Genomic DNA, 121896 nt, shown 5'->3' on the forward strand with positions numbered 1-121896 from the left:
TTTTGTCTAGATTTATATGGGGATTTTTTCTTAGAACTCTTGCTGTGGTTTTTGCTTTGTTTGGGGTTTTTGCTTTGATGTGTTGTTTTCTGGAGGTTTTGGTTTGGTGGGGATTTTTTTTTGTCCCCTCTCCAAAAAGGCTGTTATGGGAGGGTTTATTTAAAACTGAGCAGCGGGTGTGGAGTTGTCCCTGTCGGGGAAGCATGGACAAAGAAATAATACACACAGCACTAGTGGGAAATAATTAAAAGTTTCTCATTTGGCTGTTGGGCTGAGAGCTTGAGAAATACCCTTCTAAAAGTTTCTCTTTTCTTGGTCTTATCCATACCATTAGATACTAAAATGCTCTAGTTACTTCTTATTTCATGTTTTGAATAAAAAGCAGCAGATAACTTTGAGAACAGCTCTGAAATGTCACTTGTAGCCAAGTTCATTCTGATTCAAAGGCCAGATGAGCGTATGTGAGGAGCAGTCAGCGAGCAGTGAATGTGAGCAGAGCTGTGTGTGTTATCTCAGAGGCTGGAGGAGGCAGGAGCCGGCTGCCTAACCCCTCAGTGCTGCCTGCATTTCATCAGCTCCCACTTGCTTGGGCAGCTGGCACCAGTGGGTTTTCCTGTGGGGCTTTGGAAGTGGCTCTGGAGTCAGCCCTGATGGGGTTTGTGTTTGAGAGCCCAGGACATCCTCAGGGCTGTTCTTCGGCTGCTCCTGTTCCTGTGCAGGGATGGGAACTTCACAGGCAGGAGCCCTCAAAGCTGAGCTTTTACAGGGAAAAGCACTTCAGTGCATCACGCCCCTAATAAATCATGTGATTTGTTTTGCTGGCTTTGGCTGCTGAGGGATCACAGGTTTTCATTTGGAAGAGCGAGGAGCTAGGGTAACCCCAGTTTGTTATTGTGGGAATGAAGAAGGTTTTGAAAGGGTTTCCTTGGTCAGAGATGGATCAAACACTGCTCTGCGCAGTTCATGGTGCTCTGCTCCACTGCAGGCTGCAGGTTGCTTTATTAAACAATTAATGTTGTTCAGAGCTGTTAGTGGTGTCTAACCTTAAAGCTTCACCTTGAAAACAGAGTCAGGAGTTTCATATTGCTTCATTTCAGGACAATAGCCTCTGTTTGGATGGTGTTTTCAGTAAGAGACGTGGCTTGTGTGATCTTCATTTGTGTGTCATGGAGTATTAGTGTGTCATCATGAGAGCTGGGAAGGTTTTCCTTTTTTTTCCAATTTTATTTATATTTATTTATATTTATATTTATTTATATTTTTTATTTTTATTTATATTTATTTATATTTTATATGTGTGCAAGACCTGTGCCACGTCCCAGTTTTGCTGGTGGCAAGTGCTGGGGTGTGCTGGTACCACAGCAAGAGCAAGGCCACCCATTTCATGCGTAGCTTAGTGGTTATTTGCATTGGTTATTCTGTGCTTAATGGCTTAAGGTCTTACTCTGCAGCCTTGTTCTCTCAGCAGCTTACAAGATGAGCCCAAATGCAGGATCCAGCTCGTGCTGCCCCACAGCTCCTGCCTGAGCACCCTGCAGTTCAGAGCCCTGCCAGCAGCAATGACATTAATGTCTGAAGCGTGACCACAGCCAGCAGTTATTTCATGCAGTGTTAAAGTATTTCCTCTTGCTGTAGATTAGAAGCAGATTAATCACTCGGAGCATTTCTTAATATTTTTTTTTCCTCTTCTCATGGAAGATGGGGCCAGTGGTGAAGCCCCTTGCAGTGGGTGGCTGGGCACTGATGGGGGGGGGTGTCACTGCTGTAGCACAGGTGTTGCTGTTTGAACATAATTTTATAGAGTTGAAACACCCAATGTGTGAGAGCTGACGGCTGGTCCTTTTAAAAAAAATACTCTTAATATTAAAAATAGTGCTTAAAATGCGCTCAGGAACTCGGTTGTAGCCCAGGAGCAGTGATGTGGCTGCACAGAAGGTGAATTTTCAGTTGTCTTTGAAACCGTGTTCTCTTTTTTTAGAAGGAACCTTTCTGACTTGCAGACAAGCAAACCAGACTAGAGGGAAAAGGCTGTGAAAGTCAGTGCAGAGAGAAGCCATTGGAGGCTTTGGGGCACTGGAAATTGGGGTTTTTGTGGGGTTGGGCAGCGTGGGGCTCCTTTGGGAAGCTCACCTCGGGCAGAGGGATGTGTGAGAGGCTTTGGGGCACTGGAAATTGGGGTTTTTGTGCCTTGGGGCACTGGAAATTGGGGTTTTTGTGGGGTTGGGCAGCGTGGGGCTCCTTTGGGAAGCTCACCTCGGGCAGAGGGATGTGTGAGAGACTCTGAGATGCAGTTCTGGGGTGAAAATATGTTGGAAGTCAAAGGCTGACATTGACAGCTTTGGTTTCTCTCACTTAAGGTCATGCAGGAGCTCATATGATCCCTGGAAACACAGAGCCCCTTTGCAAATACCTTTAACACGTGTTTGGAGCCCTGCAGCAGCAGCCCAGGGGGATGAGGAGCTCTCTGCTGCTGCCCAGCTGCTTTTGCAGCAGTGCACCTCTGTCTGACAAGTTTGTGCTTACTCTTCTTGCCCAGGACAGTGTCTGTTTGCTTTCCAAATCATTTTCCTGCTGCCTCGTGGCACAAGCAGCTCGTGCAGCAGAGATTACAGATCAGAGGTCAGCCTTGCCCAGCCAGGCTTTACTGCTTTAAATGCTGGATATTTCTGTGTTTGGGGTTTTAGCGCTTTAAATTCTGGGTGTTTCTGTGTGTGAGGATTTACTGCTCTAAATACTGGATATTTGTGTTTTCTGTGCGTGCAGGAAAGGAAGGCAGGTGTAATTGAATCCATGTCAGTTGTTAAGGCTCTGAGCTGATGAGGAACAGGCTCTAATGTGAGACGGGGCTCAGGCCTGCATTTCACACGTGAATAAGCACACTTAATCTCCTGATTAGAGCAGCCAGGCTGTGCCCTGGGCTGGGCAGCAGCTCTGACGTCTGCTCTGTCATTAACCAAAATAAGCTGCTCCTCGGAGAAATGAGACCGATGCTGAAATTAAAGGCAGCTTCTCCAGACAGAAATATCATCTGTCCTCATGCTTATGCATCAGGTGGTTTAAAACAGCGGGCAAGAAAAACTGTCCTCCTAATATCTCCCGCTCATCCTGATAACCTTGTGCCACCCTCTGCCCTTTGGCTGGGAGCAGGATTGCTTTGTTTCCTCTGCTGGGGAATTTTATGGGGCACGGCTTTGGTTAGTGTTTCAGATAGCCTCTAGATCTCAGGATGCTGCTTTCTTTAGAGAGAAGCTGCTTTAATTACAGGCACGTTTCCCTGGGAGTGTCTGGCCAGGCAGCTCGTGGCGGAGCCCACCCTGCAGTTACTCTTCCCTTTAGAGAAGCTCAGATGCACAAGTGTGTCTGCAGTTAAATAAAACACTCATGTGGCTGAGGAGCAGAGGTTTTGCCTTGCCTGCTCAAAGGGGTTTTCCAAAAATAACCTGATCTAGTTCTCTTTGGGGTGATTTAAATAACTATGGTTTGGAGCTTTCTGGAGGATGAAAGGATTGCAGGGGGACAGCTGAGTGTTCAGCCATTTAAAAATGAAACATCCAAATGAGAAAAGCTCAGCTAAAAACATGCAGGGAGGGACAGTTTGGTAGATATTTGTAGACATGTTCCAGAGATGGAGGCACCAAAATAAAATTTAGAATGGAAACAGGAATTAGTTGGGAGCTGGAGATGAGTTGCACTTGCAGAGCAGCAATGGGCTGGTTCTACAAACACCCACAAGTGAATGTGGTCAGTGTCGTGCAGAATTCATTTTTGTCTTAAAATAAGTGACCTGCAGGCAGCAAAGGGTGATGCCCTGGTGGCCTCAGTAATCAGACATGCCATAAAACCAGGCTGTTCTAGGAGGGACACGTGGTTCTGTTCCATGGAAGGATTCCTTCCTGTTACCATTGGCTTGGCTGTTACTGTGTGCCAGGGATTTCTCTTTATGCTTTGATTTCTGTGTTGGTATTTCCCAGAGCTGAATTTACAGCACTTTGGAATGTTTTTATTTCACCTATTATAGTAACAATACTGCAGACTTCTCTTTTTTTGCCACAGACTTGCCTGTCAGGAAATCCATCTGCATGCTTTTTCAGGGTTTACCCTTGTTGCTTCTCAAAGTCTGCCTATCTGTTCAAAATAATTTGCTCTAGAACAACAAGGTTTTGTTCAACTTTTTTTTTTTTTTTTTTCTTGTTTTAAGTGTTGTTAAGCAGCCTCATAATGCAGATGTTTTCATGGCTCCAAATGACTTCAGGTTCCCCAGATAATTGTTTTTGTTTTAACAGCAGCTTCTGCAGGTCCTGTGGGCCTGTTCTCCCCTAACAGGGGAGTTATCCTGCAGTATAGCAGGGAGTTATCCCACATTATAGGGTCATTTTTTAAAGTTCTGGTTTTTAATGGTGTGATGGGATGGCTGCTCCACATTACTCAGCCCTGTGTTGTGGTAATCACTTCCATTAAGGCTGAATGGCTGCAGAGCAGGGTAAATACCCTGCTCGTATTTATTGTCTGCTGTGAGTACAGAGGCCATTAAAGCAGATCTGAGATGACAGGAGGGGCTCAGAGCAGCCACTTCAGGGCTTGGATCAGCGCTGTGGGCTGGGAGTGAGGGCTGTGCTGCCCTCCTGGCCCTGCAGCTGGGCTCTCCCTGCGTCTGGGTCACCCCAAACCCCTTGGGAAGGGTTTGGGGAGCCTGCCCACAGTGCTCTGAGTGTGTGTGTGTCACAGCTGGGTTTGGGGAGCCTGCCCACAGTGCTCTGAGTGTGTGTGTGTCACAGCTGGGTTTGGGGAGGCTGCCCACAGTGCTCTGAGTGTGTCACAGCTGGGTTTGGGGAGGCTGCCCACAGTGCTGTGAGTGTGTGTGTGTCACAGCTGGGTTTGGGGAGCCTGCCCACAGTGCTGTGAGTGTGTGTGTGTCACAGCTGGGTTTGGGGAGCCTGCCCACAGTGCTGTGAGTGTGTGTGTGTCACAGCTGGGTTTGGGGAGGCTGCCCACAGTGCTGTGAGTGTGTGTCACAGCTGGGTTTGGGGAGCCTGCCCACAGTGCTCTGAGTGTGTGTCACAGCTGGGTTTGGGGAGCCTGCCCACAGTGCTGTGAGTGTGTGTGTGTCACAGCTGGGTTTGGGGAGCCTGCCCACAGTGCTCTGAGTGTGTCACAGCTGGGTTTGGGGAGCCTGCCCACAGTGCTCTGAGTGTGTCACAGCTGGGTTTGGGGAGGCTGCCCACAGTGCTCTGAGTGTGTGTCACAGCTGGGTTTGGGGAGGCTGCCCACAGTGCTCTGAGTGTGTGTCACAGCTGGGTTTGGGGAGGCTGCCCACAGTGCTGTGAGTGTGTGTCACAGCTGGGTTTGGGGAGGCTGCCCACAGTGCTGTGAGTGTGTGTGTGTCACAGCTGGGTTTGGGGAGCCTGCCCACAGTGCTGTGAGTGTGTGTGTGTCACAGCTGGGTTTGGGGAGCCTGCCCACAGTGCTGTGAGTGTGTGTGTGTCACAGCTGGGTTTGGGGAGCCTGCCCACAGTGCTGTGAGTGTGTGTGTGTCACAGCTGGGTTTGGGGAGGCTGCCCACAGTGCTGTGAGTGTGTGTCACAGCTGGGTTTGGGGAGCCTGCCCACAGTGCTGAGTGTGTGTCACAGCTGGGTTTGGGGAGCCTGCCCACAGTGCTGAGTGTGTGTCACAGCTGGGTTTGGGGAGCCTGCCCACAGTGCTGTGAGTGTGTGTGTGTGTCACAGCTGGGTTTGGGGAGCCTGCCCACAGTGCTCTGAGTGTGTGTGTGTGTCACAGCTGGGTTTGGGGAGGCTGCCCACAGTGCTGAGTGTGTGTCACAGCTGGGTTTGGGGAGCCTGCCCACAGTGCTCTGAGTGTGTCACAGCTGGGTTTGGGGAGCCTGCCCACAGTGCTGTGAGTGTGTGTGTCACAGCTGGGTTTGGGGAGGCTGCCCACAGTGCTGAGTGTGTGTCACAGCTGGGTTTGGGGAGCCTGCCCACAGTGCTCTGAGTGTGTCACAGCTGGGTTTGGGGAGCCTGCCCACAGTGCTGTGAGTGTGTGTGTGTCACAGCTGGGTTTGGGGAGCCTGCCCACAGTGCTCTGAGTGTGAGTGTGTCACAGCTGGGTTTGGGGAGGCTGCCCACAGTGCTCTGAGTGTGTCACAGCTGGGTTTGGGGAGCCTGCCCACAGTGCTGTGAGTGTGTGTGTGTGTCACAGCTGGGTTTGGGGAGGCTGCCCACAGTGCTGTGAGTGTGTGTGTGTCACAGCTGGGTTTGGGGAGGCTGCCCACAGTGCTCTGAGTGTGTCACAGCTGGGTTTGGGGAGCCTGCCCACAGTGCTGTGAGTGTGTGTGTGTGTCACAGCTGGGTTTGGGGAGGCTGCCCACAGTGCTGTGAGTGTGTGTGTGTCACAGCTGGGTTTGGGGAGCCTGCCCACAGTGCTCTGAGTGTGAGTGTGTCACAGCTGGGTTTGGGGAGGCTGCCCACAGTGCTGTGAGTGTGTGTCACAGCTGGGTTTGGGGAGGCTGCCCACAGTGCTGTGAGTGTGTGTGTGTGTCACAGCTGGGTTTGGGGAGCCTGCCCACAGTGCTCTGAGTGTGTCACAGCCAGGTGACACCTGAGCAGCAGCCCTGTCCCTGTGTGTGTGCAGCAGCCCTGCTGTTCTGCCTCCTCACCAGGCACTAATGGCACAGAAGGCCTGCCTAATTGATCTGCTAATTCTGGCAGTGCAGAGTCTTTCTAAGGCTGCATTGATTTTATGTTGTTGCTCTGGAGCCAGTGTGGAGAGAGGATGTGGCTTATTTGGGGTGACATTCCTTTCATGGCAGCCTGTGTGTAAAACTGTCCAAAGGCAGGTGGTGGCACTTCAGTGTTGTGGATGTGGTGCAGAAATTGCCCATCCATTTCTGGGGGAGCTAGGAGCTGAAATGTTCACTCCAAGCCTCACCCCAGCCCTTCAGTCTGCCCTGTGCTCAAAGCTGACTCCTGTAGAATTTCACTGCCAGTCCTCACTGAATTCCTGACCTCTCACAAATAGAAAGTTGTTCTGCTTGTCCTGCCTGTGCCCACGAGAATAACACAAAGGGAAACGTTGCTTTGCTGTCTTGGCTCCTTAAAAATCCTCAGGATTGCCTGGGCTTCCCTGGCAGTTCCCTCTTCCTTGAGAGGGTGACTGCAGACACAGTGACAGCAATAACCTGGCGCTGTTCTCCATTAAGTGCAGGGATGTTTGTGCTGGGGGAAATCTTGCTTTGCCTGTTCCTTTGAGTTGTGTAGCATCTTCTCTCATTCCTGAGAGCTGTGTAGCATCAGGGTTGTGTTGAAGGAAGTGCCTTAGGATCCTATCTGAGGTGTCATCCTGCCTGTCTGGAATGTTCCCCTGGCCCTGGGTGATGCCACCGTGCCTGGAATGTGCAGGGCAGCTGAGCCCTGGCTCAGAAACGTGAGATCTCGTGTTTGCTGTGCTCAGGTCAGGTTGGGTAAACAGCAGAGGGGCAGCAGAGGTCACAGCCTGCCATGGGAAACACCTGGAGCTGTGTCCTGCAGTGGCACTGAGCTCCCCGGGGCTGCCCCTGCCCTGGGATGGTGGGCACAGAGCACAGAGGGAGCAAACAGCCTTTGATTCACGTGCTGACACGGCTCTCAGGGGCTGGGGATGTAAAATGTACCCACAGTGACCAGGGCTGGCTTTGTGCTGTACACTCCAAACAGGAGATAAGGGAGACACCTGACAAGGGGCACATCAATCACTGGAGAGACTCCGAAGGGCTTTTTAAGACTTTAAGCAAATCTTTTTTCCCAGGAGTGTCCCAGACTTGTCCCCTGAGCATTCCAGTATAGGCAGTGGGACCTCCTGCACCGGCAGGATTGGCACAGAGGAAAATGAACATTTTTACTGACTTGGGCATTAGTGTTATGGGGAAAATGCTTTGTGTGTGTCTGTGTACTGCTGGCAGGGAGAGATCTGCATTTTGGCTCTGTGTGTGTTGATTGGTTGGAAAATTCTATAGATAAACCCAGCAGGATCTGGAATTTCAAAGTTGGGTGAGTGTCTTTAGTAACACCTCACCCCAACAGTGAAAAACTGTCCAAGAATAGTGGGGTAAAAGCCTTGCTGAACTCACTTTTCCTTTTTTCTTACTTTTCCCCCTTTTCCCTGCCCTCCTCTGCTGTGTGTGGGTTTGCCCTGCTGGGTGTGTTGCTGGCAGTGGAGGTGATGGATGGACCCTGGAGTGGGAATATTCTGAGGGATGTCCCCATGACACTTCATGCACTTGTCCCTCAATATCTGCAGCTCCTGTTTGCCCTGGCAGGCAGAGATAGGGGAGGAATGTGGGAGCAAGTTGATAACAGATGTTCCAGTGTCCCCTGAGAGCTGGAGGTTAAAGGTGTGTGCCTGCCCTGCAGCTGATGGGCTTCAGCAGGGTGGGCTGGGTGGAAATTCCCAAATTCCCCTGCTCTGAGCTCCTGGATTCCTGCAGTTCAGCTCTGCTTCCGTTCTAATTTGTGTCATTTCTCACAAATGACCTCAGGGCTTTTCTTAAAGCAGTTTTTAAAACCCTATAAACATATGGGGAAACCTTTATGGGCTGTTTTCTCTCTCTTTTTCTTTTTTTTTTTTTTTTTTTTTTTTTGGGATTTTAATCCCTTGCACTTAACCTGAGTTAAAATTCTCCCTTGACATCAAAATTAGAAAAGCTTTGTGGCAGGAACTCTAGCAGTGGCAGCACATAGTTCCTTTAATCTGGCATTTGCTGCAAACAGTGCCTTTTTATCTGGCAATATGAGACTAAAGGCTTACAGAAGAATGGTCCTGTTGTGTTTATTAAGACTGGTAACACATGACCAAACAAATCCTGTTAAAAGATTTATCTGTCTAGCTTAAATGAGAAAAAGGAGCTCTTCTCCGTATTTTTAGTTGCCCTGCATTCTCAGATGCCTTCCTGTTGTTACAGTCTCGTAGCATTTCTGGTGGAGTTGCCTTCACATTGTCTGTAAAACCTGACTCTTTAATTCTGGCTAAGAGGTTTAAGTGCTTACCGTGCAGAGTGGTGCTATGTGTGCCTTTTGCTCTGGCAGGGCTTTCCAGGTGTCCAGACAGAACAACTGTGAGCAGGTCACTTGTGGAGCAGCAAAGTCCTCCTCTCCAGGCTGGGACTGCAGTGTGAGAAGGGTTTTGTGGCTGTAAAAAAGGCTGAAACTTTAATTTGAGCTAGATTGAAAATGCTGGGGGTGGGTGGGGAGATGAACCAGGTGAATATGGGGTAATGATCAGTTGAAAATAATGATTATGAACTTGTGCACTTGAGATTATTAGATGAAGTTAAAGGTTAAATTGTGCCTGCTGGATTTCTCCAAAGTCCTGGTGGGGAATTCTTGCTTCCTCATCACTGGAAACCTGAGCATTTTAACATAGACAAAAGTAGTCAGTGCTTCATGGTGATGTTATTTAATCCTGCCAAATCTTTTGAAGTTGAGTATTTGGAGTGAAATCGACTTGGAAATGTGAGATATTTATGTAGGAAAGCAATGGCTGTGAAAATTATTTTTTATGGGATCCCTGAAATGGGAGCTGGGAGGAAATGGCCATTGGAGTGGAAATTTCACAGCTGAGCAGGCTGAGCAAAGTGTGGCACACACTGCCTCTTGCACAGCCCTCCAGTAAATGAAATAATCTGAACGTGGTGTTTGTTTATTCAGCGTTACTCCTCTGTGCAGAACTGTGTTGTGCAAAGACAACAAACCCAGGAAAAAGATCCCCACAGTAATTGTAATAAAAGCACCGCAGGATTTGTGTGGAGTGTTTCACCAGCAGGCTGACAGGGTTTGCTGTGCTCCAGCCTCAGGACGGGCTCTACTGCTGCAAACTGCTGCGCTTGACATTTACTCAAAAATGAAAGTTTGGCAAGGAGCAGCCTGCACTGGAATTGTGGCTTTCTCAGAGTTGTTTGCACAGCTCTGGCTCCTTGAGACGTACACAATGTGAGGTGGAGCTCAGAGTGTTTCAGATGCAGCGAAAATAAACATGGATGCATTATCTGTCAGTTACTGATCAACTTTAGTATTTGTCCTTAAGACAGGAACTTTAAAATCATTTTGCATTCAAGTTTAGAGGTGTGGGGTGGTTGGCACCTTCTTAGCTCCTCATCCTGAGGCTTCAAGGAGAAGCCCTGGAGCTGGCCAGGTTTCAAACCTGCTCCTTCTGTCATTTACTACATCCTCAATAATGAAATGGTGACTGATGGGGATTTTTTAAATTAGAAATTATTTAAAGGAAAAAAATGGACATTTTGCACTTGCCAGTCCAAGGAAGGTGCTTGTGCTGCAGCTGTGCCACAAGAGGGGTGTGATCCTTTCTCTGAGGTGATTTTTGTATGAGCAGCAATAGGAATACCCCAAGCTCTGCTGCTGGGGAATTCCCTCCCTCTGGAAGGGTAGGAGGTTTGTCCTGGATCCCTGCAGGCTCTCGGCGTCCCTGGCAGGTGTTTTCTCACTGGGGTGTTTTCCTCTGCCATCAGTTCCATCTCATGCCCTGGGAGCTGTCAGAGCTGCTGGGGGCAGAGCAAACAGCATCATTTCCTACCTGCCTTCATTTCCTTCCTGAGCCCAGGCACAGCCTCACTGCAGCAGCAGCAGCAATTTGTCCTTTCTGTTTGTCTGTCTCTCCTGTTTGTCTCTCCTGTTTGTCCCCTGTGCTGCTCCCTCTGCTCCAGGAGCAGCAGGGACAGGAACATTGAGGGCTGAGACCTGTGTAGGACTGAAGGAATTTCCCGTGCACGCGATCAGGGACTCCTCAGCTGACTTCTCAAAAATCAAACCAGCCTTTTTCCCTCTCTGATGTGGTTTCAAAAGCCTAATGCATGAGCAATCAATGTTCTCAGGTCCCTGCCTTTCAGACATCCTACACTGTGGGCTAATTCTGAGTTGCACCACGTAGTAGCTTCCTGGAAACTGAGGAACTGGATGTGGGCAGATTCAGCATTATTGGTGAATTAGGGAAAAAGAAAAGATAATTTACCTTTGTGAGTTGAATGCCTCCTTTTTGAAATATCCTCCTTTCATGACAGGTCCTGTTTTTATATATGGAAAAGCAGATTTCATTAGTGCTGTTGTAACTACTGTGGTTTGGTTTGGTTTCAATTAATTAATTCCTGTAATCTGTGGATTACAGGTTAGCTCTATTTTTGGCAAAGCAGGGTAGGGGCAGGACTTGCTAACAGATTGCCCTGGAAGTGGCAGATGGCATCCCTTACCCTGTACCAGCTTTGTAGGGCATGGCTTGTGAGTGGTGCTGAGATGTGAAACAGCACTGCCATTTGCTGAACTCCCTCATTTGCTTCCAGAGGAGAGCTGGAGACTCTTCCTCTTTGCACTTCTCCTCTCTTAAATGTTTTATGGGGTTTGTTTTTGGCACTGGCACGCTCCCTGTTAGCTCCAGCTGTGAAGTGGTGCCTGTTGTCAGTGGGCACTGCCCATCACAGAAGTTACTACGTGTCTGCAGTGAGCTAAAGAATTTTTTTAAGGAATTGAGGGATCTTTTTTGAGGGGTCTTTTTTGAGGATGGAGGTAGCTTCAAACATTTCACAGAAATGGTAACTTCGGTGTCTGGAAGTCTTCAAAAGGCTTTGTATTGTACTGTTTGTGCTTTCTACCCCGAATTGCTTTAAGATGTGGGGTTTTGTTCGGTGTTAATTTTTATCTTAAGGAATTGAAAGAATTTGGAATACTAACATGGGCTTTTCCCCTCTTTGTCTCCCCTCGCCTCCTGAAGCTCCTTTTTGAAACGCCGGGGTTGCTGGAGTGGTTGAATTTTTCCTGGCTTTGCGTGAGAAATTCAGAAGACTGAAGCCCAGGCTCACTGTCTACCTTTCACGGAGGCCCAGCCGTGAGAGGACAGAAGAAGGCACGTGGCGAATCATGACGGCGGACAAGGAGAAGGACAAAGAGAAGGAGAAGGACAGGGACAGGGACCGGGAGCGGGACAAGGAGCGCGACAAGCGGGACAAGGCGCGCGAGAGCGAGAGCTCGCGGCCCCGGCGCAGCTGCACCCTCGAGGGCGGCGCCAAGAACTACGCCGAGAGCGAGCACAGCGAGGACGAGGACAACGACAACAACAGTGCCACCACCGAGGAGTCGGCCAAGAAGAGCAAGAAGAAACCGCCCAAGAAGAAGTCGCGCTACGAGAGAACCGACAACGGCGAGATCACGTCCTTCATCACCGAGGATGACGTGGTCTACAGGCCTGGAGGTAAGGGGCAGCCTAAAGTTATATCGTGGTGAAGTTACATCATCCTAAAGTTATATCATTGTAAAGTTACATCATCCTAAAATTGCATCATCCTAAAGTTATATCATTGTAGAATTACGTCATCCTAAAGTTACATCATCCTAAAGTTACATCAGTCTCTTTTGGTGCTGGCTCTGGTGGCCCAGGGATGCTCAGTGTGCTCCTGGGAGCTGGAATTACCCCTGTCCTGGGGGCTGCTCCTGGGAGCTGGAATTACCCCATCCTGGGGGCTCAGTGTGCTCCTGGGAGCTGGAATTACCCCATCCTAAGGGCTCAATGTGCTGCTGTGAGCTGGAATTACCCGTCCTAAGGGCTCAGTGTGCTCCTGGGAGCTGGAATTACCCCATCCTGGGGGCTGCTCCTGGGAGCTGGAATTACCCCGTCCTGGGGGCTCAATGTGCTGCTGTGAGCTGGAATTACCCCGTCCTGGGGGCTCAATGTGCTCCTGGGAGCTGGAATTACCCCTGTCCTGGGGGCTCAATGTGCTCCTGGGAGCTGGAATTACCCCATCCTGGGGGCTCAATGTGCTCCTGGGAGCTGGAATTACCCCTGTCCTGGGGAGGCTGCAGCCTTGCCCTTGCAGACACATGTGGGTGTGCATGAAAAGCTCCTGGCTGTATCAGCACGTGCTGAGCTCCATCCTCCTCCTCCCACAGGAGCCCTGAGCGCTCTGGTTTGCTCTCAGCTGGACCAGTGTGAGTCAGAACAGCCTCAGCTTCAGTTCAGCTCATTTCATCCATCACTGCAAAGGAGCTGCCTTTGCCATGGTGTCAGGAATATTTGTTTTCCAGCAGGGGCAGCTGGGAGCCTGCGGAAGCGTCAGCTTTGGTGGCAATCTTATTTTCAGTATCAGAGGATGAAAAATAATTCAGAATCTGTTGAGAACAGCTGTTGTGTGGGCCCAGGAGTACAATGTGATACACTGGCTTTATTGCAAAAAGGGTTTGCTTAAAATGAAGATGGGAAATCAGTTTGTGGTGTCAGTTTTATTCTGTAGGAGGATGGAGCAGCGGCTGTGGCTGATCTGGAGGAGGTTGTCCAAGGAAAGAGCAAGGAAAGCCATTCTGCTGGTGATAATGGGGATATTTTGTAGCAGTTCTGTAACTTACACCCCTGCATATGAAATTTTACATTTTGTTAATAGTAATCAGCATAAGAGATGTACCCTGGCATTGAAACTTTTCTGTTGTGTTGGCTCTTTGTGCTGTTGGAAAACTCAACTTGAAAACTGCTGAGAGTGAAGAGAACAAACATGAGCTCAGCCCAGGAGGGACCTGAGCATGGCTGGGACCTGAACTGAATATTCCCATTTTAAATTAGATTTTAAAGGGAATTTCTTGTCAGGAGTGAGATCTTGACTCCACATCCCTGTGCTGGAGGTTTTCTAAACCAATGTGAGCTTCCATTGCAGAAGGAGCTCTTCCAGCTCCTTCCATACAGGGAGATGTAGTTGTGGTTAAGGGTGAAAATTACAGAAATTTTAAGAGAGATTAGAGAGTTTAAATTAATGAGACACAGCAAGGATTACAGAGATGAAAATTAAAGGTGTGTGCAGAAGGGATAGCCATCTTCAGCTTACATCTTCTGGCCTTTAAGGAGGGGAAATCCTTTCCAATAATTTGATTCTTTCTCTTAAGTGCTCTCATCTGACATGGATGAAAGTTCAAGGTCTGCATTTCTTGGTTAAAATCTCATTCTGTGTTTACCCCATTGCTGTAGAGTACTTAATCCAGCACTTAATTCTGCTTTTTTCCCTGTGCTGAGCTCAGCAGCTGTATTGGAGTAATAGCAAATAAACTGTGAATAAACAGATAATCAAGATCATTGAGTTTTTTTCAAGGGAAAGGTTTCACTGTATTGTTACCATGTAAATACTGCTCTTATTAATTTGCATAGATATAATGAATGCTGCACAGCTTTAAATAATGTATTAAAAAGAATTGAGTAGGGCTTAGACAACACTGTGCAATTAATCTTCTCTACTTTGCTGGAAATCACACAGGCCTGGCCTAAAAGCTTGTTGGCCCAGTTCCCCATCTGTCCTCTCAGTCTCCACACCCTCCCTCCCATTTCCTTCCAAATCTGCTCTCTGGGGTTTTCCTCCTTCTTTCCCTTGCAGTTCTCACCTTGCTGTTGTCACACTGCCTGTTGGAGTAGCATTAATTTCTGTTGCACAAATTCAAATTTGCTTTAGGCTGCCTTAGCCCAGGGAGATGCCAATGAAAGAGAGTTGTGTTAAAGCAGAGTTATTTTTTTTCTCCTCTTGGATTTCAGTTAGATCATTTAATGCTGATTTTCCTTCCATTTCCCATGCAGACTGATCCCTTCCATGTCCCTGGCTTCTGCCAAAATCCACTCAGGAAGGGCTGGGATTGAATTGAAGCCACAGGATCAGTGCTGAGGACGTTGTGGTGCTGTGGTGGCACCTGGAGTGCTGGGTTAAATCTGGTTGGGAGCCTGGCAGAGCAGGTGACTGTCACCTGCACTGGGGACAGCACTGCTTGCTCTGCCTACGTAGAGCCATTTAAAGGGATCTGCAGGAATTAAAGGGATTTGTGGGGCTCTGTTCCTGCGGTGACATCAGTGGCTGCACAAACAGCCCTTCAGCAGGGGCTGAGGCAGGGGAAATGCTGGAATGCCTGCAGGAGCCAGGCAGGGGAGGGCAGCTGCTCATCAGTGTCACAAAAGTCTGATTTTCCTCCTCTGGACACGTCTGTGCCCGGGGCTGTGCTCTGTGTCTGACCAGCAAGGGGAAGGGAGGGGTCACTAGCAGGGAAATGGGAAATGCTGTCATTTATTCTCCTTGAGGATAGGCAAATAAAGCCCATCCCCGTGTTGGTGAGGTGTGTCACACTTTAGGGGAGCTAAGGAGCCACTTTGGTGTTTGTGGTGGGCTTGGGAGCAGCAGTTTTCTCTCTGAGCTCTCCTGGTGTGCTTGAGGCTGTTCAGAATAAATCAGTGATGTCCTGCAGTCCTGTGGTGCAGTTTTGGTGCTGTTTGTCCCTCTGTCCCCCACACTGGCATGAAGAGCTTTGGGACAGGTGGGATTTCCCAAGGGGATTTGTGGGACATCACTGAGGGCAAGTCTGGCACCTCCAGCAAAGTTTTCCTGTGGCCCTAAAAGGGCAGGAAAAGCCTGTTAGGGGTGGCACGCGTGCAGCAAAGCTTATCTGTGCTAGAGGAGGAGTTTCAGACTAACTGGTTATTTAATGAATTTCTTTTATCAGCCTGGATTCTTGTTCCCACCCCTCCTCCCTTTTCATGTGTTTAATTGAAAAAACAACTCCAAGGCAGGAGGAGCCCTGGCAGGAGGTGAGGGCTGAGCAGCCACAGGGTCTTTGCTGGCAGTGGGGCATTTCTGGGGCACAGCTTGGTGTGAAAAGGTGTTTATTTGTACAGATCTGGTCATGAAGCATGTGTGGGTGCACCTTGCAAGGAGAGCTGTGCAGTGTTGTGGACATGCTTGAAAAGTGCAGGAAAATAATTGCTGTGGGAAATGATGTAGCTGGGGGCCTGAGCTGCAGAACAGTTGCTTTCATGAAATTGGGAACTGCAGAGTACAATTAGCTGTCATTAATTTTGTTGAATAGAAATATGTTCCATTTATTGTACAATCAGGAGCCAGGCTTGAATGAGTTTAAATAGATGAAATCTAAATTATACTGACAGTCCATTAAACAGCAGCAAAACCCCTTAAAGAAAATGGATTCACTATGATACCGGTTTATAATAAAATCATTTGCCAAATAAGAGCTATAGTCCAGGCACTGGGAATACTCCTGTGAGCTTCAAATGAACACAGTAAATTGGTTGAGCCATTTATTGCAGAGAGGGCTCCAGCTCCTGTTCCCTGACAAGGAGCCAGCAGTGCTGCCTGAAATCTGCTCAGCAGGAAGAGCCACTGAAGGATCAGCCTGGCAAATGGTGTGTTGTGAGCCTCGTGGGGAGGAGAGGCTTGCACAGCCCCTGCCTGTGAGTGAGGATAAATATCTCCTGCCTGTGAGTGGGGATGAACAGCCCCTACCTGTGAGTGGGGATGAACAGCCCCTACCTGTGAGTGGGGATAAACAGCCCCTACCTGTGAGTGGGGATGCACAGCCCCTACCTGTGAGTGGGGATGAACAGCTCCTGCCTGTGAGTGGGGATAAACAGCCCCTACCTGTGAGTGGGGATGCACAGCCCCTGCCTGTGAGTGGGGATAAACAGCCCCTACCTGTGAGTGGGGATGCACAGCCCCTACCTGTGAGTGGGGATGCACAGCCCCTACCTGTGAGTGGGGATGCACAGCCCCTGCCTGTGAGTGGGGATGCACAGCCCCTACCTGTGAGTGGGGATGCACAGCCCCTGCCTGTGAGTGGGGATAAACAGCCCCTACCTGTGAGTGGGGATGAACAGCTCCTGCCTGTGAGTGGGGATGAACAGCTCCTGCCTGTGAGTGGGGATGCACAGCTCCTGCCTGTGAGTGGGGATGAACAGCTCCTGCCTGTGAGTGGGGATAAATATCTCCTACCTGTGAGTGGGGATGCTGCTGGAGCCCCAGCATGGATTTGGCATTGCCACCCCCTTGGCTGCCTTGGGGGTTTGTCTCTGAGCCCCTTCCCATGCATTGCTGTGCTGCAGGTTTGGCACTGAGCACTTCCCATGCATTGCTGTGCTGCAGGTTTGGCACTGAGCACTTCCCATGCATTGCTGTGCTGCAGGTTTGGCACTGAGCACTTCCCATGCATTGCTGTGCTGCAGGTTTGGCACTGAGCCCCTTCCCATGCATTGCTGTGCTGCAGGTTTGGCACTGAGCACTTCCCATGCATTGCTGTGCTGCAGGTTTGGCACTGAGCACTTCCCATGCATTGCTGCTGCTGCTGCAGGTTTGTCTCAGTGCTGACCTTTGTGTGCAAGGCTTTGGCACTTCTCCTGAGCCTGGGGTGCAGGCAAGTTCACATTTCAGCCTTTAAACTCACTGAGTGCTGTAAATGTTGATTCTGATCCTTTGGGAGGTACCTCTTGCTCATTAGTGATCTGTGGCTGCTGGCACCCTGCTCCTGATCACATTTAACTGTTCTGGGGATGCTGACATTAACCCTATTCACATTTAACTGTTCTGGGGGTGCTGACATTAACCCTATTCACATTTAACTGTTCTGGGGGTGCTGACATTAACCCTATTCACATTTAACTGTTCTGGGGGTGCTGACATTAACCCTATTCACATTTAACTGTTCTGGGGGTGCTGGCATTAACCCTATTCACATTTAACTGTTCTGGGGGTGTTGGTATTTAACCCTATTCACATTCAACTGTTCTGGGGGTACTGAGGGGGGCTGATATTAACCCTATTCACATTCAACTGTTCTGGGGGTGCTGAGGGTGCTGGTATTTAACCCTAATCACATTTAACTGTTCTGGGGGTGCTCAGGGGTGCTGACATTTAACCTGGAGCACCTGGGAGGGTCCTGGCCTCCCACTGGCTCTGGCTCAGAGCAGTTTCTGCAGGAGGGGCCAGGTCAGGGACTGGCACAAGGCTCTGGGACCACTGAGCCTTTTCATTTCAGGCACCAGGATGAGGAATGTAAATACTCCTTAATTCAGGAGTGTAAACATCATTCAACTGCTGCTTCCACAGCTTGAGTTCAGGGTTTGTACATGTCTGTACACACGTGCAGAGTGACCTGTGGCTGGTGAGGCTGATGGGGAGGGATTGTGGATAATTCCTTGACAAAGGCTTTCCAGGAATATCCTCCCTGTGGAAGTGTGTGCTGTGCACAGAGCCCGTGGCTTTGTTCCTTGGATGATGGAAGTGTTGACTCATTAGGTGAAACATGAAAGGATTTAATTGTGAGGATGGTTGCTACAAAACCTGCAGCGTTTAGGCTGCTAAAGGTTCAGAAAATGGAGCTGGTTGGGGTGATTTCCAAGAGAATTTTTACATCCATGCATTGAAGCTCTAATTTAAAAGCAGCTTTTAGTGTGGGAATATGAATGTAACCCTTCAGAAGTAGGGCACATCTGGTGAGGATCACAAGCCCAAAGGCAGAATGATTCTGTGCCCTGTGTCAGGGAGATGCTGCAGCTCCAGTGGGACGTTTGACACGAGATAGGGCAGTGAGCAATGCACTCCTGGCTCAGGCTGGCAGGGACTGCAGGGGCTCTGCAGGGCACTCAGCATTTCCTCACTCTGTTCTGCAAAGCTCATGGAAAACCCTTTTGTTTTTATTTTTATTCTTGTTAATTTCCTTTCAGAGCATTTGCTGTTTTGTCATTGCTAAACTCAGTGACTGAACACATCAGATGTTGAACTTGTCTGAGTTTTGGGTGGCTGTTGTGAGTGCCTCTGTAAACATTCTCCTTTTCTTGAGGGGCATCTTCTGAGTTCCTGCCATCCCCAGCATTGTTGTGCACCTGGATAAACTTGTTTTTCTTATCTGCCTGGCCCCTGGTGCTTTGGAGCCCTGTAACTGGATGTCATCATTGTTTTGGGCTTGGCAGGCAGCCAGCAGAGCCTCCCTCGGTGCAGCCCAGAGTGAGATTTTATCCACAGGAGATGCCACAGCCCCTCGCCGTGTGCCAGCGTCTCACGGGCTGCTGGCTGTGCCTGCTGCCTGATGGAACCCTGGGAAACGAGCCTTGCACAGCCCGCATAGCAAAAATAAAATCAAGATCTTGCGAGTTGTGGTGCTGCGTGTGTGGAACCTCACTCACTGCTGGAGGAGCAGGGTGTGCATGGATGGCCCAGCTGGTCCTGAGCAGGGACTGCAGCCTTGGCCAAGTGCACTGGGAATGCCAGGAAATGTGGGATAAAGCTGGGATAACCAGGGATGCGGGGATGCTGGGATGTGCTGGAATTGCTGGATTAATTCCTGATAACCAGGAAATCTGGGATAACCAGGGCTGTGAGGATGCTGGGATGTGCTGGAATTGCTGGATTAATTCCTGATAACCAGGGCTGCAGGAATGCTGGGATGTGCTGGAATTGCTGGATTAATTCCTGATAACCAGGAAATCTGGGATAACCAGGGCTGCAGGAATGCTGGGATGTGCTGGAATTGCTGGATTAATTCCTGATAACCAGGAAATCTGGGATAACCAGGGCTGCAGGAATGCTGGGATGTGCTGGAATTGTGCAGCAATTCCTGATAACCAGGGCTGCAGGAATGCTGGGATGTGCTGGAATTGCTGGATTAATTCCTGATAACCAGGAAATCTGGGATAACCAGGGCTGTGGGGATGCTGGGATGTGCTGGAATTGCTGGAGCTCCCAAATGAGCTGGATTTGAAATGTGCCTTATAAAACTCAGAGGTTTTGGAGGTTTTCTGTAGAAACCCAGAAAAGCCCATGGAAAATCCCTGCCAGGACAGCGGTGTTTGTTGTCCCTGCTGTGTTTGGAGCAGCAGCTCCTTATCTGTGTGTCACAGGGGTCGCCAGGACGTTCCCTTCGATGTTTGCTTGGCTTTGGGGTTGGCATCTCTCTGTTTAGCAAGCTGTGTGCGAGCTTGCTGAGCTCCAAGGTCAGGATCATTAATCAGGCACTTCTCTCCCATCCGTGCTGTGTTTTCATTCCGAGGGCACTGCTTTTGTTGTAGTTATTGCCAAGACTGTTTTGAGCACAACAGACCTTATGTTAGAGCAGCCTTGGAGAGCGCGGTTGTCAAAAGCAAACAGAAATAATTACTGTGTTTCTGTCTTGTCAAATGCAATTCGAGAAAGCGCAGGCCTTCCCTGAGGTAAATCTAATTTAAGTTTGCTGTGTTTCATCTGTGATTGGTTGCCTTGGTTTTCTTCGCAATTAGAAGAGAAAATATGTTGTTGCTCGGTTCTTAATGGCGAGCTGACCACGAAAAATCTGATTACTTTCCTCTCTTGTCTTGGTCTGGTTCACAGGCTGTGACCTGGTCATTGTTATTAACTCAATCCAGAGTGGTCTTTAAATTCCTTTTTGTTTTCCTAGCAAAATGTCTATTCAAATCAAAGTTAATTTTGATGCAGTTAATTCCCTTATTTATCATCATAAATAGTTCCTATTTTTAGATCACACTCAGCATAAATTACACAATATGCAAATGCAATGGTGGTTCTTTCAGAGTTTAAGCTGTATTTGAATTTATCCTGTTGTTATGCTGTTTCTTGGAGGCACAGAAGTTAATGCCCATTATTGTAAAATCTTGTGTTTTCAAAGATTGCGTTTATATTGAAAGCCGCCGGCCGAACACGCCCTATTTCATCTGCAGCATTCAAGACTTCAAACTGGTAAGGAACATTTTCAGCTCTCCTCCTTTCCCCTGCCCCAGGCTCCAGGGTGGGGATATTCCTTAGCCTGGATCCCTTCCTGCAGCTCTGAGTGAGGCTTTACCCTCTGAACCCAGAGCTGGTTTTTGTTAAACCCCAGCTCTGTCTTTGGGGCAGCCCCAGCAGCTCGGGCTGAGATCCCTGGCGTGTTCAGCTGAACACAAACCTGAGCTTTGAGTTGTGTTGTGGGCAAGTTGGGGCTCAGGAAGGGCAGTTTGGCTGTGCCTTGTCCAGCACAGCTCTGGGGTGAGGCAGAGCCCTGGCAGCCTGTGCATCTCTGCTGCCCGTGGGCAGGGGGACGCCCACCAGGGTGGCCAGTTCAGTGGGGAGAAACAGAAAATAACACGGAAGGACTGTTAGCACTTCATTCCCTAGCAGTGAGCGTCAGGGAGCTGAGCAGGAACTCATCAGAGCAGGGTTTGCCCCTTTCTGTGACTGCAGCCCTGGAGGTCCAGCCTGTCCCCCGTCCCCCTCCCAGAGGTGCCCAAATCTCCTGCTCACAGCCAGGGCACAGGCTTGGCACCTGGCACAGTTCTGTGGGCAGGAGATTTGGACACCTCTGGGAGTTTGTTTCTGCTGCTCCTCATTGCTGTATTGAGTCCTGAGCAGATAATAAACTCTCCTTATCAATGTATTGTCCACAGCCATAGATCACCCAGGCTGCTGCTATCAGAATAAACCTTCCTTCATTCCTTCCAGGCTTTTCCAGTTATTCTGTGAGAATTTGGGGTGTTCCTCAGTGCTGCTGTCCTGCCGGTGCTTGGCACCCGTGGGTTTGTTCCCTCTTTGCTCCCCCTGTTTTTGGGGAGTCCCTGGGTTTGCAGAGCCCTGGGCCCTTTGGGTCTGCCCGGTTCCAGTGCTGTGGGTGCTGCTGAGCTGCAGGAATTGCTCAGGAGGTGAACAAAAGCTGCAGCCTCTGGGGCTGGGCCACTCATTCCAGCTCAGGGAATTGCAGCTTTAGTACCTTTGGGTGGTTTGGAAGTGGTTTCTCTTCACTCTTGTTTTCAGCACACAAAGGACTTGGCACCAGGGCTGCTGGCAACTGTGCATAATTTTTGACATGGAAACAGTGTTTCTGTTCTATGTTTACTTTTGCCTGCTCAGAGTTCTCGAATTTCTCTGTTAATTTAATTTTTCTCACTGACATAGGCATACAAGGAACTTGTATAAATAACAAAACCAAAACCCTCTTGATGCTGATTATACCAGCAAAACGAAATCCCCAGTGTGTGTGTGGCTGCTGATTTTCCTGTTGGGGAGAGGGAGGATGAGCAGTGGAAAGGACACTTGATTTCTCTTCTGGTGTGAGATACCAACAGCAAAACAGCCTTGTTTTGCCTTCAGCTAAATATGTCAAGTGAAGCAGGAAAGTTAAAGTCAACAGCTTTGAAATGTCGCCCACTAATTAAATACATTATGTGTTGGTTGTCACAAAATAAAAGTTTCTGGCTGAGTGTGTGAGCCTTACCTTATGCTTCCCCTGTGCTAGGTGCAGTGTGAGGACAGGAATTATGGGGGTGTTTTACTGATAAAACAGGAACATAAAGTTACATTTAATAAAATGAGGGGGAGTTACAGATGACCCAGTGAAAATCAGGATGTCCTTGCTGCACCAGGATCGCTGTGGTGGTTCAGGTTTTGTTTGGAATTTTGCAGAACTTTGTGGAGTTCTCTGGGAATCCTCTGGTTTATTTCTGCCCTCCAGCACTGAAATGTGTGAGTGTTGGCTGGTACTAGTGCAGTTTCCTTTTCCTGTCCTCACAGAAGGATGGGGTGGCAGGGCAGGTGAGGAGGTATCATATCCATAAATGCTTTTCTTTGTTGGCTTCACTTCACCAGTGGGAATTATCGAGCTTAAAACATTTTAAGAGTGAAATTGCTGTTGTCTCTCTGAAGAGTATGTGATAGTTGTCTGGATTTTTAAAAAAAGGCAGTGGATGATTTTTTTTCTCTGCTGATTGGGTTATTCTGTGCTGTCTGTGTCCCAGAACATTTTATTAATCTCTTTTTGGTGCTAGTTCATTTTCTTTGGATTAATGCTATCCTCTTTCAGGATTCAAGACCAGATTATTCTTGAGGACTCTGATTAGGAGCAAGCTGTGGTGAGGCAGGATTCAATCTGAGTTTGGTCTATTGCCTTACATGTTTTTATTGGTTATCAGCTCCCCTTCATTGCTGGTATTCAATATTTGCTCTCCCTCCTCTCGGGGCAGCTGAGCCAGTGCTTGGGTTCAAATGGTCCCCTGGAAATCTGGATTATGCAAGGTCAAGATTGGCTTTAAAGCAACTTTCCTACCTTGTTTTTCCCTTGGGGAGCACTTCTTTCCCAGTTTAAGCCTGTCCTATCCAGCTTACAGTGTCAGTTACTTTAAAAATATTGTTTTTAAAAAAGGGAAACAGCAAAATGTAATTGGGAAGGTGGAGAAGGCCTGTGAAGGGGCAGAGAAATGTGACTTTATACTTTGCTGGCATTGCCTGCTGAGCAGCTTTAAGGAGGAAAATGTTGTTTTGAGGATGGTGAGAGTGGGATCCTTAGCTTGGGATTCAGGCTTTGCTTGCTCTGGGTGTTTTTGTTCCAGAACAATCTTACAGCTTGGGCTTTAAATTACACAAGCAAATCAATAAAATGGAACAGTAAATGCTCTGCTGCATTAAAAAAACATAAGTTTCTCTGATTATTTTTTCCTGTGGAAAACGTTCAGGTTGTTTACATCAGGAATTGTCTCCTGGATGTCAATCTGCTCGTTTCCCTTCACTCTGCAGCAGCACCAGTGCATTTTGAACAGTGCAGTTGTTCCCACAGCAGCCTGCTGCTGTCAGAAATGCCCATTTCCTATTCATCAGCAGCTTAGGGAAGCATGCTTTCCTTCATTCTCATTTGGCACGAGTCAAACACGTTAAAAACCCACAGGCTTGACAAAGTGTTCCTTAAATGCTCTGTGGGGCTGCAGATGCCTGCTCAGAGCCCAGGCAGCAGAGCGGGGCTGGCACCAGAGTGGCACCTGGAATTCCTGGGGGAAATGGCCAAGGGTCTGCTCTGCCAGCCCTGTGTGCCCTTCACACCCCGCACCTTCTGCTGCTTCCTTCCACCCCAAAAGGAAACAAGTCCTCCTGTCCAAAATTCTCTTTCAGTTGGACAGTGCTGTGTGTTGAGAGTGGAAATTCTCACTGAATTTCCTTTCAGATCAGGCCATTTGAAAAAACAGATTTGTATTTTCTTCAGGCTGAGGGTATGGCTTCAGAGCTAAAGGGTTTTTTTTAATCAAATAGTAGTATTTAATATGTTTCTTTTGTAGTTTACAATGATTGTAATACAAAGAATTATAAACAGTGAAATTTCCTTTTATCTCTTTGTTTGTGGTTAGCAAGTCCTAAAATTCTGTCCATTCTCTTTATCTTAATTAAAATGTTGATTGTGATTACTTCTGGCTGATGAAAACACACAATTAAAACTCGGCTGAGTGACTGGTGTGAGAAAATCCAATAAATGTGCAGAAATCCAGTTCCTGTGTGCACCCAGTTGGTTAAGGGACACTTTATAACCCCACACCCCAGATACAGAAATTAAACCTGATTGAGGGAGCATGCTGTGATGGGGAATCCAGCAGGAATATCCCAGTGAATCCGTCAGGATCTCAGCAAAGCTCTGTGTGCACAGGGGAAGGGTCCCCAGCTCTCCTGTCCCTGTGAAGCTGCCTCAGAGTGGTTGTGAGCAGTAAAACCCTGCAGTGTTGCTTACAGCATTGTTTTATCCCAATCAAAGTGTCTTCCTCACCTGAATAGCCAGCTGTTGGCTTTAAATATATGATGCAACAGCAGTAATTACATTTCAGATATGAATGTATTAATTATGTAGTGCCTGTAAACCCATGCGGATCCAGCTTTGATTAAGGCTCAATTTAAATATCAAAAGTAGTGCAGAGCCATGTCTGTGGGAAAAAAAAAAAAAAAAAAGGGCTTTATCTGCTGCAGAGATCAGAGTGGGAGAAGTTCACTGAATTTTGGTGTTTGGGAGAGGGGCAGGAGCACAAGGTGGGATTGCCTGGGAGCTGAGCTGGGCCAGGGAGGCTCTGCTGGTTTGGGAATGGTCCTGGAGCTCAGGTGAGTTCTGTGCTGGTTTGGGAATGTTCTGGAACAGCTCAGGTGAGCTCTGTGCTGGTTTGGGAATGGTCCTGGAGCAGCTAGGTGAGCTCTGTGCTGGTTTGGGAATGTTCTGGAACAGCTCAGGTGAGCTCTGTGCTGGTTTGGGAGTGGTCCTGGAACAGCTCAGGTGGCTCTGCTGGTTTGGGAATGGTCCTGGAGCAGCTCAGGTGAGCTCTGTGCTGGTTTGGGAATGTTCTGGAACAGCTCAGGTGAGCTCTGCTGGTTTGGGAATGTTCTGGAACAGCTCAGGTGAGCTCTGCTGGTTTGGGAATGTTCTGGAACAGCTCAGGTGAGCTCTGTGCTGGTTTGGGAATGGTCCTGGAGCAGCTCAGGTGAGCTCTGTGCTGGTTTGGGAATGGTCCTGGAGCAGCTCAGGTGAGCTCTGCTGGTTTGGGAATGTTCTGGAACAGCTCAGGTGAGCTCTGTGCTGGTTTGGGAATGGTCCTGGAGCAGCTCAGGTGAGCTCTGCTGGTTTGGGAATGGTCCTGGAGCAGCTCAGGTGAGCTCTGGTGGGTGTGCTGCTTTGGGAATGGTTTGGGAATGGTCCCGGGTGAGCTCAGGTGAGCTCTGCTGGTTTGGGTGAGCTCAGGTGAGCTCAGGTGGCTCTGCTGGTTTGGGAAGGACCCTGCAGCAGCTCAGGTGAGCTCTGGTGGGTGTGCTGCTTTGGGAATGGTTTGGGAATGGTCGTGGGTGAGCTCAGGTGAGCTCTGATGGTTTGGGTGAGCTCAGGTGGCTCTGCTGGTTTGGGAATGGTTTGGGAATGGTCCTGGAGCAGCTCAGGTGAGCTCTGATGGTTTGGGTGAGCTCAGGTGGCTCTGCTACTTTGGGAATGGTTTGGGAATGGTCCCGGGTGAGCTCAGGTGAGCTCTGATGGTTTGGGTGAGCTCAGGTGGCCCTGCTGGCAGCAGCAGCCCCCGCTCAGCCAGGAGAGGAAGGGGACACAGGCACAGCAGCCCTGGCACTCTCAGCCAAGCAGCTGGTGTGCATTTCCCTGGCACAGCAGGTGCAGGTGAAGGCAGAGGAGGAGCAGGAAGCAGCAGAGGCACGGGGTGAGTGAGTGAGCAGTGCCAGAGCAGAGGCAGCTGCTGCAGGCTCTGTGGGAGCTGAGAGCAGCTCATTGCTGCAATTACACTCATTTATTTCTGCATTCCTCCAAACGCAGCAGAGCTGCAGACCTGCCCTCCCATCCTGCCGTTCAGACCTTTCCTGGTGCGAGTTTCCAGCTTGGATAAATGAGCCCAAATTGCCTTTTTAAGGTTTTCCTGTGTTCCACAGGGACCCAGAACACCACCAGCAGATGGATTTCAGCAGCCTGTTTGTGCTTTCTGCATCCTGCCTTAATTTGATGTCACATTTAAAATGCTAATGGCCACACTCTGAATGGGAGCATCGGAGGGAAACTTTACACCGGGAAAACGCTGAATTTGCCACACAAAAGGAAACGTTATTAATTGTGCTGCAGTTGCCCTTTGTGCCTGTGTGTTTACTTGATTGAAGCATCTTGACTGTGGAGCTTTCTCCTTGAAGCCTGATTTGAATGGAGTGTACAGCTGGATTGCCCCAGGGCCTTGTAACAATTTATAGTCTGCATGGAAAGGCAGAAGTGCATAAAAAGACAGTTGTGAAATGCTGCTAGTGCCCTGTAATAGAAAATCTGGCTGTGATGACCTTGGCTGCCTGGGCCCCTGGGACCGCTTTGCTCCCATCCCAAGGATTAGAAAATGGAAAGGATTGCACCTCACCTGGAATAAAGGAGGGGGAAAATCACAAGAAATTTGGTTTTTCCAAATTATATAGTTCATGCTTCCTCCCCTTTGCATTCCTCCTGCATATGGCCTTGCATTTTAGCAAACATGTTAAATTTACATCTGTTATTCTCTGCACTGTTACAGGAGCTGGGGTTTTTGCCTGCAAATATCTGGGTGAGGTTTCTGTAGCCACAAGCATTTATGTATTTAAAAGCCTCATTTTGTTTGCAGATGAATTGATGTTCTGTTCCTGAACTGCAGCTGAATTAATTTGTGGCAAATTTTTCCTGGCCAGTTCCGAGGCAGCGTGACCTTTCCTTTTTGGTGTGGAAAAAATGCTGATTAATACAGATTTTTTTTTTTTCCCCCTGCTTCTCCACATCCATCGCTATTTCTAAGGCCAAAAAAAGGCAAAAAAAGATTTTCTGCTTCCTCCAGATCACTGCTAAACCTTTCCAAGGCGAGGTTGGACTGAGCTTGGAGCAGCTCACAGTGATGTGAAGGGCCAGAGCAGCCTTGCTGATGGGAGCCAGACAAATGAGGCCTTTGAAGGGACACTGAATTATTTAAAACCAAAAATTTAGCCTGCAAATGAGATCGGCTTTTATGTGTAACGTGCGGCAGATGGAGGTGCTGCAGTGGGGCAGCGTGGGGTGGGAGTGAGGGGGGCAACGTGGGTGCAGACAGGGATGGAGGTGACACTTGGGGATTGCAGGGCTGCTCAGTGATTAAATCCTCTGATGCTGTCACTGAGCCGTGAGGCTGCAGATAACATCCTCTGCCTGTGCTGGAAACAAGAATCAATACAAACTCCTTGACAGGGGCTAAATTATTAAATAGAGCCTTCCTTACAATGTTTCATTATCTGGGATTTACCTCAGCTGGTGATTTGTCAGCAGCACAGGGAGATTTGCTGGGTGTTTTGTATTAAAATCATTCCAGATGCATATGAATCCATTTTGATAATTCCCCTCCTTTTTACAATGCTTCTCTGTGTATTTTTTTTTTTTTTTGGTCGCTATTACCCAGATGCCACTTTGAATTCTCACACAGATCCTAAGCTGTGCTGCATAGTGAGGTTTGGGCTTGTCACATCTGTGTAAAAATAAATCCTTTTTGTGTGGCAGGCTGTTGTCTAAGTGCTGCTTTCAGCTGTTAAATTAGCAGGGGATTTGCAGTGTCTCTCAGGTGAGCCTCAGAGCTGAGGCACGGGGCTGCTCTGTGGATTTATGGGCGCTGGGGTTTCACTGGACTCGGCTGAAATATGGAGCAACATCCTTTTATTCTGTTGTACATCTTGGGAAGGAAGCAGGAGCAGGATCATCCATTCTAAGCTGCTAACCCAGCAGATTTTGGTGCTCAGGGCTGTGTGGAGATGCTGTGTTCAGACCTGGCTCAGATGTGTCATTTCATCAGTGCCATTATTTTGTCAATTAACCAATATTTAACATTTCTGTGGGATTTTGGGGTTGTTTTTCTGGTAGCCTTGGCAGGGTAATGCACCAGTGCAAGTGAATGAATTCCTCCAGAGCTGCAGAGTTATGTCACAATTCCACCATGGTCCTTTGCTCGTGTTTGGGGGTGTAAAGCAGATGGCAGCATTGTTCACAGGGAGGATTAACAGCTGGAAGTTAAGGCTATATGTGTGTTTTTGAGGGCTCAAATCCAGCTCTGCCTCCATTCCTTCCATATGGCCTGGATCTCTGCAATCCAACCCTTACAATTTAGGGACTACATAAAAAAAACCCCAAACAAATATACAAAACACCAAAACAAACAAAAACCCCCACAGAATAATCCACAGGGGGTTGTTTTGATTTCTTTTTTTCCTTTTTAATGTGATTGCCCTGTTAGTTTTTGCCCCAGTTGGCATCCAGCAGTTGGAATTCTCATGGCTGGCTTGTTGGCACAGGAGCAGTGGAGGATTATTCCCCCAGGAAAGGTTCCTGGGCTGTTTCCCTGGGCTGATATTTGTAATTTCAGTAAGCCTTTTGTCATGGCATCATGTCTTCAGCACCTTTAGCTTTCTATTTTACCTCTCTCCTGCCTTGTTTCCTCCCCCTTACCCAAGGTAAACCTGTTTCCTACACCTGTGCTGAGATAATTGAGTGCTAAATAAATCATTGTGTGCCAGCTGGAAAATACCCAGAAAAAAAATGTTATCTCTGGCTTTTAGGGGGAAAAAAAAGTATCAAATTGTACATTAGCTGGGTTTTATGTAGCAAGAGAAAATGGAGTTAGGATAAATGTAGCCATGTCCTCTGGTGTTGAATAGTGAGAGCATCTGTCATGTTTAATAATGCTTCTGACCTTTAGGATTATTGAAGTCGAAATTTCCTCTCTGGTCATTTGGGGCTCCTTGAGCACTGTCAGATTTCTTGTGGCTCTGCTCAGCCTCCAAAGGCACGTTGTTGTGCTTGCTGAGCTGCTGAGGGTAATTCATTACGGGAATTTGTTTTCCTGCTTTCCGAAGGGTTTCCTTGAGGGATGTGAAATGTCACTGGGTTCCAGAGGGGGTCCCAGCCCCAGGGATGTGCTGGGATGGCTCTGTGGGGCGGGGGTGATGCTGCTATTGCATTGTTATTGTTAAAGGCACAGCCCGAGAGGGACAGAGGAGCACGGAGGGGAAAGGTGTGGATGCTCTCTGAGCACCTGCTCTGTGCCTGCGGGGCAGGAAAGGCACAATCTCCCTTTTTTGGGTACCTGAGGGGCAGGAAAGGTAAAATCTCCCTCTTTTGAGTACCTGCTCTGTGCCTGAGGGGCAGGAAAGGCAGAATCTCCTTTTTGGAGTACCTGAGTGGCAGGAAAGGTAAAATCTCCCTTTTTTGAGTACCTGCTCTGTGCCTGAGGGGCAGGAAAGGTAAAATCTCCCTCTTTTGAGTACCTGTTCTGTGCCTGAGGGGCAGGAAAGATAAATCTCCCTCTTTTGAGTACCTGCTCTGTGCCTGAGGGGCAGGAAAGGTAAAATCTCCCTCTTTTGAGTACCTGTTCTGTGCCTGAGGGGCAGGAAAGATAAATCTCCCTCTTTTGAGTACCTGCTCTGTGCCTGAGGGGCAGGAAAGGCAGAATCTCCTTTTTGGAGTACCTGAGTGGCAGGAAAGGTAAAATCTCCCTTTTTTGAGTACCTGCTCTGTGCCTGAGGGGCAGGAAAGGCAGAATCTCCCTTTTTTGGGTACCTGAGTGGCAGGAAAGGTAAAATCTCCCTTTTTTGAGTACCTGCTCTGTGCCTGAGGGGCAGGAAAGGCAGAATCTCCCTTTTTGGGTACCTGTTCTGTGCCTGAGTGGCAGGAAAAGCAAAATCTCCCTTTTTTGAGTATCTGAGTGGCAGGAAATGCAGAATCTCCCTTTTTTGAGTATCTGAGTGGCAGGAAAAGCAGAATCTCCCTTTTTTTGGGTACGTGAGTGGCAGGAAAGGTACAATCTCCCTTTTACTCAGCAGGGACTGATGGAGCCACTTAGGGAAACCCTTCAGTCAGCTCCACCTTGTGCCTGGCAGAGCTTCAGAGCCTCTCAGGCCGGGTTTGTCCCCTGGTGTCACCTCTGGGGACGGGTCCCTGCCTGGCACTCGCAGCCAGGGCTGTGATGGATCTGCATCTTTGACGCTGCAATCACTGAACACCAATCCATGGAGAATTTGGACTTGTAGTTTTGATTAAAGTGATTGATTTTTAAAGCAGCCTCAGTTCGTTTTGGGCCATTAGAGGGTATTTGAAAGGAAAATAACTCTTTAATTAAATTAGTAGTGTGTAAGCATCCTGCTCTGCTTTCTAAGCAGAACTTCTGGGGGTTTTTAAATCATATTCCCTTCAGTTGGTTGTTGGCACATTTTAAGGTTAAAAGCGATGCAAAATTATTAAGACCAAGAAACCTGTGCTGAGCAACTCTTAAACTTCAAATGAAGTTTTTCCTTTGGGAAAACACCCAGGTTGTGTTGTTGTGTAAAGCAATTCTTGTCCACCCACCTGGATGTGATATTAATATACCCCCACGGAAGGAATGCTGTGTAAACAGCAAAGTGCTTCCCTTTTATTTGTAAAACATCCTTTTCAGACTACAAACACGTCTAAAAGGTTCAGTTTATGGGGAGAATCACATAAGTAAGATAAAAGAATGTGTATGTTTCAGTGCTGTGCAATAGAAAGAGATAATTTATGCTCTGTATCTGCGATTAGTGACCCGAGGCTGTTGAACTTCCTCTTTATGGATTGGGAAAATGCTGTGACAGTTTTCAAGGGAATTGCTCTCTTTGAGTTTAAAGAGATGAAAATGGCTCTGCTAACAAGGACCAGCTTCAGCGGGTGCTTTCATATTCCTCGTGTTTAAAAAAAAAAAAAAGGGAGGCAAGAAAAGCAAAGGCAATTGGGTGCTTTGATATGTGTGACCCCAGAGGCTGCAGCAGCAGCAGCAGGGCTGCAGGAGCTGTGCTGGGGAGATTTGTGCAGTGCCTGTGGCTGAGAGGATGGAAAGGGTGTTTTCAGGAGGGGAGATGCCATTTGGTGCCAGTTTTCCTGTTCTGGGGGGTTCTGGTGCTTCCCATGTTGATATTGCCAAACCCAGGAATTGCCTCTGCCTGTGCTGGGCTCTTGATCCAGGGTGCTGAGCACCAGCCTGGGCTGGGATTTAGGGCTGCCCTCCCTCAGCTGGGGCAAATTTGGGAGGAAATTCCTGAAAAGTGCCCCCTGATTTCAGGTGGGGCTCTGCTGCACCCTCAGAACACGAACTCTGGGAGGTTTGAGCTGCTTTGGGCCTTTCAGCTGCAAAATTCCATTAACTGTGGTGAAATATCACCCTTAGTCTCTGATCTGGAGGTGATTAAAGCAAGGGGCTGTTTGTTACCAAAGACTGGGCCAGGAAAACAAACAGCTGGGAGCACATCTGGAGCAGGGCTGCGATTGCAGCAGGCGCAGTAAATATTGAAATTGGAGCCGATGCTGCCTCCCATTGCAGATGGATTTCTCCTGTGCTCCTTGGGAAGCACTTGTGGGACGAGTGCTGCAGTTTGCACCAGTTCAAGTGCTGGGAAATGCCTTTGGATTTGTCAGTGCTGCTGGTGCCAGTGCATGAATATTTCATTGCACTCTTCCAAGGAACTGAGCACTCAGGGAGCTCTGGGGCTTTTGGGGGCAGGTTCCCAGGGAGATGGCACAGCCAGAGCTGCAGACAGGTGGAATGTGGGCTTCAGTATTGATCCAAGGGCTTCTCCCCCTAACCTGTGTGTCACAGAGAGGCAGAGCTCCTCATTGGATTGCACAATGTCCAGCACTCCCATTTCCCCAAAGACAGGCCGTTTGCAGAACCAAGTTCATGCAAGTGTTAAAGCCTTTCTGAGAAGATTCTGTTCGGTGAAAGGAAGCTGATGTAAATCATGAGCTCTCTAAACCATCAAACCATGTTTTTTACAAATTCTCCGAATGACTTCTGGTCATTTTTCTGCTTTGGAAGGTTCCCTGCCAGTTTGTGCATTTCTGGTAGCTCAGAGAATCCTCCTGTTTGCAGTGGGTCTGGACAGAACTGGCTGTGCTGGTTGCCTTGGGGTGAATCCTTGCGCCCAGGCCAGGGGAGAGGCATCAGCCCTCATCATCATCATCCTCATCCTCAGGAGGCTTCTGGAGCCAGAGCCTTTGGGCTGGCACTGCTGGGTTCCATCCAGTGCCTGCAGTAATAGAGGAAATTAATTTGAGTTCTGCACGAGGGCTGAGTGCTTTGTGCTGCTTGGGCTCTGAGCTTCCTGCTGCTGGACCTGGCAGTGAATTAACACCTTGACTTCTTTAATACAAGTTATTAGTGGCTTCATTTGTTGGAGTTGTAATGCTGTGCTGATTATATGGCCCAAGACAAACGATTAACTTTGGAATTGTGCATTAGCTTGGCTGGCTGCGTTCGCTGCAGTTCAGAGCAGAGTGCACATGGTGGCCATGGGATGTGCTAGAGGTTTAAAAACCACATTTCTTTATTTCAGAACTGCTTTTCTTGTGCACCATCCCAGTTGTCTGTATGTTCACACTTCCAGCACCCAATAAAAGTTGATTTTTTTCATTGTAAAAAATGAAAAAAATCTCTCTCCCATCTTTTCCTTTGAGATTTTTTTCCCTTCCAGCAGGTAAATGCATCCTGTTTGTTCTCAGTGTAGTTATGTCTGATTTTAGTGTTTTCAATATCTGGCTATTTCCAGATGAATGGAGAGCACCTTTGCAATCTTTCTGTTCAGATTAGATTGCAGCCTGTGGAGCTGCTTTGGGGTGTTTGTTTAGTCCTGATTTACATACAAACACAAAGAAAAACTCTAAAGGTGGTGTTGCTAATTCAGCTATTGACACCACTTTGTTTCCTCCCAGGAGCAGCGTTTGCTTTTGTGGTGGAGCAGCCCAGTCTCACTCTGGCTGCTCAGTGCATTTTCTTTCCTTTTCTTTCTGTAATTCCCAGCCCCAGCCTGTTGGCAAAGTGCTTGAATTTTTCCCGTTACAAATCCCCTGCCCACGAGGTGATATTTCAGCAGGCAGTGACTGTTCAAACTCGGGGCTGGGTTTGCAGAGCAAACTCCTGCTTGTTTTATCCTCCAGCTCTTGGTGTGTCTTTGTTCAAAGGTAAACCCCTCGGTGAGATGGTAAAGAAAATGTGGCCTCTTGATATTTAAAAGGTGAGAAATCTATTTAAACTGTGGATGATGGCTTTGAATAGCCCCACTGCTGAGTGTTGCTTGTTTTAATAGAAGTGATAAATACTGTGGCTGGTGCTGCTCTGCAATTAGATCTGAGCTATGTGCTATAAATGACATTTAATAGCAAATGTCAGGCGGGGCCCGAGTGGTATCTTCATTTCAGCGGTGCACTTCTTTGGCACAACGCTAAGAAAACCTTAATGGAATTTAATTACCAGAGCATCCATTCAGTGCTCGGTGAATGCATTTGTGATCCCATTAGGTGCTGCTGAGCTGAGCAGGGGATGCTCAGGGGGTCCCTGGCACTTCTGGGCCAGCAGCTCCCCCAAATCTGCTCCTGGGAAAGGCAAAATCTGAAGATCTGTGACCAGAGTGGGGCAGGGAGCAGGGGCAGGGATGCTGTGGCCAGAACCAGAGCTGATTTCTCTCTCAGGGGTGTTAATTACAGCCCGTTAATGACTCTGGGGTGTTGGTGCAGTTACAGCAGAGCTGTGGCACCTCCAGGCCTCACCTGGATTTGTGGGTTTACGTGAAATGCGCGTTGGTGAGTTTGCCGTAAATGGGATTTACAGCCAGCTGGGTGCAGGTGGTACCCGCGGATGGAGGGGCAGCGGCTCTGGGGGCTGGCAGCGCCTTCACTGCACAATCACCTGCAGCTCCACTGAACGTGCAGGTCTGGGGGGAAACAAACCCAGCAAACCTGGATGGGAGAAAGGAAACGGAGCAGAGAGACCACAAAGGGATTAAATGAGGCAGTAAGCAATGACCCATAACCTTCATGGAACATCTTATCATAGTTTTATTTTAAGCCAGTCAGTTTTTAAGCATAACTGCTTTTTTTTTAACAAGATGAGATTATCTTGTGTCGTTTAGGATCACAGTGAAATTTTAAGGGTATTTTGTACACGAGTGTGTTTCACTTAAATGGGAGCAGGTGACTTGCTGTTCTCAGCACAGTGAGCAGCTTTGTTTTGGTAAAGCTGGAGAGCTGATGGGATAAACAGTGGAGTTTATTTTAAATACAGACATCTCTCAGTCATCAGCTGAAATGAATCATGTTCTTTGTCTCCTGTGAAACCCTGGATGAGGCTGTGCTCAAGGTGAGACGTGAGAGTGACACTAAATAAAATAAAGGGCTGACACTTGTTCCACTTCAGTCAGCTTTGTAAAACCTGCTGGGTTTGCTGAAATTCCTTAGGGCTGCAGTGTGCTTGGAGCACAGGGAGCTCCAGTGCTGGCTCCTGGTGGGGTGGATCCCACTGCCGGATCCACCAGGCTCAGCTTTGTGCCTTTTATTGCATTTCTTGTCAGGTGGATCCCACTCCTGGGTTCACCAGAATCAGTTTGGTGCCTTTTATTGCATTTCCTGGAGGGGTGGGTCTCAGGATCTCCCTGCTGGGTTCCCCAGGCTCAGTTTGGTGCCTTTTATTGCATTTGCTGATGGGTCTGTCCTGCTGCAGAGGTGCCACGGTTCTCGTGTCCCAGTAAACATGCCGTGCTCTCACGGCTGTGCTGGAGCTCTGAGCTGTTCTGAGCTGTGCTCTCTGTGCTGTGCTGGAGCTCAGGGCTGTTCTGAGCTGTGCTCTCTGTGCTGTGCTCTCAGAGCTGTTCTGAGCTGTGTTTTTCAGCAAGTCTGGCAGCTCCAGTGCCAAACTCCCACGCTGGGAGACAGCAGATGGCATCTCGTGGGCACTGACTGCAGGGAGGGCGGGCACCAGTGCTCTGCAGAGCTCCAGCCCTGGGGACTGGGGCTGCTCAGGGGCACCAACAGCCCTGAGGTGATGTGACCTGCTGGAGCAGGGGCTTTGGGCAGCTTTCGAAGGTGTGCACAGGCTGCTGGTTGATACTGGGGTGGCTCAGTAGGCTCAGGGGTGTTCTGGGGCTCTGGTGCCTCCCCCGTCTCCTGTGAGGAGCACAAGTGAGCTGTGTGTGATGTGTGCAGCCAGTGCTGCTTCGCGTTCTGTAAATACAGAACAAACACTTGTGAGCAGTGTCCCTGAGTGTGCCTGGGCCAGCTGGGTCCCTGCAGCTGTGCAGAGCTCTGAGAGCCTGGAGAGAGAGCCTGCAATTCAGGGCAAGGTGAGTGTGAGCAGTGTTTTACACCTCGGTGTGAGGAATTCAGGGCAAGGTGAGTGTGAGCAGTGTTTTACACCTCAGTGTGAGGAATTCAGGGCAAGGTGAGTGTGAGCAGTGTTTTACACCTCAGAGCTCCTCCTATACCAGGCTGAATCCGTTCCCAGCATGCTGAGGTGACTCAGTGAATGCCAAAAGGAGTTTTGTTTGTGAATAAAAAGAACACGTGAAAATTTCTTGCTGTAATCAGTCAGCAGAAGTCAGTTGTGAAAAAAGCCCATATTGTTTTGTCAATAAATGACACTGTGCCCTGCACAGATCACAGGAACGGGCCCTCACCCTGCACACAGCAATATTTGCTCCCCCAGCAGCTCATTCTCAGCTCAGCTCACACTCAGTGCATCCTCTGATCCATCACCACAGCTTTCCCAGGGCTGCTCATTTCCTGCTCCATCAGTGCCCTCCATCAGCCCAATCACACCAACCACAGCCTGTGTGCCCAGAGCGGCCACCCAGGCTTGTTTCCATCAGGAAACCCCTGCAGATGGAGCATTAGACAGCAGCAGCAGGTTTGGGCTCTGCCTTGGCTCAGGGTGAGGGCACAGCCCTGCCTGGGCAGGGGCACGGAGGGTTAATGTGCTGTGCCCACATCACTGCTTTTATTTCACATTTGTGTTTCTTGCTGAACACTGACAATGCTGCTCTGTTTGCAGGGAGTAATTATGTGTTGCTATGCAGGCATCTGAATTAAATAATCAAGCTGCAAAAATAACATTCATTTGTAGTAATAACCTCTGCATTTCCAGGCTGGGTTTGCTTGGCTTACAAACAGCTGATCGGTTTTCTTAATTAATTAGCAAACAGCCTACAAAAAGATACCCTGAGAACGTTGGATTCCACGTGCTGCTGTGGAGAGGGAAGGGAAATAATCCTTGCTGTGTCTCCTTAGCTCCTGATTTCCAGATAGGTTCATTGTGCCCCCTCTGTGGGGAAAAAACCCCAAACCAGTGAATTTGAGTGGTCTTTATTGTTCCTTTTCTCTCTTTGACTATTAGTAAATGTCAGAATGGAGCGAGAGTGAGGAGGAGTGGTGTTTCATGTGGCAAACAGGTTGGGAATGGAGATGTTGTGTTCCTTGTCCTGTTTGTGTCCCTGGCATTGCTGTTGGTCTGTGCCCATCTGCCATGCCCAGCCCTTGGCACGCTGTTCCCAGAGCTGGCTGGGGCTGAGCCTGGCCCTGAACAGGGCAGGGTGTGATGGTTCCCCTGGCGAGCTGCAGGACATCTGTGCTGATGCTCACTGGGCTCTCACCGCTCTGGAGCCTCTGCAGGAGCTGTTCTGAAACTCTGCCTCCCCAGGGAAAACAGGCACCTTGGAACTGCCACCAATGCTGTGAAATCAGGACATCCCTGCTTTCTACAGACAATTTGCAGCATTATTTTTCCCCCTTCAAGGCAGAGGCTCATTTTAAATAGAAGTTGACCAGATGCTTGTGAACTGAGATGCTTTAATCCATTTACAGATCCCATCTAATTCTTGTTCAATGTCCAAAACTGATTCATGCTGTTTAAAAGGAACAAAACCCAAAATGTCAGCGAGAATAAAACCCCCAAATGAGCACTTTGTGAGCGCTGCAGCAAAAGACAATATTTTCATTAAAGGGGAGAATGTGGTTTTGCAGCACAGGGAATCATTCTGAGCTGACACAATGACACTTGAAATTTAAAGCTCTTGCCATGGCTGCACTTTCTGCAAGCCTGGCTTTGGCATGTGACTGTCTGCAGCTTTTCACATGTAAAGGTGTAAAAAAGGAAAAAAAAAAGTCACACTTTTAGGAGGGAGGGGACACTTCCTTTATGTGCACATGGTTTGGAAATACAGAGTCTGCCACAGGAGTGGGTGCCTTGACACCTCTGAGTGCAGCCTGCTTTGTAAATGACATGAGCATTTAGGAAGTTGGCTGGCAAAATAGCATGTCTAGGAATCTCTGTGCTGTGAGGGATGGAAATGTGAAAAGGGAGACTCTGACAGACATTTTGTGTTTTTAGCAAGATTGAAGCTTCAGGTTAAACCCCACAAAGTGCTCTGTGCTGGAGAGTGGGCACAGAAGAGGGGTTGTCATGGTGCAGCTGTTAAATGAATTGGACCAAAATGACCAAAATGGTATTTAGGAAGGAGATCAGCTCATCTTCCCCCCAAAGAACACCCAGAGAATTTGCAGAGGGATGCTGGGTTGATGTTTCCCATCATTGCTGTGAGCTCACCAAGAGAATTTATGAACTCCTAGTGAGAGGGTAACAGATTATTTACTCGGACTTTTTAGTCTCCAGAATTCAGAGAGACTGCCCATAAAAGCTGTGGTGCACAGAGCATTATTCCAGCAGAACAGCTGAGCCTGCAGCCCCAATTCCTGAGCAGCAGGCAGCAGAAATCAGAGCCTCTCACTCACCGTCCCTTTGATGTTTTCCCTGTTGGCTCTGATTGCAGCTGTGGTGTTTGAAAGGCTCCAGCCCAGGATGCTTGGAGGGTTTGGGATGTGCAGGTGGCTCAGCCTGGGATGCTCAGAGGGTTTGGGATGTGCAGGTGGCTCAGCCCAGGGATGCTCAGAGGGTTTGGGATGTGCAGGTGGCTCAGCCTGGGATGCTCAGAGGGTTTGGGATGTGCAGGTGGCTCAGCCCAGGGATGCTCAGAGGGTTTGGGATGTGCAGGTGGCTCAGCCCGGGATGCTCAGAGGGGATGGGGATGGTGGCTCAGTCTGGGATGCCTAGAGCAGTTTGGGAATGGGGAAGTGACTCAGCCTGGGGATGCTCGGAGGCTCTGGGGATGGGGATGTGGAGGTGGCTGAGCTGGGGATGCTCAGAGGCTTTGGAGATGGGGATGGTGGAGGTGGCTTGGTTCAGGGATGCTCAGAGGCTTTTGGGGATGCTCAGAAGCTTTGGGGATGGTGGAGATGGGTCAGCCTGGGATGCTCAGAGCAGTTTGAGGATGTGGAGGTGGCTCAGCCCAGGGATGCTCAGAGGCTCTGGGGATGGGGATGTAGAGGTGGCTGAGCTGGGGATGCTCAGAGGCTTTGGGGTGTGGAGGTGGCTCAGCCCAGGGATGCTCAGAGGCTCTGGGGATGGGGATGTAGAGGTGGCTGAGCTGGGGATGCTCAGAGGCTCTGGGGTGTGGAGGTGGCTCAGCCCAGGGATGCTCAGAGACTCTGGGGATGGGGATGTGGAGGTGGCTTGCTCCCAGCTTTCCTGGCACAATGCTGCCACTGGCAGTGGTGTGCCGGTACTACACAGCTCTGCTCAGGAAATGCCTTTCCCGGGAAGGTCTGCCTGTTGTTTATTCAGCAGGAAAGCTCTGACACCAGGCTGCTGCTGCTGCAGGGAGCCAGCAGACCCTGCCCGCAGCCCAGGGACCTGCAGGGCAGCCCCGAGTGGGTTTAGGAGCTCGGGAGCAGTCTCAGACTGCCCTAGGGGATTGCAGCCCAGAGGAAAACAAGGCTGCACTTGCCTCATGCCACAGGAATGTTCCCTTCCCTTCAGGCCTTTGTTGTTCTCTGTTTTGGAGCAGCGGGGAGAATTGCAGACCAGGGGTTTGGAGATGAACTGAGCAGAGTCTGTAGTGACTCCATCTAAAAGGTTTTTTTAAGTGGTGTTTATGCTTCAGTTTCCTTCTAAGAAGGAACAAATTGGTGGCTGGAGCCTCAGTGAAAAAAGAGCATTTGGGGAAGACAGTTTTGTGTAAATTTTGCTGTGAGGTTGATGAGCAGTCAGAGCCTGTAATTATTGTGATTGAAGTGCAGTATCCTATTCTTTTGTGTAATAAAGAACATCTATGATTATGTCTGGATCCATCTGTCCTTGGGGGAAAAAAATCTATTATCTCTTGGTTCCCACTGCTCAGAATGGTTGCACTGAATGCTGTTGCTGTGGGTATTCTTTTCTGCATGTTTGGCCATAAATACTTCTTATTTGTGGAAATCAGCAGCCTGCACGAGGCCAAAAATTGCAATCCTTTCCTGATCCCTGCCTCTTTCCCTGGGTTAATTAACATGAGTGAGTAGATTGGGGTTTGCTGGTCAGATGCAAAGACACAACTGATGCAGGGGGGTCTCCCTGCCTTTGTCTGGGCTGGAAATCAATCAGGCTGGAGAAATTCCTCCCTCTGGGTCTGACCTGGGGGTTTCCAGTGAGGGCTGGGGGCTGATTTCCTGTCAGTAACACCCCAGGGTTGTTTTCCAGAGCAAGAGGGACCATCTGCTGATGAACGTCAAGTGGTACTACCGCCAGTCCGAGGTGCCCGACTCGGTGTACCAGCACCTGGTGCAGGACAGGCACAACGAGAACGGTGAGTGGGGACAGCCTGCCCTGATCCTGGCTTTAACAGGGGCAGCCTGGCCTGATCCTGGCTTTAACAGAGCCAGCCTGCCCTGATCCTGGCTTTAACAGAGCCAGCGTGCCCCAGTCCAGGGTGCCCGACTCGGTGTACCAGCACCTGGTGCAGGACAGGCACAACGAGAACGGTGAGTGGGGACAGCCTGGCATGATCCTGGCTTTAACAGGGGCAGCCTGGCATGATCCTGGCTTTAACAGAGCCAGCCTGCCCTGCCCTGGCCCAGTCCCAGTTTAACAGAACACTTCTGCACAGGGATGTGGAACCAGGACATGGTGCTCTCTACCTGCCTGGTGTCACTGCTGTGTGTCCTGCTCCTGTAATCAGGACAATTCCAGGTGTGCTGGAAGTGTTTGGCTGCACTATTAATAATAATTAATAACAACAGCAACAACGTTAATAATAGCATGACAAAATGATTATCATTATGATGATGATTATTACTATTACCTCCTTGAAGGAGGATAGAAAAGCAAAATCACCCTGGATCCTTGGTAGACCTCAGGACACTGTGCTGATAATGAACTGAACACCAAATCATCTGCAGAAATTGGGGATCTCCTCTGGTTTGTGGTTCTGCCATGAACAGTGCCATGAGAGCTGAGTCTCTCCCAGTCGTGCTCCCTTGCAGTGAATATTCACTGTGATTAATATTGCAGTGAGGGATGCAACTGAAGCACTTGGAGCTGAGTTTCCCCTTTTCTCTTTGCAAAAACAAGTGTGATCTTGGCTTTCACAGGAGCAGAAGGAACTTTAGTACATATCCCAGTGTCATTTATCTCCTGCCTCCAGGGAAGACATAACATTTGCTTCTGTTCTTACCAGGAAATTTCCTTGAGGCAACTGTTAAAAATTCTGAAGATACTCCAAGGTGAACCGTGCTGATAAAAGTTGGTGATTGAAATGTGGAATGCAGCAACTTTCTGGTGCCTGACAGAACAAAGTTGAGCACACGCTCCCCTTACAAAGGACATTCTGTGTGTGCTTTTAGCAAGAGCTCCACAAATCTAACATTTCTGCTACTAATTTATTTGAAGCTTCTAACAATGAGATTACAGGCACAGTGTCAAAAAGGATTTTTGATAGCATGGCTGCTTTTATTGCAGTCTCCCGTGTGTGGAGAAGTATTTTTGTGTCTTCCTCAAAGGTATTAGAAAGAAGTAATGGAAAAAGTTGTCTTCCAGTTCCTTTGTTAGCACTCAGAATTTTCTGTGTTTGAACATGAATGTCAATATTTACCTCAAAGCCAGAGCTCTATGTCAGGATTTTGTTGCAGATTTGACATTAAATATGCACAGGAGCCCATACCTTATCCTGGAAACCAAACAGATCCATTTCCTTGGTTCCTCCCACCCGGGAGTGATGCTCCCAGTGGTCAGGAGGAGTCCCAGTGCCCTTGGAAGGCTTTTCCCTTCAGAACTCCTGGGAGAATTGATGGATGAGAATAGAAGTGATGTTCTTGCGCATTAATTCCCACAGCCCACCCGAGCAGAGTCTGCCCCCTCACAGTGCACCCGAGGAGCCCCTGGGGCCGTGCCCTGGTGGCCCAGCTGTGTGTCAGGGCTGTGCTGCTGTTTGTCTCTGCAGACTCGGGACGGGAGCTGGTGATCACCGACCCCGTGATCAAGAACCGCGAGCTCTTCATCTCCGACTACGTGGACACGTACCACGCTGCTGCCCTCAGGTGGGGACACCTGGGGACGGGCTGGGGACACCTGGGGCTGGGGACACCTGGGGACGGGCTGGGAACAGCCTGAGGATGGGCTGGGGCTGGGAGGACAGCCTGGGAATGGGCTGGGGTCATCCTGGGGACATCCTGGGGCTGGGGACACCTGGGGCTGGGGACACCTGGGGACAGTCTGGGGTCATCCTGGGGTCATCCTGGGGCTGGGGACACCTGGGGATGGGCTGGGGACAGTCTGGGGTCATCCTGGGGCTGGGCTGGGGACACCTGGGGGTGGGGACACCTGGGGTCATCCTGGGGTCATCCTGGGGCTGGGGACACCGGGGGATGGGCTGGGGACGGGTTGGGGCTGAGGACAGCCTTGGGGACACCTGGGGGTGGGCTGGGGTCAGCCTGGGGCTGGGACAGAGGTTCCTGAGGCCCTGTGGGGACAGCCAGGGGGGACAGAGGTTCCTGGGGTCACTGCCCCCCCAGCTCAGCTGTGCCCTCTCCCTGCAGTGCTGTGTTCTGTGCCCTGGTGCCGCAGGGAGCTGCAGCCCTGCAGGTTCCTCTCTGTGCCAGGCAGTCAGTCAGGAGCTGTTTGCCCTCCCTGCCAGCCCAGGGCATGCAGCACTGCCCTTCCCTAGAGCCTGCTGGCACGGGCCCCTCTCTGCTGAGCTGCACGAAAGGCTTGCTGTGGTGCTGTCCCTGTCACAGCCAGCCCAGGCTGACGGGATCCCAGCTGTGTGCCCTCACTGTGCCCTGCTGCCCTGGCACCCTCCAGGCTCTGGAGCTGCCCAGGCTGAGGGGACACCCTCACTGGAGCTGCTCCCAGAGCCCAGAGCCAGGCGTTATTTGTCAGCTGATTTTCAGCGTGCCAAACATGCATGGATATTGTCAAGATGCAAATTGAATAATCTCCCTGATAATGGTGCTCAGATGGTGTTTCACCACAGCCATCTGGAGACATATTTTTGTTCAGAGTCACTTTGCTGAAGCCACTTACTTCAAGACAAACTGGCTTCTGTTCTGGTGGGGGAAAGCCTTTGATTTACATATTAAACCTTCCTTATGAACTCAGAGCATTGCAGGGTGTGCTGGGAGCCTCTGCTGAGTCCCAGTATCACACCAGGAGCCGGGCTGCAAATCTGGAAATCAAGCACACAAACCCAGCTCTGTGGCTGCAGATTCCCTGGGGCTGCTCTGACTCCCCTGCCACATCCCCTCAGTGCTTTTTCCCTTTAAAGAAAAGATAGGAACGGAAAGATAAAAATGGAATTTCCGTGTGTGCCAAACAAAGTTGGGCAATAACCTGTGAGGGCAGAGGATGAGCAGAAGGATAATTGCACATGGTGTTCCTGCAGAGAACATGGGGGAGGCACAGTGTGTCGTGATGCATGAAAGGTTAACGTGAGATTCTAATTTATTATAATGCCAGATTATCTCTCTGCCCTCTGCAAACAAATGGACACACAGTGGATTGATGACAAACTGGGGAGTAAAAACCAGTGATTGTAACCAGCAATATTCTGCTCTAACCAATAGGAAAATTCAACTAGAGGGTAGTTGTAGATCTCTGTGGAAGTGTGTAATAAACATGATGTGCTTTTTACCTCTGGTGAATGCAGAACTCCTGGTCTGGAGTGCTGGGAGCAGGAGGTGCTGCTGCCATCCACAGAGACAATGCAGCTTAGCTGCAAAGTGCTTATTAGCTGCCAGGTCAATTACTGAAAGGAAGCCAAACCTCTTGCCCCAGAATACTTCTAAAATGTGAAATATCAAAAGGAACCCCCCTGCTCATTTTCTGTCTCTCTAAGTGGCTAAACTTGGGAAGCAGTGCCAGCCTGCAGGGAGGAAATGAGTGTGAGAGCAAGGCGGGCACTCAGGGTGTGTGGGGCCTCCCAGACCTTGCATTGGGGAATTTTGGAGGCTGTGACTGTGACTGTAGCAGCTTTGCACATTGGAGACCGTCAGCATTGCATCCAAGCTATTGTTGGTGGGGCTGGTGGTGTTTGGGCTCTGCTGGCTGGAGGAGAATCAATGAGAGTTTGCAGAGCAGCATCTGAGCCACCGTGACTGCACCTCCCTCCCTTTGCTCCGTGGGGAGAGCCCACACTTCTGTTAAAGGATTTCTGTATTTATGGTGTTTTGGACATTTATGGGAGCAGGGATGCCTGTGGCTTCTCCCCAGATTGCACTTCATTAAAGTAGCTGTTACTCAAGCTGGAATTCTAATGCCATTTTCTCCTTTTTCTTCCTTGCAGAGGGAAGTGCAACATCTCCCATTTCTCTGACATATTTGCTGCTAGAGAGTTCAAGGCACGAGTGGATTCATTTTTCTACATCCTGGGCTACAATCCAGAGACAAGGTAAGTGAAAATGGCTTTTAAACTCCACTTCACACTGACCTGAGCTGGTGTTCACTCAGAGGTTGGGCTCGATGATCCTGGAGGTCTTTTCCAACCTTAATTCTATGAAAATCACTCAGGGGAAGAAAGGTTCAAACCCAGCTGGCAGGAGGCTGGGCTGCAAGGGATGCAAGGGACAAGCTGCAGATTTCTGGCTGTGTGTTTTATACAGGAGAAAAATAAGAGCAGAAAATAAAACTGTGCAGTGAGTCCTGATATCCAGGTGCACCTCTGGGTAAATAATGTGCTGCTTCTTGGAAATATGGAAGTTTTGTAAAACTTGCAAACTTCAGCAGGAATTCTTGGCTGTCTTGTTGGCTGAATGTGCACCCTTGAAAATACCTCTAAAAGTCGTTTGCATATTCTAGTCAGCAAAGTTGAAATTTAGACACTTCTAGGAAATCAAATGGAAAGTTTTTAAGTGTGGAAATTCCTGCTTTCATGTGTAAATGACTGTCCAGGGTCCCTATCAGGAATTTCTGGTTTATGCCTCGATGGCTAGAACAGAGAGAGGCACAGAAAGGATTTTTTGGGTCAGTTCATACCTGAGGAAGGTGTGTCCATGCTCTGGTTTGTTCAGCCAGCCTGGGCAGCTCTGGGGGAAAGCTCAGTCCAGGCTGTGGCTTGGTTATTTTCTGCATTTATGGGATTCTCTAGCACAGAAAATGCCCCACAGGTGCCAGCCTTGAGGAGTTTGCTGTTCAGGGGGTATTTCCATGAGTGAGAGATGAAGAATTTGGCTCAGGTCTGTGCCCACTGAGGGGAATTGTTCTTTGAACACAATCAGCTGTGCTCCTTGATTTCCAGAGATATCCTGGAGAGAAGTCTCATTTGAACTGGGGTTAGATAAGCATGTAAATAATAAATATTTCAATTGTTGTGTGGTGGATTTACCGTTCCTAAAGCAGATCTGGATCTTTGTGCTCCAGGGCATTGCCAGCCACTGAGTGCCTGCAGTTAGGAGGAGCTCCCTGAGTGGTGTTTATTATGGAATTGCCTCTCAATGAGGCTCCCTTGCCTCACTCTGAGGTGTCCTAGGCTGTCTGGGTGGGCTGGGCTGCCGAAACTCCCTCCCTCAGGCATTTCCCTGTCTCTGGGAATTCATGGTGCTGAGCCCTGGGGATATCCCAAATTCAAACGCCTAAAATGCTTCTGGAACATCACTGGTGTCTTCTTCTGAGTGGTCCTCGAGGCAAGGCTTGGGGAGCTTTGCATTGGTGAGGTTTTCATGGATGAAATTTTTATGGATGAGGTTTTCCTGGATGAGGTTTTAATTGATAAGGTTTTCCAGGTGAGGTTTTCATTGGTGGGATTTTCCTGGTGAGGATTTTGTGGTGCCCCTCTCTATGTTCAGCGCCCTCCCTGACCCCTGTGCTTGTCCCTGTGTTTCAGTTTGGGGTTGCGGTGTTGGTGTTGGTGCCTAAGGGATGATTTCTCTGTGAAATGGCATTTTTGGTGGTGTCTGTGTGGTTTTAAACCCATTTTCTGGGTAGAGGAGCTGTTAGTTCTTCCAGCTCTCAGAGGATGACTGAGCCTGAAAGGATCAATGAAAGGACAGAGCAGAGCACTTAGTGATCAGCTAATTACTCCAATTAGCCAGCTCTGCAAGGTCGCTTTTTCTTCATTTGGTTGCAGCCAGGTTTCTTTTTTTTGAGCTGTGTTTTGGTGCTCGTGGCTGGCTGCGAGTTTCTGCTGCTGCATTTCCTCTGCTGTGGGAAGTGAAAGTGTTTGGGTACATTTCATTGCAGGCTATGGGGGTTTGTCGGTTCCATCTTCCCTTGATCTGAAAGTGTTTGGGTACATTTCATTGCAGGCTATGGGGGTTTGTCAGTTCCATCTTCCCTTGATCTGAAAGTGTTTGGGTACATTTCATTGCAGGCTGTTGGGGTTTGTCAGTTCCATCTTCCCTTGATCTGAAAGTGTTTGGGTACATTTCATTGCAGGCTATGGGGGTTTGTCGGTTCCATCTTCCCTTGATCTGAAAGTGTTTGGGTACATTTCATTGCAGGCTATGGGGGTTTGTCAGTTCCATCTTCCCTTGATCTGAAAGTGTTTGGGTACATTTCATTGCAGGCTATGGGGGTTTGTCAGTTCCATCTTCCCTTGGTCTGAGAGTGTTTGGGTACATTTCATTGCAGGCTATGGGGGTTTGTCGGTTCCATCTTCCCTTGGTCTGAGAATGTTTTGGGTACATTTCATTGCAGGCTGTTGGGGTTTGTCAGTCCCATCTTCCCCTTGATCTGAAAGTGTTTTGGGTACATTTCAGGGCAGGCTATGGGGGTTTGTCGGTTCCATCTTCCCCTTGCTCTGCTTTCCTATGGAGGTGTTTTGGTTCCATGGAGGGTGAGAGGCACCCCTGGTTGTGTGAAATTGTTGTAATAAAGGCTCTGAAGGCTGCAGTGAGCCTGCTGGGGCAATGTGGGGTGGGACCCCAACAATTCCAAACTGGGCACTGTGTGTGCAAGGGGATTTCTGCCTTGGGCATTCTGGCCTCGCCATGGGATGCTCAGAAACTTCTGCTGCACTCTCAGATGCAGCTCAGCATGTTTGGGGTCTATTTTAGTGTGTTTATGTTTGCAAAGAAGCTATTTTTGTGCGTTTGTATTTGCAAAATAAGTTGAAAAAACCCCAGAGTGCAGAAACATCCCCAGCACTGGGGAGGATGTGTAGGATGAGACTCTTTTGTTCTTGGAGGACTCAGAGCTCCAGGAAAGGTTGTTTTGTCCTTTCCGTGCTGTTTGAAACTTGTGATACACAAGGAAATTGTGTATCCACCCCTGCTACAATGAACATTCCTCACCGGATTGTTACAAGAAAATGAAGGATTTTTCTGGAGCCTGATCTGTTTTGCTTACTCTGTATTTCAAAATACAATATTTGGGGAACTTTTTATCCTTCTTTGGCCTCATGGTAGGTGGAGGCATCTCGGAAACTGGAGAACAGAGGCATGTGTCCCAATTAAAACTGTGTGTGCTGGAGGGGACATTGCCTTCGTGTAAATGGGTACCTAAGAGCATGTTTGGAATCACCCAATAAATAGAAGGGTTAGAGATGCAGCTGGTGCAGGAAGTTCAGGCAGGGAGAATCAAGCCTGGCTCCTCGGGTGCCAAAGAATAATAGCCCTTAAATGGGAAAAGAATATTCCTTAAATGGGAGAAGAATATTCTTTAAATGGGAGAATACTATGTGCCTCGCAGATCCTGGCTGAATTTATCAGCGGATCCCTGGCTCTATTCCCGGATCCCCTCTGCATTTATTGGCAGATCCCCACTGTATTTATTTACGGATCCCCGCTGTATTTATCAGAGGATCTCCAGCTGTACCAGGGGATCCCGGGCTGTATTTATTTACAGATCCCCACTGTATTTATTTACAGATCCCTGCTGTATTTATTTATGGATCCCTGGCTGTATTTATCAGCAGATCCCTGGCTGTATTTATCAGCGGATCCCCGCTGTATTTATTCACGGATCCCCAGCTGTTTTTTACGGATCCCCGCTGTATTTATTTACGGATCTCCACTGTATTTATTCGCGGATCCGCGGCTGTATTTATTCACGTATCCCCGGCTGTATTTATCAGTAGATCCCTGACTGTTTTTACGGATCCTGATTGTGTTTATCAGCAGATCCCCGGCTGTTTTTGCGGATCCCCTGCTGTATTTCCAGATCCCCTCTCTATTTATCAGCGGATCCCGGCTGTAATTCCAGATTCCCTCTGTATTTATTCACGGATTCCCGGCTGTATTTACAGATCCCCGCTGTATTTGTCAGCAGATCCCCCCTGTATTTATTCACGTATCCCTGGCTGTTTTTGCGGATCCCCTCTGTATTTATTCACGGATCCCCGGCTGTTTTTGCGGATCCCCATGGTATTTATTCACGTATCCCCGGCTGTATTTGCGGATCCCCTCGGTATTTATTCAGGTATCCCCGGCTGTTTTTGCGGATCCCCGCTGTATTTACCCGCGGATCCCCGGCTGTTTTTGCGGATCCCCCCGGTATTTATTCACGGATCCCCGGCTGTTTTTGCGGATCCCCGCTGTATTTATTCACGGATCCCCGCTGTATTTACCCGCGGATCCCCGCTGTATTTACCCGCGGATCCCCGGCTGTTTTTGCGGATCCCCCCTGTATTTATTCACGTATCCCCGGCTGTTTTTGCGGATCCCCCCTGTATTTATTCACGGATCCCCGACTGTTTTTGCGGATCCCCGGCTGTATTTACCCGCGGATCCCCGCTGTATTTATTCACGGATCCCCGCTGTATTTACCCGCGGATCCCCGCTGTATTTACCCGCGGATCCCCGCTGTATTTACCCGCGGATCCCCGCTGTATTTACCCGCGGATCCCCGCTGTATTTACGGCCCCGCCGTATTCGCGGCCGGAGCAGCGGCGGCGTGCGGAGCCGTTCCGGAGGGAGGAGGAGGAGGAGGAAGGAGGGAGGGTCACAGCACATGCTCAGTGCCGCCGGTCCGAGGGCGAAGTTTGTGCGTTCTGCGTGCGGGCTTAGGTCACAGCACAAGCTCAGTGCAGGCTCGGCGGCTCGGGCAGCCCGCATGTGCCTCCATTTTGAGCTGCGAGAGGGCAAAAGGCGCAGCTCGGGCCCGGAGCGGCGGCCTCGGCGATCGTGCCCGGCCCCGGGCGCCTGGCACAGCCATGGACGATCCCCTCGGGCCCTGCAGGTAGGCGGCGGCAGCCCGGGCATCGCCCGGGGCTCCTGACAGCGCTGCCAGCACGGCAGCGGGCACCGGGGGGCTGGGGGCTGCAGGGCGCCCGTGGGCATGCGGCCGTGGGCATGCGGCGCCCTGCAGCTCAGGGATGCTGTGACAGCGTGGGGCTCCTGGATGGGTGGTACCTGCTGATGGCGGGCACCGAGCCTGGCACTGAGCAGGTGAGAGACAGGAGCAGGAGCTGCTGTGGCTGTGCTGGCCTGTCCTGCCCGTGCAGGTGGCACTGGTGCAGCTGAACGGCAGCAGCTGTGCAGAGCAGCTGTGCAGGAGGGCAGCACTGCCCCTGTGCAGGACAGCAGCTGTGCAGGGCAGCAGCTCAGGACAGCTGTGCAGGACAGCAGCTGTGCAGGACAGCATCACTGCTCTGTGCAGGGACAGCTGTGCAGGGCAGCTGTGCTGGGGCAGCATCACTGCCCTGGGCAGGACAGCAGCTGTGCAGGGCAGCAGCTCAGGACAGCTGTGCAGGACAGCAGCTGTGCAGGACAGCATCACTGCTCTGTGCAGGGACAGCTGTGCAGGGCAGCATCGCTGCCCTGGGCAGGACAGCAGCTGTGCAGGGCAGCTGTGCAGCATCACAAGGCTCAGCAGGCACAGGGTCAGGCTGATGGGGTGAAGGGCAGGCTCTGGTCCCTGTGGGACAGCCAGCGGTGTCACTGATGGATGGAAATGGGGGTGAGGGGACCTGGGGCTGTGCCTGGGTCACACCTGTGTGTGTGCTCTCATTGCCGGGAGCTGTCCCTGTGCCTGTCCTGCCCTGTCCTGCAGAGCTGGCCTCACTCACTTGTTCTGCAGCCGGGCAGCTTTGGGTGGGGAGGGGACAGGACTGTGAGTGCTGCTCACAGTGACCCCTGGAGCAGGGGCTGGCCCTTAGTGACAAAGCACACATTGTCACTCACGTGGCAGGGCTGGGGCTGGCAGGGGCTGCTCACCTGGGCACACACAAGGGGAGCAGCTTCAGACTAACAGAGCAGAGACTGGGATGAGAAGAGAAGGAGAAATTCTCCCCTGGCAGGGTGGGCAGGCCTGGCACTGGTGCCCAGAGCAGCTGTGGATCCCTGGCAGTGCCCAAGGCCAGCCTGGGACAGTGGGAGGTGTCCCTGCCATGGCAGGGGTGGCACTGGGTGGGCTTTGAGGTCCCTTCCAATCCAACCCAGTCTGTGATTCTTGTCAGAAGCTGAGGAATGAGTGATGGATAAACCTGCAGAATCCTGCCCATGTCAGTGCCACGTCCACATCTGTGTCCTGCCCCAAGTGTCATTCCTGTAACCATCTCCTTTCATACCTGCAGAGCATAAAAAAAAAACAAGAACACCTATTTCATGTGGATCACTTTGACCATTGGCTGAGCAAAGTTCTGCTAATGGTGACAGAGCTCAGCCTGGCAGCATCTCCTCGTGGGTTGGGGTTAGGATCTCCTCGTGGGTTAGGGTTAGGATCTCCTCGTGGGTTAGGATCTCCTCGTGGGTTAGGGTTAGGATCTCCTCATGGGTTAGGGTTAGGATCTCCTCGTGGGTTAGGATCTCCTCGTGGGTTAGGGTTAGGATCTCCTCATGGGTTAGGGTTAGGATCTCCTCGTGGGTTAGGATCTCCTCGTGGGTTAGGGTTAGGATCTCCTCGTGGGTTAGGATCTCCTCGTGGGTTAGGGTTAGGATCTCCTCATGGGTTAGGGTTAGGATCTCCTCGTGGGTTAGGATCTCCTCGTGGGTTAGGGTTAGGATCTCCTCATGGGTTAGGGTTAGGATCTCCTCGTGGGTTAGGATCTCCTCGTGGGTTAGGGTTAGGATCTCCTCATGGTTCAGAGAGGAGTCTCCACGGGCCTGAGCTTTGGACACATTCTTATTCCTAATAAAGGAGCTCCCTGAGTGTGTGCAGGCGTCCAGCAGTGCTCTGCAGGAATACAGGGAGGTGGCAGCTTGTGTCCTTAGCGCTGGTTTTAATTGTTCCCTTCTGGACAGAAGAGAAGGGCTTGGGCAGCCAGGTCATCAGCAAGCAGCTGCTCAGGTTTGTGTGAGTTGGGTTTAAAAATAAAACCAAACACCAAAACCCAACAGGAACCCGGTGTCCTGCTCCCCCAGGCAGGGACACCCCCAGAGCCGCAGCCCTGGGTGGCAGGGGGCCAGGCTGGGGGTGCAGGATCTGCAGAGGGTCTGAGCTGCCCCGGGCACAGCTCTGCCCTGCCTGCAGGCCCAGCAGGTGCTCCCAGCTCAGGCACTGCTGCTGGGTGGTCTGGTGAGTTAGTGCCACTCCAAACAGCTGTTAGAAATTGCTGGTATATCATGGCAAGTGCTTCAGTATTGTCCTTTGGATGAAGAGTAGTCTCTTCCCTTTGTTCTGCCTTCATTTCAGCTTTTTTTCCAGGCATAAATCAGCAAGATTACCTCTTTCCCCTTCCTTCCAATTCTTTAGGATGTAATTTGTTTTAATTAGAGCTTGTTTCCAGGTGCATGGTGGAGCTAGGGATACCTCCCAGCTCCTCTCATGCCTCCCATTCGTCATGCTTATCACCTGTGACACCTGGGAGCTCTGCCTGTGCCTGTGTGCTGCCCAGGGAGCTGCAGGTCTGTGTTCTCAGGCAGGTTCAGAGCCCTTCAGCACTGCCCTGGTCTGATGGAGCTTCATGGGAAAGGTCCCAGTGGCCTTTGGCACAGGAGCTGGGCTGTGCTGCTGCTGGGGAGCTCAGGCTGCTTCAGCAGTGAATATTCGGCAATGTGGGGAGCGCAAAGGCACTGCCTGGCCATTTCAGGAACTGTACAGGACAAACTTCAGCAGCACCAGTCCATGCTGAGCTCATTTACACATCACTCCCCAGTGCTGCTGCTAAACAACACTCTGGTTCTGTTAAATCAATGTGAGCAGATACAAACCTTTGCATTGTGCAGTGGCTCCCAGTAATTCATTTATTTCGCCTTGTGATCAGAATGCAAAAAGGTGTTTGCCTTATCTGGGGGTGAGCAGGAGTCAGAGGTGCCCATGGCACCTGCCAGGCAAACATCCCCCTCCAGGTAATTCCTGTGTGAGGAGAACATTTCCTTCCTTGGGCTGAATTTCTGTCACCTTCATCCAGCTCTGGGTAGGGGACGGCGCTGAGGGCTCCCTGTGGGCTTTGTTTTCCTTCCTCCTCCTCTATAAACATGGGGAAAGAACAAGTTGCTGTTGAAAAAGCCTTTGCTGTGTGTCTGTCTGAGCAGTGCTTCCTGCTGCAGGCAGCCCAGGGTGCAGGGCAGCCTCAGTCCCTGCTGCAGGCTGGGGCTGCTCTGCAGGGACGCATTCCTGCTCTGGGGCAGCAGAGCAGGCACCCACAACTGCCCTTGGAAGCTCACTGCTCAAATGCAGCTTGGGTTTTTCACCCAGAACACAAAACTGCTTCTTCTTCTTTTTTTTTTTTTTTTTTTTTTCTTTTTTTAAATTATTGCAACACGCGGTTACAACAGGTTTGAAATGAAGTTTAAGCATAAAGGGCGAGGATATTTTCTGAGCATTAGGATACTGTTTCTGTAAAAAGAAATTTAAAATCTTGCTTTAAAGATGAAGGTTTAGGACACAGGTGAATTCAGGGACTTGTTTCTCTTGTTTCTCTTATTTACCTCAGGTTTGAGGCAGTTGTGGGGGTTTTTGGTTAAAGGTTGAGCAGCCTGAACGTGTTTGTCCCTGTTGCATTTTGGAGTGTGCAGTGTTTGAACATGACATAAGATAATTTTGGGTTAAAATTCCAGATCCCCTTGGCTCAGTTTCCTGCCTCCCAACAGTGACCATAAACAGATGCTCTTGGCTGCAGTGCCAGTCCCTCTCAGCCCTGATAAACTGGTTTTTAATCTGCTGAACTTGGAGTGGAGTCATTTTGTTCTCCCCTGTTTTGTCCCTCTAAGATCCTTGCCAGATGTTTTTAGAGCTGCCTCTGAAGAGCCAGGGTCTTTCATCCTGGGTATTGGACTATTTGAATTAAAGGATTGTTTTTAAAAAAGCCTTTTCTTGGGAGTTTCTATTAATTTTGCAGAAATCACAAGTATTTAGGAGTTGCTTTGCTGTGTCCCACTGTCAGTGGATGTAACTGATGTCTGGCCATTAACAATGGCTGGTTAGCCAGTGCCCAGTGTGGGACTGCAGTTTATAATTATTTATAACACGTGGATCTGACATGGGCCCGCTTTATTCAGTGCAGTGTTGGTGTTGGTACCAGGCCTCATACAGAGCCCCAAATCTCAGTGGTGCAGTTTGTTATTGCCTAATAAAAACAAAAATACAGCCCAAATCCCTCGCTATCCTGGCCTTAGGATGTGCCTTTCCTCTTTTAATTTTGCCTGTATAGAAATAATGACCTTTTCCAGCTGCTTTGGGCACCTCCTCAGTGTTTGAGAGGAGGTTTGTGGTTGGTTTAAAAGCCTTCTTCTGTTGGAGCATCCCTGTAATTTAATTTGGGATCAGCTCGGTGTGCAGAGCCAGGGAGGGATGCCCGGGGTGGTTCTGTGGGTGGCACAGAATGCTGTCCTGTGTGTGATGTGGGGTTCTGGTTTGGCTTTGGGCTTTGGTTGGCTTGTTTTTAACTGAATGGCAGCACTCAGATATCTCTGGGGCTGGGGCTGTTCCTGGATGCTTGCAGAGGATGGCAGAGAGCCCAGGGCAGGGTGGCCACAGCAGCACAGATAAACCCAGGCAGCTGCACAGGGGGAAAATGTGCATTTCCTGCAGGCAGCTCTGCTGCTGAGCCCTGGCAGGGGAAAGGGAAGGGTGAAAGCAGCAGCACTGCTGAGATCCCACCTTGGAGGTGATCCTGGCACTGCAGGGCAGTGCCCACAGCCCCAGGCCCTTTGCCACGGCCCCAGCCTGGGGAGAGCCCTGCTGAGAGCTGCCAGCCCTGCCTCCTGCCCGGCTCTGGGCCCTCTGGAGCAGAGTCCTGAGCTCAGCTGCTCCCCAGAGCTGTCCTGCTGTGCTTGGGGCACCCGTGGTGGCCTTGTCCCTGTCCTTGGTGGCACTGTGTCCATGGACGGGGCTGCCAGCTGTGCCAGCCTTGGGGAGCTGCTCAGTGGTGGGGACAAGGCAGGTGACAGAGAATGAAGCTGGTTTGTGTGTTGGGAATTGTGCAGAACTGCTGTGCCAGCCTTGGTGTAACTGCTCAGTGGTGGGGACAAGGCAGTGACAAATGGAGGGTGAAGCTGGGTTGTGTATTGAAATTGTGCAGGCTCTGCTGTGCCAGCCTTGGGTGACTGGTGAGTGGTGGGGACAGGAGGGCAGGTGACAAACAGAGAATGAAGCTAGCTCATTTCTGTGCTGGGAATTGTGCAGAACTGCTGTGCCAGCCTTGGGTGAGTGGTGAGAGATGGAGACACCAGGCAGGTGGCAAACTGAGGGTGAAGCTCGTTTCTGTGCTGGGAATTGTGCAGAACTGCTGTGCCAGCTTCCTCCCTCTCTTTTTCCCAGGGTGGGAGAGCAGAGCTGTGCCCACCCTGACCTGCCCTCAGTGCCCTCCAGGCTGCCCTGGTGCTTCAGGAGGGCAGGACAATGGGACAAGGGGCTCCCTGCCCTGCTGGGCTCTGGGCCCTGCCCTGCTGGGCTCTGGGCCCTGCCCTGCTGGGCTCTGGGCACTGCCCTGGGCACCAGCCTCGCTGCCTGCCCTGCTCCCCTCCTCCTCTGTGATATTCCAGCTCTGGCTCCCGGCTCCTTTCTGACCAGCCCCTGTTTACTTTGCAGAACACAACGTTGCCATGGCAACAGGTTACTTTTCAAAGGGAACATCTTGTCATTATATTTAATCCACTGCAGCTGAGGAGGACTGAAATATTAAGTTGTTGTTGCTATGGATACTGCTTTGTTACAGCAGTTTCTTTTGTGTCACATTTCATATCCAGCGTTGGCTCCTTTTTTCCCTTTCCCACGGAATAAACAAGGGTGCCGTTCCATTCTCATTGTAATTGCCCTCACCAATATGATGTAGCTCCAAATCTGCGCTGCATTTTAGTTTCCATAGCAAGAATTTCCCTCTCCGTTTGAAAGCCATGGCTGGGGCTGCGGGGGCAGCAGGAAGCACAGAGCAGCTGCCGTGTCCCTGGGCAGCCTGGGGCTCTGTGCCCTGCTGAAATCCAGGGGGAATGGGGCAGCTGAGCCCAGCCCTCACCTCCTGGGCAGGGGGGGAGCCCCTCGAGCTGGGGACGCTCCCTGGAAATGGGATTGGTGGTGGAAGGACACGCAGAAATATTTCTGTGCTTCATGAGGGGTGGCTGGAGAGCCCCACCGGGTCCCACAGAGGGAGCTGGGGGCACAAGTCCCATCCCAAACTTGAACTTTGCAGTTACAGGATGGCCCAGCCTCGGTTCTTAAAGGTCTGTTTGTCATATTGAGTGTGGTGCAGCTGAAGAAATTGGGATCTGGGGGATGTTTGGTTCCTCCTGACTGAGCTGAAACCAGCCCAGGGCTCAGGGTGGGCACAAACCCTGCCCAGGAACACCGAGAGCAGGGATGAGCATGGCCCCAAAATGAATTCTGGGAGGGAACCAAGAGCATCAGCATTTTCTGTTGTCAGCTTCCCCTTCTGACACCTTGTAGTAACCTGGTATTTAATGTATGACTTTGTAAATAGAAAATTGATTTCCTACTTCAGTCATTTCCTTGCATAGCCTGAAAACAAGAAAACAGTGTCAGGTTGTCTTGCAGAAATCTGCATTGGGGGAAGACATGTTGACATGTTCTGGTGGTTTTCTGGGGGCTTTTGGCTCATTTTTGGGGTGGGCTTGTTTCCTGGAAGGTGGCACTGTCCCTCAGGTGGAAGGGTAACCTGGCCAGGTTGCTCAGCACACCTGAGCACATCCCCTCCTGTTCTCTCAATGGTGTTTAATTTCTGCTCCTGCTCTGTTTGCATCAGAAATGCAGTGACAAAAGAGAGCATCACCCTGAATTTCATTGATTGCAATTCTTTCTCATTGCTGTTTTTCCTTTGCACCTTAGGAGGCTGAACAGTACCCAAGGTGAAATCAGAGTGGGACCCAGCCACCAGGTAAGGGCTTGGTTTGTGTTCAACACCCAGGGATGCTCTGGCCTCTGGCTGTGTGCAGTTGTTTGAAATTGCTGTGCTCAGACATGGGAGGGATTTTAGATCATCTTTAGGTGACTCACTTCAGTTCTCCAGCCCTCCTCAGCTCAGTGACTGAGATTTTTCTGTGTCAGATGTTGATATGTTCATGGTTTTCTGTAGCAGAAAAACAGATTTCCAGTGCTGTTGGGTTAATTCCTGAGTAGGATTGCGGGTATGTGAGTAACTGCTGGAAGTTAAAGAAGTGCTTTAAGTCATTGGGATTGTTAGAACAGAAATTGAGGGAGCTGCTGAGTGAGTTCACACTCTGGGAAGCAGAATAAGGTTAAGACTCTGGATGTTCCTGGTATGTTAATTCTAATTTGAGAGAAATCCTTCATGAGCATTGGAAATAATCTGTTCTTAAAGAGTATTAACACCCAGCTTGCTCTGTTCATAGGGCCAGCTCTGTCCCTGGCAGCTGGGGCCTCTCCTTTTCCTGAGAATTGACTTTGCAGTGTCCAAGTGCTGGAGTTTTGCATCCAAGTGATGAATATTCATTCAGACCCTCTTAAAAATCCTGTTTAATAACTAGTGAAAGTAAATATTTATGGAACCTGATGTCACATTCTTGAGGATGTTTTGCCTTCAGAGGAAAAAAGTCCTTGGCAATTAAACCTGTAGTGTTCTTTTCAGTAGTCATAACAAGAGCACTGTAAATGATACCTTCAAAACAACTTTCATCTCAAATTGTCATCCCATATTTTGGCAGGCATTAGTCACCCTGCTCTGGGGTGTAATTACCACGTGCATTTGTGGATGGGGAGGAAAAAGCAGGAAGAAGGTCCATGGATTTAGAATCCTGTTCATTCTTGCTTGAGACTTCCATTGTCCCTCCCTCACCCTTGGTTCTGACAAATCATCACTGACACCCCTCAGAGCAGCAGAATGCAGAGCCTGAGCTCCAGCAGGCTCTGGAGCTCCCACGGTGCCCCAGCCGTGCCCAGGACAGGGTCAGAGGTGGGGCATCCTCAGTGCTCTGATCCCCACAGCACTGTGCCCACAGCAGAGGAGACTGATGGTCTGTGGGATTGCAGGGCTCTGAGAACTCACCTGCTTGCTCTGGGTGTGCTCCTGGGGCACCCAGGGAGCTTTGGGGTGTCCCTAGGACAGCCAGGGAGCTTTGGGGTGTCCCTAGGACAGCCAGGGAGCTTTGGGGTGTCCCTAGGACAGCCAGGGAGGTTTGGAGTGTCCCTAGGACAGCCAGGGAGCTTTGGGGTGCTCCTGGGACAATTTCTGTCTCCAGATGACAGCAAAGGAGCTTTGGGGTGTCCCTAGGACAGCCAGGGAGCTTTGGGGTGCTCCTGGGACAATTTCCGGCTCCAGATGACAGCAAGGGAGGTTTGGGGTGCCCAGGGGACAGCCAGGGAGGTTTGGGGTGCCCAGCCCTGGGGGTGGCACTCGGTGCTCTGGGCTGGGGACAGGGTGGCTGCAGGTGACAGCTTGGTTATCTTGGGGATCTCCTGCAGCCTCGGTGGGGCTGTGAGGAGGAGGAGGCTGCTCTGGGGGATAACTGAGCACATTCCAGGGCACAGGAGGCTGAGCCTGGGCTGGGGCAGCCCCTGCCTGCTGCAGAGCCTCTGACAGAAACCCCAGGGCTGCCTCAGCCCCAGCCAGGAGAGAACTTCAATGACATCCCCATTTTCCCAGGCAAGAAGTAAAATAAAGTACAGATTAAAGAGCAGAACATGAAAGACATGTGAACCTGTGACTTGTAATTACTGGTTATGTATAAATGTTGCCTCTCAAATACGTTTAGCGTTGTGAGCACAGGAGGTAATTATAGGGCTTAAAAGCTGTTTCTGAAGAGGCTCTCAGCTATCTCATCTCGGAGCAGGAGATGACTAAAGATGCTAATTGGGTCTCTGGATAGAGTGTAATACTTATTTAGAGGCAGTGTTCGTTTTGCTGAGCTATCTCCCTTTCAGGAAATGTCTTTGTTTCCCTTCAGAGTCCCAGTGATTTACTGAGCATTTCATTTTGAACTCGGTGTCAGATCTGTGGGGTTTCTTGCCGGTGTAAAATGGGACCCATCTGGTGGCTGCCTCCCTCCATGTGTGTTCTGGAGGGTTTGAGGCAGGCAGGAGCAGCTGGATCAGCATCCCTGTGACAGTGCAGCTGCTGCGGCTGAGGGGAGTTGTCCAGCAGCTCTGCAGCTCCAAAGCAGGGGCCGTGCGGTGCAGAGCGCTTCCCTTCCATCTCTGCTGCTGCTGTGCACAGAAGGGCTCCCCTGGCAGGGGGCTGACGTGGGGTTGGCCCAAATTGCCATCAGGAAAGCCACTGCCCCTGGGAGGCAGGAGTGCTGGCTGGAGGGGATGGCGTGGGCTCGATGCCTCAGCATCCTCCGAGTTCTGAAACGTGGAACAAATCCTTCAGCAGCTGCTTCCCCTGCCAGCTGCCACCAGGGCAGAGAATTCCAGGGGCTGAGACTGGGAGTGCTCCTGAGCCAGGAGCAGCTGCCGTGTGTGTGTGTGTGTGTGTGTGCCCTCTGTGTGTGTGTGTGTGTGTGTGTGTGTGTGTGTGTGTGTGTGTGCCCTCTGTGTGTGTGTGTGTGTGCCCTCTGTGTGTGTGTGTGTGTGTGCCCTCTGTGTGTGTGTGTGTGTGTGCCCTCTGTGTGTGTGTGTGTGTGTGTGTGTGTGTGTGTGTGTGTGTGCCCTCTGTGTGTGTGTGTGTGTGCCCTCTGTGTGTGTGTGTGTGTGTGCCCTCTGTGTGTGTGTGTGTGCCCTCTGTGTGTGTGTGTGTGTGTGCCCTCTGTGTGTGTGTGTGTGTGTGTGTGTGTGTGCCCTGTGTGTGTGTGTGTGTGTGTGTGTGCCCTCTGTGTGTGTGTGTGTGTGCCCTCTGTGTGTGTGTGTGTGCCCTCTGTGTGTGTGTGTGTGTGTGTGTGTGTGTGTGTGCCCTCTGTGTGTGTGTGTGTGTGTGTGCCCCGTTTGCAGCCCAGTGCCATGTGTGTGCCATGTGTGTGCCATGCGTGTGCCATGTGTGTGCCATGTGTGTGCCATGCGTGTGCCATGCGTGTGCCATGCGTGTGCCATGCGTGTGCCATGCGTGTGCCATGCGTGTGCCATGCGTGTGCCCCGTTTGCAGGCCAAGCTCCCCGAGCTGCAGCCGTTCCCATCCCCGGACGGGGACACGGTGACCCAGCACGAGGAGCTGGTGTGGATGCCCGGAGTCAACGACTGCGACCTGCTGATGTACCTCAGGGCAGCCAGGTGAGTCCTGCACCTCCCTGCTGTGCTCTGGGCCTGCCTGCAGCCCCTCCTTCCCTCGGGGATGTTTGTGGGTGCCAGGGGCGTCGGCTGGGACCTTGCGTTGGGCTGAGAAATCTCAGCTTTGGGCCAGCACAGCACCCCCTGTGACAGTGTCCACGGGGTTCTTGGATCGGAGAGGAGACGAGGATCTGACTCCGTGTTTCAGAAGGCTGATTTATTATTTTATGATATATATTACATTAAAACTATACTAAAAGAATAGAAGAAAAGGTTTCATCAGAAGGCTAGCTAAGAATAGAATAGGAAAGAACGATAACAAAAGCTTCTGTCTCAGACAGAGAGTCCAAGCCAGCTCTGCTGTGATTGGCCATTAATTAGAAACAACCACGTGAGACCAATCCCAGATGCACCTGCTGCATCCCACAGCAGCAGATAACCATTGTTCACATTTTGTTCCTGAGGCCTCCCAGCTTCTCAGGAGGAAAAATCCTAAGGAAAGGGTTTTCCATAAAAGATGTCTGTGGCACCCCCATGCTCTGTGGCTCTGGGGATGCAGTGCAAGGGCAGCAGGGTGGGCTGGGATGGGTACAAGGAGGAGCTGCTCTTCCCTGGTGGGCCCAGCAAAGCCCTGGTGGGCTTCACAGAAATTCAGAGTCTCTGGAAATTACTTGTAGCTTGCAGGGATTCAGAGGCTGGGGAATGTGCAGTTTCAGTCAGTTTTCTGACATTAAAACCAAGATGACAGCACAAAGTTTGCTGTCTGCTGAGACTGTTCTGGCTGCAGGTTTCAGCTTCTGTAATCCTGCTCAGGCTCTGCTGCTTTGGCAGTGCAGACTTGTGGCTGATGAAAGCAAATGAGATTGGATTGTAATGCTGGATTTGCTCTGTGTGCTGGGGTGACTCAGCTTTGCAGCTCTGTGATGCCTAATTTGATGCACAGTGTGGCAAGGCCCTGAAATCCAGGATTTGGGGTGTGAGCCCAGTGTGTGTGTGGGGCACTGCGCACCTCACAATCCAACATTAAAGGTGTGAGCCCAGTGTGTGTGCACCCCAAAATGCAGGATTTGGGGTGTGAGCCCGGTGTGTGTGTGGGGCACTGCGCACCTCACAATCCACAATTAAAGGTGTGAGCTCAGTGTGTGTGCACCCCAAAATGCAGGATTTGGGGTGTGAGCCCGGTGTGTGTGTGGGGCACTGCGCACCTCACAATCCAGGGTTTGGGATGTGAACCCCCTGTGTGTGTGGGGCCCTGTGGTGCCCCAGCCCAGCTGAGCAGTGTCCCCTGTCCCTGGCTTTGCAGGAGCATGGCAGCCTTTGCAGGGATGTGTGACGGGGGCTCCACAGAGGACGGATGCGTGGCTGCCTCGCGGGACGACACCACCCTGAACGCCCTGAACACGGTGAGTGACCTGGGGACACAGCCCTCTGCCCCTCCTGGGACAGCATCCAGCTTTTGGGGTCACATTTCTTGGTGGGACGCCACCCTGAACACGGTGAGTGACCTGGGGACACAGCCCTCTGCTCCTCCTGGGACAGCATCCAGCTTTTGGGGTCCCATTTCTTGGTGGGAACCTCTCTCAAACACCAGGTGGTTCTCAGAGCTCTGAGCTGCAGGATTTCGGTGATGAGCTCATGGCTGGTGCCTCGAGGGTGACCCCAGGGAGTGTTTTTGGGAGGCTGCTCAGCTCAGGGCACCAGCTGGGACTGGGACTGGCCCAGCTGCCCCTGAGCTGGCTCTTGGGTCTGGTCTGGGTTTAGCTGCAGTTGAAATTCCTGCATTCTGCTCCTGAGTTCCTTTCCCTGAGTGCCTCAGCCCTCTGCTCTGGGCTGAGCTCTTCCCTGACTTCCTTCTCAGAGACTCAAACTTCTGTTAAGGTCAATAATCATTAAGGAGCTTTTGCAATTGGAATTTCTTTGCCCTTATCTATAATAATAGCCTAATGCAGAAAATTCATTTAACTTCACTGCTTCTCTATCTACTTTAATTACTCCCTTTAATGGCTTGGCAGCCCCAGGATCTGCAGTTGCACTTGTGGAGTTCTTGCTTCTGAAATTAGATTAGTCCCAAAATATTTTGGTTTTGTTCTTCTGGTTCTTTTCTCTTTGTGCTTCTAGTGCATGTCTATTTTAGGAAATGCTTTCCTTGTCCACTGTGGGTTTTTCTAGAAAAGAGTTTCCTTATAAATAATAGTTCTGTTAGGGATATTTTAAGAAACTTTGACTTATTTCTGAGACCCTGTTTTTTTGGCTTTAAACAGTTTAGATAGCTCACCTGTTGTCCTGACAAAATGGTGCCTCTTTTGTCTCTCAGTTCAGCACCAATTTAAAAGAGATCAGATTTATCCGATAAATGATTTGTGAGCCTCTTAACCTGCACTAAGTTGTGTCTTTGTTTAGAAATTACCATATGCAACCCAGAAGATGAATGTAAAAGAAAATGGTGTACTATGATTTCTTATTATGGAAATCCAATAAACTTCAGGGCAGCACTTCACATAAATCAGTCTTGACAAGCTCCTTTGCTGCTGTTTTATTTATGTAATAACAGGTGCTGTGAGCCCCCAGAATGATTTATTGTTAATTGTGCCAGATAGAAATGGAGATCATGGAAGGCACAATGCAACACAGACATCACACACATGTATTTATGTCTCAGCTCCCTGCAAGGGTTGTTCATCAGCATTCCAGGTGAACTCCAGCTCCTGTCCTGTGTTTGTTGCTGCCACGTTTGTCTCTGTAACCCTTAGGAGGGAATTGAGTTTTCATTTGGGGTTTGCTGCCCTCCTGATGGTGCCCCTGTGGGACTGGGAGGGCTGAGGAGCACACAGCAGCTCCTGCAAGCCTTTCCCATAACGGTGGTGAGGAAATGATCCCAGAAGCTCCTCCTGCCCTGGGGGAGCGGTGCCAGTGTGGGAATGCAGAGGGAACAAGGTGAATATTGAGCACAGACCTGGCAGTGCTGGGCAGGGAGAGCTGGGGAGGTTCGGGAGTGGTTCCTTCCCTCCTGTTTGCCTCCAGACTCTGATTTAGCAGCAGATGTGGTTTCAGATCCTTTCTGTGTGCGCAGCAGTGCAAAGGCAGGCGCTCATGAGCTCTCTGATCCTTCTGACCTGTGCCTGCTGCTCGGGGGCTCTGCAGGGCTGCTCCCAGGCCAGGCAGGGATTCGTTCCCTGCCTTGTGCTGGGGTTTGGCAGGGCTGCAGAGGAACAGTCCATTCCCAGAGGTCAGCCTTGCCTGGGCTCTGTGGAACAGCAAAGCTGGGGCAGGCAGGCTGCAGACTCACCGTGGCACCCACAGTCTCTGGGGTCTGCTTCGTGTTTCTGCTGGGGAAATCTCAGCCAGCCACTCCTGTTTGTCCCCAGCAGATGAGAAAATAGCACCATTAAGCTCATGTAGTGCCACATGGAGGAGAGCCCAAACAATGATATGCTAATATTGTGTAAATCTCTCTTTACTAATAGTGTTGTTGTGCCTTCTCATGGCTCTGCTGCATGGGAACGTGTCATTATGAGTGACAAACATGACAGGCTAATCTCACTGCAAGGAAATTCACTCCTAACTAAGATGTCACCCAGACAAATTACTCCCTGTTTTAACTTGCCCTTAGACCAGATTTTCTTGTTCATTAACTACAGACAAGGTTGAAAGCATAAAAAAAAATTATTTAAATACATGTTAGCATTTCTGCTTGTGACTGGTTTTGCTGGTGGGTGATGTTAATGAGCAGCTGCTCTCCTGGTTCACACAGGCAGGGCCAGGCTCCCTGCCCAGGCCTGTCCCAGTGCAGGAGACACTTCTGCCTCTGGAGCTTCCATTCCTCCTCATCCTCACTCTTACAGGCAGGTCAGAAAGGGCCAAGCCCCACTGCTGTCATTGCTGATAACGTTCTGGGGGAATATGCAAAATCCTGCTGGTTTTGGAAGGTGTTTTAAAGTGCCGTGCTGAGTTTTGCAGGTGGTTGGCATTTCTTGCCCTGGCTGTGTGAGTTTTGCAGGTCACTGGCATTTCTTGCCCATGCTCTGTGTGAGTTTTGCAGGTAATGGGCATTTCTTGCCCTGGCCCTGCCCCACAGCTGTTCTGCAGCTGCATTTGGGCTGTCTGGCACGACAAAGTGGCTGCATCACAAACATCAGGATTTTAATCTTCAGCAGCAGCTCTTTAGGTGCCTGAAATTGATTAGAGCTGGGGGAAAGATATGGAAGTTGGATTTTTTGGTTTGATTTTGTCTGACACCCAAATTATACCCTAAAGGGCACTTGGGGCTCCTGTCTTGCTGGGCTTTAGAAATGGTAACAGTTAAAAGGAGCATATTCTGTTTTCACTCTAGGGCAAGATGTCCATAGCTGTACAGAACATCCACAGCTCACTATTTGTCAGCTCTGCTACTGAAAGAAGGGGCCTGAATTGCATTTTGTGTTAAATCAGGTGTTGGGTTGGAGTTTTCACACCCAAAGATGGAGCTGCTCGTGGCACCGATCCCCATCCTGCTCCTCATTTTCCTTTTTTCCTTCTCCCATGGGAGAGGCAGTGTGGAGCTGGGAGCTCTGGGATTCAGGGCTGGATGTGCTGCAGCCCCATCGGGGTGGGCTTGGCTGAACAATCCCCTCTGCTCCGAGGCCCAGCCCAGCCCAGGCTGGGCTCTGGTTCTGGAGCAGCTCAGGAGCACTCCCATGAGATTGCAGCAATTCTTCCTTGGAGAAGGAGGCTCTGGGATCTCAGTGCTCCTAAAGGAGTGCAGTTATTTAATGCTGAGCCCTGCCTGCAGCCTGCCCGAGCTGGGCTCTCCAAGGCACAGCAGAATGGCTGTAATTGCCAGAGGAAGCCTTGCTGGAGCAGGAGCTGCCACATGCAATGGCACTCTGCTCTAAAAAGGTCACGGGAAAGGGACATTTAAATTAAGTTATAAATTACAATTGAAGAACAATATTTTGATGAGCAAGCCCAGAGATGTCAGAGCTGCAAGATGTAATTCATGGGTTCATTACAGACTGGAGGTGCCTCACAGCTGAGCCATGCCAAAGGAGAATTTATTTGCAGCATCACCCAGACAGCAATGGCAGCTCTGCTCAGAGCTGCAGTGGGAGCTGGAACCTTGTGGGATTGTGCAGCCTTGATGTGAAATCCCTTCCCTGGGCCCTGGCTGTCTGTAAAGCAGTGTAAAGGAGCCTTTTGGGCACGTGCACATCCAGAATTGTGCTTTAATCCTGCCCTGTGGTGCAGAATTTGCTGTATTTTCTGTTTCAAGGTACATTTGTGGTGGCTCCCTTTGTTGCAGTTGTTCACAGATCAAATCTCACTGTGGTGCCAAATCTGGATGCAGAGTTAATGCTGAAAATGGAGATTCTCTGGCTGGCTGGACAGTGATGCAGTGTTTATAGAAACACCTGGAGAAGTTCAAGCAGGAGTTAATGAAACCAGAGGCAGTCATCATTAGCTGTTATTTATCCTCTGGATCTTGCCAATAAAGTGCTCAGCAGTGGCTGAAAGTAGAAAGCAGAGAAGGAGCCAGACTGGAACATGTAAATTTAACTCCAGCACTTTGAGAAAATATTTTTCCTTTCTGCTGCATTATTCTACTCCTGGCATTTATAAAACATTTTTTTCCACTCCCACCTGCTAAAATTAACATTTTTCAGGAGCCCCTAAGCTTGTATCATGTTTTCACAGGGGTCTCCTGTGCCCCATGGCTCCTCTGTCAGGTCTGTGCTGGTGGGGTTTGGGGTTGTTATTAATGAATTACTTGCTCAGAAGTTCACCCCATATAATCTGTGGCTGGCCTGTAAACTCCTCTTTTTCTGGAGCAGCTGCCTGTGAGCCCAGGCTGTTCTTTCTGGGCCCGTCTGGTTTGTTTTCCTTGCAGACTGAGCTGCTTGGGCACTGGGCTGCCAGGGAGAAGCACGTGCTGTCCTTGAGGCAGAGCAGAGATGCCCTCCGAGTCACAGAGAGCTCTGGCATTGCTGCTGCCTGGGAGGGAGCAGGGAGGGGAGGGAAACAGAGCCCCATTCTCCTCAGCCCCGTCACATCTCCCGAGTGAAAAATCCTCTGGGCAGTGGCATGCACAGAAAAGAGGCGTTTGCAAGGTGAGCTGGCAAAACAAACAGAGCTTTTTTCTTTGAGATGGATTGGTTCCCAGTGCTGGAGTGCAAACAGGGAGGAAAATTAATGTGTACCCAGCAGAAAAGGCAACATCTTATTTTCATGCCCGTAAGTAGGCATTGCATACCATGGGAGCCTTAGAACTATTTTCTTTTCAGTTGGTTTTTTAATTTTTTTTTATTTTTTTCTCCTGCTGACCACAGGAGATGGAGCCAAGTTGTGTCAAGCGAAGAACAATAAAGTGGAGAACATAACCCGTTTTGTATTAATTTGTATTTTGTCATGGCTGACATCACACTGAGCCCTGTGACGGGGAGGGAGCAGTGAGGCTTTGGTTGAACATTACCTGGGGCAGGTGTAGGAGGGAGGGGATCCCTGCTTGGGTTGGTGCTGCTGCTTCCCCTCTGAAGCCTCAGTTTCCCCTCAGGTTGTTTACACTCACCTCATACATCAACAGGAACAATAATTAGGCACAGAACGTCTCTTGTGGCTCCCTGTAGTGGTTTTCCCCCTCCAATATCAGATCACTGCTAATTCCTTTGGGTGATCTATTTGTCTTCTTTCTTTCAGCTCCATGAGAGCAACTACGATGCTGGGAAAGCCCTGCAGCGCCTGGTGAAGAAACCTGTGCCAAAGCTGATTGAGAAGTGTTGGACTGAGGATGAAGTGGTAGGAAATGATTTATCTCCTCCAGCCTTGATGCTTCACCTTGCTGCTCCTGCTTTTTTATGTTGGTTTTTGGTTTTTTTCCTAAAGAGGTTTTCTTTATAGGAAGGAAGAGGGTGGGTGTGTAAATAAAAATACACATGCATGGTATAAATGAAAAAACCTGATGCAGTGCATGACAGAATTAATTAGTCATGGAAAAGCGGCAGCAGAAAAGTTTGGTTGGTGTTTTTTTGGGGTTTTTTGGGGTTTTTTTTGGTTTGTTTTTTTTTTTTCTTGAGTGGGTTGATTTTTAAGTTGGTTAATTGGTGAAGTGTTTAAAGGAGTAAACAAAAATAAAAACATGATCTTGTTAAGCTACTAATAAAGCTGGCATTGGTGTTAGGAGATAGAACTGGTCAATGGAGGAAACTCTCATGTTCTCTTGGTGGCTTCAATTATTCAGGCAGTGGTTTGAGAGGGGTTTTGAGCTGTAGGTTCTGTGCAAGGCTTTCAGGGAGTTCTGGCCGTGCATGACGTGTGCTCTGCTCTCTGCTCACTCAAACCTTCCTGGAGCCCCTTTTGGGGCTGGTTCCACCCAACAGAGACCCTGTGTGCTGCCTGAGGATGGAGGGAGGATGGCAGGGAGCTGAGAGTGCTGGAGCTGCTGCACTCAGGGCTCTGGCTGATCCACCCACGTTAAGTGAGAGAGAATTGAGCCTCACCAATGGAAAAAAACAAAGTTTATTGAAAAGTAAAGCATTGCTCTGTGAGCACAGAGTAATGATCACTGACTCCATAAATCATTGTCAGCCCCAGCTCATTTTATCATATTTGTTCTTGTTCTGCTCCATCCAAGTTTCCAGCAACATTTGGCAGCCCTCCAGGCTGGGCAGAGCCAAAGATCAAACTGTGCTCTTATTTATAGACAGCAGAGCTCCACCTGCACAGCCTCAGAGCCTCCTGCTCCCTGCAGCTCCAGCCCCAAGCAGCTCTGCTGCATTTGGGAGCATTCTGGAGCATTTTGGGAGCATTTTGGAGCATTTTGGAGCCTTGCAGGGGAGGTTTCCTTATTGCAGCCCTGGGAAACTGAGAGCTCTGACCCACAGGGTGCTGAACTGCAGAGGAATTCTGCAGTGAAATGTTGCTCAGAAAATACTGAGGTGTCAAAGCCACATCTGGCCCAAACAGTGAAACTGTGGTGGCAGCATTAACTCTGTGTGTGCCTTCATCTCAGGGCCAGGGATGTGCTGGGATAATCCTGGAGAGTTCTGGGGGAAATGGAAGCCCAGGTCCAACCCCTGTCCTTATTTGGGCTGGACTTGTAATAAATCTCTCCTGGCAGCCCAGCAAATGTGGTTTATTTTAATTTAACTACTGAGATTTAAGTTTGCACTTGGATGAATAAGCAGATCCCACAGCTGATACAGAGCTTTGGTCAGTTAACCTGAACAATAATAATAATGATAATAATAATGATAATAATACCAGCACATTTAGAACTTTTTTGTGGGCTCCCAGCTGCCCAAAGCCAAAGCCTTTGTTTTCCATGAGAGCAGCTCCAAACTGGGAGGTGGGAGCTGCTTGGCAGTGTCAGACCTAACTGGAACAAAGGATGGGAGTTGTGGTATTTTTCCTGCTGCTGATGTGGTTGCAGATGTTTAGATGGAATTAAACAGAGGATAAAATTTGCCTCTGATTGAGTTACATGGGGGCTGTGTAAAGATGAGGGCTGGGCTTTGTTGTTTCCCTCGTGCTCTGAACCTGGGGCTGTTTTTGAAGGGTTTTTAGTCCCAGTGTGTGAATGCAGAGGCCCAGGGTGAGAGCCAGCCCTGCCCACAGCCTGAGAGTGGCCAGGGCACCTCCTGCTCTGCTCTGCTCTGCAGGGCAGCTCCAGCAGCTGGTTCCTGTTCCCAGGGCTCCTTCCCCAGCTGACAGCATCCATTTCCAGCAGAGCTGTGATGGGCTCCGTGTCCCTGGCAGTGCTCAAGAATTCCCTCCTGTGGGCAGGGTGCAGCAATTGCCACATTCAGTGCCTGGCTGGGGTGTTCTGAGCACACAGAGCCCCAGCAGCAGCTCCTGCAGTGCTGCAGTGCTGCAGGCTGCAGGAGGGGAGCAGAGCTGTCCTGGTTGGTGCCTCCTGCAGGTGTGAATCTCCTCTCGGAGCACTGAGCTCTGCCCTGCTCCTCGTGCTCTCCTCTGGAAATGCCCTTGTCAGTGTTTGCCAGGTGTGTGTGGGGTTGGGGAGCAGGCAGCCAGAATCCCCCCGGGATGGAGTGGGGATGGGAAGGGGCTGCTCTGCTCTGCCATCCTTTGTGCCTGCTGTGCGAGGGGGTTTGCAGCCTGGGGTGGCTCTGGCTGTGCCTCTGCTGCTGCCCTGATGGTGGAGCTGAGGTCCCAAACCTGGGCCATGATCAGGTTAAATGAACATCCCCATTCCATCCCCTGCTCTGGTTCCACTGGGAACTGTCCTTAAAAAATTACCGTGAACAATCCTGGGAGAAAATCCTCTCTGCAGAATGGCTTTTGTACCTCAGTGGTGTCAGTGCAGCTCTGGGCCTGCTCCAGTGCAAGAATGAGCTCCCATGTGGGATCAATAACCTATCAAAGGGTGTGTGGGATCAATAACCTGTCAAAGAGTGTGATTTATTCAGGGTACACTGAGCATCTCTGGTTTGGGGAACCTGATGGGAACCTAATTTTCTGTTCTGGAGTGCTTCATGTGCTGGGGGAAGGACACCCCGCAGCCCCAGTTCCAAATCACACTTCTGTCTCTTCATTCACAATGTGCTTTTTTCTCTCTTTATCAGAAGTTCTGATGAAATCAATAGGGCTTTCAGGAGAGAGAAATCCGAATGAGAAGTGCAGGAACCTGCAGTTTATTAGGTTTTTAATTAAACATGATGAACACATTTTAAATACCACAAAGGCCTGGGGCTGAGCTGCATCTAATGGAAACAGATTAAGTCACCCGTCCACACTTGGGTAGTTATTAATTCTGTTTATTTATGCATGCTTGCTGCAGGCAGGGCTTGCTGCTGCTCTGCTGCAGGTTATTGCACAGGGATGCTGTCCTGCATGGAGCTGTGCTCCTCATTAGCATTATGAGGACCTGGTGGGGTTTAATTGCAGCACCTTTGGGACTCGGGGCTGTGTCTTCCCGAGCTGGAGGAGACCTGGGTGAAGCAGAGCTTGAACTTTCTTTGCTGGGCAGTCCCTTCTGCTCTACACTTTGCTCCATCCACGTTAAGTTCTCTGGAGGAAGCTGCCAGGTGTTCCTTAGGAAGGTTCTGTCACCATGAGCACCCCTGTGCAGAGCTGGCAGTGCCACCCCTGACATCCCTGATTCCTCCCTTTTATCCTGGAATATTCTGCCTTTAAATGTTTTACATGGCTCTTGGTGTCGAGTGGTTGAGGTAAACAGCCTCCATTCAAACAAACTCCTCCGTTTATGTGCAGGGCTGGTTAATCCTGGCTGCTGCTAAATCCTAATTGGCCATGTACGTCCATTTACAAGTTCATAAATTTCCAAATATCCACACCTGGCTTCAGCTTAAACTCGTTTATCAGAAAGCACAAGTGGAGATGCCTCTGCCAGAAAGGACAAGAGACAGCAAACTCCTTCCCTAATGTGTTTGCAAGTGTTTGTAATTCAGTGTGGCAGGTCAAGGAATCACTTATGCAAAACCCACAGCCTTATTTGCTTGGCTTCTCTGCCTGGAATCATCCTCAAAGGTCTCATCCACCCTTTTTGGAGTGTGTGCTGGTGAAAACACTGTTCTCATGTTCTCCTTTGAAAGCAGAGCTGCTTACTGGGGCAAAAACACCATGGATTTTATTTACTGTTCATGTGGCAGCTACAGAAATTCAGAGCCAGATTGAAACAGGGCCTCTGGAATGGAGGAGTGGAAGGAAATCACAAAAGGGTATTGGAAAAGCTGAGCTGACTCCTGGGCTGGGCTTGAAAGGTGAAGACACCAGTGACTGCTCAGGGTCCTTGTTCTAGGCACAGAAAATACACAGTGCAATCCCACTAAATGAACATTTGCTGGGATTTAGTGATGCAGCCGCGTCTGCAAGTGTGATAATCAGGAACAACCGAAACTTAGCTGAGCACTGAGATAACAAACCACCAGACCCAGATTGCTGTGGCCTTGTAGGAGCTGTGTTTTAAGAATAAATCAGATTTTAGTTTAAGAATAAATCAGATTTTAGTTTAGGTCTGGTCTGTGTCCCATTCTAAGAACTCAGAGTGGAAAAGAACCATCAGCCCTCGCAGTCAAAAGTGACCAGTGAAGGATGAAATTATTCTGCTTGGGGGGAAAAGCTGTTATTTAAAGGTTGCATAAAATTATAGTTACTGAGTAGCTGGCAGGTGTACAAAATGCTGAGGTGCAGTACAGCTGGGAAATACAAGGTGTAGTACAGCCCAGAAAGGGGAATTTGGTTTAAACACAGGTTCCTAGATGAAAGATAACAATCTTTTGTTTGTGATTAACTTGCATCAGTCTTTGATCCAAGCCCTTGTTGAGAGGGATCAATACTGCACATACAGCACCGAGTTTATTGTCGAGTCCTTTTGGAAATAAGGCAGTGAATTAAAAATCAATTATACGTGCAGAAAAGTTTGTGTAGGGCAATCAATTCTGTCCTTTTAGTTTGCCAAAAGATTCCATTGTTTAACCAGCTGTGAAAAGGAATGAATTTTAAAGGCCTCCAGCAAATGAGGGAGCCCAAAGGGGCGGGGGGAGAGATTAAAAAAAAAAATTATTTCAGCATTTCATGTTCAGCAAAGGCTCTTGAGGGATAAATCCATAAATCCTGTCAGTGACCTTGGCTGCGGAGTGGGTGATTTCAGTGCTTTCCCTGATGTTGATCTTTGCCCAGCTGCCAGAGGAGCTGCTGTTTCCTCACCAATATCATTTTGGGGTTTGCTGAGCTGTGTGTGCTCCTTGATCTGCCATCTCTCTGCCCTCATGTGGAATATTTTTATCTGTTGAGCATTTACCCTGCTGCTGATCCCAAAATCACCAGCCCGGCCCCTTGGCCTGGCCAGGAGCTGTTTTGGGGTGGGATGGGAGAGAAACTCCAAATTCCAGCTCCAGCATAGCCCAAACCATCCTGGTGTGTTCCAGAGCAGGGTTTGCACTCAGGGTTTGCACTCAGGAGTTTCTGGTGTGTTCCAGAGCAGGGTTTGCACTCAGGAGCTCCTGGTGTATTTCCAGAGCAGGGTTTGCTCTCAGGAGTTCCTGGTGTATTTCCAGAGCAGGGTTTGCACTCAGAGTTTGCTCTCAGGAGCTCCTGGTGTATTTTCCAGAGCAGGGTTTGCACTCAGGGTTTGCACTCAGGAGTTCCTGGTGTATTTCCAGAGCAGGGTTTGCACTCAGAGTTTGCACTCAGGAGCTCCTGGTGTGTTCCAGAGCAGGATTTGCACTCAGGAGCTCCTGGTGTGTTCCAGAGCAGGCTTTGCACTCAGGGTTTGCACTCAGGAGTTTCTGGTGTATTTCCAGAGCAGGGTTTGCACTCAGGAGTTTCTCGTGTATTTTCCAGAGCAGGGTTTGCGCTCAGGAGCTCCTGGTGTATTTTCCAGAGCAGGGTTTGCACTCAGGGTTTGCACTCAGGAGTTTCTGGTGTATTTTCCAGAGCAGGGTTTGCACTCAGGAGCTCCTGGTGTGTTCCAGAGCAGGGTTTGCTCTCAGGAGCTCCTGGTGTGTTCCAGAGCAGGGTTTGCACTCAGAGTTTGCACTCAGGAGTTTCTGGTGTATTTCCAGAGCAGGGTTTGCACTCAGGAGTTTCTGGTGTATTTTCCAGAGCAGGGTTTGCGCTCAGGAGTTTCTGGTGTATTTTCCAGAGCAGGGTTTGCGCTCAGGAGCTCCTGGTGTATTTTCCAGAGCAGGGTTTGCACTCAGGGTTTGCACTCAGGAGTTTCTGGTGTATTTTCCAGAGCAGGGTTTGCGCTCAGGAGTTTCTGGTGTATTTTCCAGAGCAGGGTTTGCACTCAGGGTTTGCACTCAGGAGCTCCTGGTGTGTTCCAGAGCAGGGTTTGCACTCAGGAGCTCCTGGTGTATTTTCCAGAGCAGGGTTTGCACTCCCAGCCCCTGAGCTCCCCGTTGCCAAGGGGAGGGATGTGCTGCCTGCAGGATTAACAAACACCACAGAGCTTGCTTGTCAGAATTTTCCAGCTCGTTTTCAAGGGCATCTCTAAAACGGAGCTCCCTGGCTCTCGCCATCATCCCTGGGTGTGCATTTCCAGGTGGGAGCCGCTGCTGGGGGATGTGGGGGCTGCCTTTGTCCTCCCTCGGGGCACAGGGGTGCTTTGGTAGACAGAGAGGGCTCAGGAGCTGTGGCTGCTCAGCAGCAGGGGCAGTTTGGTGTCCGTGATGGGCTCAGAGCCCTGTCCCGGGCACAGAACAGCCCCAGCTCCTGCCTGGGCCCACCCCAGCCTGCAGCCCCCTGACCTTTTATCCAGATCTGATGTGCTCGGGGCCAGATCCGCAGTCGGGGTTGTATTTACCCTCCGGCTCTGTCCTGTGCTGCTCCAGAGGGAAACTGAGTCATGGCATGCTGAGGAGCAGCCGGGGAGTGCAGGGATCATCTCGGGGGGGATATATCAGCCTGGACTCCTTTTCAACTGCTTATGTTGGAATTACACTTTATTAAACTGACAGAGCCCAGGAATGGATTAGTTGACGTGGCAAATGTCTGTTTTATTTTGGAGGAGTTGTTTGCTGTCTGCATGGCAGTTTGCTGTTCCTAACAAGATTGCTTTACAAACACGGGAGGAACCCCAACCCCTAAAACAAAGCGAGTGCAGACAGATGACAGCGTTGTCTGCAACCTGACAAGATGATATTTGATTTTTGAATTTTTTCCCTGCTAGTTTGGGTCTCTGTCTGAGTCTTGGCTTTGATTCTTGGTTTGAACACAGAGGCTGACAGCCCCAAACCCCCAGAATTCCTGAATGTCACTGCATCCTCTGTGTTCTGCCCACCAGCTTAGCTGGGAATTATTTAGTCTGGCCCAGTGGCCATTGCAGCAGCAAATGACAAAATGCTCTTCAAATGGGTGTAGTGACATAATTCCTATTGAAGAAATGTTGATTACTGTCACAATGTGGATGTTCTGTGTGCTTTAGTGCTCAGGGCTTATCTTTCTTGCACAACATAAGCAGTATGAATGCCAAAATACGCCTCATTTGCAAGTGCTGTTTGCATGATAAATTTTATTTTTCTAATCTCCCCTATCAACAGAACCAATTTTTTTTTAATCTTTCCGATGACATAAAAATGCATTTTAATGAAGCAAATTACCAAGCTTTGTCTCCTCGGTGCACGAGCGGGGCGGCCACGTTCAATTAGGCTGAGAAATGATCATTTGTTCATTGCAGGCTGTAGCAGAGCCCCTGCTCAGCCACATCCATCACCAGTTGCTCAGCTCGTGTTCCTTAAATCACTTGCCATCCTGTCGGGGCTGGGAATCCTCCACGGGAGCCATTATTTAATTGGAGTTTGTAAAGGTGTCACTTGTTTGATAATAGGCTGCTTCTGTAGTGGATGAATGGGGACTAAATATTCATCATTTGGTGCATCCATCCCAGATCCCTAATGAGTTACAGGGGTGGCAGTGCCAGCAGAGCTGGTGGTGCCATGGAAGGGGTTTGGGAGCAGTGAGGATGCTGATGGTGCCATGGGATGGATGGGCAGCACTGAGGATGCTGATGGTGCCATGGGATGGATGGGCAGCACTGAGGATGCTGATGGTGTCATGGAAGGGACTGGGCAGCACTGAGGATGCTGATGGTGCCATGGAAGGGATTTGGGAGCAGTGAGGATGCTGATGGTGCCACGGAATGGATGGGCAGTAGTGAGGATGCTGATGGTGCCATGGAAGGGGTTGGGCAGCACTGAGGATGCTGATGGTGCCATGGAAGGGGTTTGAGAGCAGTGAGGATGCTGATGGTGCCACGGAATGGATGGGCAGCACTGAGGATGCTGATGGTGCCACGGAATGGATGGGCAGCAGTGAGGATGCTGATGGTGCCATGGAAGGGATTTGGGAGCAGTGAGGATGCTGATGGTGCCATGGAATGGATGGGCAGCAGTGAGGATGCTGATGGTGCCATGGAAGGGATTTGGGAGCAGTGAGGATGCTGATGGTGCCATGGAATGGATGGGCAGCAGTGAGGATGCTGATGGTGCCATGGAATGGATGGGCAGCAGTGAGGATGCTGATGGTGCCATGGAATGGATGGGCAGCACTGAGGATGCAGGGGAAGCCTCTCACCCTGCAGTGGGAAAGGCAGAGGGAGGTGGGCACTGGGGGGCTCCCGGGGAATGGCACTGCCCGAGGCTCAGGGAGGGATTGTGGGGTGTCCTGGGCAGGGATCAGAGTGGGATCAGTGCTGCTGTGGGATTCCAGCTCGGGGTGTCCCAGGAGCCTGTGAGTTCTGCTGGGGCTGCAGAGCCTTCCTTTGTGAGCCCAGCGAGAGGGGTTCCCTGTGGGCTGCAAGGAAACGCAGATTTGGGGTGCAAATGCCCCTGGGAGGAGTTTGGGGTCCATTCCTGGCCATGGAGGAGCCTCACCCTGAGCTGTGGCTGGCCCAGAGCAGCTCCTGGAGCACCAGCTCCTGTCTGCTCGTGGGGAGCTGCCCTGTGCTGTCCCTGTACCCTGTGCTGTCCCCGTGCTGTCCCTGTACCCTGTGCTGTCCCTGTACCCTGTGCTGTCCCCGTACCCTGTGCTGTCCCTGTGCTGTCCCTGTACCCTGTGCTGTCCCCGTGCTGTCCTTGTACCCTGTGCTGTCCCTGTACCCTGTGCTGTCCCCGTACCCTGTGCTGTCCCTGTGCTGTCCCTGTGCTGTCCCCCTGTGCTGTCCCTGTGCTGTCCCTGTGCTGTCCCTGTGCTGTCCCTGTGCCCTGTGCTGTCCCTGTGCTGTCCCCATGCCCTGTGCTGTCCCCCTGTGCTGTCCCCATGCCCTGTGCTGTCCCTGTGCTGTCCCTGTGCTGTCCCTGTGCTGTCCCTGTGCCCTGTGCTGTCCCTGTGCTGTCCCCATGCCCTGTGCTGTCCCCATGCCCTGTGCTGTCCCCGTGCCCTGTGCTGTCCCTGTGCTGTCCCTGTGCTGTCCCTGTGCCCTGTGCTGTCCCTGTGCTGTCCCTGTGCTGTCCCCATGCCCTGTGCTGTCCCTGTGCTGTCCCTGTGCTGTCCCTGTGCTGTCCCCATGCCCTGTGCTGTCCCTGTGCTGTCCCCATGCCCTGTGCTGTCCCTGTGCTGTCCCCATGCTGTCCCACAGGTGTTTTCTGTGCCCAGGAGGCTGCAGTTCAAATCTGCTGCTCTGCCCAGCGTTGTTTCTGCACTTTGTGCCTCGTGGCTGTGCCTGTTTTGTGGTGAGGGTTTGTGGTTGTGTTTCAGCTCTCACAGCACCTCCCCTGCTCCCCCCAGCCTGTTCCACCCTGGCTTTGCCCAGCCTTTTGTTGCTGTGTCCCCGCTGTCCCTCTGGCTGCATCCCTCAGATTTATTTGGCTTTTAGGCCGTGGGCAGATTGATCAGCCAGGCCTTATGCATTTAGAGGAGCTGATAAATGGCCCAGCAGCACATTCCCCTCCACTGCTCTGGAATAACTTCAGCCCTCAAATCAAACATCCCATTTGCCACAAATTGGGGAAGGCAGAGAGGGCACCTCTGCTTTATTAGGGTGCATATTTCATTTATCTCTTATGGGAGGTACTGTCCAGTTCTACGTGTCTGGGGAGGCAATTGCACAGCCTCAGTACCCTCCCCCTGCCCCTCACAACATCCTCCTTCAAGGTTTCCTTTGCAGCCTTCACCTTTGTTACAGCTGCGTTTCTGTCCTTCATTTTCAATTCTTTAATCATTTCCTCTCTTGTTTGTGGTCCCTTTTTCCCTGCTGGCCCCATTCTCCCCCTCACTGAGGATGTGTCCCTCAGCTGGAATTTGACTTTGCCATCCCCAGTGTTTCTTTCATGGAGCTTTGCACGCTCAGGTGTCTCTGCACTGCACTGCAGCCAGGCTTGCTCTGAGAGGAATTTAGGGAGTTTCCAGTGTGCGGAAACCTGGTGTCATTTTGGCAAGGGTCAAACCCTGGAATTTGTATCCGAGTGCCTGAATTCCACCCTGGGCATGGCTGCAGTCTCAGCTCCTCTGTTAATGATTTACCTGGGAAGGCACTTCAGAAATACCCCTGCCTCTGAGAGGGACAATCCCATTTTCTCTCATTATTCTTGGATTTGTTTGTTGCTCCAAAGTCTGGGGGCTCTTGAAGTGCTTTTATTTGTTTCCTTCTGCCATTTGCATAAAAATCCCTGTTTGACTGCAGAAACTGTCTCCAGAATAATTGACAATAATGGTTGGAGTCCCAAGGGAAGAACATTTCTGTAGTAGGGAACTTCACTGGAAATGCTGTGTGAGCCTCGAAGGATGACACAGGATATTTCAGGTAGTCCTTGAAAGGGAACATGTCCAGCTCTTTCTGTTCACTTGCTCTTTGGTTTTGAGGTACAAGAAGGCTTTTTGTATACCAGCATTTTAACAGCAGCTTAAAATAACAGCCAGAAATGAATCTCATTGTTGAAAAGGCAATCTGGAGTATAATCAAAAGCTTTCTGTTGTCTCTTTCAGCAGCACATTGTTTTGCTTTTCTGGGTCACAAATGTGCCAGACCTTTGTCCTGTTTAACTCTTAAAAGGCACCTTTAAAGAATGATTTATGTAAAAAACACACTCAAATCACTTCAGCTCTGTTAGCAGCACTGAGCTGTTGATTGCAGGAGACAGAGGATGTTGCATAAACTAAAAGCTCTTTTTGGGCAGGCCCAGGACTTGTTGCTGCCTTTGGAGGGTCCTCCTGCCCTCACCTCTCTGTGCCTTGGTTTGGGAAGGGGCAGAGAAGAGGAAACTGCAAACTGAGCAGCCTTAAACGAGAGGGGCTTCATCTCTGCCTCCTCTTCATCCCCGCTGAAGTGTGGGACCATTAGTGAGCTCAGCAGGGCTGGAATGCCTGCAGTAATGCAGGAGCTGTTCTGCCACAGTGGAGGCTGTTTAACAACAGCCCTTCCAGGGCTGCAGGAAAGCAAAGTCAGGTTTCATTTCTCCTGCTGCAGCTGCTGCTGCTTTAATGCCCAGGGCAGGGTTTGGTCCCAGCATCAGCTGCTGCTGCAGCTCTGCCTGGGCTGGGCTGGGCTCAGGTTTCGATTTTATCTCCTGTAGGGGATCACATGGCTGCTGCCATGCTGTGGGATCGCTGTGGGATCTGTCTGGGTGCTCTGAGGGATCTCTGTGGGATCTCTGCCTCCCACAGCCCACAGCAGTCAGCAATGGAGCAGGGGCAGGTGTTCCTCACAGGAGCCTTTGGAGCTGGGTTTTACAGCCGTGCCTGAGCAGGGCTGGGGAGCCACAGGGACAGTCTGCTGGTGCAGCCCCTTGGCTGTTTGTTGGCAGCTCCCGTCCATGTGTCTGTCTGTGCATCCATCCATCCATCCATCCGTCCATCCGTCCATCCCTCCCTGTGTCCATCCCTCCCTGCATCCATCCCTGTGTCCTTCCATCCATCCATGGATCGATCCCTGCATCCATCCATCCATCCATCCATCCATGGATCCATCCATCCCTGCATCCCTCCCTGTGTCCATCCATCCCTGCATCCATCCCTGCATCCCTCCTGCTCAGGTTGCCTGGCAACCTGGCCTGGTGCCTCCCAGCACCAGGGATGATTTATTGGGGATGATTTATGGTGGGGCTTTTAACAGGAGGGGCCTGGGGCTGAGGGCTTGGGAGCATTTGATCCCAGAGCTGATAATCAGGGTGCAATTAGGGCAAACAGAAAGGCTTCTCGTTTAGAAAGAATTGATTTTTTAAAATTCATTTATTTTATTTTGTTTTTCTGCTGTTTTGTTTTCTCTTTCCCATCGGGCCTCCCCCAGACACAGGTACAGCACAGAGTGGGAATCAAAGCTTTGCCTGGTGCTTGGGGTGAACCTGTAATCTTTCTCTTTGTAAAAATAGCTCTGGTTAAAATCCTGATGGGAAAATACAGCTGGGGTCAGCACAAAAGGTTAGCAACACCCTGACAGCTCCAGGCCCGGGGTGAAGGAAGAGCTGAATTCTCCTGCAGCTCTGGAGATGTCTGAGAGCTCTTGTGTCACCTTCAATATCGCGTTGCCTTTCATGCAGACTCCTGCACTGATCCCTGGCATTAACAGAGCAGGGGAAGGGGAGTTTGTGAACTGGCATTTAGGGGTGGTTCATGCTGTGGTCCCAAGGAGAACCCCTGAAACATCCCCTTGAATAAGGTAACTGGGAGGAACTGCCTGGAGCCCTGTCCCAGCCTGGCTGTGAGGAGGGCTGGGCAATCCGTGCAGAGCATGTTGACGAGAGCATTTCTGTGTGCCTGAGAGGCAAAGAGGAGAAAAAGGATGATGAATCCACTCTGACCTCCTGAATGGCAATATAAATACTTTATTGAAAATCCTAAATAAATGTGTTTGTAACCAGTAATCCTGCTCTGCATGCAATCTCATTTAGCCAACTGGGTATGCAAATGCGCTATTAATGTGTTTGCATCCAGTATAAATACACAAATCTAATCTGTTTATATGTGTCATTTACACACAGCTGTGCTCACGCTCACTTAATACCAATATTTCCAGCCAGGCAGAGGTACCATGGGAGCTCCATTGTTCCCAACAAAAGCAGCTCCATGCAAGGGGGTCATTATCGTGCAGGATTCCCTGAGGGAGCTGTTACTGCCTGGCTGTGGCTGCTGTGGGAACCCGCAGGGCTCTGGGTTCAGTCCCCCTCACTGGGGCCAGGCTCTCCTTTTCCAGGATGGTTTCTCAGCAGGACAAAGCGATGCAGTCGGGAGGGAGAGAGCAAATTGCTGGGCACCTGGAAGGCTTTCAGCTGATGTATTCCTTGTCAGTTTGTTTAGAGAGGACACTTGATCTCCTGGGCAGATGGCCTGGGGAGCGTGGGGTTGGTGTCACGTGCGGGTGACCAGGGCTGCACTCTGCACAGGGCTGTGCATTTCCAGTGGGAGCATCCCTGCCTTGTCCTGCAGGCTGGCATCTAATGAATGCCACCAAAACATTCTGGTTTTCTGCGTCTGTGCGTGAGAGAACCGGATTTTAAACATGATTTTAAACATGATTTTATTTTCAAGTATCTCTAAATGTGCTGCACGCTGAACAGAAGTTTTGCCGCTTGTGAGGATCAAGAAGTAAAGATCCTTTCATGTATTTACTGTTTATCTGCTTTTGATGGAAACATCATAAATTTTCCTGCCATATTTATTATGAAACTTTAAAATGCATATTAAATATGGAGGGTGGTGACAACTTCCATTGGCATCTGCCTGGACAGCCTGGCCTTTCCAGACATGCACTAAACTTACTGCTTTCATAACAGCAAAATCTCCCATTTTATTTGCTTAGAATTAAGGAAAAGGTTGAGAGGAGAACTTACTGTTTTTGGACATAGTCTAAAGAGGTGATTTGATTTTGTTTTTTATTAGAAAGATTGAGAAATAAAATCCTCATTTCCTGGATTGAGAAAGATCAGGAGAGGCCCTGTGTGTAAATGTTTTGCATTACACAATGCTCTTCACTCATTAACCAGGTGGAAATCATAGGGAGGGAATGAAGCAGCACATGGAATTTCTTAGAGAAAACAATGAGCTCTGAGCTGGATTGCAGCACCACGTCAGAAGGGACACGTTGATGAATCTGCAGGTTCATCAGAGCTGTGCTGCCTTTCTGAAGGTATCAGGTGGAAATCCTCAGCTGGGAGTTGACTGAGCATGTTGGTGGTTGTTTTTGCAGTGGATGTCACTGGTGCACCCTTTCAGCAGCAGCTTTCTTTGGGGTTTTTGGGGTGGAGGAGCACACAGGGTTTGCAGCAGGCAGCTCCTCCTGCCAGGCTGTGATCTGGGCACGATGGAAACCCTGACGCAGGAGCTCAGGCTGGCACTGCCAGCCCCGTGCCAAAGATGCCAGATGAGCTCTGCCAGGCACAGAGCGGCTCTGTGGGTCCTGTCAGGAGGGGTGAAACAGGGACCTGCAAGGCTCTGTGGGTCCTGTTTGTTCCTCAGGGTGAAACAGGGACCTGCAAGCAGCAGCAGGCAGACATTAACACGCTTGTTCCTTGTTCTGCCCTGGTTATTTATAGCTCCTGTGACACGCAGGATGCTGCAGCATCTGATGCATTTCATCAAATTATCAAATGGCAGGAGGAGGCCTCGTGCTGGGGCTGGTCAATAGCCATGGAAACCACCCCATAAAACTGAGCTGTGTCTGTCAGCACTGGCTGCCCCACAGGCCCTGGGATTTCCTGAAGCTGCTTCATTACCCACAGCACTTCGTTAATTGTGGCACAGTTTGTCTTCAGTGAGCGGCACAAACAATAATGCTGACAGAATCCTGTCATAAGCAATCTTTTAAAGTTAAACAGAAGTGCTGAAATTGAAATGTTTGTCCTAAAAATCCAAATTATGTACTTGTGAAAATGAAACCATTGTGCTTCAGAGCCATTTCCACTTCTTACCCAAACTTATCCATGGGCCTGAGCTCAGCCTGTGTTTGAGGCTATTTTAGCGTGGCAGCTGTCGCTCTCGGATGCCTCCTGTGAGCAGTGCAGCATCTCCTGCAGCACTGGTGCACGTCATCTGTGCAGGGCACAGCAAATTCAGTCAGTGTCAGGCACTCTGCTCTGTGGGAGCAACAGGTCACCTCTGAGCTGGTGTGCAGCTATTTTGTTCTGTTTTGTTTAAAGCCATTTTGAGGTCTGTGTTGGGCTTGACTTGGAGAAAAGTCCTATTCTTGCTGCAGGGAGAATGGGCCATGATGCCTGAATTAATGGAAGTCTAGAATAGGAAGAAAAATCTGAAAATGGTTTTTTAAAAAGTATTTATAAGCTCTAGATTTTCTGAGTTTCTGAAATTATTTTTTGTGTGCTTTGTTGTTATTTGTATATTAAGAAGCGTCTCTCCCTTGCCTTTCCAAGGGGCACAAAGCTCCTTTAGAGCTGGGTATCTCTCAGTGGCCCAGGGATAGTTCTGTACTCAATAAAGGTGATTAACAGCAGAATTGGCCAAAAGGATTGACTCCATTCCTACGTGGAAATTTGGAGCAGCATTTCAGGGTCCCTGAATTGTGTTATTCTGATGGGCTCCATGCTAGGCTTGCATTTCCAGCAGGGACTTCTGGCATCCCATGGGGTCAAAGGAAAACAGTTTGTCACAGGTTTTATTAATAGAGCTGAATCACAACACAACCCAAATATGACATGGTTTGGTTAAAAGGAATCTTAAAAAATAACTCAATGGTTGCCTAAGAATTCAAGTGCACCATTAGTAAGTCTCAGGCAAAATAAGGAATAGGAATTGGGTGTTCTCATTGTAAGCAGTGCCTGCCTTTCCATGTTTCCCCATTTAGCTGTTGAATTCCTGCAGACAGGAATTGCACTGCTCCCTGGGATGCTGGGAGTGGTGTTGGGCTGAGTTTGTCACTGCTGCTGCCACCCTCTCTTGCCCAGAGCACCAGCCAGAGGCTTGTGGTGCCAGGGGAGTGACCCAGCCACCCAGCCCAGCATTAATGAGAATTCCTTGGGAAGCTTCACCTGGTAAAAACGGGAGTGTGAGTGCACTGGGGACCAGCTGTGGCACTCGGCATCCTGCTCTGCAGGTACCTGGGCGACTTGTGCCTGTGTCTGGGGGCAGGCAGTAAAACCTCCCGTGTTTGGGAGCTCGGGCACCCCTGAACGCTTCACTGCGGGGTGCGGTGTGGGCTGTCGGGAAGGAGCAGGTGGGGATGAGTAAATCTCACACTGTAATCTCCAAGCCTTTACAAGCGCTGCTTAATTCCCGTCTCCGTGGCCCCGGGCACGTTCCTGGCGAACTCTGCAGTCGTGCTGGTTCTGAGGGTCAGGGTTAGGTGAGGATAGATCCCCGTGCGAGCAAACCTGCGGGATCCTGGAGGCTGCAGAGAGGCTCTTTCCTGGGCTGGGAGCTGAGAGCTCCGTTTGAGCAGAGAATTCACCTTTTTGGGAGTCCTCATGCCTTCATGGAAGCCTCTGATCCCTGCCCACCTCCTTCCAGCAGATGTTTGCAAAAAGATGTGATCCAAAATACATTAACCCAACTTGAGGCATGTTTCTCTCTAGGGGATTTTAAAATCTCCTCTCCCTCCCTTCCCTGGAATAGCAGGGCCCATGTACTCAGCATCCATTATCTTTTTTGCAGACAGAATGTGTTATTTACTTGTTGTTTATAGCCATACACAGTGTTTATATCAAAGGAAAAGGCCTTTTATTTTTTTGCTAGTTTCTTTTTAGGGAATTATGAATTCGCATTTCCCTCCTTTCCCTGGAATAGTAGGGCCCACATACTCACCATCCCCTGTCGGTTTTGCAGGCAGAAATTTGCTGTTTGCTTGTTGTTTATACCCACGTACGGTGTTGATAGGAAAGGAAAAAGCCTTTTTATTTCGGTGTTTACAGGGGAAGGAAGAAATCCTTCTCTAGAACAGAGAGAGGCACTTTGTCCAGCCTTACATCGCTGCTGGCTCCTGTGGGGATGTGCTGGGGCCGGGAGAGGCCGCGGGCAGGGCTGGAGCCCCCCGGCCGCGGCTGGACCGGGGAAGGGGCCGGGAGAGGACGAGGACGAGCGGGAGGGAGAAGGAAGGAGAGAGGACGAGCAGGAAGGAGAGAGGACGAGCAGGGAGCGGTGCCGCGGCCGCTCGGCGCTGCAGCTGCCGGGGCCGGGGCCGGGCGGCTGCCGCGGCTGCCGGGGGCGGTGTCGGGGCCGAGCCCGGCGGGCGGAGGAGGCGGCGGCGGTGCCGGGCCCGGGGCTGAGGGGGGCCGGCGATCCAGGCCGCCTTTTGCGGCGCGCCCCGCGGAGCCGCCCGCCCAGCCCCGCCGCCATCACACGCTGGGCGCCGCCGCCTCCGCCCGGCCCTGCGCGGCTGCTCCGGGGCTCGGCTCCGCTCCGCGCCCGGCCCCGCCGCCGGCCCCGGCCCGAGCGAGCCCCGCCGAGGAACGCGGGGGCTGCGAGCCTTTAACCCCTGCGGCACCTGCCCCGAGCCCCGCGCCGCGCTCTGCCCGCGCTGCCCGGCCCCGGCTCCGGCGGAGCTCCGAGCGGCTCCGAGCGGCCCCGGCTCCGGCGGAGCTCCGGGCGCCGAACTTGGCGGCGGAAGGAGGGAATGCGGCTGGGGATTTCGGTGTCTTTCCCGAGCCCTTTCCCCCGTTCGCAGCCCTGTAGGTGCGTTCGCTTCCCCGGGCTCCCGGTGCCGATTCACCGCCGCCGTTTGGGGGATTTTTTTAATATTTTTTTTTAAACATTTTTTTATTTTTGCTGCTGCTGCTGCTAACACGCTGGTTTTGTTATCTTTTATCACAGAAACGGTTTATTAAGGGGTTGAGGCAGTACGGCAAGAACTTCTTCAGAATCCGAAAGGAGTTGCTTCCCAATAAGGAGACCGTAAGTACATTTGGACTTTATGTAATTGGCTTTTTCTCTCGCTGCTTCGCTGTTTGATCTTGCGAAACTCTTTCCTTTTTAGCCCGAATTCTCCTCAGATAAACGGAAGAGAAATCCTCAGCCAGCCAAGGCAGCTGCTGGTTTTTAGTGCAGTTTTTAGGTCTTGGGCTGTGAAAGATGTTACATAAAATAATCGTCATGGCTGGACGGAGCCACTGAGCCTGGCTGAAGTGTATTTATGGAGAGCGAATCTAATTTTAAATTCTGACATTACGACGGGATAATACATTTTGTGTCACCCGGTGGGGCTCGAGTGGCATCGGGTAAATAAAGAAAAGCTAAACCAAAGCAGCCTCTGATGGGATCGGGGTCTGCTGTGACCCGCACCGTGCAGGCTCTGCTTAACCCTTCCCCACCTGGATCCGTGTGCCGGTGTTCTTTGGGGTTGTGTAACCCTGTCCCTGCACCCCAAACCCTGCCCAGGAGATTGGGGGCCTTGGCAAGCCCCGCTCCCTTTGCCATTTGCCCCAAAGAGCCTCGGGCTCTGTCCTGCAGGTGCCCTCCAGCCTTTGGGCAGTGCTTTCGTTTTTGTGCCGGGTTCAGCAGGGAGGCAGCTCCGTGCAAATGGAGCTGGGCTGTTTTCTAGCAGCGTGTCAGGGATTTGGAGCGTCACGGAGCGCTCAGACTTGTGTAGGTGTGCAGGCTGGATATGCGCTGGGGGAGAGCGTGGCTGTAATGATATTTAAAAAGCTCTCAGTTTCTGTGGGATGGCTCCATTCTCCTCCCCGAGGTTCCTGCGAGACGGTGCTGTGATAACACAAATCTCTGGGTGGTAAATAGTAACACTGTGTGAGTTAAAAAGGAAGGGGAGGATGAGACAATTGCGAGTTCGCTCATCCTGCTGAGAAGGGAAACTCAGATTACTGCTCTGGTCCTGGTGGACTCGAGGATCCTGTTGGATTTTGAGGTGTGGAGGCCTGGAAAGGTGACAGCTGGGAGGGAGTGCTGGGATAGTGTGGATCTTATCAGCATCCTACAAACCTACACATACCATGCCTTTCCTCTTGCCTCCAGAATATCTCCCAGAATGGGTCTAGAACAAATCAGTGTTTGCTTTTAGAAATGAATTCTGCTGATGGTAAAGTTGCTGAGGGGCAAAAGTGCTCTTCTGAGTTTGAATTACAGCAGCTCTGAAGTATATTGTGTCTTTATAAATTGAAATTTATATTTTAAATATGAAATGTGTTTGTTTGGGTTTTTTTGTGATGGAGAAAAACATTTTGTGGGTGTGGGGGGAGGGAAAACAAAAAGCCCTGAAAAATGGAGAGTTTGGGGCAGGTGCCTGCCCCTGTTTGTGCTGCTTAACTTCCTACATGGGAGCTTGGACATTGGCCTTGGGGCTTCTGTAAAAGTTTTGCAAGTGGTGTTAAAGCTCACAGAAGCTCTCGTTTTTCGGGTGTTATATTTTTGTTTCATTAGGTGTAATTTTTTACTACAGAGAAGACTAAATATTAAGTCTGAGCTGTGGGAAGTGTCATGTTGATGGGTTTGGGCTCAGGGGTTTTTTTAGCCCCTGTGGTAACTGATCTACAAATAACCTTTGACCCACCACGGGCTGTTTATAATCTGCTTCCTATTTTTGCCCACAGGCCTCACTTCTGCTTTCTTTAATTCCCAATCTTTTCCAGCCCAAATTTACAGCCCTTCTGCTGTAGGAAGAGATTGCAGCATAAAGGCTGCAGTAAATATTTGACTGTACAGTTTTGCTTCTGTTCCTTAAAGTGGAATAATGAGTAATGTAAATGACAAGGCTGTGGGATTAATCTGTCTGCATTTTTTCATCACCAGAATAATTTCAGATACTTTGCCTGCCGTTTTTCTGTTGCAGTGTGAAGTAACCCTGTAGCAATTCCAGAAACACCAGAAAAAGGCTTTATTCTCTGTTCAGCTTCCATATTAACATCAATAAAACTCTAAAAAGTTGTTTAATGGATACTAATGGATAACTAATAAAACTGTAAAAAGTTGTTATATGGATACTAAAGCAACTTCCAGGTGCTTAAAGATGTGTCAGGGACATTCTTGCAGTGACTTGCCCCAATGGCTCTTGGACTTCTGATTTATTCAGAGTTTTCTTTCCTGGTCACTGAAGGTTTGGGGAGGGGACCCAGGGGTTTTGTCTCAGCAATCCCCACTAAAAGTTAAATCTCCTTATTACCATGGTTTCTGTAAATTAGTCCTTTCCTGGACCCTTCACTGGGTTGCAATTCTCCCCAATGTCACCCTGAACCTGGAAACAGTGGGAGAAAAGGAATGCAACAGAAACAGGGAATTCTTGTAGAGACCAGGCCTGTTTCATGTTATTCCATGTTAAACCAAGCTGAGGCTGCTGTGCAGGAAATGAGGATGTGAAGATGACACTGGATTTCTTGTGGGCTCTGGGAAGGTGTAATGTGGCCCTGGTGAGATGAGAATCAGGCCATGCTGTACTGAGCTCTCACAGTGTGCTGAGGAATGTCCTATTTCAGTTGTGCCTTGGCTTTCCCTCTCCACAATCAGTGTGAAATCCCTTCTGAGAAAACCCTGTGTTTGTCAATGTGTGTTTTAACTAGTTTAACATCGTTTTTCAACAATTTTCAATTATTTCTTGTAAATGATAATCCTCAAGGAAGAAGCTTTATGAAGGAGAATGTTTATTCCGTATCAAAGGCGTGTTTGTTTGGGTCTGCACTCCGCTGGTTTATTTCACATTTCCAGTTTATTTCCATGTTTATGTCCAGGAGGGTTCCCAGTGGACGTGGGGGTGAATAACTGCAATGGATCAAGGGAGGTGCTGCTTTAATGTGGATCAGTGCTAACCTGGAGGAGAAGTGCCTCCGTGTACCTGAGCCAGGGGATTTTTAATGAAACTCCTGGAACTGCTTGGGTTTCCACTGACCTGTCTGAAATGCCCCTTCTCCTCTATTTCCATGCAGCTTTTTTCCTTTTATCTTCCCCTGGGTGGTTTCCCTTGGCTGCAGGGCTGAGCTGCCCTGCTCCCCTTGGGTTCCTGCCTAGCAGCACTTGTGATTGCTCTTCATGGGAACAAGTGAATTTTGGAGGCTTTTCAGTGGCATGAACAGTTTTCAATAATTACTTGCATTTAAATTCCCATGTTGTGAGAATGAAAGGTGCACAGCTGGCAGCAGTTTCCTTAACTGTCTGCTTTGGCTTTAAATGTGGTTTTATTCCCCTCCCATCCACCCATTTTGGGGTAATTTGCTAAAACTTGGTGATAATACAGGATTTTCCGAGTATTTAACATTCTGCTCTGAATTCTTTACATGATTACACTGAGCTACTTGAATTGGAGAGTTTCAGAAGCACCAGCATTGTGATAGGCCTGAGATAAAGGCACTTAAATGCCTCCAAGGTTGGGGATTGCCTTCCTGTGTTCCTGGGAACAGCTTAGCTCTGTGCTGGCTTGGTGCAGGAGGTGAACGCAAACAGGGGATGGAGCAGGAGCAGGAGGTGCCAGGTCCTGGTGTCACCTTGCTGGGACAGGTCCTGGTGTCACCTTGCTGCGACCCAGGGCTGGCTCCTGCGGCTCTCCCTTAGCACAGGCTGTCCCAGCAGGATCAGGATTGTTCTCCTGGGGTTCTGGGCAGGAGAGCTGTCTGAGCAGTGCCCCTGAAGTGGGCTGTGTGTGACTGTCCCTTTCCTAGGTGCAGGAGGGGTGTCCTGTTACTCTGCCACACTGCCATGGCCTTTGCTGCAGCTCCGTTGAGGTTTTGGAGCCACCTTGTCCCTCCTGAGAATGGGCCTGAGCACTCTGGGCTCTCCTGAGGGCTGGGGTGACGGCTCTGGGGACGTTCTGGGGGTCTCCAGAGGCTCCTGTGTCCCCACAAGTGGGCTGTGTGTGACTGTCCCTTTCCTAGGTGCGGCCCTGCCACGCTGCCATGGCCTTTGCTGCAGTTGAACTGAGATTATTCTGGAGCCACCTTGTCTCTCCTGGGGATGGCTCTGAGCACTCTGGGCTCTCCTGAGAGCTGGGTGACAGCTCTGGGACATTCTGGGGCTCTGCAGAGGCTCCTGTGTGCCCAGGGCTGTGGGCAAGGTCCCCGTGCCCCTCTCTGCTCCCCGCTGGCCCTGCAGGGAGCCAGGAGCAGCAGGACAGTGGCTCTTTGTGCAGGCACACAGACTCCAGACTCTAATTTTGGGCTGAATTTCCCTGCTGAGCATGTAGGTATCTGTGGTGTGTGTGATTCTGGGTTTGGCTGCTGAGCAAGGGATGACAGAGTGCAATCCAAAGATCTTGCCTCTGGGTGGATGCTCCTTTATTTAGCTCTGAAGCACAGTGTAAACAGGAGTTATGAATATTGGCTGTTTCCTGACACTGAAATACCTGTAGTGTGCTGTATTTATGCACAGAAGAGCTAAATATGCATCATTTCTTTAGGAAAAATGGTCTCTCTTCTGATAGTAAAATCTTCCTCTTCAAATTAAATGCTGCTGGGACTTACCTCAGAGACTAAATAAGCTCTGCTCTGTTAGTGTTAGGAGGCAGAACGAGTGCAGTGTGAGCTTTCAGCATAAACTTCTGTTTAATTTTAGATTGGGGTTTAGATAAACAATTTTATTCTTGCCTCATTAATGCTTAATCTTGTGTTACATAATACACAATATTGGCTTCCTGAGTAGCACTTAAATATAGTGCAAACGTGGAGCAGCTGAAAGGTCAGTGCAGTTACCATATGTGCAGGCTGGCAAGGTGTCTGTCCCCTCCCCGTGGCACTCCTGATGGCAGCCAGAGCCCCAGGAATATTTGTGCAAGGCTCTCCCGAGCATCTGAGAGGTAGAGCTGCTCCCTCGACACGATTGTTCAAATAGCAGAGTGCCTTTGATCAAAGCAGGGGGATAATTAGATGAATATCTCGTGGTCTGTTGGTATAAAGTGATTACTTAGCCCTACATTGGCTTTTTAATATTTGCATTTAGTGGTGAGCCGTGTTTGTAGCAGGAGCTGTGGCGTGGGCTCTATCCCTGCCCGCTCTCCCCAAGGAAATCTGCTTTATTTGAGGCCATATTCCCCCAATGATGGAATATTAATACACTGCAGTCAAGGCACATTATTTCCTGCTTGTCTTTGCTGTTCAGAGAGGGACAAGCTGTGGAAGCCTTTTCTGTTTGAAAGCTGAACCTTTTTCTTTAATAACTTGTCCTAGCCTGGATGCAGTCAGAGCTGAAATTTTCCATTAGAGTTTGAAGCGAGTGCCAACATAAACAGCCCCTGCTCCTTCTCATTTCGTCTGCTCTCTGCTGCTGCTGCCTCCAGAGCTGCAGCACAGGGCTCTGCTCTGTTCACCAGGGGCTCGTGGGCTTCACCTCCCCAGATTATCTCAGATGAGAGCCTGAGACCTCTCTGTGTCGCAGCAAAATCCTCCTGGGCTTCGCTCCAGGTAGCAAAAGGGGCAGAGGCAGCAGCTGCTTTTCCTGTGCAAGTGAAACCACCGAGCCATTTGCATAACAAACTCTTGTGGAGGGAGCCTGCTGCCTTTTTATTTTTTCATTTTCCTGTTTTTGTGAGCAGTCTCAGCTGAGGGAGGAGGAGCTCTGGGTCGGTGTTTGGCTCCAGGTGAGGCAGCTGCAGCCGGGCCCTGGGTGCTGCTCACCGGGAATGCAGTGACGCGCTGGGCTCAGATGGAGATATTCCTGAATTTCAGCGCCTCTGAGCTGGAGGCTGTTTGCAGAGGGGTGTTCAGCGTGTGTGCTCTGGTTTGTTTTCAGAAGTTTAACTGTTAAACCTATTGCAAATGTCATAACTTTATTGGATAATAAACCGGGAGGTTTGGAAAGGCCTTTAAAGAGACGTAAAGTTTAACTCACACACAGCCTGGTGTCTTTGTTCATCTCTGGAGGGATTGCAGGTGTTCAGGTGAGCACAGCCCCTGGCAGGCAGAATTTCCACACACCTGGGTTCCTTTAGTCCAGTTCCCTGAGTGTGTCCTGTGAGTGAATTCCCGTCTCCTGGAGGTGCACACACATGTGTATTCCTTTATTTCAGTTCCCTGAGTGAATTCCCATCTCCTGGACCTGCATCTTACCTGACTCTCAGCAGCCCTTTCCCCTGGCCAGTGCCACTTGTGTGCTCATTGATTAATGATTGATTAAGGACTGGCTCCAGCTTCCAAAGACCAAAATACCCTTTCCCAAACTCAGTTGCAGCTGAAGCAGACAAAACCAAAGAAAGGAAGTACCTGAAATGTGCTTTGTTTTTATTGTTTTTGTTTTAAATCTCTTAAGCGTTCTCCTAAGACAATAAGAGGATTAATTTTCAATTGTATCATTTTACTTTTGTATGCCAAAGGTAATTTAGAGCGTCATCAGCTCAAAAAATGAGCTGCTTATTTGACTTTGTTCCTAAGAAACCCTCCTAGATGGAGAGCATTAAAGCAGAAGGTGTGTTCAGTGTGCCAGCTGGACTCTAGAATTGACTTTAGCATGGGCAATAAATCAGGTCTGCACTCCAGTGGCTTTTTTTTATTATTTTACATTACAAGATTGGATCTCATTGTTTATTTTTCTCTGAAGGTTTAGAGGTAGGTAGGAGTAAAATATTGTTGCAAGTAAAAGAGGGCCATTAGGCAATTGCATCGAGCTCTGTCAGGGAGCCAGGAAGGACAATTTCTGCTTTGTAGGGAAAAGTCTGTAGTCAGAGATACAAGCCAAGATTATTTGGGTAATTGATCCAATATTGTCTGAGCCTTCCTCAGCAACTGAGAGAACACAATGCTGCTCCTCAGAGTTCTGTTCCACTGCATTTTCCTCACTTTCTGTTTATAATTCACCATCCTAAGGAATTTCAATTTGTTTATTTTCCTATTGTGAATTCTCTGTTGCATCTGTGCTGAAGGGTATGTGTGACTCTGGTTAAAATGCTTTTGTTCATCAACAGCTGTATATTTATTCTGTGTTTTCTTTCCCTGTGAGAAAAACCAGCAGCTTTTTTTCTTCCTGGCAGTTGTCAGATGGTATCAAATACTCAGACATGAACCCCGAGGTCCTGTGAGTTGCAGGTACATAAAATAGGTGGCTGGTAAAGGATTTGTGCAGTTTATTTTCATGGTTGAGTGTCCCAGCCTGGCAAGAGTTCTCCACGGCTGCCATGCATCAAAGCCTTGGTGGTGTTTGCTCCCCATCCAGCCACTGACTGAGGATGAGCTCTATAGCTTGAAAATGGCTTTCAGAAAGGCAGAAATGAGGCAGTGCTGATTGTGGGACATCCTGTGCCAGAGCAGTGCTAATGCAGGAAATGCATGTGTGTAATCCTGCCTGGGGATGGCTCGGGAGGGGAACACTGCAGGTAATCCTGTGTGTGTGCTGCTCTCTGTGGGTATTTACAGCGTGTGACACAGGTCACAGCTCCAGGAGCTGTGCAGCAGCTCAGCTCGCTTTGAGGTTTGGAGCTCAAGGAGTAAATAAACCCCAGAGCTCAGACTGTGGTGAGCCAGAGCAGGGTTTGGTTCCTCGCACACGCAGGGAGCTGTGCCTGGCCTGTGTGGGGTTCGCAGCTGGGGCAGAGGATGTGCACAGGAAAACCCTCTGTGGGCAGGGGATAAAGTGTGCTGTGAGTGAGCTCACTGCCACAGAGCACAGAATGAGCTTTGTGCTTCCTCAGCATCACCCCCTGCCCCGATGCCCTGTAAGAACAGCACCCACTGCCTTCCCCTGGCCCCAGAGCAGCCCCAGCACATCCGTCACTCCCAAATACCCTGCAGTGTGCTGCTGGAGCTGGGAGGAAAGACAATAACAACTCCAGGAGACAGATGCACTCGTTTTGTCAGTTTTGTTTCCAGCCAGCTGTAAAAAAGAAGCAGTCCTTGATTACTGGGGTTTTTTTGCTGCTTGTTTTTTTTTTCTTCATGCCAAGAAAGGCTCCAGGAATTACAGAGATGGTGGAATAGAGTGAGAACGGGGAGCTGCAGTAGAGGCTGTGCCATAGGGGAGGTGAAGCAGTTTGTGGGTAGAACTGGCTCTGTAAGCAGAAGAAACATTTAACATCACACACTGAAATCTGCTGCATTTGCTTTGCTTTGTTTTTCCTTTCCAGTCTGTATCTGAAGGGAGAACACTGAGGAGTGTGATGGGATTCAGATTGCCAGCACATAAAGATGCTGGTGATCACCTCTAGGTGAGGGTGGTGTCGTTTTGGGTGAACTTCTCCTGTGCTGTTCTGTTGTGCAGGGTGCCAGGAGGGCTGTCAGTGTCAGCCACAGCCCTGCACACCTGCACCAGGGTGGATTTACGGATGCGTGGGATGTGAGGGGCTCCTTTCCCTGCCAGGAGGTACATTAATGTCTCCTGTGTGTGGAAAAGCTGTGAAATGCTCAGGCTTTGGGTTTCCTGCTCCTGCTCATAAGGAATAAGGATCCTACGGGGCTGGGATCCCCCGTTTGTGGTGTTGGTGCCTTTTCCCTGCAGCCAGGAGGGGCTGAAGCCTGCAGGACCGTTCCAGCCGTCCCTCCCTTCCTGCTTCAGGCTGCCTGGGAGGGTGCAGGTGATGCCTCAGCACCCGAGTGATCAGAGCAGCTTCCACGGACAACCTCTTGATTCTTTTTTAAATCCCAGAACGGTGACAGGGGTGTTTCCTTCTGATTCAGATCCTCCAAGGTTAAGTTTGTCCATTGCCCTTTGCTTTGCACACTTTGGGAGCAGGGCAGGTGTGAGTGAGGGAGCTGCTCTCAGGGTAATTGCTGTATTTGAGAACTTGGGCCTTTAAAAAACAGACAGAGTGTTACAGGAACGATGACAAAACCCGGGCTGCTGACGTGCTGTGTTGGGAAATCTCCCTGACCCTGGTCACCTGGGATGAGCAGCACTGGCAGGGAGGGTTGTTCGTTTGACACTACCAAACTCCTGTCCAGGAAGGAGAAAGTGTTTGTTTTACCTTACCGAACTCCTGTCCAGCACAGAGAAGGTGCTGGCCCACTGCTTTTATTGCCATGGTGAGGTGGTTTGTCCTTGGCTGGAGGAGCTGGGCTGATCCTCCCCCTCCCCAGACACTTTGTGGGCTCCTTTTCCCCTGCAGTGCCCCTGACACAAGCTGTGATGTTGTGGGATGCCTCCAGAGCCTTCAAAGAGAGGAGAGCACATTCCAGGTTGTAAACCAGCCCTTGCTGCTGCAATCTGAGAGCTCCTCCCTGGTGTTCGACCCAGGGCCTGCTTTGTGCCTCTTGTGTAAAGCACCAGGACATCCCACAGGAACTCTTGATTTATTTTGCTGGCTCTGCCCTTCTCTGTGGTTCACAAACCTCTAATGGGCTGTGAAGCTCCAAGAGTTCTGAGCTGAACAGTAGAAGTTTTAAGAACCTCCTCTACTACATGAAAGACTTAACACTTTCCACATGCTGGGTTTTTGGATCATGAAAAGCTGATCTCCTACAAATAGTTTGTAAAGCTGAGGCATCCTGGGCCAGGGCTGCTTAATGCTGTTGTGAAATTGGGGGGGAAGGAAAAAAATGTAATGAAAACTCTGGGCTTTGGGCCAGCAAGGAAGATCTGATACAGGAAACGTGTTTCTGCTGCCCTTTGTTACTGTTGAGTTTGATTAGCTTTGTTTCTGGTACGTTTAATTACAGTTCTATTTTATTTTTATAGCTAAGGAGGGGATCTTTGCCAAAGCCCAAGCCTTTCATTACCTCAGCTGCAATGAGAGGGAGCTGGAGAAGTAAATCATGCCACCTCCCCAACAAACAAGCCAAAGTAAAACCAAAAGAAACCCCACCAAGCTATAAACCCAGCCCTTTTCCCTCTCCTTGCCCTGTTCCTGCAGTCTGCTGCTCTCCATCTGTTATTTTCCCTTGCTTTTAGGGTTGAGGGTGAGTTTGCTCAGTGCAGTAAGTTGTGTTCAGCCTGGGCAGGGCTGCTCACCTGTGGTGGTTGTGCTTCCCTGGAGCTTGTCTGGCTCCTGTGCAGCAGCTCTTCCTCCAGGGACTGCAGGAATACAGCTGGAAATGGCTCAGGAACTGGGGGAACAACAGACAGAGACAGGAGGGGTTGGTTTGGGCCCTGGTTGTGCCCTGCAGAGCCTTGCCCACCGAGATGTGATGGCAAACATGTGCCATAAACCTTGCACAGCCTGGGCTCTAAAGGGGCAAATGGAAAAGCTCCTTTCCCTGATGCTGCTGGAGGAGCTCCAGGCTGTGCCTGGACCTTCACCTTGCTGTGGAGAAGTGACAGGGACAAAGGCCTTCCTCCCTCCCTCAGTGCTGTGCTGAAGTTGTATTGATTTAACAATCCCACCTCATGTTCTTACTCTGTGCCATTTGATGGGAGAGATTTTTTTTCCTTCTTGTTACCTGGCTTTAGAAAAACATTGCTTTTAGAGCTTCTGAGAAGAAATTGTCTGCTCACTGTGGGCATAAAACTGCCCTTCCTATCTGCCACCTATTTATTCTGTATTGAGGTTCATGGCTGGTTTTGCATGGAGCACATGAACGGAGCTGCTCAGAGGGATCCAGGGGCTGCTCCTGTGTCAGAGCCATCCCTGTGACTCCTGCATAGCCCTCCTCCCCTGTTTACAGCCCTGAGTCACAGCTCTGCCCTGCTGGCACCCGCAGATTGCACGAGTTTTCGTGGCTGCAGCAATTGAGGAGCACCGACAGATGCTGTGAATCACCTCGGAATTGCTGCCTTAGCTCTTTGTGCCAGCACTGAGGTCTCACGTTTCTTGGAGCTGCTGAAGTTCTGCTCTGACCTTTTCAAGGGAACTTGCATAGCAGAGGTATGGGAAATGTTTAAAAGTGAGTCTGGCATTATGTTTGGCTGCTGTAGCTGTCATCCCTGAGCTGAAATTGGGTGGAATCCTGCAGGCTGTGGGTAAACAGCATTTCTGGGGCACTGCTCCGTCTGGGTTTGCCATTCCATGAAGGTCACGTCAAAATGAGGGGAAAACCCCAAAACAAATCAGCAACAACAGCACAAAACCCCAGCCCAAACTCAGACTAGCAGGGACTTCATATTTTAGGAATTAGAAGTTCTGATTTTTGAGATATTTCTGCTTCAGTCTCTCCCCAGCCACTGCGAGAGCTTAGCTGTTCTAATTCAGTTACGTGTGATACTCACAGACCTTTGTACACTTTTAATGTGGTTTAGAAAACTCGAATTTTTGTGGGTGCTGTGGGAGCTTCTGCCTGTTTGAGCTCTGGTTCTTGGGTGTTTGCCTGCTCAAGGGAACTGCCGTGAGTGACTGTGAGGAAGTCATTTATATTAGTTGCAGGTTTGTTGGGGGTTTTGTTTGATTTTTATTTGTGTTTGCAAAACACCCCCTACTCTTTTTTTTAATGTTACAGTAATTGTCTAGCTTCAAGATACCCATTTCTCTGCACTGTGAGGGTTTGCAGTGCTGCCCTCCTCAGCTCCATCAGGATTTACACAGGATTTAAACCTCCCAGGAGCTGCTCCCTGCTTTTCCCTCCAGTGCTGTACACGGATGGGTTCAGGCTCCTGGGTTATTCTGCTCCCCCAAACTCCTCTTTGCTCCCTGGGTGCTGCCCAGCTCTGCCGTCACTGATGCTCCAGGGCTGGAGGTGCAGAATTCCTCCTGCCTGCAAAGTCTGGAATTGCTGCAAAATAAACACTCCAGGAGCCCTCACACGCCTGTGCTGCCTGCCAGGTGTTTGTGGAGCCTCTTGAGTGTTTGTGTGTGAAAGATCCATGGGGCATTTTAAAGAGGTGCCAGTGCTGCTGTGAGAAATAACACGGGAAAAATTCCACTCAGATTCCAGAGGTTCAGGGCATCTTCAGTGTTTTCCTTTTTAGTTTTATCATAGGCATGAAAACATGGGGCTTAATTTGCAGCTTTTGTTTCATTCCCACCCAGAAATGCCACTTTTTGCCCTGTTTGCTGGGCAGCAGTTGCTGACAGCAGTGTCAGCACAGGGAATCCTGGTTGCCCTCACATCCTGTGGGAATGGGCTGAATTCCAGGCTGATTCCACATGTCAGGCCTGAGCAATAGAAATACTTAGAGAAATTGCCTGTTTACCTTCCAAAGAACACCTGCAAGGATGCACCAGAACCAGATTGTGTGTCTTAGCAGTGTTGCTGTGCTGAGTTTAATGAGGGGGAAAGCAGGAGAGGTGGAATTGCTTGTGGGATGATACATGAGACATTCACAACTTCCCCTGTGCTTACGTGTGGGCAGATCAAGCACAGCAAAGTGGGTTTTTTAAGGAGAAAATAGCTCTTGTGGTGTGTCTTTCACATGGCACAGGATTTCCTTCCTTCCCAGAGCTGTGTCATGTCTCCCATCCCTGTGCCTGCAGATCTGTGCCTTGCTCGTGGCAGCTGCTGGTGCTTGGATGTGTTTGTAATTAACAGGAGCTGGCATCTTGGGGATGGGTTTTTTAGCACTCATTTTCCATGCAGACACATCAGCACCCTGAGCTTCCATGTCAGGCTTTTTTCCAGCACTCAGCTGTGCCTCTGGGTCACTGCATCTTTCTGAGGAATTTATTTAGGGTGTGACATTCTGCTGCAGTCAGTGAAATCCAGAATGAAATGAGACTTTCTAACAGATGAAAGCTGCTGTGCTCTGTCTGGAACCACAGGATGGTTGGTTGGTTTGCAGGGGAAGCAAACCTGGTCCAGAAAAACAGTGTTTAAAGAGAAGAATGCAGTGGGGAATTGTGGCTGTCAGGGATGTTTCTGTGTGCAGTTTTGCTTGCAGACAGTGCAGGGGTTGGAGATTAGGATTCCAGCACTTTGGGCAGCTCTGGGGCTGCAGCTTATCAGCTAATAGCAGTTTGTCCTTCCAAGAGCCACACAAGTGGAACATCAGCAGGCTGCAGAGGAGGAGGAGGCCAGCAGGTGTTGGTGTCACATGCTGGGGTGAAGTTCCCCCTTCTGGGGGCTTCTCTGCTGGTTTGTGACCCCTCAGTGCTGCATCCGAGCTCTGATTGCGCTGGTCCCTCCTGCCAGGCTGGGCAGGGGTGTCACCTGTCCTGGCACAGGGAGGATGCCTGGGTTCCTGCACAAGCACAGCTGCAGTGTTGGGTGGGGAATGGGCTGCAGACGAGGGCCCCTGCCCTGGGCTGAGCTGCAGCTCTTGCAGAACCTGCATGGCCCCAAACCATGCCCCGCACTCCTGCTGCCCTTTTCCTTTTCCCTGGTTGTGGGGATCAAATTCACCTTCTCAGGGGTTCTGATCTCGGATTAATGTTTGCTGGAGACACCAGGGTGGAGCAGGGCTGGAAAGAATTGGTAATTCTTTCACTCGTGAGCTCACTGTACAGGTATTATAGTGAGCTACAATGAATTGCTCTTCCTAACGCTGCTTTACAACTCTTAGCTTTGTCTTCTGGTTACATTTTGCTTGCTAAGGATTTTTCCTGACAGAAGGAATTTGAGACTGGAGGGAAGCAACAATCAGTGAGGGATAAGCAGCTTACGTGGCAGTTCTTTGTGGTTTGGGGGTGGGGGGTTGCTTCATGTCCTGCTTCAATATTCCTCTTTTCTTACTGGCTCTGATCAACAGGAAAACACTGAAATACCCCTCAACCTTCCACACTTAATCTAGAAAATCTACTGCTTTAGGGAGCTGTTCTTGGAGAGCAGTAAAAGGAAAACAGCTGTTCAGGGAGCAGATCTGAGAGAGCAGTCTGTTTAAAATCAGGGTTTAATGACAGGGACTGTGCTGAGAGCTGTGTTTGCTGTGTCCATAACTCAGGGCAGGAGCCATCCTCCCTCTCCCCCTGTGCCACGGTGCCTTTGCACTGATAAGCTGCTGCTTTCTCTGAGCTCACTTGATGCTTTCCAGGTGTCAGTGGACAGGATTCTTCCTCCATCTGGCCTGCTCAGATGTTGGACATCCTGTGCTTGTGATTTTTATTAAGAGGTCACACTGTGTCTGTCTTCAGCATGGAATCAGAGGGGCTGATAGTTTACATGGTGAAATAACCAGGTGTGAGGACTTTTAAAACTGTTATTTCCAGGAGATTAACTCTTGCCATTCCTCATTAGCAGTGGGGATAATTTCACGGCTTGTCTCCTGTATGTAGTGATGAGTATTTTCTGATTTGTGTTTGTAATAAACCCTCAAAGCCCAGCAGCTCCCCGGCTCAGGAGCTGGGACAGGAGGGGAGTGTGCACGTTTGACAGGCCAGGCTTTGTGTGATCCAGCACAGATGTGCTTGGAAAACCTGAAACATCTGCTGTGGGAGGTGTGGAATGCAGGTCAGTGCTCAGCACATCGGGGTTCAGGCAGTGCTGCTGCTGCTGCTGGGGCACCTTCAGTTCTGAGTTCTGTGTTTAAATGAAAGCTCTTACAGAATGGGACATTGTGAAACAAGTGGCTGGTTCTGCCTCACCTCTCAGCTCTCCTTGCCCTGTTGAAAATGGAAAATTTCAGATTCTGTATTTTTTTGTTTATTCAGTGGGTTTGTTTCCTTGGTTTTGTGGGGTGTTATCTTCTCAGTGTGCAGCATCTGGTAACACAAACCTGCCAATATACTGAGTTCTGATTTCACTGGGGAGCCCAGGAGCTTCCTGCAGGGCAGCAAAGGGCAGCAGCAGCTCCAGTGAACAGGCAGGCAGCCCTTGGTGGCCCAGAAATGCTGCAGGATTTCATGTGGCTGTTGAGAGAGGCTGCAGCAGCCTGGGGACTGGAGCATTGCCCACACAGGGACCAGCGGGTGACTTAAACTGGGCTTGGCAGGTAACTGGGAGCTGCTCAGGTGAGCAGGGCCAGGAGTGAGCTCTGCCAGGGGAAATCAGCCCTGGAAATCCTCTCCTCCCATCAGCAGGATGTCATCCATCCCACCTGGGGCATTTCCAGCTGGAGGGGGGCTCCCTGAGCTGGGGATGCTGCTGTGGGGTGGGGATGTGGGGTTATTTCATTGTCCCTGCCAGGGTGACTGAGCTGCACTCAGTGTTTGCCCTCAGCCCTGCAGGGCTGCTCTGGTGACAGAATTGATCCCAGGTGACACTTCTGGCAATGGGGTGGTTCAAATACCAACTGGAATTACTGCTGTGAAGTACTCACCTAGCAGCAAAAACAGCTCCCAGTTACAACTCAGAGAAAGTTTTGGTGATTATAGTGTGATTCTATTTGTAAAACTGGCATGAGGAAATAATGAAAATATTTTTGAAGTAGTAAAACTTTCTTAATCATTGCAAGCCTAATTTCAGGTGTTGGGAAACAAATAAGCATCTGTACACCTTCCTGAGATGCAGGGGATTAAGTTCCCTGCTGAATAGCAGAATTAAAATTTTAATACTTTGTTTGAACAGGAATTATGAGAGTAGACAATGCTCTGTCCTTGTGTTGTGTCCCTTTCTCATGCACATGCACAAATAGGCCTTTCACTTCAATTAATTAAAGCTGACATGCAAACCACAACAACAGGCAGCCTGGGTGCAGCTGAAATGCCCAAAATCTGTCTATTTGTGTATTGGCGTGAGTAGCGGTGGTGCTGGATGTGGTTCTGTGAAACCCAGGGAGCAGAGGAGCTGTTCCCATTTCCTGGCAGCCATTCCACGCTGCCACACAAAACCAGCCCTTTCTGAGGCTCAGAAATGGATTTTCCTCGCAGCCACTGTCATTCAATTATCACCTCAGGAAATGCACAGATGTAACTGATGATCCCTTCCAAGCATCCTGCGGTTCCCACTCCTCCCATCCTTCATTTCCCTGCCTGCTCCAGTCATTAGCTGCAGCATTCCCATGTATATTTGATGGGTGACCCTGGCGGCCGGCGCTTTGAGGATGTGCAGGGATGATAAGATTGTGCATGTAATGAAGGGCAGATAAATAGAGAAATGTTTACAGGATGGAGTGAGGCGGTTGGAGGTGCTTTATGGCTCCGTGGCACTGTCACAGCCCCAGGAACCCAGGCTGCCTTGGCTGTGGGGTGGAAATGGGATCAGCCCTGGGCTCTGGAAGTGGGGTTTGTTCCTCAGCCTGAACTCCAGCTATGCCCCATCAAGAGCCTTAATTATGGAGCTGGTGCAAGGAGAGAGTGCAGTACAAGGGATAATTGGCACCTCCGTTGAGCAGGTCCTGTTCTGGGCATTGTGCTGCTAAATTCCCATTGTCGTTCTCAGTATTGATGGGGTGGTGGAAGTGCAGTGGGAGAGAGGCAGCCCAGTGCAGACAATGCCCTGAGAGCTCTCCTCAGTAACTGGCATCAATTGATCTGGGTATTTATCCCACTCGCTTTAGTCGAGTGTGAGTTCACATCTGGAGAGCTTGCCCCAACAGGAGCTGCTGGATGTGGGCTGGGGAGTGCAACAGCAGCACTGCTGGCCCAGGAAAAGCACCTTGTGCCACCTTTCAGAGGCATTTCAGCTCTGCTCCTCATTCCCTGGCCCTGTGTGAGTGCCCAGGGCTGAGAGCATCCCAGCAGGGCTGCAGGATTGGGCACGGGTTGAATTATTGCAGATAAAAGTGGTGGAGAAAATCAGGATTTATAACCCCAGGAACGTTGATAATGCAAGTTGCAAAGGGAAAGCTGAGTAGAAAATTAATACAAAAATAATATATAAATATATATAATTTATATACAAAATTTGTATACATATATACAAAATTTTAAATAAATATAAATAAAATAATAATTATACAAAATATATAAATATATAGTGATATATTTATATATAAATATATAATTATATGTAATATTCTATATATTCTATTATTTTATATATAAATATAAACAAATCTATAACTATATAAATATATATTTATAATAAACAATAAATACAGTAGAAAACCAATAGATGTGTATGAGGCTGAGGCCCTGAGCTGTCCCTGTTTTGATAACCCCGTGGTGGCTCCAGCCCCTGGGATGCCCCTGGGACGTTCCTGGTGACCCTGGCAGGGCTGCACAGGCCTGGAGCCACCACTGCTAAGGACAGGCTCTGATAATTAATAATGGATGCAGCCAACAGTGTGAGAGTTCCTGTGGGGATTGGGAACTCTGTTGATTAACAAAGAGGAGTCTCTGGAGGAAGAAGCCTTAATTACAAAAGCTTTCTTCCCATTCTGGCCTGATGCAGAGAGGGGTGGCAGCTTTTAACTGGGGCTCAGCCTTAAAACAATGCCCCAGTGTGCTCTGCACTTGTTTGGCACAACTGCTGAAGCTGGTGCTTAAATCCCTAAAAATGGAGGGGAAAAAGAGTTGTTTGCATAGCCAGGGTAAGTTCCATAAAATGGTAATTATCTTATTTGCTGCCAGTTTGTGCAACCTTAATTACAAACACTGGAAGAGATGAACAAATGAGCTGCATGGAAATGGCCAGTTGGATGTGGCACACAGAGGAGTTACTGGTGTTTTTGTGGATAATTCCAATTTCTCTGTGGTTTGCTGAAGCCATGCAGGCAGGAGTGAAGCAGGGATTCCTGCTATCAAAAGAGCAGCTCGTGTAGGGCACGAGGAAAGTGAATGTTGAGCACTGGGTCAGACCTTTCCAAGGGGGTGACCCTGTCCTGCAGGCCTGGGCTGGGGTTCTGAGGGAGTTTCAGGGGCTGCTCACAGAGCTGGAGTTAATCAGCACAATTGTCCTTCCCACTCAGCATTGATCCCAGTCCATTTATAAATCTTCTGTCTCTTTGTTTCCCCACGCCATAAAACTTCAAAAGGACGTGCTGGGACTTCATTTGTGAAACTTCATTGACTTTGTCATCAGGAGAAGATGCTGTACAGTGCTGGGGTGTTGCTGTGCTGCTGCAGATAATGTTTGTTTTGGAGGAGAGATCACTTACATCCAGCTCATGTTCTCCTTTCCTTTTTCCCCTGACTCTGCAGCCCCCTGCACTGACTCCTCTGACAGTGTAACAGTGATTTCACTCCTCTGGCAGTGATTTCACTCCTCTGACAGTGATTTCACTCCTCTGGCAGTGATTTCACTCCTCTGACAGTGATTTCACTCCTCTGGCAGTGATTTCACTCCTCTGACAGTGATTTCACTCCTCTGGCAGTGATTTCACTCCTCTGACAGTGATTTCATTCCTCTGACAGTGATTTCATTCCTCTGACAGTGATTTCATTCCTCTGACAGTGATTTCATTCCTCCAGCAGTGACTTCACTCCTCTGGCAGTGATTCCATCCCTCACCCCTTTTGTGGGACAGTTGGTAGGAGCTCAGAAGGACAGACACATTCTCCTGGGGCAGTTACAGAAGTGTCCCCTGTGTGTTTAGGTGCACAGTGACATTATTCTGGTCCCTTCGCTGCTCGAGGAACTTGGGAGTGAAATCTTCAGGTCCCAGGCTTATTTTGGCCCTCCCAGGCGTGCCCCAGTTCTCTGCGGACCCGTGGCAGCCCTTCAGACAGAACAGAGCCCTCATTTGTGGGAGAGAGGAGCTCCCCGTTCCCCTGGTGGGTGAGGGCTGAGCAGGGTACCGCGCTCATTTAGCAGAAACAATTAGAAAGCATAAAGCTCTGTCTGACTGCAGGATTTTTCCACAACAAAATGAAATCCAGAAGATGCAGATGGAGCCTCGGCTGGGTTCCCAGGAAATTCTGTGGCTGTTCCTGTGCTGGGAGCAAATTGAGAGCATAAAGCCCAAGGAGTCAGCCCGGGTTTGTCACACACCTGTCTCCTCTCTGGATTGCCACTTGCTCAGCCTGTTTGCCAGGAGTTTCACACAAATAATGAACCGGGGAGTTTAGGCTGGCTGTGTGCGGGGCAGGGAGGCAGTGGGGACAGCCACTCTCCCAAACTGGAGTGCAGTTCCCAGCAGGGGCCACGGAGCCAGGGCTGTGCTGCCATCCAGGAGATGACAAATGGCCTGCAAAGAGGGGCTGCAGGGTGAAATGGCTGTACTTGTGCTTCTGAGATCTGCCAGGGAGCCCAGACCTGCAGGGCATTCCTCAGAGAGCATCGCACCATTTTTAATGGGGCTTTTTGTAGTGTTAAGTGAAATATTGCTTGGTTTTTAAAAGCCTCTCTTAAAACCTCAGTGATGTGTTGGAATATGCAGGATTCCTGTGCAGCCAAGGTGGACATTAATCAGTGCTACTGAACAAGCTGCTGAGACTTGCTGCTTAATTAGAGCATGTGCAGGGCTGTTTGTCATGGCTGGCAGAGGATGGAGCTGAGCCTGTCACTGCAGGAAGGGCCAAGTGCAGCTCCTGGGCTCTCACAGCTGCTCCTCTCACCCTCCAGCTTGTGCAGGGGTTCCCCTTTCCTCTCTCTGGGTGTGGATCATGAGAAGAACCAGGCACAGAGTCACTGAGGCTGGAGAAGCCCTCCAGGATCATGGAGTCCAGGTTTAACCCAGCCCTGCCATGGTCACCACTGCCCTGTGCCAGGTGTCACCTACACCTGCAGGGGTGCTGGCTCCCCCCTGCCCTGGCTGTGAGATGGAAGGGATGGATGTTCTCAGTTCTGTCTCCTGATGTGCAGGGCAGTGTCCTGGGTTATTTGTGACCTGCCCAGGCTCAGTGTGTTCCACTCTGCCTTGATCCAAACCCGTGTTCTGCTCCTGCCCTGGGCAGATGCTGGGAACAGCCTGTGCCAGGGCATCAGGGGAAGCGCTGGAGACTGTTCTTACTGCAGGACTTTATAAGTATTAGCTAAATTGAGTTGACTTAATAAAATCTTGAGGCATTCCAGAAAGATTGTGAATTCATTAAGGCCACAGCTGGACAGTGTGTTCCCCCTGCTCTGCCATGGCTGTTGCAGCCAGTGAGGAGTGCTGTCATTTACCTTTTCTCTTTCATTACTGCAAAGCTATTCCCCTCCTCCATGATTTTTTTTTTTTTTTCCCCTGTCAGAGCTCGGCTCTGGGGAAATTAAACAGCAATTATGGTGTTTGCTCACTGTGTTATACCTTAACAGATAGTTGCAGGGAGGTCGGTGTGCGTGGGATTGGCTTGTGCAGGTGCTGTCAGAGCCCTCCTGTCCAGGGATGCCCAGCCAGCCCTGACCCTGTGTGTGCCAGGCAGGACTGAACACAGACAGCTCGGGCTGTGGGTTTTACATTGGACAATTGCTGATCAGAAATAGAAAAGCGGGGTCTGCAGGCAGAGGGGCTGCTCTGGTGGGGGTGATGTGCTGGGGGAAGGAGGGAGCTGGCAGAACAGCCAGGTGGGAGTGACAGGATGGGACAGGCAGGGCAGAGGTGGCCCCTGGCCAGGACAGTCCCTGCTGGGGCAGGTGAGGGCTGAGAGCGCTTCAGAACTGCAGAGAAACCTCCCTGCTGTGAGTCCTGCAGGAGGGGTCTGAGCCTCACTCCCTGTGCAGAAATAACCTGCAGAATCATCTCCCTGTGCAGAAATAACCTGCAGAACACAGCCGAAGGGAGATGAAGTGTGACTTTTGTATATGCACCTACCAGGAGGGGTGAGATGGCCTTGGCAGGAGCAGGCAGGAGACTGGAGTGGTGAGCTCTGCGTGCATCTCAGAGCTGCTGAAAGCTGAACTGGTGTTTCTAGTGAGGAACATAATCCCCTCTGCCTTGTGAAACTTGGGAATGTCGGTGTTGTCAGGGAAATGTGCCGTTAAAAGCCTGAATAATGCTTCTCATTTTGCTTTCTGTGTGTTGGGGACAGTTAATCAGATGTTAACATGGAGACACGGAGCTGTGTGTGCAGGAAAGGAGAGGTGCCGGTGTGTGGAGGGAAGGTGAGGCTGCAGTGACCAGGAGGGGAAAGGAATCTGCTCCCACAGTGCTGGACAAGAGAAAGCTGGGCCTGGAGATGGTTTGGGAGGGCATTGGCAGCATCTTCAGGGGTGGGATAGCCAGGCTATTGCTGTGCCTTGGCCAGCCTGCCCAGAGCAGCCGCAGGACAAGGACACTGTGTTTGCAGGCTGGCACGGCAGGCTGGCCCTGCTGATGGCCTGGGAGCCACAAAAAGAGCTCTGGAGCAGCTGCCCAGCCCTGCCAGGCTGGCACGGCTCAGGGGTGTGGGATGTGCTGACTGCGAGACCTTGTGGTGAGCCGAGGTGAGATCACCCGAACAAAACCATCATTACAGGCCATTCATGGCACGGCGTTCGTGCCTCTGTGTTTGCTTGCAAGCAAAGGCAGCAGCTAATTTGCAAGGCAGCCTTTTGTCCCAGGGCCTTTGATCAATGCTGGCCTGTGTTAATGTTTCAGGAGGCTATTGATTTCTGCAGCAGCTTTTGTTCCTGAATTTATGTGCCCTGGCTTTCAGCAGCACGCACTGTGCATGTTTGATTAAAGCTCATTTGACTTCTTGCAGTGAGGCTGGGAGCTGCTTTTGCTCCTTGTTTGGGGAGCCAGAGCTTGCCTGACTCAGCCCTTTGTGCTCCAGCCTGTGCCACCCATGCAGGCAGCAGGAGAAGGGTGATGCTGCCAGGCTGAACCCACACGGTGGCATCAGGATGGGCACCAGGATGGGGTGATGCTGCCAGGCTGAACCCACACAGTGGCATCAGGATGGGCACCAGGATGGGGTGATGCTGCCAGGCTGAGCCCCAGCAGTTATCCCTGGGCACACAGTGCCATCCTGGGTAGCCCAGGGGATCCTGCAGGGAATCCCTTCAGTGGGTACCTGTGTTACCTGGCATTCTGTGTGTGCTGCCCCTCTGAGTGCTCTCTTGCTCCCTGAGCCCTTTCCTGGGTGCTGTACTGTGCACTCTGACCATGAACTGCAGGTACAGAGCGTTCTTTGGTCCTTTCATTCTTTGGTCCTTTTACCTGGGGTAAGACTGGTTGTTGGATAAATAGACTTTGACTTCATCTTTATCCCTGTGCAGTTGTGACTGCACTTCTGAGCCAGTCTCGGGGGGAAAAAAGCATTATGGTCATGAGGCTGGCATTTCTATAAATATCCACAGTTTCTTTTTTAAACTTTGCTTTATGATCTGCATGTATAAATTGTTAAACTTCCCTCGGGACCTGATGGCTTTGCAATGTGTAAATGGAGCTCTAATAGGTTCCCATTCCCTATTTTATGATGGGAGGAGAACAGATTGGCTCCCACTCTGCTGTTGCCATGTGTCAGAGGACGCATTCATTCACTGACATAAAGACGTGGGATTTACTGACTTGCTCCTTGGTGCTGACACCTCAGATTTGGTACAAATGAATTTATAGGTAAAAAAACGTCTGGTTTCATTTGCAGGAGGCTTTGAGCCTGTGCAGAGCATTGCCAAAGCCTCCCTGCAGAGCCCAGGCTGGCCCTGGCACAGGCACAGCCCCAAGTGGACAAACAGCTGGCCTGGGTGGACTTTGAGCCCGCTGGATGGGCTCAGGGAAATGGCATTTCTAAAGCAAACAGGCAGGGCAGAGCAGGGTGCTGGGCTCAGAGCTGCCCTTCTGCCCAGTTTGCCATGAGCATTGTGTGCTCATCACCAGGCAGCTTCAGATCCTCTGCAGGAAACACATTTTTAATATTCTTAGTAGGGTTTAGTCCTTCAGAATCAAGAATTGTAGGTAACATTTTTCCCCCTTGCTCCTCCTCCCCAGCCATCACTGCGAATATTTGTTATTTTAGTACATGAAACACGAACACAGTTCCATGGTGGGGATCAGCAGCATCATCCCGGTCTGTGGCAGCGCAGATTAAAAATGATCTGTTCTGCCCGTTGCCAGAATGTGCTCGTGTTCTTTCTTCTGGGGTTTCTATTTTTAAATTAGGCACTGGTAAAATTCTTAAGTGTCTTAAATGTCAGCAGTTAATGTCTAGAACAACATCCTCCCTTTGTCTTTGCAGTGTCTCAGTGGTGCAGGTATTGGCTGTGGCTGTAATTGCCTGTTTGGGGCCCTGGGGAGGGTTTGGATTCAGGCAGGGTCGTTATTGGAGTTAACTCCTGCTCTGCCCGGAGCAGGGGCTGCAGCATTTCCCCACGGAGGCAGCAGGCTGAGCTTATTTGATCACACAAAACACAGTTCAAAGAAACCCTCTTTGTGGGCAGTTCAGGTATGTTCGTTCTGATGTTGATTTTTTCAAGGGGCTGGTTAGAACTTCTCCGTTTTTCCCTTGCAACTTGAAAGCAACAACACCTTTTACCTTAGAGGCAGACAAGTCGCCAGGAAATGATGGGGTTTCAAAGTAAGAGAAAAGAGATTAAAACCACATGCTGTTCTTTGGTTCAGCCTTGCAAACCCAGGTTTGAATGGCAGCTGCTGCACTTCCTGAATGTAAGCCAGATTCATTATGCTGTGAAATTATCACTCATTTCTCTAGGTGTGCTCTTTTAACGGCTTAATTAATTTAGATGCGGGTATATATATATTCAAATTAAAACACGATTTAGTGTGGTGGGGTTGTGTTACGGTTATAGACTTGTTGTTGAACACGTTTGTACTCAAACTTCCACTTCCTTACACAGAATATTGAACAATGGCTGACAAAGTGGCAGAGTGTGCTCGGGCTGAGCGTTGTTCTGTCTGTGGACAGCAGGAGCTGGGGCAGCATTGGGGTGGCTGTCAGCTTTGGGGTCATTGTCAGCTTTGGGGTAGCTATTGGGTTTGGGGTGGCTGTCAGCTTTGGGGTGGTGTCAGCTTTGGGGTGGCTGTCAGGTCTGGGGTCATTGTCAGCTTTGGGGTGGCTGTCAGAGCTCGGTGCCAGGGCACACTGACAGTGACACAAGGGCACCCTCTTCTGAGGCATCCAGGTGGAGGCTGGCTCCTGGTGCTTCCCAGCCTCTTTCCTCTCCTAGGGGAGGAGTGAAAAAGCATTTATTTACTTACTTTCCTCCTCTGCCAAAGCAGGCAAAAAATAATAAGTGTTTTTTGTGTGTATTACCCGAACAGTTCTTTTTTCCTGGCTGAAATCCGTCCTAATTCTTCTGGAGAAATCCCAGTGAGCTGGGGCAGGCAGGGGGCCGGCAGGCAGGTTCCTCTAACCCCATGCTCTCTGCTGTTTGTGCTTGCAGGGGGAGCTGATCACCTTCTATTACTACTGGAAGAAGACCCCCGAGGCGGCGAGCTCGCGCGCGCACCGGCGGCACCGGCGCCAGGCCGTGTTCCGCAGGATCAAAACCCGCACGGCCTCCACGCCCGTCAACACCCCCTCCAGGCCCCCCTCGAGCGAGTTCTGTGAGTGCAGCCCAGCTGGGCACTGCTGGGCACGGAGCAGGTGCCACATCCCAGGGACAGCGGGGAAACGGAGCTGGGGCAGCCGCCCTCCCTGCTCGTGCACCGTGCTGCCGGAACGGGGCTTTGGTCAGCCAGGGATGTGTGCAGGCCCTAAGCACTAAAGCATCCTGTGAGCATGGAAATGCTGCCCTGGGGTTGGGTTTCCCCGCTCTTTTTCTTGGTGCTGTGGTATGTTCTCCAGGCTTGTTACAGTAATGGGGATTGGGAAGCACTGAAGGAAGGAAGGAAGGAGGGGCTCCCTGTCTTTGGAAAGAAATCCCTTCCATCCTTGTGGGTGACCCCTACCCTCTGCTGGAGCTCAGACTGTGCTGCAGCCAGCACTGTCCCAGGCAGCCTTGGAGGAGCAGTGGCCTTGCCTGGAGCAAAGTGTCCAACCCAAAGCAATTCCCCAGAGCAGTGCCTGCTGCCTTGCACAGGGTCCCTACAGGGACAGAAACCTTTGTCCAAATGGGAAGGGTTTGTTACCCTGGGAGGTTTAAATCTTCCTAAAGCCACATAGAGAAAAGGGGCTGTGGGAGGCAGATGGGCAGATGTAATAATGACCAGGGCAGGTGGAGGATGTGGTGGGCAGGCTGGACACAGAATTCTGTCCAGGGTAAGGAGCAGGAAAGGGCTGGGAGCTTTTCACTGCTGAGCTGGTGGGATTTAATGCTGGTCTCTGTGTGCACAAGGAGTGAGGATCTGGACTCCACTGCTCAGTGCCAGATACTCAGCTTGTGAGAGCTTGTGGCTGGGGGGAGCCGTCCTATGGACCTGACTGCAGGATGAGAATCACAATTCATTTAGCAAAAGAAACAAGTGCTAGCCTGGGGTCAGCTCTGCAGTCAGGGTTTCAGCACCTGCAAGTATTAATGTAGGAATCAGGGCAGTGGTAGCTATTAAATGTAACCCTGTGTTAATTTGAAGGGTAATGAGTTGCTGACAAATGCAAGTACAGGAGAATCTGTGAGCTTTAATCCATAAACTGTAACCTGCATGTACAAAACATCTTCTTGGAGCCTTTAGAAAAACACTGTTCCTGTATCAAGGACCTCTCTTCTAATTAAAGATTTGAACAGAAGAAGCCTCAGGGCTTCCTGCTTGTGCCAAATTATAGCCCTGTTATGTTGTGAATTTATAGTGGTGGGACTAGAAAAGTGCAGTGCTCTCAAAAGGTAAATACTTACTCCTGAGGTGTTTAGAAGGTAAGATACAGCTTTTGTGATGTCTGCATATTTTCAGTGCTTTAGATGCTGCTTTTGAGCTCATAGATGTGTAATCAGCTAATTTGCCACAAAGGAGAGGGACCCTTTGCATATTTTCTTCTTCAGAACATGACATTTTTGCAGTGTGAGTTTGCCACAGGTTAAAACTTTGAGTACTGCATTAAGGACAGGAGAGCTGGTGTTAGTTATCCTTTAGTGCCTCTCATGCAAAAGGATCTGAACAGGTTTTTCAGACAGGTTCATGGTATGTAAGCATTGATTGCTCCACCCACAAACACCTCTGCTGCTGGGTAACAAAATAAAAGCCAGAAAAGCCACTACAGGGCCTGTTCATGGGATATTGTAGGTTTTAAATGTAGAATATTTTATTTCAAATTTGACCAGATTCTAGAGATAAATGCCTTTTCTCTTGAAAATTGTGGGTTTGGAACACAGCCTCTTGAACTCCCCATGGATGGTATTTGAATGACAACTTACCTGGACACGTAGCACGTGCTGAATCAGAGGTTCCAGGAGTTGAATCCCTTGGCACATTCCTGGGATCCTCTTGAACCTGCAGCGTGATGAGATCTGGCTTTGCTCAGTGTGAAAAATCAGCAATAATGGCCATGCAAGGCAGGGTGGGCGTGGGGAGTCACGATCCATTCCACTTAGTGCTTATTTTAGCCAAGTAGGAGGAAGTAGAAAATCCTGCTGAGTGTTGATTTTCCATTTTCCTCTCTCTCCCACCCTCAGTGGACCTGAGCTCGGCCAGTGAGGATGACTTTGACAGCGAGGACAGCGAGCAGGAGCTGAAGGGCTACGCCTGCCGCCACTGCTTCACCACCAGTAGGTGCCAGTGCCAGTGCCAGTGCCATCCCTGCTGGGGCTCCCCTCTGCTCCCCTGGGGCTGGCTGCAGCCAGCACGGGCAGCTCCTGAGCTGGGACAGCTGCTCTCAGCTGAAATATGCAGCGTTCCTAACAGAGTTAACCAGGCTTTGCCATTGCAAATTAATACTGCGCTGACAGAGGGGGAGCCCGAGGTAGACATTTAGACAGGAATAAATCTGCATAATCCATAATCTCGGTAATCAATTTGGGACATAATGAGTCACTGTTGGGCTGTGGCTGTCGCACACAGAACTTCCTGGTGCTGCAGCAAATGTCCTGTGCATCAGCCCCCTTGCTGTGGCTGCTCCCAAAGGTTGTCTGGTGCTGGGGCATTTGCAGCTGAAAGTGGAAGCCCCAGAATGGGGAAGGAAATGAGAGGTTCAGAGCTCACTTCTCTTGCAGAAACCACAGCTTTGAAGAACAGCAGCTGCTTGTTAGCTCCCAGGTAGAGCAGATAAGGTTTCTTTCTGTGCCTCAAAGCTGGAGTTTCTTAATCAAGCAACCATAGTTGGTAAAAATTGAGTATTGAGGATGTGCACTGGGACAGAACAGACTTTTCCAGAAACTTGTTACCCATAGAAAATCAGCTTTTTTTTAACAATTCCTGTGTTTGTGCTGGGCTGGGTGCTCTGTGGGTGCTGAGCTGCTGCTTTCCCTGCCCCAAGCCTCCAAGGACTGGCACCACGGGGGCCGGGAGAACATCCTGCTGTGCACCGACTGCCGCATCCACTTCAAGAAGTACGGGGAGCTGCCGCCCATCGAGAAGCCCGTGGACCCCCCCCCCTTTATGTTCAAGCCCGTGAAGGAGGAAGACGATGGCCTCAGTGGGAAGCATAGCATGAGGACACGGCGCAGTCGAGGCTCGGTGCGTTTCACCCTGCTCAGTGCAGGGGTAAAGGGAGCCAGAGCCCTGAACTGGTTTGCCATGGGCTGTGCTGCTCCTGCTGCCTGTATGTGCCAGGGGGAGCTTTGCTGAGGCTGAGCTGTCTCTGGAAAAGGGGATGGAATGTCCCTGAAAGCTGTGTTATTTCTCTGTCATGACTGGCAGTGGGCTGTCACCATGAGGGGGCATTGGCAGTGCATTGCAGATCCTGTGCTAGTGCGTGTCCTCCTTCCAGCTGCATCCTGTCAGAGCTGTGCCCTTGGGAGGGGTTCAGAAAAATCAGATGGTGTTCATGTGGTCGCCTCATGTTACTGGAGTTAAAGCCTCTTCCCTCACAGAGCTCTGCTTTGCCTCTGTGGTTGGTGTGCTCCGAGTTGTGACTTGGGTGGGGCATCAGGAGCAACTCTGGGTGATTTATCTTGGAGTTGGGTTTAGCTGAGGGAAAGCAGCAGATAGATTTCTTTCCTTGCCCTACCCTCTCTGTCTTTCTGAAGAGGATGATGTGACCATTGATTGTAAATACCTCGTGAGGCTACACTCTTGGGGAGTGTTGTTTTTCATAGTCAGTCCTCCAAAAAACTGCCAAACTGGCAGGGAAACAGCATTAATTATTGAAATGTACTCTCCTGATCCCTTACTGATGGAGTAGATAGTGAGATAGAGCTTTGTGCTTTCTAAAGCAGGAGCACGCTGGAACTGGGGGTTTAGACCTTGGCCTTGACTGCCAGCAGATGGAGCATTCTTAATGGAGCATGGGCTCCTCTGCTGCCTCAGCCCCCTTGTGTGTGTGCTGTGTATGGGAGCATCTTCCTGAATGCCCTTTCTAACAGCCACTGCTGATGAAATAATCAGCACTTAATGCTTGTGAGTAGGCAGAATAAGGATTTGCCTCCTTTTACATTTGAGTCCGCTTGGGCTTTGAAGGACAAAGTGCAGAAACGCTGCAGGTTTTTGGTGCCAGGGCGGTGCTCGCCATGGCCCTGCCAAGGCAGAGCGCTCTGAGGGGCCCCTCAGTGCTGGTCTGACCGGGCTGTTGTCCCCAGATGTCGACCCTACGCAGTGGCAGGAAGAAGCAGGCGGCCAGCCCCGATGGCCGCGCCTCGCCCATCGCCGAGGACGTGCGCTCCAGCGGCCGCAACTCGCCCAGCGCCGCCAGCACCTCCAGCAACGACAGCAAGGCCGAGTCCGTCAAGAAATCCACCAAGGTAACCCCACACCTGGGCTGTCCCGGCCAGGAGAGGCCTCTCGGGCAGGTAACCCTTCCCTGGGCTGCCTTGGGCAGGTAACCCTTCCCATGGGCTGAACACTGAGGCCTCTCGGGCAGGTAACCCTTCCCTGGGCTGCCTTGGGCAGGTAACCCTTCCCTGGGCTGCCTTGGGCAGGTAACCCTTCCCTGCGCTCCCCCAGCCAGGGCTGCGCACCTGAGGCCACTCAGACCGGTACAGAAGGCTGGGCAATCTCTCCATGACCCAAAAACCCTGTGAGTGTGCATAAGGCAGAGAGTGGGCCAGCCTGGAGCTGGCCATGGAGGGATGAGAGTGATCCAACCTCCCCACATCACCTCCCTGCTCTCACAGTAAAGTAATCCCTCCACTTCAGATGGAAATGTAAGCATTAAGCTCAGGGGAGTAATGCAGATCAGAAATGCTGAATTTAAGACTAGTAGACAGTTTTGGGGATTTTTTGTAAGCAGTGCTTAATCTTTGTTTACAAAGGAGTATGAGCATTTAGTAATTGAGTCTGCTTCTGCCACTGTTTTCTGGAGGTGTATTTGTTTGATTGTTCAGAGCAAGCTGACAGTTGGGTCTGTTCAAATGAATTGAGTGCCTTTCCAAGGGAGCTCTAAAGAAACAAAGCCACATGAAGCTGAAGGCTTACCATTAAGCAGTGTGAATTGAGAAGTAGCAAGTTAAAAATAAATATTACACAGATTAGAAAAAGTCAATATGAGCATGGAGTAAGTTTTCACATTATAAAACTGAAAACTCAGCAGAATTTAAAGTTAGGTAATTATGTGATGCACAGAGCTTTTCCAGGCCATGGGAGAAGGTAGTAATCTCAGAATAGCTATTCACTCTTGGCCCTGTATTTGAGGGGATCTAAAAATATTCCTCTCAAAATATCAAGAGTAGAGCAAGACTTTCATGCAGCAGAAGGAGGTTTATCCTGTCTCCTGCAGAAATTCTGGCTCTGTCTTGCACCAGTTAATAACTGTGTTGGTCTATGTTGGAAGGGTAACCTGGGCCACTTGATCTGCTGTGAGTTCCTCATGGACTTGGTTCTGCCCAGCTCTCTTTAAAATATCCCTTCATATGAGGAATGCTTTGTGCACTTTGCCTTTTTCCTACCGGTTTGATGTGCATTGGAGTGTTCTTAAATACTGGCTGTGCCAACTCCTGAGTTCTGCTGCTCCTTAATTTGTGTTAATAGGGTGGCACTGGCCTACACTCAACTTACTTTTGCATTTACACCCCTGGTGAGTGTTGTGTTCTGTTCCCTTTGTGGCAGAAGATAAAAGAAGAGGTTTCTTCTCCTCTCAAGAACTCCAAGAGGCAGCGGGAGAAGGCAGCGTCTGACACGGAAGAACCTGACAGGTCCAATGCCAAAAAATCGAAAACTCAAGTGAGTCCCACACAGGAGTGTTTCCTCTTAGGAGAATGGTTTGAGGTGGGGAGGAGTGCAAATCTGGTAACAAACCAAAAACATTAAATCAATTTAAGCCACAGCAAATTGTAACTTAATCTTGTGGCTGGAAAGCGACCAATGTTATAATGTGTTCCTCCTGCTGAAAACAGTGGAGTGATATGGGGTAAGTCCAGAAGTTGGGTTTTTTCTTTGTTTTAATATTAATATCAACCTTATAGGAGTACACTGGATTGTTCTCCACTCCTTTCCTCCATTTTTTGTAAATTTAAATTTGGGTTTTTGTCTTCTGACAAGTTAGAAGACCACCACTGGAGTTGTCACAAATCTTTTCCATTGCTGGTCACCCTCATAGTGAAGGAGTGTTTTGCTATGTTCAGCAGGACCCCTCCTGTATTTCAGTTTGTTCCTGTTGCCCCTGGGCACTGTGGGGGGATCCCGGTTCTGCTGTCTTTGCGCTTCCTTTGTGTGTTTGTGTTCCTGTGTTGGTTGGGCGCTGTGAGGTTCAAAGGGCACCTGTGTCTGCACAGTGTGACAGACCCCATTCTGCAGCACACCTGGAGTGCCTGTCCCGGGCTCAGTGGTCTCCTCTCCCCACAGGAGATGAGCAGGCCCAACTCCCCCTCGGAGGGAGAGGGCGAGGGCGAGAGCTCCGACAGCCGCAGCGTCAACGACGAGGGGAGCAGCGACCCCAAGGACATCGACCAGGACAACCGCAGCACGTCCCCCAGCATCCCCAGCCCGCAGGACAACGAGAGCGACTCGGACTCCTCCGCCCAGCAGCAAGTGCTGCAGGCGCAGCCCCAGGTGCTGCAGGCCCCGGGCGGCTCTGCCCAGGCTGCAGCTCCCACGCCGCCGGCGCCGGCCCCGCTGCCGGCACCGCCGCCCGCGTCCAGCGCCGCCCCGGCGCCCACGCAGGCGTCGCCGCCCGTGTCCCAGCCCGCGGGCCAGCCCCAGCCCTCTGCTCCCCCCGCTCCCCACTCGCACATCCAGCAGGCCCCTGCGCTGCACCCGCAGAGAATCCCGTCCCCCCACCCTCCCCTGCAGCCCCTGAGCGCGTCCCAGAGCCAGCCCGCGCCCGCCCCGGCGCAGCCCCCGCCGCACGGGCAGCCCCAGCCCGCCCCGCACGCCCTGCAGGCGCAGCCGCTGCTGCCCCACGGCCCCGGGGCCGCCCAGCCCTTCTCCCTGCCCGCCCAGCCCGCTCAGTCTCAGGTGCCCCTCCAGACGCAGGCCCCGTCCCACTCGCACTCGGGGCTGCAGGCGGCGCAGCCCGTGCTGCCCGGCTCGGCCTCGCTGCAGCCGGCGCAGCCTCCCCGTGAGCAGCCTCTGCCGCCCGCCCCCATGGCCATGCCTCACATCAAACCTCCCCCCACCACCCCCATCCCGCAGCTGCCCACCGCCTCGGCCCACAAGCACCCTCCCCATCTCTCGGGGCCGTCTCCCTTCTCCATGAACTCCAACCTGCCCCCGCCGCCCGCTCTGAAGCCGCTGAGCTCGCTGTCCACTCACCACCCTCCCTCGGCACACCCTCCTCCCCTGCAGCTGATGCCTCAGAGCCAGCCTCTGCAGTCCTCTCAGGCCCAGCCTCCCGTTCTGACCCAGAGCCAGAGCCTTCCCCCTCCTGCCAGTCACCCTCCCTCCGGACTCCATCAGGTCTCCTCGCAGCCCCCCTTCTCCCAGCACCCCTTTGTGCCCGGGGGCCCCCCTTCCATCACGCCTCCGTCGTGCCCCTCCACCTCCACGCCGCCCACCGTGCCTGGCATCCCCCTGCAGACCCCCATCTCCACGTCAGCAGCCTCTAGTGGGACGGTGCCCGTGGTGACAGCCTGCACGCTGCCACCCATCCAGATCAAGGAGGAGGTCCCCGATGAGGCTGAGGAGCCCGAGAGCCCTCCCCCTCCACCCCGGAGCCCATCCCCAGAGCCCACGGTGGTGGACATCCCCAGCCACGCCAGCCAGTCAGCCAGGTGAGGAGCTTTCATCAGTGCTCTGCTTTCCCTGCTTTGTACTCCACTGTCTGTGTGTGTAAAACCAGTACAGTACAGTGAATTTTCTCCTGGGAAGCTGGTACTGTTTGGTCGAAGTGTAGAATGATATTTTTTAGTTTGGATGCTTTGCACCTTTCCCAGGGCTGAGCTCTTCTATGTTTTGTTCCTTTCAGGTTCTATAAACACCTGGACCGTGGCTACAATTCATGCTCCAGGGCAGACCTGTACTTCATGCCTCTGGCAGGCTCCAAACTGGCCAAGAAGAGAGAAGAGGCCATCGAAAAGGCCAAAAGGGAAGCGGAGCAGAAAGCCAGGGAAGAGAGGGAAAGAGAAAAAGAGAAAGAGAAGGAAAGAGAGCGGGAGCGGGAGCGTGAGAGAGAAGCGGAAAGAGCTGCGGTAGGTGCAGATCTGGCTCAGAGCTGGGGGAGGGAATTGGTGCCTGGGTCTGACCTGGGTGATGGCTGCGGGATGCAGATCCCCAGGAGCCCTTTAACCCTGTCAGGGGTCTCTGAGCATGGAGCTGTGTGGACTGAAATCCAGCCCGCTCTGAGCACCTCTGACCTGCCTGGGACTGTCTTCTCCTTAAAGGAAACGGAGAGTTTCTGCCCCAGGTTTGGGTCTGTGGGAAGCCAGAGCAGCTGGGCAGAATGAGGCCAAGTGTTGGCATTTACCTTGCAGCAGGAGAGCGCTGTGCGGACGCAGGGAATGCCTCGGTGTCCTGTGCAGGCACACGAGTGCCGTGTCCGGGCAGAGGGGCTGGCGGTGGAGGGGAGGGCTGTGTTTATGTGTGTGCGTGTGGCTGAGCTGTGCTGACCTGAGGCTGTTTCCCCGCTGTGTGCAGCAGAAGGTGTCCAGCTCCTCCCACGAGGGCCGTCTGGGCGAGTCCCAGCTCAGCGGGCCGGCCCACATGAGGCCGTCCTTCGAGCCGCCCCCCACCACCATCGCGGCCGTGCCGCCGTACATCGGGCCGGACACGCCGGCGCTGCGGACGCTCAGCGAGTACGCGCGGCCCCACGTCATGTCCCCGACCAACCGCAACCACCCCTTCTTCGTGCCCCTGAACCCCACGGACCCGCTGCTGGCCTACCACATGCCCGGCCTGTACAACGTGGACCCCGGCATCCGCGAGCGGGAGCTGCGCGAGCGCGAGATCCGCGAGCGCGAGATCCGCGAGCGGGAGTTGCGCGAGAGGATGAAGCCCGGCTTCGAGGTGAAGCCGCCGGAGCTGGACGCGCTGCACCCGGCCACCAACCCCATGGAGCACTTCGCCAGGCACGGGGCGCTGACCATCCCGCCCGCCGCCGGGCCGCACCCCTTCGCCTCCTTCCACCCGGGGCTCAACCCGCTGGAGAGGGAGAGACTGGCGCTGGCGGGGCCGCAGCTGCGGCCGGAGATGAGCTACCCGGACAGGCTGGCGGCCGAGCGCATCCACGCCGAGCGCATGGCCTCGCTCACCAACGACCCCCTGGCGCGGCTGCAGATGTTCAACGTCACCCCCCACCACCACCAGCACTCGCACATACACTCGCATCTACACCTACACCAGCAGGACCCCCTACACCAAGGTGAGCCCCGGGAGCTGGGCTCAGAACGGGTCTGATCCTGGAGCTCAAATAGCAAAATCCCTGTGCCCTGGCAGCTGGGCACTGCCCTGGGGAGCAGCTCAGAATGGGTCCAGTCTGATCCTGGAACTCAAATAGCAAAATCCCTGGTAGCTGGGCACTGCCCTGGGGAGCAGCTCAGAATGGGCCCAGTGTGACTCTGGACCTCAAACAGCAAAATCCCTGTGCCCTGGCAGCTGGGCACTGCCCTGGGGAGCAGCTCAGAATGGGTCCAGTCTGATCCTGGAACTCAAATAGCAAAATCCCTGGTAGCTGGGCACTGCCCTGGGGAGCAGCTCAGAATGGGCCCAGTGTGACTCTGGACCTCAAACAGCAAAATCCTTGTCGTCGTGTCCCTGTTGTGCTTCTGTGCTGTGGAAGGTTGTGGTAACTAAAATGCAGTTACTTTTTGAAGGGTGATGGTAACACCACAGTGATCTTCCTTCAGACCCTCACTGTGAAAGGTTTGCTGGTTTGTTGTGGGTTGGTTTTTTTAAGTACTGCTGTCCCAGAGCAGCACCTTACAGTTGGAATAATTAATAGTCTCAGAAATGGATCTGTGGCTTGCCCATTTCTGTAGCAAGATACGTGGTTACTGCTTCAGAAGTCTGGAGCCCTGGAGATGAGGCACTCAGCAGGAATTTTCACATTTTCTGGTGACAGACTGGAGAGAACCAGGCACCAGGTGCTGCAGCTGCCAAGGTAGGGGAGGAGGGAGTCAGAGTAAAATGCAGGTTCTGGTGTCTGGTTACCAATGCAGTGTTTGTGCAAGCAGATGGAGAATCCTTTTACCCTGGAGAATGTCCATTAAGTGTGCTGGGATGGCCACTGTTGGAGTTGGAGGGAATGTGAGTGCTGCTGCACAAGCCAGGTTGGACAGCAAGGAAGGCAGCAGGGAGGTTCCTGAGGGCTGGGGGGCTGCAGGTAAGGGATGGCAGAATGCTGAATATCAGCATTCCTGAAGCTGCTGAGGCTCCCTGCAGAAATCACAGGTGGGCTCAGGTGCAGCAGGTGTGCAAAGCCCCTGGCAGCACAGGAAATGTGACCCAGGCCGTGTGTGTACACGGATTCTGCTGCCAGCTGAGGCAGTCACGGAGCACCTCTGTGCAGGTGAGGCTGGATGCTCCCCAGGTGCTTGTTCAGGACAAAACCATGGCTTGTACATTGTCCCAGTGCGGAGAGAGGCTGCTGCAGACACAGCCAAGGCAGTTCCCTGCCAAGGCTCTGTGTGTGTGTGTGTTTGAGCCAAATTTGGCTTTGAGCTCTGCCAGGTTCAAGCACAGTCAGGGGCTCTTGGGTGCTTCTTGCTCCAGGTGGCTCCCCTGGTGCTCAAGGCTGTTACAGCCCCTGTGTCTGCTCAGAGTGGGGTGAACAGAGGTACAATGACCCCACATTGGTGCTGGGCGCCACCTGAGGGAATTGTTCTGCCTCTGTGTTCCTTTCCCCTGTGGAAACTCTTTCTCTCCTTCTCTCTCAGGCTCAGCAGGACCTGTCCATCCCCTGGTGGATCCTTTAGCAGCTGGACCCCACCTGGCACGTTTTCCCTACCCACCTGGGACCATCCCCAACCCATTGCTAGGGCAGCCACCTCACGAGCATGAAATGCTCCGGCATCCAGTCTTTGGTGAGAGCATTTTGTGGTGCTTTGCAGGGCCGGGCTTTGATCTGCAGCGTTATTTTTTATCGTGGGGTTTAACATTTCTCAGTGGGGGGAGCAAGCTGTGCTTTGGGTGGTTGTGGCGGCTTTTTGGGGTGACCGAGGAGCAAAGCAGAGTGCGAACGCGCTGCCTGTCCCCCCAGGTACCCCCTACCCTCGGGACCTGCCCGGGGCCATCCCCCCTCCCATGTCAGCAGCCCACCAGCTGCAGGCCATGCACGCGCAGTCGGCAGAGCTGCAGAGACTGGCCATGGAGCAGCAGTGGCTGCACGGCCACCCCCACATGCACGGCGGGCACCTACCCAGTCAGGAAGATTACTACAGGTGAGCCTGCAAGGGGGCTTTGGGCACCTGGGGGTTCCGTGGGCTTTGTCTACATTCCTTCTTTTCCCTGGGAGTTGCCTCCTCTCGCTGTGCTGGGCCCTGGTGTCTGAGCTGTGCTCGCACCTGCTCTGGGCAGGTGGGAAGGGGAATCAGATTCTGGCACGGCATTGGAGTAGCTGAGTGTCCTGTTGCAGGATCCCCAGTCATGTCCCACCTGCACAGCTGGCACTGGTGCCACCTGTGGGGCTCTCTGTGCCAGGGCAGGGCCCAGGGTGCTGCTCTGTGGAATTTGCATGCAACCCCAACAAGGGAAGAGATGGGAATCTTGACTCCATGTTTCAGAAGGCTGATTTTTTATTTTATTATATATATTATATTTAAATGATATATTAAAACTATACTAAAAGAATAGAAGAAAAGGATTTCATCAGAAGGCTTGAAAGGAATAGAAAAGAATGATGATAAAATCTTGTGACTGCTCACAGCCTCGACACTGGTGGCTGTCATTGGTCATCAAGTAAAAACAATTCACATGCTGGTAAACAATTCTCCAAATCACATTCCAAAGCAGCAAAACATGGAGAAGCTGAAGCTTCTCAGGAGGAAAGACCCTAACAAAAGGATTTTTCATCCAATATGTCTGTGGCAGTGCTCAGGATTCAAAAGGGTGGCAGGAGGGCAGAGCAGTCTCCTGTGTCTCACACCTTCTTTGTTAAAACGTGTTAAAATGAGTTTTCTTTCTCTTGCAGTCGACTGAAAAAAGAAGGCGACAAACAGTTGTAATAAATTATTTATTTGTAACGCTGGCTATGGAAACCCCAGTCCTTGGGAAGGAGTGGAACATTTTTACATACAAGAAGAGCTACAAAAGGAAAAGAATATCTTATAAAGATTTCTTTATATATTTAAAACAGAAGCAACCACCCGACAAGTAGAGACTTATCAGCATAGTGTTCATTTGTAGAGAAGATTTCTCAAGACTGGTGTGGGTCTCCCTGCATGAAAACGTATTCAGAAGCCTCTTCAGAAGGAAATACAGGACTGTGTGGAACATTCAGAGAACTTCCTGCAATCTTGGTTTTTTTTTTTTTTTTTCTTTCTTTTCTTACTAGTTTGTTTTCAGTAGGTGCTAGAATCAGGTTCACAACACGAGTCACTGTGCGTGAAGGGACACTCAATGCATCTATAGGTAACTAAAAAAAAAAAACAAGGATTGCAAGTAGGTGACATAACAAGCTCTGAATCCAAGTGCTATAATAATAAAAAAAATCTACTTTTATTTTAATACATTGTAGGAAATCTTCATAATTTTAAAAGAGAGCTCAGTTCTGCAGCATGGCTTTTTAAGTCTGTAAATAACTTTTTTTGGGTAGAGGGGAGAAACGAAACAAAACAAACTCCAGAAACGTTTATCTTGATTTTCAGTAACATCACAAATTGTGAATTCCTACCTGGTATTGACAGAATACAGAGTTGATTTTTTAATAAAATATATATATATAATTATCCCTTTAATTAAAGGGAACGTTGGGTTATCAATAATTTCAAATGGGTAAAAGCTTGACATTTGGTTTGATATCAACAATAAGCATTAAAGGGATTTGCAGGGATAATGTTGCAAATGACTGTTTCTGTTCTTGGTTTTTCGGTTGGTTTGGTTGTTTGGGGGTTTTTGTTGGTGTTCCATCTCTCTGTTCTGCAGCTGATTTTGTTGAGTTGGGTTTCTCAGCAGCTCAGATGTCCCTTGGACCCCGCTGGCCCTTTGGGTGCCGCCTTCAACGGTTCATTTTTGTGTGGCCATAAAACACTTCTTTCCTGGGAGATTTGAAACCTAACCCAGCTCCACTGGGTTTGACTTTGGGCAGAAGGTTCAGAGAAATAATCTGTTGTAAAAATCTCTTTTTTAGCTGTTGGTGGCTCAGAGCAGCGCAGCCACAGTTGTGTCTGCAGTGCATACCTGGGGAGGAGCTGCTTTTCTGCCCTCCTGCTGCACGAGCTCTTTAGGAAAGTGGACTTGGCAACTTTCTCATTCGGTTGTGTTGCAAAGAGCAGTCTGTTTTTGTCTTTGACTGTTTGAGTTTGGGTTTCTGTAAGCAGAAAGTGCTTAATGCAGCAGGGCAGTGTCCCTGAGGAGCTGTGGGTGCTCTGGGACAGTGGCACAGGGCAGCTCCTCTTGGTGCTCCCCCAGGCTGGGCAGGGGAGAGGAGCACACACAGAGCATTAAAGGACACAGCTCTGCTCACCAAGTAGGTTTTTTAACTTTTCCCCGCCAGTTTTTGTTTGCTGGAGCAGAGGGTGATGCGACCAATGGACATCTGAACCTGCTGCTCGTTTTTCCTGCTGGTGCACAACTCCCCATTCTCTCTCTCCACTCTGGAGTGCTCTCTGCTGTTGTAGCCTGTCCAGTGTGATGGTTGTGTCCCAGCACTGTCCTGAGCCCTCTGGTAAAGTTGTAGTTACTCAGTGCAGGCACAGGGCTCACCCACCTCTGCTGCTCAGCCCAGTAAAAATGCTGCAGGCCCACTGAGGCAAGGGGAGAGCAGGGGATTTCTGCAGGAATTCCCTTTTTGCTGTGCCCAGTCTCCAGTGCTGGGGGTTTGATGGGTGCTGCTGGGTTAGCTGTGGCTGTTGGGGGGACGGGCTGTGTTCTGGGGTGGGGAGCCCCCGGGTCAGTACAGAATCAGGGGAGGTGAGCTCCTGCTCCGTGGCTGGGGCAGCGATGGGTGCCAGGGCTCCTCGTGGGGCTGGGATTGTTCCTGCTCGTGGCCAGGAGGATGGGCCTGCTCACTCAGCAGAGACTGCCTCGGTTTTAGTTTTAGTGCTTTGAGGATCTCATCAGACACATTTCTGTTCAGTTTCTCTCCTCCATTTGTTTTACTGTCTGGAATTGGGAGTTTGGGAGAGTTCAGCCACTTCAGCCATTTCTTCTGACCCTTCTCTTGCTGTTTTTTAGCCAGAGTTCTTCAGAAAAAGGAAAAGCTCATTCCCTCCAATGGTCCTCTCTGTATTCCTTATTTCTCAGCTGAAGTTGCTGTCTGTTTTAAAGCTGTTCATTGATATTTTTTTTTCCCAGAAGAGCATTCTGATAATTTTGTGGGAGCTTTTTTGTTCACGTGATTCACAATTAAGCACTGAAATTGCTCAGTTTTAGCCAGTGATTAACTACAACTTTACCTGCAGTGGCTTCTGAAGCCATCTCGGTGTTCCTGTTCAACAAAACAACCCAGACCTTTTGGTTTCCTTTCCAGAAATATCTCTTTATTTTTCCTCTGTTCCAAAAGTTAATTTTAAGATTTTGCTTTGGTGTTTTTGAAGCGTCTCTCTTGTTCTATGTCGTCATGGTTGAGCTTGTTTCACTGCACCGTTGAGCAGAGTGTACATTCTGACTGCTACATTTATATATATCTTGAAGCTTAATGTATATATGAGTAGTTTGCCATGGGATAACACAGTGTAAACAGAGTAGAAACCCAGAAATCGTGACTTCTGTGTTCTCTCCATTTGAGTATTTTGTAATTTTTTTGAAATATTTGTGGACATAAATAAAACCAAGCTACACTACAGCAGCCAGGTTGTGCCTGCAAGTGAAATGTGTCTCGTGCTTGTTGTTGGTGGGAGAGGAGCTGCTCTCACCTGAGGTGGTGTGGGTGCTGCCGTGGGTTCAAACCTGTCTTTCTTGGCTTTATTCATTCCCTCTTTGAGATAATTTTGTTTTTAATGCACAGTGCACAAACAGCATCACGTCCAGCTCCAGTTCTGCATCCTTGAGTCCCATTGCTGCTCTGCTGCTCAGTTTACTGTGGATACCCCGGGGATGCCCCAGCAGC

General features: G+C 50.3%; 1 protein-coding gene across 1 annotated transcript; it reads left to right on the forward strand.

The window, feature by feature from the left end:
• Positions 1–11894: 11894 nt before the first annotated feature.
• On the forward strand, positions 11895–121653 carry RERE (arginine-glutamic acid dipeptide repeats). The gene is made up of 21 exons (XM_058818554.1): positions 11895–12225; positions 20436–20506; positions 39400–39505; positions 41138–41234; positions 43478–43582; positions 55291–55339; positions 58499–58623; positions 59924–60023; positions 65290–65388; positions 82765–82845; positions 106676–106838; positions 108839–108931; positions 109639–109838; positions 110900–111061; positions 112365–112478; positions 113100–114466; positions 114661–114883; positions 115329–116052; positions 117566–117712; positions 117889–118069; positions 118819–121653. Exons 1-21 carry the CDS (start codon positions 11895–11897, stop codon positions 118850–118852), a joined length of 4572 nt encoding a protein of 1523 aa, XP_058674537.1. The 3' UTR covers positions 118853–121653.
• Positions 121654–121896: the final 243 nt, after the last annotated feature.

Source organism: Ammospiza caudacuta, chromosome 22 (assembly GCF_027887145.1).
Source record: "Ammospiza caudacuta isolate bAmmCau1 chromosome 22, bAmmCau1.pri, whole genome shotgun sequence".
In the NCBI taxonomy this organism is placed as follows: Eukaryota; Metazoa; Chordata; class Aves; order Passeriformes; family Passerellidae; genus Ammospiza; species Ammospiza caudacuta.

Coding starts and splice junctions, on each gene's coding strand:
- RERE (XM_058818554.1), top strand. CDS start 11,895: ATGACGGCGGACAAGGAGAAGGACAAAGAGAAGGAGAAGGACAGGGAC. Junction 65,389..82,764: donor GTTGGACTGAGGATGAAGTG/GTAGGAAATGAT, acceptor CTTTTATCACAG/AAACGGTTTATTAAGGGGTT. Junction 82,846..106,675: donor TGCTTCCCAATAAGGAGACC/GTAAGTACATTT, acceptor TTGTGCTTGCAG/GGGGAGCTGATCACCTTCTA.